General features: G+C 42.7%; 5 protein-coding genes across 9 annotated transcripts in view; 2 read left to right on the forward strand and 3 right to left on the reverse strand.

The window, feature by feature from the left end:
- Positions 1-2968: 2968 nt before the first annotated feature.
- enpp6 (ectonucleotide pyrophosphatase/phosphodiesterase 6) lies at positions 2969-14686 on the reverse strand. The gene is made up of 8 exons (XM_063875764.1): positions 14343-14686; positions 10134-10313; positions 9620-9731; positions 7997-8138; positions 7732-7911; positions 5568-5705; positions 4823-4946; positions 2969-3726 (listed from the first exon to the last, which is right to left on the reverse strand). The coding sequence occupies exons 1-8, from the start codon at positions 14599-14601 to the stop codon at positions 3521-3523; spliced, it is 1341 nt and encodes a 446-aa protein (XP_063731834.1). The 5' UTR covers positions 14602-14686; the 3' UTR covers positions 2969-3520.
- Positions 14687-25039: 10353 nt separating this feature from the next.
- LOC134860017 (storkhead-box protein 2-like) lies at positions 25040-74581 on the reverse strand. Of its 2 annotated transcripts, none has more exons than XM_063876843.1 (4): positions 73585-74581; positions 38356-38508; positions 31465-33946; positions 25040-29456 (listed from the first exon to the last, which is right to left on the reverse strand). In XM_063876843.1, the coding sequence occupies exons 1-4, from the start codon at positions 73922-73924 to the stop codon at positions 29252-29254; spliced, it is 3180 nt and encodes a 1059-aa protein (XP_063732913.1). In that variant the 5' UTR covers positions 73925-74581; the 3' UTR covers positions 25040-29251. The 2 variants fall into 2 exon arrangements, with proteins under 2 accessions (XP_063732913.1, XP_063732914.1); XM_063876844.1 differs by lacking the exon at positions 73585-74581 and adding an exon at positions 50056-50314.
- A 1715-nt stretch (positions 74582-76296) lies between these two features.
- On the forward strand, positions 76297-79566 carry LOC134859460 (serine protease inhibitor Kazal-type 1-like). The gene is made up of 4 exons (XM_063875960.1): positions 76297-76445; positions 78148-78239; positions 78562-78668; positions 79281-79566. The coding sequence occupies exons 1-4, from the start codon at positions 76397-76399 to the stop codon at positions 79330-79332; spliced, it is 300 nt and encodes a 99-aa protein (XP_063732030.1). The 5' UTR covers positions 76297-76396; the 3' UTR covers positions 79333-79566.
- Positions 79567-83550: 3984 nt separating this feature from the next.
- csnk1a1 (casein kinase 1, alpha 1) lies at positions 83551-105757 on the forward strand. Of its 3 annotated transcripts, none has more exons than XM_063876132.1 (11): positions 83551-84291; positions 84500-84606; positions 91681-91807; positions 92260-92358; positions 98131-98214; positions 100492-100631; positions 100723-100801; positions 101168-101242; positions 101321-101427; positions 101798-101946; positions 104998-105757. In XM_063876132.1, exons 1-11 carry the CDS (start codon positions 84169-84171, stop codon positions 105003-105005), a joined length of 1098 nt encoding a protein of 365 aa, XP_063732202.1. In that variant the 5' UTR covers positions 83551-84168; the 3' UTR covers positions 105006-105757. The 3 variants fall into 3 exon arrangements, with proteins under 3 accessions (XP_063732202.1, XP_063732203.1, XP_063732204.1); XM_063876133.1 differs by having other exon boundaries at positions 101798-101910; XM_063876134.1 differs by lacking the exon at positions 98131-98214 and having other exon boundaries at positions 83553-84291.
- Positions 105758-131272: 25515 nt separating this feature from the next.
- The window catches only part of fbxo38 (F-box protein 38), a 21162-nt gene continuing 8255 nt past the window's right edge, over positions 131273-144179 (reverse strand). The window contains exons 11-21 of one of the 2 annotated variants that reach the window (XM_063876616.1): positions 143503-143707; positions 142522-142719; positions 141949-142104; positions 141029-141703; positions 139705-139805; positions 137472-137574; positions 136710-136876; positions 136269-136414; positions 134033-134136; positions 132635-132748; positions 131273-132522 (exon numbers count right to left, since the gene is read on the reverse strand). In XM_063876616.1, coding sequence (XP_063732686.1) covers positions 132344-132522; positions 132635-132748; positions 134033-134136; positions 136269-136414; positions 136710-136876; positions 137472-137574; positions 139705-139805; positions 141029-141703; positions 141949-142104; positions 142522-142719; positions 143503-143707 — 2148 coding nt within the window. In that variant the 3' untranslated portion in view covers positions 131273-132343. Of the gene's footprint in view, positions 132523-132634; positions 132749-134032; positions 134137-136268; positions 136415-136709; positions 136877-137471; positions 137575-139704; positions 139806-141028; positions 141704-141942; positions 142105-142521; positions 142720-143502; positions 143708-144179 lie in introns of both variants that reach the window. The other variant, XM_063876615.1, reaches the window with a different exon arrangement.

Consider the following 144179-nt stretch of genomic DNA (forward strand, 5'->3'; position numbering starts at 1 on the left):
TCAGGTCTTGTACTTGAGTAAAAGTAGAAGTACTCAGATCTTGTACTTGAGTAAAAGTAGAAGTACTCAGATCTTGTACTTAAGTAAAGTAGAAGTACTCAGATCTTGTACTTGAGTAAAGTAGAAGTACTCAGATCTGGTACTTGAGTAAAAGTAGAAGTACTCAGGTCTTGTACTTGAGTAAAGTAGAAGTACTCAGGTCTTGTACTTGAGTAAAAGTAGAAGTACTCAGGTCTTGTACTTGAGTAAAAGTAGAAGTACTCAGGTCTTGTGCTTGAGTAAAAGTAGAAGTACTCAGATCTTGTACTTGAGTAAAGTAGAAGTACTCAGATCTTGTACTTGAGTAAAGTAGAAGTACTCAGATCTTGTACTTGAGTAAAAGTAGAAGTACTCAGATCTTGTACTTGAGTAAAAGTAGAAGTACTCAGATCTTGTACTTGAGTAAAAGTAGAAGTACTCAGATCTTGTACTTGAGTAAAAGTAGAAGTACTCAGATCTTGTACTTAAGTAAAGTAGAAGTACTCAGATCTTGTACTTGAGTAAAGTAGAAGTACTCAGATCTTGTACTTGAGTAAAAGTAGAAGTACTCAGGTCTTGTACTTGAGTAAAGTAGAAGTACTCAGGTCTTGTACTTGAGTAAAAGTAGAAGTACTCAGGTCTTGTACTTGAGTAAAAGTAGAAGTACTCAGGTCTTGTACTTGAGTAAAGTAGAAGTACTCAGATCTTGTACTTGAGTAAAAGTAGAAGTACTCAGATCTTTTACTTGAGTAAAGTAGAAGTACTCAGATCTTGTACTTGAGTAAAAGTAGAAGTACTCAGATCTTGTACTTGAGTAAAGTAGAAGTACTCAGGTCTTGTACTTGAGTAAAGTAGAAGTACTCAGATCTTGTACTTGAGTAAAAGTAGAAGTACTCAGGTCTTGTACTTGAGTAAAAGTAGAAGTACTCAGGTCTTGTGCTTGAGTAAAAGTAGAAGTACTCAGATCTTGTACTTGAGTAAAGTAGAAGTACTCAGATCTTGTACTTGAGTAAAAGTAGAAGTACTCAGGTCTTGTGCTTGAGTAAAAGTAGAAGTACTCAGATCTTGTACTTGAGTAAAGTAGAAGTACTCAGATCTTGTACTTGAGTAAAAGTAGAAGTACTCAGATCTTGTACTGGAGTAAAAGTAGAAGTACTCAGATCTTGTACTTGAGTAAAGTAGAAGTACCAGAGTGTAGGAATACTCTGTCACAGTAAAAGTATTCTAAATGTTCCTCCAGTGAAAGTAGAAAGTACTCTCATCTAAATGTTCTTAAAGTAGCGACAGTAAAAGTAGTCATTGTTTGATTGGTCCATTTCAGAATAATATCTCTGATATGTTTTATAATTATTGATCATTAAAGTGTTCTCAGAGCTGGTAAAGGTGCAGCTAGTTTGAATGGCTCTGTATACTGCAGGGTAGCTGCTGGATTTACTCCAGGTGAACTACAGTCTGATTTAAGGGCTGATTATATTTACCATCATTAATCCAGATCTGTAAAGTAACTAAAGGGATTACATACATGTAGGGGAGTAAAATTACACCATTTACCTCTGAGTTGTAGTGAAGTAGTACAAAGTAGCAACAAATTGAAATACTCAAGTAAAGTACAAGTACCTCAAAATTGTACTTAAGTACAGTACTTGAGTAAATGTACTTAGTTACTTCCCACCCCTGATGACATGGTAATTAAGGTTTAATCAATCGGCTTCATCATTCTGCTCTGGTGAGGGTCTCCAAATGTCACATCACCAGGGGGGCTCTTGGTCTGTAACAGAAAGGTATTGTACTCACTTTAATAACGTGTGTGATTCTTACTTGCTAATGTTCAGCTCTTACTGGCTTTCATATCTTTGCTAAGCTTGACAACATTCCTTACTAGGAAGATGTGTCCCAGTGTTGTTGGTTACACTGCTGCTGAACTGAGAACATCCAGATACACCTCCCTACCTCCCTGACTTCAAGAATGCATAGAATCGGAGGATGAAACCCTCTTTATGAGTCACATACATGCACAAAGCAGAGCACACACAGTGAAATTGGTCCTCTGCATTTAACCCATCCTAGTACTAGGCTCCCTTCATTATCGCCATGCTTATCCCCCCCTTTCTCCTCTCTGTGGTTAAATATGCAATCCAAACTCTGCTCTTCCTGTTCCCCTCTGCAGACCGTCTGCTCTCTGTAGGACTGACTGAACAGCTCAATGTTTGATTCTTTATCCACATTTAATAAATAAAAACACCCCCACAGTCTGCAGGGGTTCCCCCCTCACTGTTGAATCCAGTGTGGTGTATTAAATCTGTTCATACATACAGTTAGTTAAATCGGTTTATAATACAGCTAGTTACTCTCTGAGGTCATGGAGAGTGCAGAGAAGACGTCGGTCAGGGGCCATATGGTGGGCAGTCGGATGTTGTATAATAACCTCCGAAATACGTTAGGGGGCCCAGATGAACGGACACATGTCACTTGAGGCATATATTGTTATTGATTACTTCCTTTGAGCACACACACTTTGGACGCACACCCACATTTCTCCTATAAATTGCATGCACAAAGAGATTTCGGGGGGACTTCCACAATTGGCTCTGGGAACCTCGTATTGCCCGTGTTGGTGTATGATACTATGCTGTTGTAATAAACCTTATTATATACAAGCTGGTGTCTCTGGAGACTTCTTCATCTTCACAAACATCGCTACAAGATATACTTCACCAGGAAGGGGGAATAAAACACTGTACCGGAGAAGACTAGGGGGCCAAGCCATATTCAATCAGGAGGGGAAAGAAACCAAATATAATCTAAATAAACTCAGTGCTGAATCCTTATAAGTAGTTCACAGCTATTCCTCACAAGAAGCTGGGGCACAGGGAACTAATCCAGAGTCATGTTCATCAAATCAAAGCATTCTCACATAATATTCGGGTCAGATCCGACACAAAGACACCGCTGAATTCAAGGTTCAGCTTTATTGCCAATATACAACGCAGGATTGCACAATGGAATGAAGTTGGAGACACATTAAAAATGATACGGTCATAATCATCGACCACACAAAGTCAGATACAAGTTTTATTGTTTATTGTTCTGTATCATTTCCTAGATTTTCTTGTTTCCCCATAATTAGTTCTAAATAACTGAGTTCTTCCCAGGAAGGTCAGCTAAACCTGATCAGTAATCATTAGTTCAGACATGGAGAGCTGGGGAGGGACGTAAGAGTTCAGGGCTGCTCAGAGTCCAGAATGGAAGTCCTCTCTGAGGCGTTGAAGGTTTCTCTCTTTCCCAAGTCCATTTCGTTAGTTGGGATGTGGTTCTGGAAAACTTTAAAGGCCCTTTAAGGCTTCAAGTTCTTGGTCCTTAAAAATGCTCTAACCATATCTAAGCCACTTCACTTCTCTCCCTGACTTTTAGATGCATTAACCTCAACTTAATGTTCTAACTCTTTCTAGCAGATCATTCTCACCTACCATCAGACGCCATAAACGCTGAACCGTTTCATTCCTTAGTTCCAAAGTGCAAGCAGGATCCCTAACAAACCCATACAGCAGAGGGTCATGGGCTTGGACGGACCATCAGAGCCGTTCAGGAAGTACTCCACCCTAGACCAGGAGCCATTATTGGGCAACGGTTTCACTCCCAACGTCCAGCACATCACGTTGTAGACATCCACCGCCCGAATGGGAGCCGCTCGAACATTCCGCTTGAAGTCTGCGTGAAAGTAAGCAGATCTACATGTCAAATGAATATTACAAAATAACAATTTACAATATTGATCAACACTTCTCCTGCACAGTTCTAACCGGTTTTCTGGGTCAAGTCTAGTTTACTACACTTTACTGAAGCCTCTTCAGAGCCGGCTCTAGGCAAGGCAAGTTTATTTATATAGCACCTTTCAACACAAGGCAATTCAAAGTGCTTTACAGAAATTGTATTGTATTAGAAATTGTTCTAATTCTGGGGACAGAAAGCAAACCCGTACCAGGAGACCAGAGAGCTCGGGATGGGTCATAATGTAGCAGGAGATCAGAAATATATTTCTTCCCAAATCCTGTTTTTTCCAGATCCTGCTGTGACATTTGTCCTTTAGTCCTCGATATATTCTGAAGGTGACAGTAGCTGGACTTCGTAATTGTTTTGTTGTGTGAAATTCAGGTCAGAGTCCATGACTACACCTAGATTACTGGCACTATCAATGTTAAAGAGAAGAAGCCCCAAGATGGAGCCTTAAGGAACCCCAAATGTCATATTTGTCAGCTCTGATGTGTAACAAAGTTTTTCCTGTCCTTATAGTGAGATTCAAACCAATTTAGAACTGGTTAACTTAGTAGGCTGACCTACTATGTCAGCCTATTAAGGTGACAGTAGGCTGACATAGTAACTGTTTGGAGATTCAGGTCAGAGTCCATGACTACACCCAGGTTTCTGCTGTTAGCTGTTGTTTTGAATATTGCTGACTGAAGCTCAGTACTGACTTTTTGTCGTTCCTCCTTTGTTCCAAAAGAATCTCCTCTGGTTTGTCTTTGTTTGATTGGAGAAAGTTCTGACTCATCCAGTCATTGATCTGTTCAATGCACTTACTCAGTGTTTGAATTGGAGCATAGTCTCCTGGTGAAATGGTAATGTAAATGAGTGTATCATCTGCATAGCTATGGTAACTTGTTTTGTTGTTCTTCATTATCTGAGCCAGTGGTAGCATGTAGATGTTAAAGAGAAGAGGAGAGTAGTGTGCGCTTCAGGACAGAGCATTGTGAAGCACAGGTCTGAAATAATATAATACTAAAACACGCCCAGATTGTGCTGTTACCAGGTCCTGAAGCCAAGAAGAAGCCTCTCATGTCGAGGAACTCATTGTCGTAACCATGCCAACCATTTTGCCATGCTGAGGCCTCTCCAGTGTCGTTTTGCCAGTATGGGAGCATGGCTTTGTTCTGAAGCCAAACAACAAAAACATCAACACACACACACACACACACACACACACACACACACACACACACACACACACACACACACACACACACACACACACACACACACACACACACACACACACACACACACACACACACACACACATTATTACCGAAGAGTGGACAAGTAAGGGTAAGGTTCTGTGGACGGCTGCCAGTAAATGGACCTTACGTTGGAATATTTGGTCAACTGCTCTTTCCAACGTCAACTAAGGCATGGCTTAAATAGGTCGCTTGAGGTTTCTCTAGTACACTAACAAAAGTAAGGATTACCTTCAGTGTTACCTTAATGCATTGTGGGTAATTGCTCTAAGCTGTGTTTAATGCATTTCCTGCCATATGAAACATCTGCAACTATTATTCTAAATCCAGAATGGATCACATCCATGTTGACTAGCATAAAGTCTTTCTCTTGCCCCCCCGGTGGATCAGTGTGAAAACATTGCCATAGATCATGCTACCAACATACATAAGAAACACATGATGAAACGTCTGGATGAACAGTGGAATCAGCACAATGTTTCACACAAGATGCAGAAGAAGTACATTTGTTCCAGGGGAATTTGTTGAACAGGTTACCTGAGCGATGAACCAGCCCGGTTCAGCCACCAGCGTCAGGGGGGGAACGAACCTCCCTCCTTTAAAGTGGAAACGTTCAGGGATCTCCTCTTTGCCATAGACTCGCATGTTGGGGACCTGGGACAACGCAGCATACACCTGACACACACGCACGCACGCACGCACGCACGCACGCACGCAGGCACGCACGCACGCACGCACACACACACACACACACACACACACACACACACACACACACACACACACACACACACACACACACACACACACACACACACACACACACACACACACACACACAGTTAATTTATTTCAGATCTATTGAGGTTCGATGCAGGGGTTTTTCCAAGGTTGGGGGAGGCAGCAGAAAGAGTCTCTTATTGGCTCTGCCACTTGAGTAAAAATAGCAATACTTAATTGTGAAAATTCCCTGGTTAAGTAAAAGTCATGCATTCAAAGTTTTACATAATTAAAAGAACAAAAGTATCAAAGTATCAGAAGTGCTCGTAAAGTGTAACGGCCCCTTTCAGAATCATATGCATTTAATGACTGGATTATGATTTCTGAAGCATTCATGTGTCTATCAACGCTGGCACAGCAGGCTCATTGTGAAGACTTCATATACTGCTCCTGGATACCTAAACCTATAATGATATATCAGGGTTTATTTATACGTTGATTCGGTTTTAGCTAATAATCAGAATGTGGAAAGTAACTCTTAATGAATGCTGTCAGATAAATGTAGGGAATAACATAACTATGTTTACTTCCAAATTATAGTGGAGAAGAAGTAAAAGGTATCATAACAGGAATCAGTTCAAGTATCTCCAGGTCTTGTTCACGAGGGGAGGTGAAACTGGAGCCGTCTGGTGTGATGGTCTGGTTAGAGTGATGATGGCTTAGTCCATAGGGACTTGGCTTGTACTACTGAGGTGTCCCTGAGCAAGGCACCACTCCATACACTGCTCAGCCCACTGCTCCTAATGCTAGGATGGGTTAATGCAGAGACCAGTGGGGCAGCAGTGGCTCAGCCTGTAGGGACTGGGCCTTGGAACCGAAGCGTAGCAACCCTGGACTGATTGCTGGAGAGGTGCCAGTCTAAATGTGACCATCATTTACTAAAGGAACATCATGCTGTATTCAAGAAGACTGGAAGATAGAGAGTGAGACCATAAACTCATCAGGAGAATGTTTACTGAGGTCACAAATCAGGATAGGAAGCAGGAACATGTTCTCTTAGACTTCTATAAAATCTGAGGTAATAAATCAAGAGAGAAGCAGGAACATTTGAACCCTTTGAAGCCCGTATCAATCACCTCTGCAAGACCTCCTTCTACCACCTCGGTAACATTTCCAATCTCTGCCCCATTCTCTCCCTCTCAGAAGCCGAAAAGCTGGTTCATGCCTTTATCTCCTCCAGACTGGATTACTGTAATGCACTTCTCATTGGGATTCCTAGCAAGAGCATGCAGAGGCTTCAATACATCCAAAACTCTGCAGCTAGGATCCTGATGAGAGTGCGGAAACATGAGCACAATACCCCCATTCTCCACTCACTCCACTGGCTTCCCGTCTCCACCAGGATTGAGTAGAAGGTTTCCCTCACACACCAATGTATCCATGGACATGCTCCCCCCTACCTCAAAGAACTTCTCAAACCACAAAACACAACACGCTCCCTCCGCTCCACTCACTCAAACCTCCTCCACATACCCAGAACCAGACTCGGGACCATGGGGGATAGGAGCTTCTGTGTTGCTGCCCCACGTCTGTGGAATGCCCTCCCTGACACCTTGAGGGCACCACAGTCCGCTGACCGTTTAATAAAAGGTCTAAAGACATTTCTTTTTAGCAAAGCTTTTGGTCCCCCTTAGATGATTTTTTAAAACCTTTATTATTGAAAACTGCTCATCTTCCTTTTATTTCCCTTCCCTTTTTTTGTTTTGAACCTGTAGCACTTTGAGATCTTTGATGAAAAGGGCATTATAAATCAAATGTATCATTATTATTATTATTATTATTATTATTAATAATACCATTTTCTCGTAGACATAGGCAGCCCCCCCCCCTCCCCCCCCACAGGCCCTCTGCCAGCCCCTCACTACAGCTGTCATCGGAACATGGGCCCTGCCTGGCCCCTCAGCAGTGAACAGGGCCTCACCTCTTGGTGCATGTTATGGTGGGGCCACAGACTGACCACCGGCCCTCTGTCCATCATCTTAGCGATGGCAGACATGTTGATGAACTTGTCCAGCTCTATGACCTTCTCCATCCACTGGATCTTCGTCATACCGTGGTCTGAAAACAGCATGACGTTCAGCTGGTCCACCATGTTCTTCTCCTGGAGGAGCATCACAAGCAGCACAGTCAGAGGAGAGCACAGGATGGCAGCTGTAACTGTGACTAAAGAGTGAGATATGACTCACTTTGATCTTCCTGTTGAGTGTTTGGATGGCAAGATCCAGCTGGTGCACAGCTGCCCTGACCTGAGGAGAGTCTGGACCGAAGTGATGGCCCTCCACATCGATTTTCTCATAATATATTGCTGACATGCCCGCCTGGCCTGACCTACACACACACACACACACACACACACACACACACACACACACACACACACACACACACACACACACACACACACACACACACACACACACACACACACACACACACACACACAGCATTAGAGCTGTTGGATCACAGAACTCTCCTGAGACGATCCTTCACTCTGTCCTGCTGTAATGACTGAGCGTTTTACAACACCAGAACTTTAGTAGAACTTTGGCCAGAATTCATTTTTACTGGATAGAGTGAACGCACCCAAATGTCGTCTTACTGTACCTCAGGGGTTTTTCTAGAAAAATGTTGCATGAGGGCTCTAACGGCACTTCCAGTCAAAATTAGGCCCCGCCCACTTTCTGGTTAAAATCCTGCATTACAGCGAAGTGGAAAATGATAGTGTCTTCATGTCTTGAAGCTGCTGAGTCATATATTGCACCTCAAACAACAAATAAATCCAGAGTTCCGGTTTCTTTACTTCCTCTAATGAAAAAAGGAGAGTAAAAGAAAGGATGGAATTCAGAAATCTCAGTTTCAGTGTCAGCCTGCTGCCACTCGTCCCACGGCAGACCCACCGGACATCCATCCCCTATTTATTCTCCGTAAAAACAAAGCTGTCTGCCGTCTGACCAGACATCTGACACCATCTTCATATTTCTGGACTCACTATACCCTTCAGAAATATTGTTTTCTGGCAGAACTTAAACATTTTATGGGGGAAATCTGCATTTTGGTTTGAGGGCGCACACCCACAGAGAGAGGGAGCAGAGACCCTGTTTCCCTATTTTTTCCCTCTTGGGTAAACACAGAGGGCTGATAGAACATGCTGTTTGTCAGGGTCACTGAGAACCCTGACCCTCACTTGTCTAAACTGTAATAATCACATTCATTATCATAATTATCTTAATGTCTGAAGAGAACCCCAATAATACTGAAGTCTGTATTTTCAGTTATTGTTGTTGACAAATGATGAAAGACATGGTTGAAACTGACGGTCCTTTGGGGTTTGGTATCTTTACTAATGACACTTTTAAAAACTATTAGAACATGTTATACGATTTGTGTACGTTTATGTCCTTTCTACTGCAGATATGTATATATCCTTTTCTTTCTCGAGTTTATAGCTTTTTTCCACCTTGAAAGTGTTTTAAACCTGAACACACTGCTGCTACTCTCACTAAATAATTCCTCAATATGGGATCAATAAAGTACCTATGTATCTTTACATGTTGATTGCTGAGGGGGGATCAGACTGCTGATCCCCTGATTTGCAGGTCAGCACCCTGTGCTACAGACTGTTGGTTGGATTCCGGGTAGAACAGAACACAGAACAGGAAGTTATGGTTTCATTTCAGATCTCTACGCTTAGTGATTCAATGTGTTAAAAAGTTTTTACTTGCATCAAGTGTGCTTTCATGTTTCATTGTTAAGGAGGAATTTCAAATATAAAGTAAGCAGAGAATCACAAAGCATCCTTGGGTTGTTACCTGATGACATTGAGAGCATTCTCTATAGAGTCTGTGAGGTTTTTTTCCGATGGATTGTAGACGTATTTCTCACAGAATGCTGGACGGACCCTCAGAATCTCCACCTCGCAGCCTGAAGACAAGTGAGATCACTGTTATACTTACAACCTGCTTTTAGAGATGGTTACCTTGCAAACAGTAGCACACTAAATCACACCTTTGTAGGCCATAGAAAAACAGTTGTGTAGTGATAAGTCTGTAAATTAGAACTATTAGAACCTGTTTCTCAATGCAGGCACAACATATAAAAGTAGAAGAAGTAAGAAAAATAACCCTAACCCAGCAGAGCAACAGCAGCTGTATTTATTCCTGCAGAAATGCATCTGTTGTGCAGAAGAGAACAGACAGAAGAATGCAGCTGAAACCTTTTTGAGTGGACATAACCTACCAGGTCCTTTGCCTTTTCAGATTGCAAAACGTCACCTGATCTGTATCTTTATACAACTTCAGTTCAGGTGAACATGTGTGTGCTCACCGGGCCAATAGTACATGAACACCTTCTTCCCCAGTTTTTGCATGGTGACCCATAGAGGCTCCGATCCGTCCCACCACAGAGGCATCAGACTGTCGGGGTTGGTCCCGATCACAAACTCCTTCCTGGAAGCTTCGTCCCACATGTAGTTCCCCGTCATCTGATGAATGTCACAGTGTCGCCCTGAAGAGAAAACACAGTTTGATAGAGTTCACAGAGCCTGACATATGAATTACAAATCCTCTGTGCCGTACAGTTCCATCGTTTCTAAAATCTAAGAAAGCTAGATCCACACTACTGCACTAAGGAAAATGTTCCTTCATTACCATGGACATAATAATTATAATAATAATAATTTTAGAGTACCGCGTTACCGACATCACTGATTAAAATGAGGATAGTGCAAATTCAAATTGTGATTCCACATCGAAGCAATGGCAGCAAATAATAACAATAAAACAAAATCAGCTGACAGGTTAAAATGCATCAGAGAGCTTTCTTTAAAGGCTTCCACTGAGCAGGCAGCCCATGATTGTGTTCCACATCTTTGGGGCATCACTGACGAAAGCTGTATCTTCAATCTTGTTTTGTATCTGGGAACCTCAAACACACCTGCAGGAGAGGATCGCAGGCAGCTTGTAGCTGAAGGGGAGTTAACAATGAAGCTTGGTCTTTGCCCGTATGTCAGGTATCTTAAAGTCATCTGGAAGCTCTCAGAGAGCCAGTGCTTCATACACAGCGGGCCCAATGCCCCCCTCAGTCTAATTTCAGCCTGCTCTGTCTAACCTTTATGTCTCTTGAGCTCACTCTTGACTGTGTAGGAAAAAGTTAGTTTAGCCAAAATGCTTGTTTTGCCATAGCTTATTTTTTGTATTATATTATCTTCACTTCACCTTTAAAAAGAAAGAAAGAGATATGGCTTTGAACAGAACAGCTGCATTTGCATCCCTTCAGGGGGGAGTCCTCACAGAACCCTTAATGCTGGGTTTGCTCTTCCTGGTCAGCAGTGTTTACCTGTGAAGGTTTCTTTGTTTGTGTTGTTTGTCTTTTGTAGCACCTATTTGCTAAACCGCACCAACGTTAGACCTTAATTATAATGTAGTAAATGCATGATGACTCAGTGTGCGTGTTATGGGACGGCACACCTGCAGAGCACGAGAGTGTCGGAAGGGTTAGAGGTTTGGTTTCTAGATCATTTTCGTCTGTGAGGTGTTTTTACCGCTCCGTCAGTAGGAAGGGTGGAAGCTGCCATAGCGCCACACACTGGGAGGGGGGGCGGGGTGTGTGTGTATGTGTGTGTGGGGGGGGGGATATTTACTAACAAGTTGATGGTTTTCCACTGGTTTTGAAAGCTAATTTCATAAATATAGGCTAGAGCAAAAATAAAATGAGCAACAAGCAGGACTGGCTACACAGTTACCCCCACTGGGTGTGTTTAGGGTTACGGTTAGTGTGTCACCAGCCAGTGAAACACACTCATCAGCACATCATCATGGGGGGAGGGGGAGGGGGGGGTCCAAAACACACATCCTGTTGGCAGTGACGGGCTGTTGTTTGTAGAGCTTACTAAGATACAGGACTGCCACACAAAGGCCACACACACACACACACACACACACACACACACACACACACACACACACACACACACACACACACACACACACACACACGCACACACACATTTTTCCCAAATGCTAGTGTCCCAAATAACCTTCAATTGTTCTCTATTAGTTTGGGATTTTGCTGCTTTATTGTTAAAACGCTACAATTAGTTATTCTGCCTTGTGTAGAAACGCTATGAAAACATCTGGCAGAGACAGAGAGCAGAGCTACCCTCTCTGTCAGGAGGAATCTTAACTGTATCAACAGCGTACGTACAACAACAGAGTACTTTCAGCGCTGCACGGAGTGGCAGCCTGTTACAGCAGCTGCTAGTCACCACTGAGTAGTTGCCTAATATTTCTATAGATATATGTGTATATATTTATACACACTGCCCGGCCAAAAAAAAGGTCACACACTCTAATATTTGTTGGACCTTCTTTATCTTTGATTACAGCATGCATTCGCTGTGGCATCGTTTCCACAAGCTTCTGCAATGTCACAACATTTATTTCGGTCTTGCATAAATTTTTCGCCAAGATCTTGTATTGATGACGGGAGATTCAGACCACTGCACAAAGTCTTCTCCAGCACATCCCAAAGATTCTCAATCGAGTTCAGGTCTGGACTCTGTGGGGGCCAATCCATGTGTGAAAAGGATGTCTCATGCTCCCTGAACCACTCTTTCACAATTTCAGCCCGATGGATCCTGGCATTGTCATCTTGGAACATGCCCGTGCCATCAGGGAAGAAAAGATCCATTGATGGAATAACCTGGTCCTTCAGTATATTCAGGTAGTCAGCTGACCTCATTCTTTGGGCACGTTGATGAACCTAGACCAGACCCACTGCAGCAACCCCAGATCATAGCACTGCCCCCACAGGCTGGTGACCTTTTTTTTGGCCGGCGGTGTATATACAGTTAATAACTGTGCAATATTTTTTACCTGGCTGCTACACCTCAGAACTGTTTCTGAAGTCTATCTGTGTATTCTGTAAAATTGTGTAATTTTTGTATCTTGGTGTAACATCAAGCTGTCACTGGCTCTTTCAGTTGTAGCAAATGTACATTTCCCCTCTGTGGGACGAATAAAGGGATTCTGATTCTGATTCTGAGCAAGACAACTCTGGAGCCGGTGTAGAGCAGCTGATGATATGTGGCTGTTAACGACACAGCTCACAGGGTGGTCATCGGGCAGAGCAACAGGTCAGAGCGCTTAGAGGCTGCTATTCAGGGCAGAGGGATCAGTATCCTGCAATGGACACTTGGACATGTTGACTGCGGGGGCTAGGGATTAAACTACCAACTTTTCAATTTCCGACTTCAGGGCAACTGTTGGTTTTCAGTCCTGCAAATCGCCATGGTAACTTATGCCGAGGACGTAAAGCACGGTAGAGACAAAGTGACAGCCAGGTCAGAAATGATTCTCCTTCCTACAAGTGAACAAGGATGGCAACACAAACACTTTCACTACTGAACAATGTGTGGGATGTGTGTGTGTGTGTGTGTGTGTGTGTGTGGGGGGGGGGGTTGTACGAGGACATAGACAGCAGTTACCACACAACACCTGAATGTGTTTGTCCATCCTCACACGGGGCTTATGAAGCATAACCAATGTGTGGCTCTGGAGCTCCTTATGTAACATAATATAATGAGATGAATTGATGCATACAATTAAAGGAGCAACCCCCCTATCTCTAATCACTGCGGAGTCTATATTATATCTGGCCTAACCTCTGGCCACTGTTTGTCTCCATCCTCCAGTCACATTTTCAATCAAACTCACCATTAGTATCATGACAGATGTCCTCTCCTCGCTCACCTCTCTCATCTGTCCTCTAGCATCATCACATTTATAGTGGACTGTAAAGGCCTCTGAGTTCAAACCAGCGATCTGACAGTATACTTTACAACCCTAATCTTGTGTTACTCATTAATGCTCAACACGGAGACAGTGCCATCAACTTTAAATGGAAGGAGACACTCCTCAGACGTGTCCCTGCTGAATAGCTCTGGGTGGACAGCATGCTTTACCACCACAGTGACAAACATGGAGGCTACAGAAAAACATTCAAACTCCATAACATACACAAAGGAGTTCTGTAATAAGGACATAGATAGCTCACGACAATGATAATACAACAATTCTGATGTCTCAGCACAACTTCAGCACATGTACAACAACAACAACAACAACAACAACAACAACAACAACAAGTATTATACCACTGAGGCTGCTCCACACACATCAACAGTATGCAACACTGATGTGACAGGCCCATATAATCTCTCAATAATATTTCAATAGTGATTTACGATCCGGATAACTGCGTTTGGATTTCTATTTATTTACATTCATGATGGAAGATGAACATGTTGCTCTGTGATGTTGAAAGAGCAACATTTTAATTAGATGTTGTAAGAGATTGCAAAAATGCTCTGTCGTTTGTATTCACTAAATAAAAGCATATTTCAAATGACCTGAGCCAACCCTGTGCTAATGATAGATAGAGAGGGGGAGGGAGAGAGAGAGAGAGAGAGAGAGAGAGAGAGAGAGAGAGAGAGAGAGAGAGAGAGAGAGAGAGAGAGAGAGAGAGATGGATTACCTGTCATTAGTGAGTAGTAGTTGGGGTATGATAGACTCGGGAAGTCGGGGGTCATGTAGTCCACCTTCACCCCACTGCTCACGAGCTCGCGAAATCCGGGGAGCGCGTTCAGGTCGTCCATGTAGTCATAGCGGAACCCGTCGATCAGAAACACGAGCAGAGGCCGGGTCGCGAGGCACTGCTGCACCCGGAGCAGCAGCAGCAGCGGGGGGAGGAGGTGGGTAAGGCGCGGGGAGACAGGTCGGTGTGCCGGGGACATTCTGAACTGTAAGACGGGCTCTCAGTCGCTGCTTCAATCTGGAAATGACCACGCAGTGTTATGCAGCAGTCATGAACAGTGCCGGGGGTGGGGGTCAGAGGAGGGACATAAGGACTCCCGAAAACTTGGGTGGTGGTGGGCGTGGTTTGGCAGAAGTAGCAGTGGACCCGGTGATCGTCCTGTGTGATCTTGGTGAATGATCACTTCAGTGTGTGAAGGCAGACAGGATATACTGAAGTAACTGTGGAGTCTGTTCTCAGGACAGCCTGAGAGGATTCTGTTTTAGACTAGGCTCCAGAGGTGGGATAATACTCAGATATTATACTTAAGTAAAAGTAGAAGTACTCAGGTCTTGTACTTGAGTAAAAGTAGAAGTAGTCAGATCTTGTACTTGAGTAAAAGTAGAAGTACTCAGGTCTTGTACTTGAGTAAAAGTAGAAGTACTCAAGTCTTGTACTTGAGTAAAAGTAGAAGTACTCAGATCTTGTACTTTAGTAAAGTAGAAGTACTCAGATCTTGTACTTGAGTAAAGTAGAAGTACTCAGATCTTGTACTTGAGTAAAAGTAGAAGTACTCAGATCTTGTACTTGAGTAAAAGTAGAAGTACTCAGGTCTTGTGCTTGAGTAAAGTAGAAGTACTCAGATCTTGTACTTGAGTAAAGTAGAAGTACTCAGATATTGTACTTGAGTAAAAGTAGAAGTACTCAGATCTTGTACTTGAGTAAAAGTAGAAGTACTCAGGTCTTGTACTTGAGTAAAAGTAGAAGTACTCAGATCTTGTACTTGAGTAAAGTAGAAGTACTCAGGTCTTGTACTTGAGTAAAGTAGAAGTAGTCAGATCTTGTACTTGAGTAAAGTAGAAGTACTCAGATCTTGTACTTGAGTAAAGTAGAAGTACTCAGATCTTGTAGTGAGTAAAGTAGAAGTACCAGAGTGTAGGAATACTCTGTCACAGTAAAAGTATTCTAAATGTTCCTCCAGTGAAAGTAGAAAGTACTCTCATCTAAATGTACTTAAAGTAGCGACAGTAAAAGTAGTCATTGTTTGATTGGTCCATTTCAGAATAATATCTCTGATATGTTTTATAATGATTGATCATTAAAGTGTTCTCAGAGCTGGTAAAGGTGCAGCTAGTTTGAATGGCTTTGTATACTGCAGGGTAGCTGCTGGATTTACTGCAGGTGAACTAAAGTCTGATTTAAGGGTTGGTTATATTTACCATCATTAATCCAGATCTGTAAAGAAACTGAAGGGGTTACATACATTTAGAGTAAAAGAACACCATTTACCTCTGAGTGGTAGTGGGGTAAAAGTAAAACGTTTCATAACATTGAAAAACTCAAGTAAAGTACCAGCATTCACACAAATAACTAGAAGAACAAACTGTGAATGCTGCTGAAAAGCATTTCCCCAGCTTTCTCATCAGGAAATGTTTATGAATTTTTCCACTTTTAAAACAACTACAACTACAGTTATAACTATTACTAGTACCTATATTACTATGAACCATTTTTGGCACAAAACTTTTTAAAGCCATTAAACTCTTAACATATTTGGCTATTGTTGTGTATTAAATCTGTTTTAAGGACATATTCATAAATTCCGGCAGAGATCCGCAATGCTGCCTCCCTGGACATCTTCAAATCCTCACTAAAAACTCACGTCTTCACCATAGCCTCTGACCACTAACTCATCTTAATCCCCCGTTCTCCTACCACAACTGCCAGTTCTGTTTTCTATTTTATTTACTTTACTTTTCTATTCTTTTATTTGCCCTAGTTTTTTGTTTGTTTATTTGTTTTCTTTCTGTCCTCACAAAATGTAAAGCGGCCTAAAAAGGCGCTATACAAATTCTAATTATTATTATTATTATTATTATATATTGTAGTTTGTACCTTTTTCTTTTTTCTTTAAATAAATATTAAGCTTTATCACTTTTTTCCAACTGCAGTGTAATGCATTTGGGCTTCAACAATTTTTATTCAAGTCATTTAACTCTTCTTCAGCTAACTTCAGTATGAAATGTGCTCAGCGTTCACATGCATTTTCAGCAGGAAATGCATTTTATAGTTTTCATTAGGTAAACCTAATGAAATAAACCCAGCTAATAGGCTAAACGCCACAGTTCTGAGGGCTGCGCTTACTAAACACACATTTCATAAAATGACACTTGGAAATGTCCATTAATGCTACTCAGGCTTTTTATATTTTAGGAAGGTCTACATGGCTAATGATGTACTAAAACTTTTGTTTACTTATGTAAAACTTTAAATGCAGGACTTTTCCTCGTAATGGAGTATTTATTTGTACTCCTGGTTTTACCAAAGTAAAGGATGTTTACTACTGTATGGAGCTAATCTCACACTAACAGTAGATAATACCTGTCAGTTGTTAGGGAATATTAAGTAACCTTAGGTATTTAACCTTTGACCTTGTACATAATTTCTCCTTCCTCTGTCTGCGTTCCTATGGCATAGTTCTTTGGCCTTGGTTAGTGTTGTAATCTCCCTTAAGGAGGGGCAGCTTGGGCGCTTTGTTGATACCAGTCTACGACCGAGCACAAGCTGACATGAGATTTATTGTTCAGGGGCGTCTAGAAGCCCCTCTTATCTGGAACGTAGGTTCCCTGGCGTACATTCTTTTCCATGGACGACAGCTCTAGTTAGATTCAGGGTCCATATTTGTTTAGTCTCGCTGATGAGGAATGTTGATTATACACTCTGAACTAGATAGAACCTCGGACTGCAGAAGAGATCTTCAGAATTGGTTGGGAATATGCTGTCAACTTGTGGCTGCAGCAAATGTCTTGTCAGTTCTCCATCCGTTAACTTCATAATGAACCTTCAGTGTTTGCCATCAAAGTTCCAGCTCTCCTCGTGTCTCTCTGAGTTTCGTCTCCATTGCTCCAGAAGTGTCCACCACATCAATTAGCTGTCTCATTGCAGACAGGGTTTTATCCACAGCTAGTGAAGCTATCTTTCAGGACTGAAAGGTAGTCTATGATACTATGCCACAGGTCCAACTAAAACTGCCTTTCCTTTCTCTACCTTTGCCCGATCTGACTGAGCTGAGAGCGGGACATCGGAGGCGGCGCTTAAAGAAAACTCAAGTGGCATGCTCTATGGGTCTAGATACGGTCGAGAGGCCATTGAGCAATTTCATCGGGATGAACGGGGCCCACCTCCAATTCCATATACAGTTCTCTTCATCCATGTTGTCCTATACCCCCGGACTCCCGCAGCAGCACCGCTCCTATGCTCACTAGAGAAGCCAGGATTTACAACTTGACCCCTCTGGACAGTGCAGAGCAGAGTGAGGGCAGACAGCAGTGTAGGAGCCTAAATGCAGTTTGTTGGTGTTTTGATACACTCATGGGAGGAGTTTCCGGGGTTAATCTGGGGTCAGTCAGGAAATGCAAGAGTGGAGCCACACAGTTTTTTGACCTCTCTCATTCTCTCTCGATCTTTGGATAAACTGTATAACTTTGTAAAAAGACATTATTTTCTGTGCTTATTTTTCTTGAATTGAAGTAAACGGTTGAATTTACCGAGTTGTCCTGTGGATTTTTTGGATTTGGATTACGACGAGGGAGATTGTTACGAGCGTCAAGCTAAGGCTTCATTCACTGGAAAGCTACATTAGTCAAAAAACTAGCTCTGCATGGATTAACGCTACTGGAATTTGGAACGGCTTGACTCGAAACGGATAACGAAAGAAGGAACTTTGCACTGACTTCACGGTAGTATTGAGAAGATAATTCAACAAACCGTAAGTTTTATCTGCCTTTGCTCGGCCGCGGATCGCTAATTGACGCTACTTTACAAGGACGGCAGTGAAGTGCATGCGCGTGCCGTGCCCGTCGTTCGGCTGAATGACGAAGTGGAACGGATTTCAAGCGTAACGCTCACTCTGCGGTGCTTCGACATTTTTACCAAGTAGGCTAAGTGTGGAAAATTCAGCTTGTTATGGATGAACAAGACAGTGGAAAACGAACAGTAAAAATGACTGAGAAGGCTGTAGAGGAACGCAAGGCTAGACAAATCCAAGCACGCAAATGCAAGCTGTCCCAGCTAACTAGCATGATAAAGCAAATTGAGCAATTAATGGAAGATGATGCAAATGTCGACACTGTAAAAAATAAATTGCGTGTTGACTTTAGTAGTTTGCATCAAGAGTTGTCCAACCTAAATTCTGGTTTGCAACAATTCATGGATGAGGACCAATATGCTGATAATCAAAAGAATTGGTTTGATCCTAAAGATAAATCAATGGATGATTTCTTCTGGAAATGTGAGGAATGGATGAAAGAGGTCATGAAACGCTCAGTGCAGGCTGAAGAGTGTGATGAACAAGTAACACACACAGATAGGCCTACATCGTCAAAATCGACTACTAAACGTACAAGTAGACGCGGATCACTATTTGGAAGCGAGTGGTCAGCTTCTTCCTCAGTCAGAATAAAGGCAGAAATGGAGCGTGCATCTTTAAATGCAAAGGCTGCTGCTTTAAGGGAGAAGTTGGCCATAGAAAAGGAAGAAGCAGATTGGCATGCAGAAAAGGGATACAGAGAAGCAGAGCACAAAAGAATAGAAGCCGCCATAAAGGCTAGAAAAGAAATGCATGAAATGCAGACTGCTCTTGCTGAGTCAGATGCAAAAATTGAAGTTTTGCAAAAATATGAATACACACAAGCAGGCACGAGCATCAATGACATTGATGAACAGGTTGGCGAAACAGAGGTAAAAACTACTTTTCAACTACCATCACAGCACGTCATAACTAACCCCGACGTTAAACCCATTCTTCAGCCAGCAATGCCTCAAAGAGCCTCAACTGCAAAAGACATGGAACTCAATAGTGGACCTGGGCTTGATAGTCTATGCAAGGCCATCTCTCAGCAAGTCAATGTGACAGAGTATCTGGTGAAGAATCACAACGCTTCATTACTTCCCCATCTCACTATTCCAATATTCAAGGGTGACCCGCTTGAATATAAATCCTTTATCAGATCTATTGAACATGGAGTTGAAGGCCGCACTGGCGACAATCGTGATCGCCTACAATTTTTGCTGCAGTACACAAGTGGACAACCGCACGACTTAGTTAAGAGCTGCATCCACATGGAACCCTCAGCAGGTTATGCTAAAGCAAAACAAATGCTGAAGGAGTTTTTCGGCGACGACTACAAGATAGCAGAAGCTTACATAAAGGAGGCTTTGGATTGGCAGACAATTAAGCCAGAAGATGGCGCCGCACTACAGTCCTTCGCATTATTCCTCACTGGATGCTCAAACACAATGACAGATATTAGCTACATGGAAGACTTGGATAACACAGCTAACATAAAGGCATTGGCTAACAAGCTTCCATACAGACTCAAAGAAACCTGGAGAAAGTCTGCCTGCGACCTACAAGAAAAAACAAAGAAAAGAGTGAAGTTCAAGGATTTCGTCAACTTTGTCAACAAGCAGGTTAGATATATGTTACACCCACTCTATGGAAACATAAAAGAAACCACCACAGGCATGAAAGACCCAGTCCGACCAAAACCACAATATGCCGAGACATTCAAACCCAAGAAGGTATTCACAACAGCCGTTGTTCCCGCCGGAATCGAAAACAAAGTCAAGATGGAAAACGACAAGCAAGCAACTTTAAAAACACAACCTGTCAGAGTGGACGCAAACAGCAAGCCTTGTGTTTATTGCAAAGGAGAGCAACACAGCCTCACAGTCTGCAGAAAACTCAAGGGCAAGCCACACAAAGAAAAGATTGACTTCTTGAGACGCAAAGGTTTGTGTTTTGCATGTTTGAAACACGGTCACATGAGTAGCAGCTGCAAAGAGAAAGTTCAATGTGAAGAGTGCTCTCGACTGCATCCCACACTGCTGCACATGTACACTAAAGACTTGCAGGGAGAAACTGCAACAGAAAGTCGTGGACAACAATCTTTATCAAGTGCTCTTGTACAAATGACTGAAACTGTTGGCATCATTGGGGCCGGTAAGGAGGATTGTGTCCTTTCCATTATTCCAGTGTGTGTCAAGGCACAAAAAGGAACCAAGGCAGTGAGAACATATGCCTTTTTGGACCCAGGTAGCTCAGCTACTTTCGCTACAGAGTCACTGATAAACCAACTTAACATGAATGGACGCAATGTTAATATCTTGTTGCGTACTATGGGTAATGAATCTGTTGTGAACGCATGCATTGTCACTGGACTGGAAATCAGTAGTCTGGATGGCAACCAGTTTATTGAACTTTCAGAGGTGTATTCACAAAAACACATCCCTGTAACCAAAGATAATATCCCCCGCCAAGAGGATGTTAACAGTTGGCCTCACCTAAAGGAGGTGAAACTTCCCACTATCAAAGCTGGGGTTGGATTACTCATTGGAGCAAATGTTCCCAAGGCGATGGAGCCACTACAAGTGGTCAACAGCGTGGACGATGGACCATACGCCGTGAGAACAATATTAGGCTGGACTGTAAATGGACCGCTCAGGGGTGGAAGTGGTACAATGGAGACAAACAGATTGACAGAAGTCTTTGCTAATCGAATCTCAGTAGCTAAGCTAGAAGAGCTCTGGCAACTGCAGTTCAAGCAGGACTTTCCCGATGCCGGACAAGACGAGGATATCGAAATGTCCAAGGATGATCACAAGTTCGTCAACACGGTGTGTCAATCCGCAAAACTTTCGGACGGTCATTACAGTGTGTGTCTTCCAGTGAGGAACAAGTCATTGTGTATGCCAAACAACAGATCAGTTGCAGCGCAACGGGCTTTGAACTTACGAAAAAGATTCTCTAAAGACGCCAAGTTTTATGCGGAATACGTTGCATTCATGGATGACATACTCAAGAAAGGTCATGCTGTAAAGCTCGACAGTACAGAACAGGAGCCAACTGAAGGGCGGACATGGTATCTGCCTCATCATGGAGTCAGACATCCAGTCAAGCAAAAACTGCGCGTCGTCTTTGACTGTGGAGCAAGCTTTGGAGGGACATCGCTGAACCAACAGCTCCTGCAGGGACCGGACCTGACAAGCTCACTAGTGGAGGTTCCGACAAGAGACTGTGGCAGTTATGGCTGACGTGGAGGCCATGTTCTACCAGGTCAGGGTCAGCAATGAAGACACGGATCTCCTCAGGTTTCTCTGGTGGCCTGACGGGAACTATGAGCAGGAACTTGTTGAACACAAGATGTTGGTCCACATCTTTGGCGCAACATCATCGCCAAGTGTGGCAACCTTTGCGCTTCAGAAATGTGCAACAGATTTTGAGGAAGAATTCTGTCAGGAAGCTGCCAGAACAGTCAAGAAAAAATTCTACGTAGATGACTGTCTTAAGTCAACTACTGATGAAGACACAGCAATCGCCCTTTGCGCCGACCTGAGGAACATGTTGGCAAAAGGTGGATTTCGACTAACAAAATGGTCAAGCAACAGCCGGAAGTTGCTCAACTCAATACCTGAAGAGGAAAAGGCAAGGGTCGCGCCCTTGAAGTCCCCAACCATACCAAGAATGGAACTGACTGCAGCCACAGTTGCAATCAAAATGGACAAGCTTCTGGAGATAGAGCTCGAACTGGAACTTCACGACTCCATCTTTTGGACAGATAGCACGGCTGTGTTAAAGTACTTGAACAGTGAAAGCACAAGGTTCAAGACTTTCTGGAAACGCTGGTGCAGGGAATACCTCATGCAGCTTCAAGAACGTCAACGATGGTTCACGCCTGGAAGAAACTTCTGCGTCGGTGACGTGGTGCTGATTGTAGACGACACTTCACCCAGAAATTCATGGCCACTTGGAAGAATTGTGGAAACCTTTCCCGACAAGAAAGGCCTGGTTCGTCAGGTGAAAGTCAAGACCAAGACCAATGAGCTTTGTCGTCCAATAACAAAGCTATGTCTTCTGCAAGAATCAGAAGATAATTGATGAACTGTTTTGAAAGACCCGTTTGGACAGGGCGATGAACAAGAATAAGATTTGTTTATATTGTTGTTCTTTAACTACAGTAAAAGTAACATAGCATGTAGGCTCCTTTAATTTAAGTTAAAAGTTTGAGTAATTGTCTTCAAGGGCATTGATTACAATTAGGGGCCGGTAATGTAGGAGCCTAAATGCAGTTTGTTGGTGTTTTGATACACTCATGGGAGGAGTTTCCGGGGTTAATCTGGGGTCAGTCAGGAAATGCAAGAGTGGAGCCACACAGTTTTTTGACCTCTCTCATTCTCTCTCGATCTTTGGATAAACTGTATAACTTTGTAAAAAGACATTATTTTCTGTGCTTATTTTTCTTGAATTGAAGTAAACGGTTGAATTTACCGAGTTGTCCTGTGGATTTTTTGGATTTGGATTACGACGAGGGAGATTGTTACGAGCGTCAAGCTAAGGCTTCATTCACTGGAAAGCTACAAGCAGGCTTCAGGTCTCAGTCCATCTGACTTGATTGGAAGCTGAGGCTTTGGTCAGGTCATTGGTCAGACCTGACCAGAGAGGCAGCCAGTCTGTCCAGTACCAGGGAGCAGTTGGAGGTTCGGTGCCGTGCTCAAGGGCACCTCGGCAGTGCCCAGGATGTGAACTGGCACCTCTTCAGCTACCAGTCCACAGTCACACCAGGCCAAGTCCCCACAGACTGAGCCACGGCCGCCCCAACATTTTAAAAGTGTTTCCTTCTCTGCCTTGGTCTCAGGTGCAGGGGTCTCCCATCCAGGTGGATTGCTGTAACTGAGGTTACAGCAATCCACTGTCCCCAGCATGACATCTCTTCCAGCTTCTGTAGCAATATTGTTTTGCTGACCCGTGTACTACACATCCATAATTTAGTACTTCTCTTATCAAAGATGCATAAAAATTCCTCAGCACACTCCCACTCACTCCCAAACCAGACATCTCATTATATTTAGAACCATCTTAAATGTCTTGTATCTCTTATGGATATGATCACTCCAGGTTTATTTGGGTTTCTCTCTATGCCATCTCATCTTCTCTTCTGCCTAGTTAATAGCACTACGAGGGAAACTAAGAGTATGACTATTTTTTAACCACCCTAATCTTCCATTAAATCAGTTCCATTTCCTAACCTTTTCAATGGTGATCACGGGCCAATAAAACTCTTATAACATTATAGCTGACATTTGTTAGAGAATAGATAGAAAATAGAACTGAACCCACTGCCCAGAGGAGTTCTAGCTGATACCAAGACAGTCCTGCTGTTCCTAACCGGAATGTGGCCCCCCTTTGTGTCTGGTACGGGAGGGAAGAGCACAGGCACACTGAATCAAAACATACTACACTTTTTCCCTTCAAATATTGACTGTGAAGGGGAGACAGAAGAGAATGATTCTAGAGCTTTAAACACATGTTAAATGATACAAATACTTTAATGTGGATCAAATGCATCCGGCCCACTTTTCTCTGTTTGTCTTGGTTATACGGTGTTTACTCTGAAACATCATTTCAATACAAAGTTGAATATCTACAGGACATAACTAAACAGCATTTCTTAAGAGTAACAGCGACTTATAGCAATAGAACAAACCCCCAAAAATACAGTTACTGTAATAGTATTAAAACGTTTTTTGGGCAACTAGTGCCATTATTACAGTGATAGAAATGAAAGTGGGAGACATATGGCAAATTGTCCCGAGCCGGATTCGAACCTGGGAGCAAACACTGGTGTAAGGGCCACCAGTTCTACCAACTGAGCTATAAATTATATTAATGTTTATTGTAATGTTTGTGAGGGGAGGACATGCCTTAAGGCCGTTGAAGTGTATACCTTGTCCATGGCTATGGTTAGAGGAAAATGAAAAGCTGTTACGTGGTTGTTTTGTTTGAGAACGTGTGCAAAGCCGATGCAGTGAGACTCCAGAATGATCTACAAAAATGTCGCTAGGATCCTGATGAGGGTGAGAAAATATGATCATCGTTTTTCACTCGCCCCACTGGCTTCCTGTCTCATTCAGGATCGAATACAAGATCTCACTACTCCCCCATAAGTGCATCCACAGGAATTTTCCTTCATACATCAAGGAACTTCTCTCCTCAAAAACCTCTGTTCCACAACCAACCATCTGCTTCGCCCCTCCTGGGATCAAACTCCGCACCATGGGGGATCGGGCTTTCTGTGCAGCTGCTCCTCACCTCTGGACTTCCCTCCCAGACCACCTGAGGGCTCCACAGGCCACTGACGCCTTCCAGAAGGGCCTGAAAAGCTTTCTATTAAACTTGTGTTTATTTAGTTTTTTTATGCCCGCTGTAGCACTTTGAGATTACTTTCAGTAATGAAAGGTGCTTTACAAATAAAAGGTATTATTACTATAAATGATAAAGCATCATTCTCTGTGACGGGCCCTCTGAGAAGGCTCAGTGGATATTGCACAGGTGTTGTGAGGCTTCTATAAGGTGTGAAAAACAGAAACACACACAGCGCTGTAACCAAACATTGTTATTTTATTATCTTAAAAAGTAACACAATCCCAGTAGGGTATCACATACACTACAACAACGGTAACACCAGAACTACACATCAAAGGGACTTTCAGATAATATAGACATTTTTAAAAAATCCCTCTTTTTATTGTTTAAATTATTTGACTAGGCATGACAGATAAACATCATTTACAGGTATGACATACCGTCACCGTTAGAAACAATGTTATTGTTGAACCGCCATTCTCAGAAACCACCGCCGATGTTAAGGGAAGACATTTTATGGACTGTCAGTGTAGAAAAGGGATGGGGGGGGGGGGTTACAGGACTGTGGCTGGAGGGAGTGAGTGGTTGATGGGAGGGCCACTGGACCAGACAGTAGCAGGAGGACGTCAGTAGGGGGCAGTGCACTCGTTAAACAGAAATGGAGGGAACCCCTGACCTCCACCAGGCAGGGGAGAATAGCCCTGGTCCACTAATGGAACCGGGACAAGAACCCAGTGTGGCTGTGCGGTATACACATGATACTCCACTGCAGTAGTTCACCAAGGATTAGTGGTACATTATCAGAAGAAGCAGAACCATTGGGGTTTGGAAATAGAGTATTTGTAGGCAGGGGGCTCCTCTAAATGTTAAAGGTGGAACAGAGACTCCACCATGACTAACAGAACGTCTTTCTGAAGTCCCAGAGGGATAAGATGGCACCACTTGTGTATGGTATCATTGTGATTGGACCTGTACTGCCTTTAATCAGAATCAGCAGTTCGTTGGCTACAATGCTAGAACCCTCAGACAGCTGAGGCGTACTGACCCATTGGTGTTTTGTTCCCCAATAAGAGTTTAGTACCTAGCATCCAGAGAAACAGCTATGGAGCAGACTGTAGGTCCTAACAGGGGTTAGAATATAAAAAAATGAACAGAACTGTGATCACACTTCAAGAACAGAAACAACCTCAACATACAGCTCCGGAAATAATTAATAGACCACTGCAGCATTATCATTTTCTCTGGTTGTACTATTTATAGGATTTTTAATTTGTATTTATTGTATTCTTTAAACTGCTGACAACATTTCTCTGTATTGGAATTCAACAGACACTGGAATGGCTGCCATACATGTAGAGATTGAGATTTAAGATGTGGAGTGGTCTCTTCATTTCTTCCGGAGTGCATGTTTGATACAGTCCACTTTGAGATGTTATTCAGAACTCCCACGGTTGATATTGAGATCACTAAAGGTGTGTGTGTGTGGGGGGGGGGGAGTTGGTTCCAGGCATTCTAAACCCTGCAAGGCTGATGTATACTAGCAGATACTCTGTGAGGGTCATGTCTGGGGGGGTTCCTGCTCATGTGGAGATGGGTGCATTCTCACTGAACTGGATATTAACTTCTTTGTGCCTTGTCATAGCGGGCTAGCTTGCATAGCTGTATGTCAGGACAGAGTGTGTTACATCCGTGAGAAAGCCTAAGGTCCTCTTTTAGTGTGTGTGTGTGGGGGGGGGGGGGGGAGTTGCAGCTGAACCACAATGCTTTCATGTAACATAAGAACAAATGTTGTTAGTGAAGAAAGGGAAACAATAGGGAGTCCAGCACTTTGATGTGTAGCATGTTAGTGTGTGTGTGTGTGTTTGCAGACATTCACAGGCTAGAGGCTGATGACAGTGTGTAGTAGAAAGGACAGGCTGTGTTTTTGCTGCTGTGGAGGTAGTTGTAGAAGAGCCAATATGACGACCACACTGGGATGACTGACAGCTCTCTGAGCCTATAGGAGGATGGGAAACAACTGACCCATAGGGCTGCAGGAGTGGTTCAAGTGAGACCAGACATTTGGAACGTGGTCTCATTGCACACCTCCCTGTGCCATTGTCAGCGGAGCCCCATTACCCTTCACTGTAGTCCCAGGCCGGGGCCCCCACATGCTTTACAGAAGGGACTAGACAGGCCGTTGCCAAAGTATGCAGGTGAAACATATTATACAAGTGAAAGCAACCTTTACTACGTCCCAAATCTCTCATCACCCTTTTTATTATGACTATTACCATGGTCCTCACTGACCACAATACATGTTAGCACCAGGAGTGAGAGCGGCTCAAGGATTTAATCCAAACAGTTTGAAGAAAAACTCAAGTAGTCATGAACTGGATAGAAATGTAAATTAATGTAAACTAAAGAAATACTGAAATCATAAACAAAGTCACATCCCTGCTTCTTGTGTAGAATACTGGTCTGGATGAGTTCTGTCTCATCTTCTCTGTTGGACGCTCTGCCCCCCCCCCCGCAAGTGCCACAACAGCTGCTCCTGAGGGACGTATACTTCTTGTGATGCGGGGAAATATTATTTTGAAATTCACTAACAAAATCCCAACTTTTCCCACAAAGAAGCATCTCACTGTTAGCTTAGCATCGCTTAGCTGTGGAGCAGGGATGATGCTGCTCCTCAGGTCCACTGTCTGCAGCCGCACACTTCCTCTCCCTGCAACTAAATATGCATAGAAGCAATTCAGTTTCAAATGTTCTGTGTGCTCGCTGTGTCGTTAAGGTGTATTTACTCCTGCTCAGGTAGAAGTGTAAACCTAGCTGCTCACAGAGGACTGTCTGCCAATGTAATAATAATAAATCACCAAAATAACAGCGTCTACTGATCAGTATACAGCCCCGGAAATAATGAGGAGACCACTGCAGCATTATCATTTGTTCTTGTTTAATTTTTTATAGGTACGTCTTTTGAGTTAAATGTTTTTTGTTTTTTAAGTATTCTATAAACTACTGGCAATTTGGAATTCAACAGACACTGGAATGGCTGCCATACATGTAGAGATAAAGTTTTAGGAAAAAAATTGGAGTGGTCTCTTCATTTGTTCCGCAGCTGTACATCAGCATAGGACCTCAGGAGCTTATATCTGAACACCACAGCGAAGTGGCTCTAAAAACAGAGAAATACTATAGTTTTGCCATATGTACAATAAGACATCAATTCATTATTAGATTCAGGTCCAATGTTAATAAATATAGGCATTTATAAAGTTTATAACAAGCTATATATAAATTCACTTACATTGTATGAGGTGAGTATATTCTGTATATTCCTCTAATTTCCTCTGTGCTGCTATAGCATGTGAATTTCTCCTCAGAAATCTATAACGTGGTTATCTACAGCGGCCCTGAGAGCTGTGCAGTTCTTTGAGCCCTCAGGGCCACCGTACTTATCTGTTCTTATAGTGGTGTGGAGAAAATGTGACCAGTGGACCCTGGCCGGCAGAGGATGGTTTTGTCCTGACAGGAGCAGGAAGCAGCTGCACCCAGTGGACCTGAGGGACAACATACCAGAGAGAGTGGAGGAAGATATGTCCCTGAACGCCTCATCCCTGGAGCTGCAGCTGACTGCACGTTCAGGCAGGTCACATGGGCATCATGGCATCCAACAGACACAGGACATTTCCAGCTTCACGAGTCATAGTAAAAAACCTTTTCTACCCCCCCCCCCCACATTTTTGATGCACTTTGGAGCAGTGGTCGAGTAGTCTTTGTTGTGGCCCCGCACCTTACAAAGTGTCTGCCAGTGGTGAGTCCAGAGAGGCGCCGACAGAGACCGGTGAGTCAGCTGGATCAGCGGCGGTGTGTGTGTGTGTACCGTCAGTAACAGGAGCAGCGCCTCTTCAGTGTGTGACATCACCAGGCACCACTAGAGGGAGACACACTGATCTGGAGCAGCTGGAATGAGAGTGGATATAACATGACCTGAGATTACATATTATGCACGCACGCAAACACAAACACACACACACACACACACACACACACACACACACACACACACACACACACACACACACACACACCCCCACAAGTACCCACGTGAAAGTGAACAACACAACAGTAGTGTGTAAACTCTAGGCTGTATAATGACATGGTCAGAGTCTGTGGCCTGGTGTGTTTGTGAGAAAGGAGATAGAGAGAGCAGTTCCCTGTTGCTCTATACGGCTCTGTTTGTATCTGAATGTGTGTGTGTGTGTGTGTGTGTGTGGGTGTGGGTGTGTGTGTGTGTGTGTGTGTGTGTGTGTGTGTTAATAGCTATAGTTCCACAGCGGGCCCGTGGCAGCACACTGGTTCAGTTCCTCAGTCTGTAGATGTAACAGTCCTTTGGGGGGGGGGGTTCATTTTCTGGCCCCTGTCCGCGGGCCTCTGGTGCCGCACCCAGGCCTTAGTTCTGCTCCTAGACACTGGTGATTGATGCAAGGCAAGCGCTAGGCTTCTGGAGTTTCTCCGGTTGGGTGCCTGCAGGTTCTGGGATGGCACGAAAGGAGAAGGGGGGGCCCGTGCCGGTAGCGATGCCGAGATGGCCGGGGCTCAGCGCCAGGTTCTGTCGACGACTGCTCTCCACTATGGAGGAGGTGTTAGAGGCCAGGCTCTCTCTCGTCCTGCAGGGACAGACACATTGAGAGGCTGTAAGCTCCACTGCTGCAGGGGCTGCACCCCCCAGGACCATTTCATTAAAGGATAGTGCATTGACGTTTCAGCCAAACTTCACACATGTATTGTTACAGCGCTGAGTCTTACTCTGCCTTGCTCTGTAGGGTTCTCTGTCTGGCTGATTAAAACCACGACGAGAAAGTGGAACACATCCTCTGTTTCACTACACTACACTACCATGTTCCTGTTAGCCTTTACTTCCTGTCTGTCTTCTTCTTCTGGGTTGTGGTCTAATCGTCATTTTAGCTTAGCTTCCTAATGGAGTGGAATGACCCGGAAGTCCCTCAGTAGCAGCCATGATAAGAGCTGTTTGAATTCTCTAGATGATAGGAAAGGAGCTCTGAAACTTCCTTTATAACCTCCTTTAGCTTAGGGAACACTATTTGCGGCTGCAACATTTAACGTGACACAACATTCGGCCGTTCACGGAAACAACCGATCGTGGCGAGAAATGCTTATTATGAAAGTTACGATGCTTATTGATGCGTTTTGAATGTTCAGCACTTTATTAACCAAAAGCAGAAATATGAACGTTACTTTTTTACTGAATTGATCAGATAAACCCTACACAGCTCAGTGTTTACTGAGCTGTGTAGGGTTTCTTAAACGTTTTAAAGCATGTTGTAATGGTGATATACAAAGTGATAGTTTAGGCATAACTAGTTTATAATAAATACATTTGTATTTATTATAAACTAGTTATATACTCTCATACGCGTTGGGATTCATCTGGATTAATACGTGTCGGCTGGATGGGGGGGGGGCAAGCATAGGTTTTTTAGGTCTTTCCTTTTTTATTTCAATTCCAACCTAATGAAGAATATATGTCTCTCTGTTGTCCACGTTCATAAAGCGTAAACAACACCATCAGAGCACGGTGCATAGTCTCTAGAGTCCTTCAGTAGTCCTGTACAGAGAACTGTAGTTCCCCACAGCAGACGCACATTAATGACATCATGAATACGTTGGATAGTGTCAGTACAGCCGGATTCTCTTGAAGCCCGGTCGTCTTTTCCTAGGTCCTTTTGAATTCTCCTATCCACTATTCCTTAACCCCGTGAACTTTCACACAGAAGTCAAGGAATAGAGCAGAGCAGAGGAGAAGACGAGAGGAGCTGATTTGTGGACAATTCAACTGCAACCCTGCTTTTCCCTTTAGTCTTTACTTCCTGTCTGTCCCTGGCCAAGCTTTTTACATTTTTTCTCTTGGGGAAGTTCAGCCATCATGAATCCACAGTTTCGAGATCTCTACAAATCTAAAAATTAACTTAAATTAAACAGATAGATAAATAATTCATTATAGAGCAAAGGACAGGAAAACGTCTGTCCCCAGCTGACAGTAAATTTAGAGGCTTTCTTTCTGTGGATTGACATGACTGCGTGTGGTCCTGTGATCAGATGACGGACCGTCAAAGGGTTGAATGACTTTTCACAGACGAAAATATCATGCAATTAATATAATTTGACAATATTAAGTCACCGACCATTGGTCAACAACTACATACGTCATTTCATCTGATAAAGGCTAAATAACTCTTTTGAAACTATAACGTGTCAAATCCATTTCCTTAGTTTGAGAATCTCCCTTTCTTATAATCTAATTGAATCAGAACAAGTACACAGTTACATTTAAACTCTGCATTTACTCTGGAATAATCTTAATGAATACTACATTCAGAATTGGTTAAATCCTATCTCTACAGTTAGGTGTGTCAGCCTTATTTCATGACCCAGATTCTGTCTGTTGAAAAATGACTTACAATACTGACTGCGCAGTAAGACATGCTTATTTCAAGCAAAATGATCATTACTGGTCTAAAAAACTATTCAGCGGATGGTCAAACTTAACAATGACTGAAATGATTTCTAGTGATGGAAAACGAGAGTAATATCTGCCTGCATTGTAACAGCCAGAAGAGTGTAAGTGTGTGTGCAGTGTGTATGTCCTGCTGTTACCGTGGGGAGTTGAATCCACTGTCCACAGTGACGGAGCTGGAGTCCATGCTGTCGAGGCGCGCCGAGTGGGCTGACTGCTGGTTCTGACTGGGCTCTGGAAGGGTTTCTTTGACACCAGGGAAGGTGAGTGTTCTTTCAAACCTCCTTTGTAGATCCCGCTCCTTCTCCCTCTCCAACAGCCACTGCATGGTCCCCGCCCCCCCGCCTCCCATCCCAGCAACCCCTCCTCCAGCCTTCTCGGCCTCTCCTCGACTTTTAGTCCCGCCCTCCTCTAGTTCATCATCGTCTGAGACATTGTAGTAGTCGAAGGAGGCTTCTGCAGCACTGGTAGTGGGTTCAATCCCCTGTAGGGGGGCGGACGGTGTGGCCACCAGAGGTTTGGGGGCATCATAGGCATCCTGGGAATCAAGAGCATCGCAGGACGAGGACAAAGTAGAGGAGGCGAGGGCCGGGGTTTTCCTCAGTGAGCTGTAGCCGGGCAGGGGGAGGCTGGGGGGGGGTTTGAAGAGAGTGTCTTTACTAAAGATCTCCTTACGTTTCTCCTGACCCGAGGAGGCACTGTGGGGAGGTCTGCCGTTAGGAAGAGGGGGGTCAGGGAGGGAGAGGGGTATTGGGGGCAGACTACCACCCTTAGGACCCAACTTTGACAAGTCCTCCTTATGTTCCAGGGGATGGGGTGTCTGTCTGTCACTCTGTCTGTCAGAGCTGCCTAGCTTCAGTCCATCATGGCTGCTCTTGCCCAGGGTCCCCAGGGGGTTTGCTGCTGTGAGAGCCGTCTCCGAGGACCCTGAACACTGGAAGTAATCGTCAGGCGGGAGGGTGCAGGGCAGGAGTTTGGGTGAGTATGCAGGCAGGCTGTCCCTGCTCTTACTCTTCTCTAAACTCCTGCCACCATCCAACCCCAGAGAATCTGCAGGCAGTTTATTCGAGGGTGGGGTGGCACGAGAGTAGTGAGAAGTGCTCTGATTGGCTCGCAGTGTGCCATCGTCAGTATAGTACCGGCTCCGCTCGTCGTAGTAATCCGGCGGGCCAATCAACCCAGCTCCGAGAGGTCCTTTAGAATTGTCCATGGACCTGGAACGCTCCTTGGCCTTGTCGCTGCGCTCGTTTCTGGATTTCCTCTCCTGGGTGTGGGAGTGTGAGCGGTGGACTTTGGAGTGGTGGGCTGAAGGACCATGGCTCGGCTCTGGGAAAGGCATCTCTGTGCGCCGCTTGGCAAGTTCCCCGGACACATCCCACTCCGGCGTGACAGGCAGGTGGGAGGATTCCAGGATGTTGGGGTTGCTGTGTGCCAGGTGGAGGCGGGCCCGTTGCCGATCCATGGCCAGGGCGTGTTCCCTCGGCGACCGAGCCAGGGAGGATGAGTAGGCTCTGTAGTCCCGCTCCAGCTCCAGGTCGCTCGGCTCACCGCGAGACGCCCTCGTCTTGCTATGCGAGCGACTGAGTTTGGTCTGAGACTGCTTCCTATGTCTCCCTCCACTTCTCCTACTCCTGGAGCTCTGATTGGCTGACGACGCTTTGCTCCTCTGAGCACGCTCTTCCTCGAGGCGCTTCATGACGGCTGTGTGCCGGGCGAGGTTCTCCACAGTGAGGTCAGGGTTGATTCTGCGGATGATCTCCATCTCCACATGGCGGGGCAGCTGACTGGGCGTCTCCTCGTCGCGCAGCGGCCACTCTTCGGGCGGGAACTGTGCAGAGAAGGTGGCCAGCTGCTTGGTCTTATCCTTTTTAAAGCTTAGACGGAACAGCTTCAAACCAAATTTCCGACTCCCTGTCCCACTACCTCCACCTGCTGTTTTCTCTATCTCTCCTCCTCCTCCCCCCCCTCCCCCACCCCGGTGCTTTGTGAGCGTGTCCGTCTTGAAGGGAAACCCAAGGGTGCTGCGACTCTGCGACTTCTCTGCGTTGCCCCCTGCTGGCTGAGGAGGGGTTTGCGGGGAATGGGGAGACGAGTACGCCTCCCGGTGATCTTTGGGAGATCGGCGCTGCAGGGTGGTGTGGTGGCTAGGGGGGTCGTCTCCACGGTAACTGTTGTTGTGAAAAGGATCTCCACCTCCACCCCCACTGTGGTTCTGGCTGGACTTTTGATGAGTTCGATCTCGTACAGCTCCAGAGGTTGAGGGCGTGATGGTGCCCGAGAGGGGGGAGGTGCACTGCGTCTGCTGATGCTGCTGGTTCTGGTGCTGCTGCTGCTGCTGCTGCTGGTTCTGGTGCTGCTGCTGCTGGTTCTGATGCTGCTGCTGCTGCTGGTTCTGGTGCTGCTGCTGCTGCTGCTGGTTCTGGTGCTGCTGCTGTTGGTGGCGGTCAGCCGATCGCTCGTCTAAGTGGTACCACTTGGAACTGGTTCGGATTAGGCTTGGCGTGATGAAGTACGTTTGGGGGGTTACGATAAAATATCCGTCGGTGGTTGGGTAGATCTTCCGCTCACGGACCAGCATGCTTAGCGTGTGGTGCAGAACCTCCTCTGTTGGTGTGGGAACACCTGAGGAAAATGAGAGACAGGAAGCAGTTAGATCAGGTCCACATCCTGTCAGTATGCTCAAGAAACCACCTTCAGGAGGTCTTCATGAGGAAAGCTATTTTGTATGAAATCATTTCCACACCTCTACAATCAAAGTAAGATGTGCTCATAATGCTAAGCTAAAACCATGGAACAATATCCAAACTTTTCTTCACCGAGCCTGGGCTCCCTGCAAGTCCCTTGGACAAAGTGCTTGCTTTTTAAATATGTTTTTCCAGAACAGAATAAATAGGAACATATATAATACCAAATACAATTGGAAGAATTCTTATTATTGGAGCAATTTAATAAAAAAGTACTTGAACCATGTCTTGGTGTGTCATTTAGTGTGGACAAAAAGCAACAAAAACAGTATCCTCATACATACAGTACGGTAAAAGTTCAAACTGCATTTCCAGAAATAAATAATAAATAAATACTGAGACAGGGCGTCTTGGCAACCAGATCAAAAATATTTGGCCTTCTAAAACTCAGCTCACAATTTTCATTCCCTACACAATAAAGCCATTAACTTGTAGAACCAAGTGCAACAACAACCGTCTCTAACCAGTCATCAAGTCCCGCCCCTCTGCTCTGAGTGACAGCGTTCTCTCTGTGATGCTGCTTCTCACCTCTGATGATGTTTTCTTTGTATAAATACTCAACTTTGTTAGTGATATTTGCCTTTTTCAACCTTCATTATACCACACTGTAGGGGAGAGTGGGGTAAGATGAGCCAGTGGGTAAGTAGACCCACCCACTTTATCTAAGGACACATTTTTTGTCATGTGACCATAAATTCAGCACCCATCATGTCTATCCGGCTGTGATGGAGAGAGGCACAGGTAAAGTGGTAAAAGTGTTTTTTACAATAAACCATGTTCTGCTCGTCAAAGTAAAGCTTCAACATGTCAGGTATAATTATTTCTGTCAAAGCTAATGTATCCAGCTCTGAAAATGTGTCTTATACATGTTGGTTATTTAGCAAGGAGTAAAACCATGTGAATCATTTAGCTAAAGATTAGCATGAAGGGCTAAGATAGACTGTGGGGCAAAGTGAAACAGCAGTTCAACTTAACCCCCAATGAGGCACTGAAGTTAAGTCTCTGTATTATAAAATGCTATTTCAATGTAGTTTTACAACTGATTAGCTTTCATGTTTGAAACAATGTAGAAACAACACAATTCTGTACCCCACAGCTGGAGAGAGAAGGTTTTAGTTTTACTTATGCTCAGGTTTAAACCTGAGAAAGTCAATTGGTCAATTTACCCCCAGATGGCTCAATTGATCCCTTGACTCGGATCAATTGACTAGATGGACTTTTTTTTTGAGAAGTCACATTGGCATGGCCCTTTGTGATAGATGCAATATTTTCGTTTTTGATTAACAGAGGACACCCTGAAGTAAAGGTTGTTGTTGTAATTTGACTTCTATCTTATTTGTCCTTGCCTACAGGACAACATAAGTACAAATTGGCTCATCTTAACCCACTCTCCCCTATGATACTGTAATATTCACTACTCCACCCAGTATGACACTACATGAACTATATACGAAAACTTGAATACCAGTTTTCAAGAAAACACTCATAGCAGTTCACAAAGACAACAGGAGAGATGTCTCTAAGATCTAGGAGTACGACCTGTTGAGGCCTAAACGGCTGTTTCTGCGATTGTTTCTGACTGGTGTGGGCATCCACTGAACTTAAATCCCACACAAACACGTGTAACAATGCCTGGACTGCAAACAAACAAAGCCACTTCCACAATAAAGTCTTTCGGCTGTAATGTTTTGAGCCTCCAGTCCTCGTCCTCTAACAGTGGCTGCATTCACGTCCAGATATTGCTTTATACCTCCTCCAATCTTCTTGTCTTTCCTGCTCTCCCCTTTCTCCTTCCTCCAATAACCTTTCTCTCCCTCTGCCTCTCTTCTCAGTATACCATGCTCTCTCTCCCCCTGTCATTCCCGAGGTATTACTGACGGTTACATCATAGCAGCCTCTCAGCCCAGGCAGAATGATGCAACGCAGTGCAGACAGACAGACTGCGCACATCGCTCCTCCGTCCCCTTTCCTCTCCATCTTGTACATGAGAAGCCTGAGCAAGAGAAAGGGTGGTGGAGACACAAGCTGTATGTGGTGGAGTTAGAACAGGCTAATCATTACATGCTAACGCTCGCACAAATACACATCAAAACGTGTGGTATTATACAGGTCCCTCTCTGGCCTCAGGGAAACCAGCCGTCGCCTTTTAATGAGGAGGCTAATGCCCCTTTCCCACCAAACCAGTTCCAGTTCTAGCTTTGTGCTTTTCTGGTTCCCAACTTTGCTCAGCGCTACAGCTTTAGAACTTTTATTTGCCGTACTCACCATGAACTGTTATTGATCATATTAATTTTGCCCCCCTCCGACGTAATCGTGGTTGGTTCTTGCTGGGCAACCGAGTGGGGCCAGCTAAGAATCGGTTTTCTGTGCTAAGAGCCGACCCCGCTGCGGTGGAAACAGGAAGAGCTTAATGAGGCTCTGGCCAGGGACCGGCCCTGGAACCGGTTTAGTGGAAAAGGGCCCTTAGTTGAAAGTGAAAGTTCTGGAGGGTTCTAAGTCCAGACTGGTTGGTCGATACAAAAACAGTCGCTATTTTAACTGCCTGTCAAACTGACACTGAGTTCACTCATAAATGTTGCTATGTCTTAAATGCTGAATAAGTACAACGGTTCAGGGTGGAGGAAGGAGGTAGGTATGTCTACGATGATTGATGTATATAATGACAGAGAAAAGGACAGAGGAAGTGATTTTCCAACACTTTATTAGCACTTATTAATTTATTGGGGCCTAAAAGATGCACCACCAGATCATAATTCCTCTATTTGTATTTATAAAATAACCAAGCTATTAATAATAAAAAAACACAATAAGCAGATAAGTAAACCATAGTAAAAAGTAACAGTTTATTAGTTGTTTTTCTTTAAATAGTGACCATATAAAATTAAGGTAGCTGGAACTCTATGCCAATTGTAAATAAATTGAGAGATAAATAAAAATAAACGTGAATTGCAGGATTGTATAATAATACACTAATAGCACCATCCAAAATGACTTCCCTCCACCAGTCACACTGATGGTGGAAGATCTGACCGCCTTTCTTTTTAACACTTCGTCAAAGTAATATAACGATGGGCCGAGTTTGAGTTATTATTCTGATTGAGTAGGGATAGTGATCATAGACTGGTTTGTAGTTATTATAGTTAGAGATTTATAATATAGTTAGTTATATTTATTGAAATGGCAGGCCTCTGTGAAAACTGATTCCTATTATCCTTGCTTTACGACACAAGCCCTTATGTAATAACGTATCACTATAAGCACGCTGAATCATGTGTCCGTTTGTTTGGGACGAGAGCCAACACTGAGAGAAACCAACATTTCAGAGTGCATCACAACAACACAGGTTGTTATATCTGCAAAATGTAATTTCATTCAAAAACAATGTTGTTTGAAACAAACAATGGCAAATCCCAATTTCTTATCCACCACCCAACTGATAGGAAATCCTGTTCAACTAATTATCCATAAGATCTGATCCCCTCTTGTATGTGCTGTATGCGTTTAGTTTTTTAGTTTTCTCTTTAACTCTAATGAATCAGAGAGCTCCAAAGCTTTCTTTTCTCTTACCTGCTCAAAGACACAGTCTATCATCTCTTAAAACTAAATTAACTGAAGAAATATGGAGTTCATTTATGAGAGAGGCTGTCCACAGTACAACCCTACCCTGTTCCTAAAGTGTCCCTCAGTAATATGTGTGTAATAGTTGCCAGCAGAGTGAACCCGGAAATGTTGAGTACCCCAAAGTTTGATGTTAGAAATGTACAGTAGGGGTCACCAGCTCACAGAAACTGCCAGAAGCTCACTTGCCTATGTTGGGCAATTAGAATTATAGCCAATGTAAATAATAGCTATAAAATGAGTTGGCCGATTAGGACAATTTTGGAGTGGTTTTGATGATGCGGAGGCCATTTCTGACATTTTCAGTATAAAAATGGCAGTTTTAACCAGAAAAGTGGCCATATCTGTACTCTCGTTGGGCTGATTTCGACTACCATAGGATATAGAGAAGACAAAATGAGAGTTCTTATTTGTACAGTTTGTCTCACGGTGCAGTTCCTTACCGTCTTTATTTGTCCATCTTTGTTGTTTCATTTGCTCTTTTTACTGCACTTTGAGCGTACAGTTTTATTATTATTATTACTGTTACTATTAGTAATATGTTTATTGTAGTACATCTTTTGTAACTCTGGCACAAGAATAAATAAAGTCTTATCTTATCTCAATTTTGCCAGATGTTGGTGTGTGTGCTGGTGTGTTGGTGTGTGTCAGTATGTGAGCTGGAGTTACCTGGGAAACATGTCTGCAGGTGTTCGGTGAGGGCCTCCTGAGTGACAGCCTTGTGAGCAGAGTTCATAGCAGAGATAGCCAATAGCAACACTTCTCCCAGAGGGATGAACTGTGATTGGCTGATGGGGGACATACTGATGGGTGACACATCACCTGTGAAAAGAGAGAAATCAGTCAATTTGAGGATACTGGATACAAATGTTCAGAGAATGAAGGTGTAATAAGACAGAAACCCTCATCATCACCTGAAATTAACCAACGACAAACACTCAAATAATTATAATAAATCATATAGTTTAAAGCAAACTAGTATGTGTCTTCAGAGTGAACCATATGCCACTTAACACAGCTGAACCCCTCCCCATGCAGGGACACGTGTGCTCTGGATTTAACTGAGACAGAAACCCCACAGAATCTCTGTGTTGTTCAAAATCATTCATGAAAAGTTTAGTTTAGTTTATTTGTTTAAAGTGTCGTGGACAGTCCACATAATCAACCGTCAGAAAAATCTGTAAATAGGGCAGCTTCAGCCAACACTGCTCATTTCCAGCTGTTGTCCCCGGCCAGATGATAATAGACACCCTTAAAATGACAATACATCAACAGCATTAGCTTACATGAAGTAGACAGAGGCGAAAGGATGAAGAGAACAATAAACTACAAGCAACACATGTTACTACATACATGTCACATATAGCACATCACAATCACATAACAGACACAAGGGGCAACATCCATGATCACAACATATAACACACACGCCATATTGAACACAGGCTAGTGTGTGCAGGTGTAGTTCTCCGTGAAAAAGCAGGGTGTTATTCAGTCTCTCATACTTTGTGATTTCCTTGTCTGTCTCAGATCAGAGCCCTCCCCACTGAAGAAGCACATCTTTAGAAACAGGTCACTAACACTGTCTCTTTTTCTAAAACACCTGGTCAGCGGAGTTAGTCGGTCAAACTCCAATATGTGTGCTGAAGGAACATGTCCAACTGTGATGTTTTCAGGAAGTTTGGATGACAATGTGAGCCGGACCCCCCTCCATCCCGCTCTCCAGGGCTCGGCCTCTGCACAGCACAAGCTGCCTGCTGCCCTTCATACCACAGGACAGGGGGGCTCATACGCACATACTCAAGAGGCATTCTGGAGACTGTGTGGGGAGAGTAATGTAGGACATGCACATGTTTTCTATGTACACAAATGAAGGAATACTGGGATAATGTATGGATTGTGCTGAGGCGGATTTTGGGTTATGAGGTCCCAAAGACAGTTGTTGAGGACAATGAAACAATCAGGATTTAAAAATGAACTCTTTAAATGGACGCTACTTTTGTTTGTATTGTAGTTTATGCAACTAATACATTTTTAAAAAAGAAAGAAAGGCTGGGAACCAGTTCTGAGATGCCATGTTAACGTCAGTCAACATTACGATTTGTGTGAGTATTCTGACGCCGTTATAAAGTGCACTACAAAGACCTTCCGGAAAAGCCCCCACACATAAAAAGACGAGCACCTTGAAAGAAAGCATACTGAAGAAACTAGGTAAAGACCCACAGCGACATACTCATTAAACAGTTTCAGGAAAAAAGCGCAGTCCATCAAATCCTGAGGAAGCATTTGCAGAGTGTAATAGTTTTAGGCAACACACACACACACACACACACACAGTCTGTGAGTGTGGTGAACTTCAGAATCGATGATAATGTTTATTATTCATTCATACCAAAATGGAATAGACAAAACCGCTCTGAGCCATCACTCATCATCCTAATCATGACACACTGTCATTGAAGGAATAAATGCTATTCCTAGCTTCAAGAACCTTTCACCGGACTCAGGTGAGCTGGGTGTGAAACCCTGAAGAGCATGTGTGATGGTAACCCTGAGCAAATGAAGACTGTGAGGTCCAGATGAAAACACTTAATGTTTGAACGGCAAAAACAACGTGAAACATAAATCCCTAGAATAAACAATAGCAATACAAATCAACTCTATTATTCTTATTACTGTTAGGATTCAAATGACTTTTTGTTGTATGCTGTTGGCAATAAACATCTGAAGTGCCACGCTATTCCAACAATGCAAAATACATCATACTTAAGATTAATCGAATCTGGCCCTTCTGAACTTTTTTCTGGCCCACAAGAGGTTGCCTGCAAATCGAAATGGCATATGTGTAATAGCATAAATAAAACTAATGTCTGAATCACACTAAATCCGGCGATGCGGCGAAAACGCAGGTTTCTCCATTCATTTGAATGAGGCCCGTTGTTTTGCATGCTGCACTCTGAGCCACAGGCAAAACAAAATGAGTTTTGCATGAGGACTGTAATTTGCCTGTGCATTTGGCCTCATCAAATGCGTCTGGAAGGTTCGCGGGCCACAGACAGTACAACAGCTTCAAGATGTCTCTCTCCAAGCCAAAGAAACGTAAAGTTGATTCGGAGAATCGTCAATTCCAGAATGAATGAACTGACAAATATTTATTTACTTTGCCAGCAACAAGTAATAAACCGGTGTGTTTATTGTGCAATGAATGTATATCTGTGATGAAAGAATACAACGTAAAGCGACACTATAACTCAAATCACGGCTCGTTTTCTGCCAGTTTTCCCGCGGGCTCAGAGGAACGGAGAGGAAAGTACAGGGACTGCTAGCATCGTTTGAACGGAGTCAAGTGGCTTTTAGTCACTCTTGCACGGAACAAGACAGAGTTACGATAGCATCCCTGCGAGGAGCCTGGACACTAGCCAGACAGAAGAGGACCTTTACCGACGTGGAGACCGTTAAAGAGTGCATGCTTGCTGTCATTGATGAAGTGGTTATTGACCAAAAAGTCAGCATTCAGCTTCAGCATTCCAATTGAGGTATTGCAGTTTGATCGTGACCCATTTTGTATCAAGCCTGATGCAGACTTCTGTGTAAAAGTAAAAGAAGTACTGTGTTGCATTGATGAGAGCCTCTTTCAGATGGAGCTGGTTGATGTGCAGTCTTCCTTTGCTTTAAAACAGCTCCTGCAGTCTGAGGGTGTGGTAGACTTTTGGTCTAACCATGTTAGCCAGTATCAGTACCCCACAATGAGGAAGGTGGCCTTGTTTATACTGACAATGTTTGGATCTACCTATACTTGTGAGTCTAGCTTTTCTCATATGAATACCCTCAAAACAAGGGCACGTTGCCCCATGACCAATGAGAAGTTGCATGAGTGTCTCAGGATTGCTCTTACCACTTATGAGCCAAACTATGCTGAAATGGCTAAATCAAGGCATTTCTCTCACTGACTCAAACAGGCTAAACATGACAGAAGTCTGCGGTATGCTGATCTGTTTTTATGGCCATTCATGTTATGGTCATTCAAACAAGCCTACTCACTGCTTTGCAAACTGTAAAAATGTTTCCAAGACATGAATGTTATTGTGAGTCTGATGGCTATTGTTCTCCTATGTTCTATTTGCATTCAGCATTACATTTTATGGATGTGTGTTGTTTTCAAAGCACCTTATGTATGCTTGGAAGTGTTGAGGATATTATAAACAGGGCTACTTACTGTTAATGTGACGAGTACCGTTTTATGATGTTCATCTTGTTTTGTAGTGGACATGGAACCTCATGTCTCGATAGTTGTAAAGATGCAACATTGTGCACTTTTGTGTTGAGCCTTGTAACCATAGCTTTCCTACTTCTTTTGTATGGACTGGTTGCTTTCTGCAATGATTTATGGTGACACAATTAAAGTGAAAAAAAGGGATGCACGTGTTCTAGTAGTTAATTTAATGTATTAGCCTAGTATCTATTAACACTACTGGAAGTAAGATTTATTTGTAGTGATTCCTTGACAAAATATTGTGTGGCCCACAAACCCCCTGTGATTTTCCTATTTGGCCCACTTGCTAATGCAGTTGTAAAGCCCTGGCCTACATTATATGAGGGTTAGCTTTACTTGCTAATGGCTGCTAAAGAAATGAAAACACAGAGAGCTATGTGAGAAACAAAAAGCCTCTGAAAACTATGAGAGAAGCAGGGGACCTCACAATGGAAGTAGACCAGGAGACCAGGTGTCCCGCTTTGTGCGGGAATATACAGCATTTGAATCATTTGTCCCACACATTTAGCCGGTGTTCCACATTTGATTGGCAATTGTCCATTTAAAACTTGGCTTTTATCCAAAGCTGTTCAGAAAACACGAGAGGGCTCTCACCATTAGCTGTGTCAGCTGCCAATCAACCAACAGAGACATATATTTACTCATGGTTGTACCCATCGAGGGCGACTCCCAGAGAGGTTTTGTGAGATTCACACAGAGGTGAATAGGTTTTGGAGTGACACTTCCCCGAAACTCACTGGAAACGCCTGGCTCATAGAGAAAATATCGATCTGTGGATTTATCCTTCCTGAAACCAAAAGAGGATGAGGTAACAGCAGCTGAAGTAATAAACTTTAGCACACTGTGCAGCACTCGCTCCCACAGGTCAGTAGCTCTGCTAATTTCTCCAGACTTAGGAGATCACAAGAGAAAACAAGAATATAAAACAAATTTTAAACAAATATGTTTAATTCTTTCACTTGCATAGTTTGTGCAAACAATGAAACATAGTCAAGCGTTGGTATTAATATTTATAAGCTAATAGTTTCAGTAGAAATGTTTATTTGTAAGGGTTGGATAGACATTATATTTATATTCAATCTAAACTAGCTCTTAGTAACACAGTAACATGTCCCGCATTGTCCCGCACAAACATACTCTTTGAGTATGACCAGACCCTACAAACACTGTGTGGGGGGGGGGGATGTGTGTTGTAAAGAGCAGCTGGATGAGTGGCTATTTTGTTGTTACACTGGAGGAGAAGCAACCTGCTGCTCTACAGGGGCTAACACTGGAACTGAGAGGGAAGCTTTCCACTGTCCGGCCAATTGTGCTATAGATGGATAACATGACCAATGATTTGACCCCCAGGTTCACAGAAAGTGCAGTAACTGCTCTCAGCCTTTGTGTGACCTTAAACAGCTCTACAGGTAATGCACAGCCAAAGTGCAGAAAAGACTATTCACACTGTTTCTCTCTCCAATTACTGGGTGAGCAGACGAGCAGCAGAGTCCTGGGTGTTCTGGAGGTTATTGAGGAGGGGATGGGGGACCATGGAGGATGCTGCTGTAGTAGTGGATTCTAGGGCTGCATAATATATCGGAAATATATCACCATCACAATATCAATATCCACAATAGACAGAGCGCTCAAACTGCGATAAACGATAGCCTATTCCATGTGCCAAGCATTCACGCTCTGCATGTTAAGATATCTGACCAATCACATGAAGCCTTATTGCTCTAGATGTCGACCCCCCCCCCATTAAGTCACGCTATATCTCTCCTTGTTAGTATGCAACTTAAATAATGCTGTTAAGAAGAAAACACTTATATTACAATATAAATTCATGGGTGCAGGCAGTTCTGTGATTCTCTAGAACAGGTTGCCAGGAAATGTTCTAAAGGGGAGAATTAAGATGTTTTGTCAAATTGATTTATAAAATGATAAAAACTTTATTACAAAAACATTGATTGAATTGTTGGATTGGAATTAATGTCTCCAGTTTCTGCATTCTGTCTGGGGTTGTGTTGGCAGTGAATCCAAAGCAGAAAGACATTAACAATGTATTTTAAATAGTTGTTTAAATATTAGAACTGATATTGTCATCGCAATATTCAGCAGTATTACCGCATAGCCGGGGTTTTCCTGATATGGTGCAGCCCTACTGGATTCTGGATGTGATGAAGACATGGATGAAGGTTTGGGCGGCAGAGAGGGAGAGCAATGGGCCGATACGAGCTTTGTTTTTAGGCTTGGAAAAGGCGGTTCTTGTGATCTGGCTGATGTGGTTCCAAAGGTGAGGTTGCTGTCAAAGAAGACTCCAAGGTTGTGGAGTTGTTGGGAGGGAGACAGTGGAGCAGAGGTTGCGCTAGACTTTTTCATTGTCCGTCATTTTGACGGGCAGGGTCGTAAAAAATCCGTCATTGTCCATTATTATCTGTCATTGTATTTTAACTTTTAAATGGTTATATTAGGCCTAAGCCATAATGCTTATATTTAATAGCCTCAATTGTTTTTTATTGACTTATTGTCATAAAAAAAATAATTCACAGAACAAGCGTGTTTTAATAATAATTATTTATTATGCATTTCTTTTCTGACGATCAGAACTTTTTCAGCTGTGAAAACATAGCGGCTGTGCCTTAGAACGATGGGCTATTTTAGCCGAACGAAGTCAATTATAGTGAAAATACAAACAGCTCAAGCAGCTCAAACTTTCCTTCTTGGCCGCATGGATTTGAACAGTGCGCTTGCCTGCGTGTAATCAAAAGTGTCAATGGATTCTGCTGCCGAGGCGATTGACATTAAATGCTGCGCCTTTGCCTCCGACAGACGACTTCTCGTGGCGGTTTTTATTTTATTTTGAAGGCTGAACCCCCGCTCAGCTGCAACACTAGACACTGGGATAACCAGCGCCACCTCAGCCAACGCTCTAAAATCGGGAAACATTTCCCCTAGCGAAGTGATGAGCAGCCGACAGGAGCCCCTGAACGAGGGATTTCCCGACCCTGCCAGCACTCTCTTCATCGGGAGAAAATCCCTCTGCATGCGGTACAGGAGACAGCGAAGTGACACAAACGACTCAATGCATCTCTTTTAAATAGCAAAATTACGCCCACATGCTTTCTGCAGATGATTGAGAAGGGGAAACAGCCCACTGAAACAGGTAGATAGCCTACACTACTGCAGCCATAGGCTACATCTCAGACTGTGCTAATGGCACAGACCGCTAATGGTTTTAAATCGGAGCATGGCTTTGAGTGCGATGGAGCTGAACTTGCGCAGCTGGCTACAATGTATCGACCCCAGTGGAGTTATCGATGGTGGGGCAGAAGCTATGATTGGTTTAGGTGAAGGATTTGGGAACGATGATGATCATATCAGATGGTTCACAGTTTAGTTTGAGGAAGTTAGATTGCATCCAAGAAATATAAATAAATAAGCCCTTTGTTTGTGGAGATTATGCTCTTCACCCAGACGCCAGTGGTCAGCCTGTAAGGTTTACATCCTCGCTAACAAGTTTACAAATGCATAACTGCTGCTTTATTAATGCTTAGTGTCAGCATTACTCTTTCAGAACACCTCACATTAAACACACTCAGAACACTTGCGCTGCACAGAGGGAAAGACTTCCGGTCACACAGCCGAGCTACGAGTGTGAGAGCAAACACCGATGAATTAGAGGGGAAACCGGGTGGACCTGACTTCTTGTGCCATAATGTTGTAGAACTCTCTTTTTCGAAAGTAAATTGAATGTGTCGGACAGTGTATAGTCACCTCTGAGGAGCGTTGTCACCGTGTTAACAAACGAAACCTGTCCCCTCGGAGTGACAGTGTGTGTAAGATAGAGTTAGATACGTATCATGCCAAAAAAATACCTATATTAAAGGAGGTCAATTACTTTGGTTTTATTTTATAACTTAGTAGACAATCTGCTTCTCAGTCTCCAACCGCATGGTATCTGCAAACAAATGATGCCCATCGAATTATTTCACCACATGTATTTAAATTACCCTAGTAATAAAAAAAATTAAAGAAGATTTCTCATAATCATCTTCAGCATGACATCATCCAATAGTACCTTGAGATAATGTAACCTTTATGTTTTACAAGCAAAACAGTCAAACATTTTCTGCCACTACAGGCTCTCCAACAAAATAACCTTTGCAGTCATGGGAGTTTGTCTTTGCAGTCGGCTTCTTATTAGGATTACGGTTTTGTTCATCGGATATGATTACTGCACGCTGAAGTATCTGTGGTGTCTCCTCCTTTTCCGAACAAATGGACCCATTAAGTAAAGCGCATAAAAACCACAGACTGTATGGTAGAAACAAGCCGGCTTAAAACCAATGCCAAGTTTCTTGTCCGATGCCGATTTTAAGAATAACAATTTGGCCCGATGTTTTAATGTGATTTTTTTTCCACTGTTGTTATTCTACTCTCAAAATAGTTTCAGTTTCAAAGGCTGAGCAAGTTCATTATTATAACATCACAGTACGCTGTTTAGAAAGTATGCAGCCTCCCCGGGTCACCTGCAGCTCTGCCCGCTGTGAGGGGACCGGTGAGCAGAGCAAAACGCACGTTTAGAATTACACTTATCACACTTATCTATTTTATCCAGCTCTGAATCTACCTAAACTAGTCACACATATATTTACTCTTTACTGTCGGATCACTCGTTACTGATCAGCGAGCTGCATGAGACGGACGGGCTGTCAGGGAGAGAGGGAGACAGGGAGAGAGGAAAAGAGAGCGCTCCGGTTATTATTCCCGTGTTATTATCCAAAGTTACTGTACACTTTGGAATAAGCTAATTGCGGATCTCTGGGTGAAACAGTGAAACAGTCCCAGACTGCCGACATGTTGTGTTTTGGTTTTTCTTTCTTTTTATATATACGGACTACGGGTGCCGCAGATGTTATGATGGAGCGAAAAGCAACAAAAGCATCAGCGACTGACATATTGAAAACATAATATAGGCGGCAACAGAAATCCTATCTCAGGAAATGGAATCAAGCTATACATAGAACAGTTCTGATAAAGGTATTTGCTCAGTTATATATCCTATATTAGGATAATAATAATAATAATAATAATAATAATAATAATAATAATAATAATAATAATAATAATTCCTTAATTCGAGAATACCAAACCGAAATGGTAGCAGCACTGTTGTTATGTCATTGAAATTGACAATGAAGACCTGGAAACAACAAGAACAGGGTTAACCCTGACCCAAAATATATTGATTTAAAGGCTACTCAAAGCATATGGTAAACGTTTACACTTTCATAGTCTAAATTGAAGGCCATGACAGCAAGCTAGCCAGCCAGTAAAAATGAGGAGCTGCCCACTGTATTTGGTGTGGTTTGTGACTTCTTCAGTGGCTTACACAGGTAGGTTACATGAAACACGAGTCAAACTCTTAACAACAACGCAGTTTTCTCACTGTTTGTATAATAAAAATGAAATAATTGACCAACTTGTTCTGTGATTAGCTGCTGCAGCAAGTTAAGCAAAGTTAAATGCTACTTCTAATGAAACTTTTAGCAGGGGTAAACGTTAAGAGTGATTCAAATATGTTTTAGTGAGAGCCGTATTATCACGGCTCTCAGAGCTCTGTGTCACTGAGCAGCAGTGTGCTGTTGGACTTTACTGAGCTGCTGTAAAACAGAGGAAACTGTTAAGCTATAACTGAACATGCTAGGATTGAATGTGAAACTTTCACATAACCTACATCTGGTCAAAATAACAGTTACTTTGCTGTTTTGCCGTATAACTTTAAAATGGCCAAAAGATCTAAAGTGGGTCATGTTGTTTGATGGTTTCCTCACTTTGGAATTGTTTTAAACGTCAATTGTTTTTAGTACTGTATATTGTAATATTGTAAAAGCTGCAAAGAGACATTGGTTGTGAAACATTCAACGTTTTCCAGTTAAAAATCACAGTATTTTCCCTTTTAACACAATATATAGCTCCGACTATGGGTCTCTGTGGGCTTGCATAACACACCTGTTCCTGTGTGATGCAGCCTTCCTCTGAAATATACCTTATGATATCATTTTTGTAAATAAAGCAATTATACTTCAACATCCACGTGTCTCCTACGTTTTTCATACTGTGGTGGGAGATTAATCAACATCCTGATATACAAATTTCTATATGGCCCTTTAGTTTAGTTCTAATCGTCATAGTGTTTGCTTGTCCTCTCACTCCCCTGTCTCTTCAACAGTCTGCCCCCACAGCTGTGTATTCGTATGACCCTGATAGTTGATTCAGCTTGCCCAAACATTCATTAAACAATCTCTTCTTCAGATAATAACAGTGTCAGAGCTGCCAGTGTCAGAGAGCAGTACGGACATCTCCTCATGTGGATATCCCCATGCTGGGAACAGAGTTCTGAAATGTTATCATATGTTGATTATTCTCTTAGGAAAAGTTCAAAATGAGCTAGAGATCTTGAGATGTATCACTTTGTTGCTGCAGCAAATGTCCGTTTACTTCTCCGGCTGTAACTTCCAATAAATCTTCAGAGTCAGTGTGACATCACTCCCAGCTCTCCAGTGTCCTCCTTGTGTTTGGAGTCCTCACTCCAAAGGTTTCCTCACACACCCTTCCTACCTATGTTTATGTTAATACAATACATTTTTTGTAAGGTTGTACTTATACAAAAAAATAAGGGTGTTTTTAGTATTCATGAAATAGGAATCCACAGACCGTAGTAGTTAACGTAATTATTATGATGTGTCTATTTTCACTTGGGTATCCATACCAAGTTCGGTCACTGTATTATCCCAGATTAGGTTTTCTGCAGTTCAATGTAGTCCTGGCCTTACCGAGAATCTGCTACTCAGTAATTGGGTGGGGGGGTCTAAGTACATCTATTGCCTTACAGCCACTACACAACACAGGACAGGTAGTATTTCTGTGTTGATTATCTGGTAACAATACCAAGAAATCACAGAAAGAGTAAGGAAGTAAGTGATGATAAGCGATACCTAAACATTCACCTTCACATAAATACCTATCTATCCAACACAGAATCTCACATGATGGTAAAAGCATTGCTGACTATGGACACCGTAGTGCATTTTTTTTGCCATGCTTTATACAATCTGGTGTAAATACCCAAATGGTCTACAGACACCTGAGTGCAAACAGCTTCTGCCTGAGTAAAATATCACTTTAAGTTAATGAAATAAGATTCAGGTTGTAGGCTAAACAAACCCGAATGAACAACCACAACTTCTGCTACTAGCAACGTCATCCTTACCAGCTGCTGGGGTTTATGCAATTCTGCTGCTTTACTCTTGTTACTACTACTACTACTACTTTTACCATGACTACTACTGGCTGCTCCTACACCGAGTGACCCGAGTCAGCCTGGCAGCAAGCTCTCAGACATAGACAGATGGTAGTACGTCATTAGACATGTCACCAGTGGAGTGAAAGCATCAACTGTTGAGTTTTACTGTTCGTTTTCAGCTTCAACATTAGTATTCTTGATCCAGTCATGGGAATGAAATCACAGAATTGGAGGTAAAGAAGAGCCATTTTGTGGCAGCAGTCGTTAGCATACAGCCCTGCTCCCTACATTACTACTACACTGTAGACAGAGAGAGAGAGATACTGTATGGAGAGAGATTAGGAGAGAATGTGATGCAGAGGAAAGGATGAAAGAGAGGAGCAGCTGTGTGAAGCAGAGAAAGAGAGAAAGAAAGAGTAATAGAGGGATCATGTCGGAACATTGATCGTCCATGTCTCTCTCACTGCAGTGGTAGTAAACAATCGGCCAGCCTCCTTTGTCCATAGCACTAAACCACACCCCCTCCTTTTGTCATGCACTCCCTCCCTTCTCCTCTCTCCCAATATTCCTCTTACTTTATATAAACCTGTATTATCTCTCTCTACTACAGTATACCTGCATGTACCTTTGTCCCACTGTTTATAGCTCTGCCTGCCTGTCTCTCTCTCCCCCTTTCTGAAGAGCTGTGACGCTGAGCTGCAAATGCTAACTAGCAGCTGCTGCTAACAAGCTAGCTAATGAAACAGACAGACAGACAGACAGACGGACAGACGGACGGACAGAGAGTGTGCTGGCAGATTCAAACCTTGGCTGATAGTGGTCCACTCTTGTAGAAGAATGGAGTCCAGGTAGAGCTAGTATAGCTTCTGATGATAGCGCAGCTCTCTCTCTTTCCCTCTTTCTCTCTCACACACAAACTAGCTCATCCTCCTCTCTCACACACATTGTGCTCCTCCCCCTCCCCTCTCACTCACACACACACACACACAGGCGTCGTTCTCCTCTGTTCTCACGCGCGCACGCATTCACACACACTCAGCCCCCTTCACTCTTTTCCCACTCACACACACAAATGGGCATTCAGTCAAGGGCTTCCCACAATCCCTTGCGCCACACAAAGACAAGGGGGTGTGACCAATCACACACTGCCTCACTCTCCACCCGTGCTCCCCCCACCTCACTATGTGATGCCCACCGACATACAAGCTTGTGGGCGGGCTGCCAAAAGGATCTCCATGACAACGCATCCCCAGTTGCTCTTTGTTGCTCTCACTAGCACGCACACAAATGCGCGCGCGCGCACGCGCGCACACACACACACACACACACACACACTTTAGCAAAGTTATATGTAGCAGAGCAGACATGCTACATGCTATATCCTTAATGGGAAAAGGATGTGTGTGTGTGTGTGTGTGTGTGTGTGTGTGTGTGTGTGTGTGTGTGTGTGTGTGTGTGTGTGTGTGTGTGTGTGTGTGTCTGCACATGCTCTCTGAGCCAGTGATGCAGTACTGCAGCTGGGTTCTGGTGACCCAGTTAGAACACTAAAGCTGGATGTAGGACACACACACACACGCAAACACACACACACACACACACACACACACACACACACACACACACACACACACACACACACACACACACACACACACACACACACACACACACACACACACACACACATTCCAGAACTATGAAACGGTTGCTTATGTAAGGGATAAGGGGTCTTGAATTAGGAATTCCTTTTGCAATAATGATCGGATTTCTGCACATAATCTCGTTTATAACAAGACTACTTTACTTAATAAATCAATGATTTGATACAAAATAAAGATTTAGAAATATTTGTATGCTTTCGCTTTATTTAGAAATGATCCGTTCCAGTAGCAGCGGCGGGAATTGCAGCGATAGCAATGTAAAACAGAAGTATGCATATATACAAACACGCATGGGCTGCCATATAAACTGTATTTTAGCTTTGGATTTTTACCCTTAGCATTCGCCTAGACTTTGATAAACCCCAACATTACTACCCTGTAATAACTCTGCAGCTATGTGCTGGTTTGTTGTAAGCTTGTATTGTTTTTGATTTGTGTCCTTGAGTACTTAAGCACGATAGAAATTAAAAGTATTATTAGGTCCCGAGCACCAGTTGGGTATTTCAAAATACACAGACACTTTACAAAAGTCAATACATCCAGAACTCCACTGCCCCCTGCCCATCACAACCTCCACTATCTTCGAGTTAAATACAGAATAGACTCCCCCTCAGTTATTTTGTGTTGAACACTTTTAAAGGTTTTTAAAGATTCTTGGTTTATAGAATTTATTTTTGTATTTTGGGGTCAATAAAAGCCTGGTTCCTTAAGCCTGAGCGCCTGGTCCGTGACACAAACCATGTTTCACAGTCAAACATGCTATAATCCCTCAAACAAGCCTTTAAAACCAACCAACTTTCTCCAATTAAACTCCATCCCCACCTCATGACTGTTTAACTTCTTTCTATTTTATAATTAGTTTTTTTATCATTTCATTGTATCTGGTTTGTGGATGTTTGTTTGTACATATATATAAAGCTCCGGAAAAAATAAGAGACCATTACCAGGTTGTTTTTTTTATTCTATAAACTACTGACAATTTTTTCTCTGTGTTGGAATTCAACAGACACTGGAATGGCTGCCATACATGTAGAGACAACGATTTAGTTAACACATGGAGTGGTCTCTTCATTTTTTCCAGAGCTGTATATATACAGTGGGGCAAAAAAGTATTTAGTCAGCCACCAATTGTGCAAGTTCTCCCATTTAAAAAGATGAGAGAGGCCTGTAATTTTTATCATAGGTATACCTCAACTATGAGAGACAAAATGAGAAAAAAAATCCAGGAAATCACATTGTAGGACTTTTAAAGAATTTATTTTCAAATGATTGTGGAAAATAAGTATTTGGTCAATAACAAAAGTTCATCTCAATACTTAAATTAAAATTACAGGCCTCTCTCATTTTTTTAAATGGGAGAACTTGCACAATTGGTGGCTGACTAAATACTTTTTTGCCCCACTGTATAGTGTATGTTTTACATTTAATTTCACAATATTATTAAGGATTTCTTCCGGTGCCCCCATCAAGAGGCCATTAAGGTCCTGCAGATTACGGTTCTTCTGCACAGGCTTCACTGCGTAGCCCCGGAGGTTGCCGCTTGGCAGTGACATATCATATGACCCAGTTTTTTTTAAGCATAAGGCTTTTTGGGCTTCCTCTTATGCACTGGAGATTGAATATGTGGCAAGCAACATCTGTGCTGGTCCTTTATGTTTGCATACAGCTAATGTTGGCATGCTACAGAGCCACAGGATAAAACAGCTTTCTTCTCAGCAGTTCTCATCTGTCGAGATCTGATTGGTCAACATAAACATGTCTCAACATTATCAACAAACTGCTGGAACATGGTACTGGACATGAATGTATTGAGGGCACAAGGGGATGTAGTGTCGCCGCAATGTGTGGGCTGGTGTGCGTGAAGAGAAAGGAAGAGAGCATTAGAGACGGCTGTAATCTGGAGATCAGCTCAACAGCTGGCTGTGTTCAGGAACCCTCCATCCCACACTCACTTTGTATTTCAGCCATCTTGCCATAATGCACAATTCATAGCTTTTGTATTAAACCCATCATGCTGAAATATTAGAAGGTAGTGAAAACTTGAAAAAAAAGTGTGAGGCGCCAAATACTCGCAGTGGACTGCCCAGCTGACCAATGGGAAAAGTCGTTGCTGGCGTGCTAAAGTTTGTTTCCAGAAAACAAAATGCCTTAATTTAAAATTGTCAATTTTAGGCTACATCGCAATACACAATATATATGGCAACTTTGAAATCCTTTTTGTGTGCACTCCAGGGGATCAAACTGGCATTTGTTTAATCATTTTAAGATTGGCTTTTATCCTTTTTTGCAACTGAACTCTTCATACATGATACATGAGAGGTAATAGTTAGATTTATGGTGTTATGTTCAGGTTTCTGTCCATTCTTCCTTCTGCAGTTTCTCCTTCCTCCCGTTTTTGTGCGTACACATGGGTCATAGTATCCAGAGGACCACACATTTTCCCGCAAATCTGTTTTTTATAATTCGCAAAGATTGCTTAAAAAGGTATGTACGCCATCTTTGAGCCTTAGCCACGTTTATAAATGAGGCCCCCGAGAGGGTCGGAGCATGAGAAGGCCAGGAGGAGATGAAGACATTAGTGACGAAGAAGATATGAGGGACAGAGGCAGGAATCAGCAGGCAGGTGAATCTCCAGACCACCTGAAATCTATTCAAGAGAAATATATTGTTAGAAGTTTTGCTGCACAGGTCGCCTTAAGATGACTGATGTCATTTGTGGACTTAATTATAACTAAATACTTTTCAATGTACTCACAGTAAATAGATTGTTAGGGTAGCCTAATCAACATGAGTGTTGTCTGCTGTTTATACTATATTTATGTTTAGCTATTTATACTTTTTAAGTAAGTACAGTTTTGTTGTGTTTGAACACTGGCCTTGTTCCTCTTGTGCATTAAGGACACTTGTGTGAGGGCCTGATATAACGATACATAACATTTTTACATTATAAATTCCCAAGTACTATCCACCCTCCCATGACACCCTGCCATGACCTGCTGCCCCCCCGTTGCCACCATGTAAAATGTTCTAGGAATGTTCTAATCGACATAGTGACAAAAGTATACTTTGTACATCATGTGTTTGAATCCCACAAAGACGTGATGATGATCCTGCCCATTTCACTCGTTTTGTAAAGTGTCAGAGCGTTATAACAGCTCGGGTCGGGAATGTGTTTTTGTTGAAACTCTCTTTACATACGGAGAGCATCAATAAACACAACTCTCTGACAAACAACTGGTAACTGTGGCTAATGCAGGACTGTAATAGGTCCGACCCAGGGTTTTACTGGGCCCTGATAAGTGTCAGTGAACATCCACAACTCATCCACTGAGCCTGCCCGGGAGAGGTCAAATGTAATGGACCAGCAGTCAGTGAAGGGACAAGGAAAGACATTTATGTTTAGTTATGTCATCGTAAGACATAACTGATAACTGATCACGTGATCACATAGGTTACCTTGTGATTTCCAGCTTTTGAGCAAGCTTCATCATCTGATGAAGACAGTAATATCTGGTTGGAGGATCAGAAAAAGCTAGCTTCCTTTTGTTTTATGAACTACACTGTATACACTGTAGCACCTTATTAGGAATGATATGTTCCACATACATTATTATTGTACCAACAACCAAAAAGTGAAGCAGTTTCAACTTGGTATAGAGAACGGACGTGGGTGATTCTGCATTGATGCAGTGACAAAACATTACCGTTATCGGAAGCGCCAACTGGGCAAGATGCACTGCATGTGTAAAGTCTGTCACACAAAAATCTAATCGGTCGGTGACGGAGATCGAGGAACAAAAGTAACAGCGGCTCAGCAACACCAAACCCGGAGTGGTCAGCTTTATCCACCAACACCAGTCCCTGTCAACATCCTTGTTTTGTGTTTTAGTTTCCTGTTTTATTTTGAAATGTTTTCCCTCCGTTGTGTGTGGTGTAGTTGTACTTCCTGTTTTTGGTTTTCCTTGTGCCTGATTGTCTCATTGTTGTCACCTGTTGCCCTTGTGTTTCTGCCTCCCCTCCCCAGCTGTGGCTTGTGTTGTGATTAGTCCCTTTGTATTTAGTCCTGCTTTCTCTTGTGTTCTTAGTCATTTCGTTGTCGTCCTTCACGTACCAAGTGATGTATTTTTCATGTCCCGGATTTCCCTAAACTTTGTATTTAGGTTAACAGCTTTTTTATAATAAAAGCACGCTTTTTGTTGAAATTGGTATTCCACCTCCTTGTGCTGCAGTTGGGTCCTACTTTTCCCCCTCCCTGACAGAACGAACTGACCAAAGATGGACCCAGCAGCTGATCTACACGAGGTAACATACAAATTAATTTGCTTAAAAAATGAGTGTCAATATGCCTCAAGTATAGAGGAGAGGCAGTCTTTCTTGTCCATGTTAAGGGGCTAATTTCCTGATTGGGTAAAATACTTTATAGTAGGGTGACCAAACGTCCTCTTTGGCCCGGACATGTCCTCTTTTTACGTCCTGTCCGGAGCGTCCGGGGGGTTTTATAAATTCATGAAAACGTCCGGTTTTCACTGTTGGGACCATTAAGCGTGTACTTAAATTGACTGGCGCTTCCCCCCACCCCCCAACAATCGCAAGTGTCCTCTTTTTCGCCACCTCAAATCTGGTCACCCTACTTTATAGGTGATTATGAGACCAAACCTGATTCCCGGCCTGCTAGATCCAGGCATGCTAGCCATCGGCCCATTCCTAACTTAGCTCCTCTTGTGGACCCCTTTTTGGGATCCGCGTGGCTTTTGGAGGCCCGCGGAGCCTTCAACAAGCTCAAAAGGGACGCAAGGCCAGTCTACCAGCCCGTGCTCCTGCAGCCAAGCCTCCTACAGCCAAGCCTCCTACAGCCAAGCCTCCTGCAGCCAAGCCTCCTGCAGCCAAGCCTCCTGCAGCCAAGCCTCCTACAGCCAAGCCTCCTACAGCCAAGCCTCCTACAGCCAAGCCTCCTACAGCCAAGCCTCCTACAGCCAAGCCTCCTGCAACTAAGCCTTCTGCAGCCGCGTTCCCGGCTGCAGTTCCGGCCCTAGATGCCATGTTTCCAGGCCAAGCCCTGGCCGCCATGACTCCAAGCCCAGCCCTGGCCGCCATGACTCCAAGCCCAGCCCTGGCCGCCATGACTCCAAGCCCAGCCCTGGCCGCCATGACTCCAAGCCCAGCCCTGGCCGCCATGCTTCCAGCTACGGTCCGGCCCACTCCATCCCCACCTGCCCTGTTGGCGGCCCGGTCGACATCAGGTCCTATTCCATTGGGGGTCCTGCCATCACTTGGTACGATGGGGGTCCCGCCAACACCTGCTCACGTTTGATGAGGGTCCCGCCCAACATCTGCTGCTGTTCCGTTGGGGGTCCCGCCAACATCTGGTCCTGTTCTGTTGTGGGTCCCGCCATCACCTGTTACAATGGGGGTCCCGCCAACACCTGCTCCCATTCCGTTGGGGGTCCCGCCAACATCCGCTCCTGTTCTTTTGGGTGTCCCGCAGTCATCCGTTCCGTTGGGGGTCCCGCCAACATCCGCTCCTGTTCTTTTGGGTGTCCCGCAGTCATCCGTTCCAATGGGGGTCCCGCCAACACATGCTCCTGTTCCGTTGGGGGTCCTGCCGATCCATGTCCCTTTCCCATCTGGGATCCCGCCAGCCCCTGCTCCTGTCCAGTCGGTCGGGGTCTCGACGCAGACCCGGGGCCCCGAGCCATCTCCTGCCTCTTCGGGGGTCGTGCCGACGCCAGTACCACCAGGGGTCCAGTCCCCTGCCTCTTCGGGGGTCCCGCCGATGCCAGTACCAACCAAGTTCCCGCCGGAGCCATCTCCTGCCTCTTCGGGGGTCCCGCAGACGCCAGTACCAACGGGGGTCCCACCGACTTGTGCTCTTGTCTCCTTGGTGGCCCTGCCTCCTGCAGCCTGTCCTCGTCGTCCTCCAGACTTCCCTCGCCGTGGCCTCTGCCCATGTCTCCGTCCCCCAGAGTTCCCTTGCTGCCACGGTCTCCGCCCCTGTGTCCGGCGTCCGGAGTTCCCTCGCCGTGGTCTACACCCCTGTCTCAGACCCCTGCGGTTCCCCTGACACAAGCCCTGTCCATGCCCTGGCTCATCCTCTGCCTTGCCCCCGGGCCGTCTGCCCGAGATACCCTTCTTGTCCTCTGCCTTGCCCATTGGTCGTCTGCCGGAGACACCCTTCTTATCCTCTGCCTTGCCCCCGCGTCGTCCGCCCGAGACACCCTTCTGGTCCTCTGCCTTGCCCCCGGGTCGTCCGCCCGAGACACCCTTCTCATCCTCTGCCTTGCCCCCGGGCCGCCTGCCCGAACAGTCCCAGAATCAAGTCAGAATGACCCGCTCTGAATCAGTCCGTGTCGCTGCGGCTCCGAGACACACATGGATTTATGTTTTAGAAAAAGTTGCTCTACCTTCATGTCCGGTTTTTGGTGGATTCAAAAAAATGAAGTCTTGGATTGCAGAGGCTGAATTTCTTCTTGCTTTATTCGACTATAAATACGTGTGTACATTTTTCACCGTCTGCTCTCTGTGCGACTAAAATGATGACCTTTAAAGAAAGGTATAATCATTTTGTTTTGTTAAAGTGATCACAAAATAACAAACAATAATATCATGTTTTTAGAATGGAAGTAATGCATTTATTTTGATTTCAGTTTCTGCATAGTACTGTTGGGGATCTATGTTGGCAGTGAACCCAAAACAGAATGAGATTAACACTGTTTATTACATGGTTTAGTTGAATACTCGATTCTAATTGGTCAATACAGAACATGTGACACGTTGTTAATCAAGCAGGGCAGACCGCTGTCAAGGGCTGTAACGACCGTTGCTAAGGAGGATCAAGAGAGAGAAAGAAAAATAAGTTCAAAGAAGAAGCGCTGGACGTCAGATAAATCACCAGAAGAAGACAGACAGGAAGTAAACACTGACAGGAACAGCAGAAGAAGACAGACAGGAAGTAAACACTGACAGGAACACGGTCTGGGCTCTGCAGTGTTTAAGGACTTGTTAGTGGATCAGAATCTGTGAACAGACATTAACAGTTACAGAAAACCTCCATCAGTGCTGCGGTAAAGTTGTTGTTGTCAAAGCTGTTGGTGCGAGGTGGAACGTTTTTTTTTTTTTTACCCAACAGAAGAAATACGATCATTTCTGAGTCAATAAAATAGTTTCAATAAATATTGGGAGTTGAGTCGTTAGTTCGTTCTTGTATTTGGCCGTGCGATAAGCAGGACAACTTGCGTTGGGCTCCCTGATCAGGGTGTTCTTTTCCCCATAATGACCGCCTCGCTGCACATTATCCCTAACATACAGAAGTATTTGTTCCACTATTGCAATATTTAACAATGTTATCACATATTGCATGTTTTCCTGATTTGGTGCAGCCCTACTCTGGACCCTCTCCTCTGAGATTGTTCCTTTCCTCACACATTCCATCAACACATTATTACTAACTGGTTCCTTCCCAAACACTTTTAAAGAGACAAGAGTAAACTGTCTCCTTCACAATACCATTCTGGACCCTTCTAGAAAACGACAGACCACCTTGACTACTGCAACTACCGCCGTTATCTAGAATGCAGCAGGCTGAATACACCACTCCCCTGCTCCCTTCACTGGCTACCAGTAGCTTCCAAAATCTGCATCAACACCCTGGTACTTGCCCCCCGTGATGTGAATGGTTCTGGCTCTTCCGACATCCAAGACATCGTATACAACATGCCCACTTTGCTATTCATTTTTAGTTTTAAAATGTGTTCTCTGAATTTTCATCCTCGGGGTTTCTTTGCACAAGCATCCTCTAAAAGAACGATGGACATTACAGACCTCTTCAGGGTGGGACAAGGAAATGTCCACCAGCCCTTTTTTTCAGCAGCAAATACCACCATAACCAACACAACAAACTACACTGGCAAACATCTGTAATATGGAATACTAGGGACCATTTAAACTAAATTGTTTTTTTCCCATTCACTATATATTATTCTAGTCTATAAACAAGTCAGAAAAAGAAACAATGACCACAGTTCACAGTTCACTAGAAGCTATTAATCCAACTAAAAGTGTAAACCAAATACTGTATATTCAATTCACAATCATATTAAACACAGAACATCCTTTTATTAAGCTGAACCAGAGACTGTTGGACAACTTAGAAAAGGATGAAAACAATTATTGCTTAATAAAATACTTGTTTAATTTTTTCTGTTGAGCTACTAATTGTTGTAGCTCCAATGCCATGAACACTTCTCCAAATCAGAGGGAAACACTAGGCCAGAGAAAACTACACAAGCCCAGATCCAGACTCCACCATCACAGGACACTCACAGGTGCATGACCGCAACACTTATCAGATACTCCATGTGAAGAGGTGTGGTTGCATTACTGTCATAAGGCCAAACAGATTGGTAATGTGTCCTTGAAATATCTTTCCATTACATTGACATGCAGTGATAACAGTCTGGCTCTGCAAACAGTGGTACAAACAACTTTTGTTCAAGCTGCAGTGCAACATCTCATCAAATGAATTTCCTTCACATATTTAAAAAAACAACAACATCCAACGAGTTAACAACATGGACATTGGATTATTTTTCCAAAGTTCCAAACAGTAGGATTAATCACACCCTAAGCAGTTTTTAACTCGATCTTTGACACTTTAGACAGAGCCAGGCTAGCAATCCCCCATGCTTCCTGATATTATGTTAAGCTATGCAAATTGACTAACAACAGAAGACAAGCAAGAAAAGCAACTAAGCAGGCCAAACTGAATGTAGAGTGATGTTGAGTGAGCATGAATGAGACCCAGCAGCTCCAGAGGCACACTGCTGAGAGAGGCTGCTTCTATTCCCAGCCTTCTTCAGGTTACTATGAGACCAGAAGAAGCTCCGGAAGTATGCTGCTCCACTTTGCTCCTTTTATGAAAGCAGTTTGACAAAAGCACCAAAGGTTTAGCCCTCTCAACCAATAACAGCTACATATCTGGATGGTCATTTAACAGTGAAGTCGGTCAGACTCTCAACAACCTCACCCAAACTCTTATTATGACTTGCAGGACAGCATCCAAATCACTCCAACCACTTGGAAAATCATTTTAAAAAAAGGTTGTTCTGAATAGAGGTTGTGTGGGGGGGATTCGCCCAGTCGTCCAACATGAGGATAGTTTGTCTTGAAAGGAGTACAAAGGCAAACACATCGTGTTGACCTCTTGGCAGAGAACATCATTTGAAGTGTGTATCGGGGAATGTTAATGAGTGGAACACCAAGCCAACGGCAACATTCATCTGTGATGTGGATAACCCTAAGAGCCAGAAGGCCTTAAGGTGGAAGGAGCCTTCAGGCAGAATGTAAGATCTGCCTTAAAGCAGACTCTTGTGGACATGGCGGATGACATCATTTGTACGGCTGGCCTCAACTAAAGATTTTTCTGGTCGACCAATAGTCATAAGTTCAGGCGATTAGTCGAGTAATCCTCTCACAGTTATGATATATCATGATGATGCATATTATTAGTATTTTTTTTCTCCTCAAATGGGTTCAGTTTCAAGGGCTGAGAGAGAGCGTTATTATGACAGCATGGTACGTTGTGCTTCACATGGAATATACATTAAAACTGTAATAATGAACCTTTGAAATATTAATCACATTTTACATGAAAGAGCATGAGTCATAGCGCACCACGGACACAGCGGTCCGCCCGTCATCGCTGTGAACAGCAGAAGCCTGGTAAAGATTCTTGAAGTGTGTCAGAACAACGGCAAGGACACTGAGCATTCCGTTAATTTATTCTCTCAATACAGTAGAACATAACTTACATCATCACACACACAACTTGTGGATGTGTAACTAATTTTTAACGCCAAAAATAATCAAACATAATAAGTTGGAGCATTTCGCCCCCATTATATACCATGGAGTTCTCTTTCTCATTTTCTTTAACTTTGACTAATAGACTAGTGAAACATTTGGGGGCAGCATTAATAATTTGCTTCAAGAGATCCATAGTCGACCCTTGCAGACGCTAAAATGAGGCAGCAAACCCCAGTGGACTGTCACCACACTCAGCCTCAGTAGCCAGAGGCTCTTAAAAAGCTGTCAGCGATGATCTGAAGTGTGAAAACCTGCGTGGGTTCATGTTAAAGGACGCCAGTATGCTGGTGACCAAGATCCACCTGAAGGAGGCCCAAAACTAGTCCTCCTGTTGTCCTCCTTTTATTTGAAGTTAATTAAAAGTCCCCCGCTATGCTATTTAGGCTGTTTGTGAGTCTTTTATGTATTATGTTTTTACTGCACTCTCCTCTTATGTACCCTGCTGAGTGCTTTTACTGTTAGGCAGAGTGTAACTACTGTGCTGTGCCATGTTTTAACACTGTCCTCTGATGCGGTTATTTACTCCACTTTGCTGAGTTCCTTAACTGCACCCTGCAGAGTTTCTTTACATCATCCATCATCCCTTTCCTGTCTGAGCCAATGAACAACACAGGAATGTAAAACTCCTTAGCAAAAGCAACCATCACCACTATGGAACCTCTTCACTGCTTTCACTGTAGCAGATGAAGCACCACAGATCCCCTGCACTCCTGTTACTCAGAATTGGTAATGAACTGTTAAACATGGTGGTGGTGGTAGTCACACTATCATTGCCATGGAAACCATTTGGTATCCATGGCAACAACCATCAGTAAGCCAAGAATCTCACTGTGAACATGGAAGTGTGGCACTCCTGAGCCTTCTTTCAAATGTAATAAAAGTTATATATAGTCATTTTAAAAGAAACTCAAAAACATCAATATGCTTAAATGTATTCATTTCAAATATTATAACGAGTGCAAAACATTCAACAAAGAAGCATTATAAGTGTATCAATATGAAATTATTATATATATCATGATGATGTCAAAATGTTGAAGACAATGTCAGTGTGAGAGACCAATCACGTCTCAGAGTGAGGCAGCGCTGCATCTGTGCGGCTGTACACTACCTGTGTGTGTGTAAGCAGGCGGACTCCGACACATATACTGAGGCGGGTTCCTCTTGCCCTGTTTGTGGATTCTGTAATCCCTCTCACTGCGAGAGCGCCGGCTCCTCAAAGGCTCCGCTGAGGCTGCTGCTGGAAGCCGGCGCTCAGACAATTCCGAGCTGGGCCATGCCCGCCTGAGCGTGCAGCTGCTCGTCTTCTTCATCCTCACACAGATATTGAGGAACCAAGTCCAAAACGTTTTTTCCCTATGCAAATTTCTGAATATTTGTGCAAAAATTGTCTGCAGTTCCCAGATCCTCACGTAAATTCCATTTTGGACCTTTTTAGTCAATGGGCTAATGAAAATCAAACAGTCACCCTTGTTTGTGATAAAGAGTTCCTGTCCCGGGTTGGCCAATTTTTTTCATGGTCATTCCTCTGTCACCTCCAACTGCATAGACACACCTCCGTCCCCCTGCCTCCTCTCCCTGGTCACACCAAATGCCAGCTGGAATGACTGGTGAACTGTACGCCAATGCTGCTGCTGGGGTGTCTAAATTCATGACACACACACACACACACACACACACACACACACACACACACACACACACACACACACACACACACACACACACACACACACACACACACACAAGCAGAGCCACTAGCTGAGGGTTCTACACATCTTCAGTGGCTAGCAGTTAGCTTAGCCAGGTGCTTTGCTCGGCATCAAACGTGTTGGGTCCGTGATCAAAAACAACAGGAGAATAAAAGGACAGTACTTTCTGAGTCGGTCAAAGGGGGGAGAGCTGTAAAAAGACAAGCCTTGATCCCTGTCTGAAGGACAAAAGCTTGAAGCTCTCTGTGCAGCGATGGGGAGGAAGGAAGAAAGGAGATGAGTGAGGGATGAGACGCTAATACAAAAGAAAGCAAGAGGAAACAGGTGACTCAGCAAGCAGAAGGGGAGAACACGACACAATCTCCAGTGGAAAAACACACTCTTCCCTTCTGACTCGATCCATCAATGATGATTCCTCCAGGGCTCAGTTCACACATATGCCAGTACTTGTTCCACCAGGGGAAACAACTATGTATGTGTGTGTGAGACAGTGTACTATGACTGAGCAAAGGGATGATGGAAAAAAGAATAATCCACAAAAAACAACACAGTGAGGAGAAGGGGTTAATCCGGAGCAGAGCGAGCGCTGCCTATCCTTTGTCTTCTCCCCTCTCTCTCTGACTGCTGCTCGCCCGTCTGCATCCACTCTGCTGCTCAGTGTTTTTGTTGGAGAGGAGGGAGACAAGGAGGAGAGGAATACAGAGGGAGGGGAGAGAAATGATTCCTGTGGAGTGGTGCTACCCATTCATAGAAAACAGGCTGATCTCCGAGACTGGAAGCAACTCAGGGTGTTTTCACATTTGGTCCCTTTCAGCCCTTTAAACGAACTCAGATCGATGACTCAACATTTTTTGTCTATATGTGAACACTCCAACAGTACGGTTCGCTAAAAAGTCAGCGGTACGGTTCGCCTAATCTGCGCATTGTGAACACAAAGCGCACCGGGTTCACTTTGCCTTTTTGCACTGTATTTGCTTGCCGTAGATTGGTCACGTGACTGCAGCCGGGAAAACTCAGAGCGGTAGAGAAGTATGGCAGCAGCAAGTCGTGGCCATGGTAATGGTAATGGCAGTCGTAGTCGTCAATCGCTTTTTGTGTTCATATGTAATCTGAATAACTCTATTTTCCTTACGTATGTGCGCTAATTTAACCAGAAAACACAGGAAAGCAAGCATAGCAGCAGACATCGTTCCAAGTGAAAACTACCCAGAATGTAGTGCAAGTGGGGGTCTGAGAGCTCTAGAGGACCTAGTGTGAACAGAAAGAGGACTGAGGCCCCATCAAAGCTGAACTGAACCAGAAAGAGAACCCGGTCCTCTTTGAAATAACTCACAATGTGAACACAAAAAGAACCGAGTTTGTTTTCTTTTGGTCCACTTTTTGGTCCACTTAAAGAGGACTGAGTTCGGTTCTTTTAAAGGGGACCAAGTGTGAAAACACCCTTAGTGAGTCCATTTGCGTTTTGGAAAGCCTGGAAGACCTGTGTGTGTGTGTGTGTGTGTGTGTGTGTGTGTGTGTGTGTGTGTGTGTGTGTGTGTGTGTGTGTGTGTGTGTGTGTGTGTGTGTGTGTGTGTGTGTGTGTGTGTGTGTGTGTGTGTGTGTGTGTGTGTGTGTGTGTGTGTGTGTGTGTGTGTGTGTGTTGCATGTGTGTGTGCTCACCAGGTCTAGTTGGACATAAGCCAAGTCCATGAGTCAGCCAGTCAACAGGCAGCTCTTAGGTTGACTGAAACTAGTAACACCGACCACATACTGCAACAAACAGCAACTCAGCGGATTGGTGCATAGACATCACCTGCAGGGAACATCATCTGAAGTGTATACATGTATAAGTTAAATGGGAGGACTTGAAACAATATATAACATATTCAACTACAACAACAGCAGCACTGATCTCTTAACAGCCTCTTTCCCAAGCCCCCAGGAAGTGTGCCGGCTGTTGAAGCACATTGTAGTGGCCAAACCGTGGTACTACACTCCAGTTATAGTCCGTGAGGTAATTTGGCCCAAAAATACTTTTTCTCATTGACTTAAATTAGGAAAGAGATCTGCAAATCAGCATATCATTTATTTTGATCTTAATAAAGGACCCATTACAAACACTTGTTCAGCCCTTATTTGAATCATTAGGGTCTAAACAGTGGCGGTCCTACATGGAATTACACACCAGGTGAGACTTTTCAGCGTTTTTAGCACTGGGAGTTTAGCCGATTTAAAACCAATGCACCAGAGCTGACAATGGGTGGGCTTATATCAAATGAATATAGCTGCATTTTTCTAGTTGTTCTGAGTTTGTGTGTTTTTGGTTGAAGTAATGTATCTAGCCAGCTAACATTATAGAACATTCAGCCTTGGGTTAGCATTCAAGTGAGACCTGCAGTACATCTGTGCTCAGGATGCTGGTGGGAGTATACAATTCAAACTGTAATAGATTGTTAAAACATTTTTGAAAAAACAGGGTCTCAGAATTAGAAATCCTTAATTAGGCCCACAGCGGGGAAAACCTGTGAGGTTGTGTCATGTCCTTGTGTTGTGTGTTTTATTTTGAAATGTTTTCCCCACTTCTGTCATGTTAAGCTTCACTTCCTGTCTGCGTTTCCCTCCTGTGCCTGATTGCCTGATATTTAGTCCCTGTTTCCCTTTTGTCTGTTGTTCGGTCGTCGTCATTTCTTCCCTGATCTTGTCCATGTTACCTGCCTGTTCCTGTCGCCATTCATGTGTGGAGCTAAGTGTTTTTCATGTCCTGTGTTCCCCTTGCTTCGTGTTGTCGCCAACAGCTTTTGAATAAAGTTCGCTTTTTGTTTTTTTACCCTTACCTGCTTGCCTTGATTTACTGCACTTGGGTCCTTATTTCCCCAACCCTGACAGGTTGTTAAAGGTCTCCTATCATGCTATATTTGAACAATATATTGTAGGTCTCATATCTAAACAAAACTTGTCTCTGAAGTGTTTTGCTCAAAATAGCAAACAGATCCCCCATTGCAGCATGCCTCACCCCCCTCTATTTCAGCCCTGTTCCTGAAGTGCTGATTCTGTGACTGTAGCTTTAAATGAAGTAGCTGCTGCTGGCCACGCCCCTTTGGAGCTGCTGCTGGCCACGCCCCTTTGGAGCGTCATGATCTCTCCTCTGAAGAGAGTTTTCTACCTGGAGAAACTCAGCTAAACACTGCTGTGATTAAACGCCATATTATGTTCCAAACCACATCCAGCATTATCTCTGAAACACTTCTCAGTGTTTACCACTAGAACAGAGACGTGTATAGGGGTTGAATTGGGATTTGTTATATGGGGGGCACTGTGCTCTGAGGGTCATAATGGTTATAGAACAATAGATGTTATTAAGTTATATGTAGTAGGCATTACAGTAATAATGACTAGCTATCATCATGTAACTTGCTTGTTAATGTAAACAAACTATAAACTACATGTATACAGTGAAGGAAATAAGCATTTGATCCCCTGCCGATTTTGTAAGTATGCCCACTTACAAAGAAAGTTTTTCCCTGCAGTTTTTGACATAAGATAGGTCAATATGAGTTTGTGAACTATGGTAGGTTTGAAAACTATGGAACTTGTCTGCTGTATGCAATAGCCAATGAAAGAAAATAGGCGGGAGATATGGGCCAATCTGAAGTCTCCGTCAGTGTGTCGTAGCAAAGCTTAATTATGATTCGCTCCGCCCACTTGGTTTGTAACCGCCCATAGAATTTTTGACAGAACCAGGCAGAACGAAATCCGGTGACTAGCAGACCCGCTTTTCAGACGCGATAATGGCAGAACGACAACGGGCCTGTTTTTTATGCCAGAACAGAACTTCTATACTGCATGCGTGGCCCCAGAATGTTGATTTGAGGGATAAATGGCTACAGTTTATTTTTGGAAGAATACCAGAACCCTATGGTACCAGCATAGTCCTGTGTTCGTCGCATTTTGAAGAAGATGACCTTGTGAACTTTGGGGAATACAAGAGGCTTTGTATCAAAGTTGGTATTGAAACCTGGAACTGTGCCATCACGGCGGTCGCCAACCGTTTCACCTGCAGTAAGTATAACACTTTTATTTACTGTTTGCAGTTGCACTCAGTCCATCTGGTCAATGCTAGCATGAACAGTCAATATAGCACTAGCTAGAAGCTAGTTATCATATCTGGTCAGAATAAGCAGCTAGCAACTATACCTTCTAACATAACTTCATTTCACGTAGCTAAACATACTGCTGCCGAAATATCCTGATATGGTTGGGGTGAAGAACAAGAACAGCCCAACGCAAAGCATTTCTGATTTAGCTGAGGTGATGAGAGCAATGGTCAACCTTTTACTAACAGTGTTGACATGAGCTCCATGTGGATTCACCATGACGTTAGCTACTCCAAGACCTGTGGATTCGCCATGACAGCAGCTGCTGCAAATTAGGATTAGCTTTTAAAAATAATTTATACATCTGAGATAATCTACTCATGCAAGGTACGTAAATATCATAGTTTCAACACAAAATGTGACACGGAACAGGATGTTGACCGCTGGGTTCTCATCTGTAGCGCTTATCCAATCAGGGCAAAGCTGATTTACATATTGAATATTCATGAGACAAGCAGCCGTCTTCTCTACCAGGCTTTTCATAGATGTTAGAATGGCATGAAATAAGCGATCCAAGGCATTTCCAAGTCAAATAATGTTCAAACTCGATCAGTGGACACCACAGTTTAACAGAAAATCAATGAAATAGGTGTGGAATGGGACCTTTAACAGTTTATCCTTTTTATGGTAAGTTTATTTTAACAGTGAGAGACAGAAAACTAAAAGGTTAATCAGAAATGTAGATTAAGACTTAGATTAATTTGGGTTTAATTGGAGGAAATAAGTATTTGATCCCCTTGCAACCAACAAGGATTGTGGCTCCCACGGAGTGGTTAAATAAGTCCTCTCACTTTAAGAAAGTACTCCTGATGTCAACTCTTTACCTGCAGAAAAGACACCTGTCCACAGTCAATAAATCAGATTACAACCTCTCCACCGAGGGCCAGACCAGAGACAGCTCTTGTGATCATGGTGGAACTAATGTCTAAGGACATCAGGGACCAGATTGTAGACCTGCACAAGGCTGGAATAGAAGACAAGACCACCAGCAAGCAGCTTGGTGAGAGAGAGACAAGTGGTTTGATTTTTAGAAGATGGAAGAAGCACAAACTGACCATCAATCACCCTCAATCTGGATCTCCACCATCTAAGATCTGGTCTCTTGGGGCATCAATGATCATGAGAAAGGTGAGGGGTCAGCCAAGAACTACACAGGAGGGACCTGTTAATGACCTGAAGGCAGCTGGGACTACAGTCACCAAGAAAACTATTGGTAACACACTGCGCTGTGATGGATTAAAATCCTGCAGCGCCCGCATGGGTCCCCTGCTCAAGAAGGCACATGTACAGGCCGTCTGCAGTCTGCCAGTGATCCTCTGAAGGATTCAGAGAAGGCTTATAAGAAGGTGATGTGGTCAGATGAGACCAGAATCAAGATCTTAGGCATCAACTCGACGTGTTGTGTTTGGAGGAAGAGAAATGCTGACTATGACACGAAGAACACCATCCCCAGCATCAAGCATGGGGGTGGTGCTTTGGGGTGTTTCTCTGCTAAGGGGACAGGGCGATTCACTGCATGGAGGGGGCCATGTATCGTAAAATATTTGCTGATAACCTCCTTCCCTCAGTGAAGACACTGAAAATGGGACATGGATAGGTCTTCCAGCATGACAATGACCCTAAACATACGGCCAAGCAACTAAGGAGTGGCTGAAGAAGAAGCCCCTTAAGGTGATGGAGGGGCCTAGCCAGTCTCAGGACCTCCATCCCATAGAAAATCTGTGGAGGGAGCTGAAGCTTCCAGTGGCCAAGCATCAGCCTCCAAACCTTAAGGATTTTGAGAGAATCTGCAGAGAGGAATGGACCAAAATCCCTCCTGAGATGTGAGCAAACCTGGTGACCAACTACAGGAAACATCTGACCTCTGTGCTGTCCAACAAGGCTTTCTCCATCAAGAACTAAGGCCTGTTCTGCAAGGGGATCAAATACTTATTCCCACAAATAAAGGAAACCAATTTATATCTTTTTATTTCTACATGTTCTTTTTTATAGTTTGTCTCTACCATTAAAAGTATTTGGAAGACAGCAGACTAACACAATCGGCAGGGGATCAAATACTTGTTTCATTCACTGTATATGTTAAACAATACTTATATTTAACTTTTTATAAACAAACACAGACTATACACAAACCTCAGATATATTATTGACGAGCCAGTCTGAACGGTTATACTTCTCCTTCTAGTCTGAGGTCTGTGGCTGCAGTGATGACACTATTGCCTCCTTAAGAGGACAGCTTGGCTGGGCTACTCAGCAACTCATAGAAGTCTTGGACATGGTGTCAACACCTTCACATTCTGTTGATAGTGAAAGGCCATTTTATTAATTTCCATAGTTTCAATGCTAGCATACATATTGAACTTGTAATTGCTTTGAAAAATGATTTGGTGCAATTACTGTGTGAAGTTAAACCATTTTAAAGATACCCTTACTATGGCCTAAACTTCTACAAACACATTCCACTGCTAAATTGATGTTGCATCAATTCTTCTTTTGTGGGTATTATTGAATGATGAAAGCATATTACAATGTGACTGGAGTTGAAAGAGAGCCTCACTGGTGAGGAAGTTAAGTGAGTCACATGGTATTGTGAACTGCTGTCCTCTAGTGGACTCATAGGGCTACAACATTCAACTGCATTTGAAGGCATCATCCCGAGGGGCCATCCTGGACTTCATTAAATGATTCATAATGAGATAACTAAAATCACAACCTGTTCACAAGAAGTTAGGATGCTCTAATAGTGAGCCAAATACAGAAAAAGACACACAAAATACCTTTGACTGGTGGGTGGTAAAAGTAATTTCCTCCTGATGAAAGACTTAGCTCAATTGCTTTAAAATCCACTTCATTTGTCTGTACATAATTGTGTGTGTGTGTGTGTGTGTGTGTGTGTGTGTGTGTGTGTGTGTGTGTGTGTGTGTGTGTGTGTGTGTGTGTGTGTGTGTGTGTGTGTGTGTGTGTGTGTGTGTGTGTGTGTGTGTGTGTGTGTGATGTAACCACACAGTTGTTGTAATTGTGTAGCTTAATCTTCCAGATGATGGCAGCACACAGCTGTTGGAGCCCCTGAGCCAAACAGACACCCCAAACTCTGATGAGTAGCTGTATAGGGCGGGGTAAGTACCAGAGTGTAGGAAAACTCTGTCACAGTAAAAGTCCTGCATTCTAAATGTTCCTCCAGTGAAAGTAGAAAGTACTCTCATCTAAATGTACTTAAAGTAGCGACAGTAAAAGTAGTCATTGTTTGATTGGTCCATTTCAGAATAATATCTCTGATATGTTTTATAATGATTGATCATTAAAGTGTTCTCAGAGCTGGTAAAGGTGCAGCTAGTTTGAATGGCTCTGTATACTGCAGGGTAGCTGCTGGATTTACTCCAGGTGAACTAAAGTCTGATTTAAGTTTTTATGTTTTATATTATTAATCTATATCTGCAAAGTAACTTAAGACATTAAAGAAATGTAGTATTACAAAGTCAATATTGACCTCTAATCGTGATGGGGTAGAAGTACAAAGAAGCATACAATGGATATAATCATGTATCAAGTACCTCAAAATTGATTGTACTTAACAGTAAATGTACCCAGTTTCTTTAAACCACGGCCCCTCGCCTCATAGCACATTGATGTTAGACACTGTGGCAAAGACAAACCTGGCATGTGACCAGAAAATGTCATGCCAGTCTCGCAACTGTGTGTGTGTGTGTGTGTGTGTGTGTGTGTGTGTGTGTGTGTGTGTGTGTGTGTGTGTGTGTGTGTGTGTGTGTGTGTGTGTGTGTGTGTGTGCGTGTGTGTGTGTAAATGCCTGTGGTGATGGGGAGAAAAAGGCTTTGATCTATATCACTCCTGCCTTTCTTCACTTTAATCAGAGCAGAAAACCGCAACAAACACATGCACACTCTCTTACATACACCAAGCTCTCACACACAAACACACTCTCTCACACACAAACACACTCTCTCATACACAAACACACTCTCAAACGCACACAAACGTTCTCTCACATGCATGCACACGCATTGCTGCAGGATGAGGACGAATTGTTTCACTATACTAAGTAGACAAACAGAAGCCCCTGTTTTCAATGCACTGGTGCTGTGATGTAAGCACTGACGATATTTCAACGACTCTTCTACTATACTATGTAGTAAAGCAGAGGTCTTCAACCTCAGGGGACAGGGGGTCCACGACTGCTGCAGGGGGTCGCAAAATTGTCGTTGATTATAGTAGTTTTTTTTAAAAATGTCTAATAGACATTAACATGAATCCGACATATTGTAGCGAACGGATAAATGGAGGCAGAAGACGTTATCTTTCAGTCAGCAATGCACAGCGACACTAACGCTCTCTGAAGCACAAGACATGCCAGACCTGTCCCGACAAGCCTCCTGTACACAAAGAGGAGGACCCGCCCCTATAGCCGCTGTGCCAATCACGAGGCTCCATGTTACATGCTGGCTCTGTCAGCTTCCCTTTGATTGGCCGAGAGCCTTCAGTCCCCTGCTGACTGAGATCCCATACACAAGGACGCACGCTGCAACATTACTGAAAATAAGATACCTTGAATTTTTTGAGAACAAAATTCATCTTTTTGTAGCTCAGACATGTAAGGGTCAGACATCTCACTAATGTGGGAGTATGTATTCCATCCACAGATTTTGAGGATAGGCTTGAGGATTCACTGTCGCTTCTACATGTATGTTTAAAATAAAATAAAGAATTATTTTAATAGCTAGGCCTAAGTGCCGAATGCAAAGTGCATGTTTTATAAATGGCAGTGGCACGGCCAACATCTCATAGGTTTCAAATAAAAACATGAATATATGAACCTGTGTACTCATTGAATACCTTAATAGTGAATGCACAATAACCATGTAATAACTATGTTTATACATGGCACTAGGCCCAGTTTAATGTAAAACACCATTTTATACAATATACAGCTCTGGAAAAAAAAAAGACCACTGGAGCATTATCAGTTTCTCTGGTTTTATTACTTATAGGTCTTTGAGTTAAAGGATTTTAAAAAATTGTATTCTATAAACAACTGACAACATTTATCTGTGTTGGAATTCAACAGACACTGGAAAGGCTGCCATACATGTAGAGATTGAGATTTAAGAAACATGTGGAGTTGTCTCTTAATTATTTCCAGAGCTGTATATAGTAGTGGGGTCCCTGCTCCATCTATCCATGAGTTTGGGGGTCCTTGGCCTGAAAAACATTGAAGACCCCTTTAGTAAATCATGCATGCTTCATGAGTATAACTATACAGTGAATTCAGAAAGTATTCAGACATATATCCAGGGTTGGGTTATTAAAAACAGAGAACCAGTAAATCCTTTATTCCAAAATGGAAAAAATATGCCACCACAATAAACCTGCCAAGAGAGGGCCCCCACCAAGACTCACAGACTGTGTGAGAGGGGCAATAATCAGAGAGACCTTAGATAACAATAGTAGTTAAGCTGTACACATAAACGACTGTGTGGCCACACAGCTCCAACACCGTCCTGAAGTTTGCTGACGACACGACCGTCATCAGCCTGATCACAGACGGCGACGAGACGGCGTACAGAGAGGAGGTCAGAGCCCTAACATCTTGGTGCCAGGAGAACAACCTCCATCTCAATGTCAGAAAAACCAAGGAGCTGATTGTGGACTACAGGAAGAGGCAGAGAGAGGAACACACCCCCATCGCCATCAATGGGACTACAGTGGAGAGAGTCAGCAGCTTCAGGTTCCTCAGTGTCCACATCACTGAGGACCTGACATGGACTCATCACACAAACACCATAACCAGAACAGCTCCACAGCGGCTCCTCTTCATCCACAGGCTGCAGAGGTTCAACATGACTCCAGGATACTCTGCAGCTTCTACAGGTGCACCATAGAGAGCATCCTGACCCTCTACAGGTGCACCATAGAGAGCATCCTGACCCTCTACAGGTGCACCATAGAGAAGATCCTGACCCTCTACAGGTGCACCATAGACAGCATCCTGACCCTCTACAGGTGCACCATAGAGAGCATCCTGGCCCTCCACAGGTGCACCATAGAGAGCATCCTGACCCTCTACAGGTGCACCATAGAGAGCATCCTGACCCTCTACAGGTGCACCATAGAGAGCATCCTGACCCTCTACAGGTGCATCATAGAGAGCATCCTGACCTTATACAGGTGCACCATAGAGAGCATCCTGACCTTCTACAGGAGCACCATCGAGAGTATCCTGACCGGCTGCATCACGGCCTGGTACTGCAGTTGCATCGCCCTCAGCCGTAAGACTCTACAGAGGGTGGTGAAAACTGCACAGCACATCACCAGGATCGAGCTGCCATCCATGGAGAACCTCTACTCCCAGCAGCTCAGGAAAAAAGCCCACATGATAATAAAAGACCCCCATCATCCCAGCAACAAACGGTTCAGTCTGCTGCCGTCTGGCAGGCGGTACCACAGCATCAGGACCAAAACCATCAGACTCAGTGCGAAAAATAAAGAGCTTTTGGAACATTAAAGCATTAAAAGCATGTCCCAGTAGAGACACTACATACTAATACACCTGAACATCAGCAGAACAGGGCCTTTTAAGCACATTTCTGAAATAAACATCTTTGCTGGGTGCCCCCGCCTTCTGAGTGATGGGTCTCATATGAGGTGAGTTGAGTGTGACTCATAACAATATGCGCCCTTCTTCCGGACTTAACAGGTATAAAAGATGTACCTATACATTGTAAGAAAAGAGTAAAAGAAAAATCTATGTGGCTCATGCACCTGGAATTTGTGACTAATCCGTTTTATAATTGAGTCTAAATGCAACGACAGACAGCTGTGGTGTTGACGGTGTGCAGAACCAATGAGTCGTGCTGAATGGAGGTGGTCCTGTAGAGTAGTTTCAATTGAAACACAAACACACGAACATGAGTCGGCTTAAACCAAACAGGCAGGGTGGGTATAGAGGCCTTACCCAGGTATTTGATGGTGAATCCTCGTGGCGGATTGAGGGACCTCCGCATCCATCCCTCCCTCAGCACCTCTAGGTGGTCCTCCTTCCCCTGGATCAGCAGCACATGCTCATCTATCCATCCCAAAAAGAAGGTCTCGGACACAGCCTCCGTAATCCTCTGGTTCCATACATGGTGCAGTGTATTTTCTGCTTTAAAATCGGCAAAAATCTCATAGCCGGTGTGGTGTCTCGGCAGCGCATCGCTCTCTGACACCCCGGCCGCCCCCACCGCCTCCCCAGCCCCAACCCTGGACAGTACTATAGCCAGTGAATGGGGAGCTATCTGCAGAAAAGACTCCATTGTCGCGTCGGCCTTCTAGCTGACTATCGAATGCCCTGTTATCATTGTATGCGTGTATCTGAGACACCGTGAGGCTTCATGCGGAACAGAGACTCCATGTTAGGTCGCAGGGTGTAGCTACAGGCTGCGGGCTGCAGCAGCCGCATAGCCTACCACTGTGTGTCCATGAAGCTAGCCTGCTAGCTCCCGTTAGCTCCCTATACTTACATGAAACCCATTCCTACACCTTTAGGTCCGTCCCCTACTCTAGACGTAATACATAGCCCAGTAACCGAACCCGGTTTTTACCAAAGACTCATGTCGAGCGCTGACAGCTGAAGACCAAAGATGACATTCGTGATTTTCGGTATAACGGTGACTTACACCTCGTTGTGTTAGGTACCTGCAAATTAGGCTAACTAGCTTGATGCTAACGTGTTAATGAATTCACCCAGGCAACAGATGCGGAGAGACCCCCTTTCCTCGTCGCCAGGCAGCAACCGGGTCTCATGGGACACCTGTGTCTTTTATCCAGCCTTCACGGTTAACGATGGTTCAGTATCCCTCCAGCCACCCGGTTCGTCTCCCCTGTCCCCTGCCTGACACACGGCGGTACGTTGCGGGAGAACACAGCTGGATGCAGGAGCGTCTCATCCAGGTACAGTGATGGCAGGCATCGGTATGGAGCTGCGTAAAGGCAGCTCTAACAACACCCGACACACATCTTCCGGCCAAATTTCAAATTAAGACCTCTAGCCCAACAGGTGTTTAAAGTCAGCAGCTCGCCATTCATCTGCTGCCAACAACGTGAGTGGGCTACCTGTCTAAAATCATTTGTGGAATCCAGGTTTTTCCAAATTATTTAAGTGTAAGAAAATCATGAAGATTTAGAAACTGAATATAAATTCTGAATTCTGAATATTAATATAACTTGCTATTTAATCAGTTGTCTGATAACTACATAAATACATAAGTATTAATGTATATTATCTCTATCTATTTTTCTAAAGGACATTATACAAGTAATACATGTAATAGCAATTCAAAACTTTTCTTCAGTATTATGATTTTTCATTAAGGAGTAGGACGCTCAAAACCAAACAAATGTTTTTTTATGTTCTTCTTACATCAACCGAAAAACAAAAATGCTGCCCCCCACTCTACAAATTGTGTAACACTAAAATGGATAAGAATGATAATAATAACATTTGAAACAAGGTCCCTTTCCCGAACAGGGACTCTATAACGGACCCTTCTTTAAGTTGTTATCATATCTAGTAATATTTTATTTGTAAGACTGCAATAAAAACTGAAAATGATAAGCTTTGTTCAAACAGATTTTATGTCAGGACTGTTTATTGCATTAGGTTGTACAGGTAAAGTGTCCATGAATTGATATGAATTATCTGATGACTGCGACAGTCCCTTACAGGGCAAAATACAAGGCAGGCAGACTTTAGATGTAGACATTCTGCTTGCACAGCTGGTTGGTCTCATTCCAGCCTCTGAATATAACTCTAGTTGTTTATCCAAGATATCTAACTCCTGTTTCCAGTTCCTTACAGTCATCCTGTCTGACTTCTTTCTCCGTCACCAATCTGGACCAAGGGTTCCCCCCCCTGTAGACCCGGCCGGCTCTGCTCCATCCCTCTGCCTCTCCCTATTAAAAGTGCCGTTGTTTTTTTTGTGTCTGTGTGTATGGATATGTGTGTGTTGGTAATATTGAAAGTGTTGCAATGAAGCTGTAAAACAGGAAAAGGATCATCATTATTAGGATTAGTTAGAATAACAGTAAAATACTGACGTACAGTAATTCATCTTTGCAAATTATGCAATAATAATTTAATTTGTTTCCGTGTCTCCACCACGTAATGCGGTGTTAAGGGGTCACGGTCATTTCACACACGTGTGTGTGTGTGTGTGTGTGTGTGTGTGTGTGTGTGTGTGTGTGTGTGTGTGTGTGTGTGTGTGTGTGTGTGTGTGTGTGTGTGTGTGTACAGTCCTGTCCGTGGACAGTGATGTCTGAAACTCCAGAACAAGAAGCTCTTGATGCTTGTGTTGATTTGATGCAAGTCTAACCATAGTCCGACCATGCAGACCGGTTTTGTACAGAACTTCCATCATTATAAAACAACAATATAAAAGTCAAACCGTTAATTAATCTCTTACCCTTTTCAACGCCAGAGACATGCCTACTCTACAGTCTGTTCATGTTGACTGTGTTGGCTTACTCCGCACTAACACGTTGAATAGTTATCTTCAGGCAGCAGCCTGGTCACTGGATCGTATTCTCATGTATTACTGGATATGTGTGCCTCCTGGCTGCTCTGATCCAGTCCTGTTATCTTCAGGCTTAGATGAGCCTGTTTTTTTTACAAAGCAACCAATCAGAGGGCGGCTACAGCCAGCTCAACAGGTTTTGTATGAGAGGAAAAACATAATGTGAGAAACACACACCTGCCACCAACAGAGACACGTACACACACTGGAAACATGAAGCCGATCGTGCTGCTCTGTTTTGCTCTGCTGCTGTCCGTCTATGGTGAGTTCATTTACAGCAGAAAGTAATAATAATACATTTCATTTATATAGCGCTTTTCTAAAAACTCAAAGACACTTTACAGAGATACAATTCATAAAAACATAATTAAAACAACACACTTAATATATTTAAAACTGATCTGGGATTTAAACAGGGTGAGGTCTGAGCAGTCACGGATGTTTTTGGGGAGTGAGTTCCAGAGGGAGGAGACGGAAGAAGGCAGTTTTGGTGATGTGCTTGATGTGGTTCTCAAAGGAGAGGTTGCTGTCGAAGATGACTACAAGGTTTTGGATGTGAGGGGAGGCAGTCAGCGTGGTATTGTCGATGGTGAAGGATAGGTTGTTATTGTTTTTGGTGAGGGATTTGGGATCGATGATGACCATGTCACATTTATCACAGTTGAGTTTGAAAAAAATCCACTTAACCGCTAATTAATAGCATGTCGTTTACTGCTTCCTTCGAACCAGTAAACACCTGAAAGATTGTTAGTTTCCATCCAAGTTTTCATGTAAACTATTTTTTTTCCCAGAAATGTGACGCAGGAATACAGGTTAATGTCTAGAAAGATAAGAAACAAAGTATTAAACAGGGGAAGTAATATCATCCTGAGGTGGATTTTGTTGTGAGTGTAAATGGTTACGTGAAAAACGTTCTAATTGGTTGATCAAATAATAAAGAGCTAACCATTCTTAAAAGGTAAAAATATAAATGAAAGGCTTAAGGATTAAATAATGACACTGTATCTTCATTATCTAAAAATGGGTCAGTTGAATCATAATGACATCACTGACATAATGTATGTGAGATCAAGGTTTTTGTTTGTTTGTTTCTTTTATTGAAAACAAATACACATATACAGTACAGATAATTGTGTTTTGGATATTTGGCATGATATAACACTTAGCTGGGTATTTCTCATTCGTGTTTTTTGACTAACTCCGTGGGTCAGAAGTCCTCTTGCCATTGCTGTTCAAATCAGATTACCAACAACGGGTTGTCCCTCCAGTTTCAGAACAAACAACAAACTGAATTAAATAGATGATCAACATCATCTCTAATTTCAACAGAGAGCCAAGAGCAGCAAAACAAGAGGAAGTTCATAGGAACGTGTGACTTGGCTGGGTTTACATTCTTCTGGACAAAAAGCTTGTGCAATGTTACATTTCTCAGTGTGAAGAAGCCTTCACCTGTTCATAGAGCTCTTTGACGGTTCAGACTGGGTGCAAAGGTCACAGTTAGAAGGTGTATGTTAAGTTGAGGATATGGTTAGGGTTAGAGTTTGACAGCAGTACACCTCTGGGAACAACGTGCTATATTTCCTGGGTGTTGATTTACAGTAATATATAGACTTCCTCTTTGTAATTTCCCTTTTGTACAGGCCAATAAAAAACCCGAGAGCTGAGAATGGAGTTGAAGTAAACAGAAAATGTAGTTTTAAAGTAATAAAAAGGACGGATTACATGCAATGAATCAAAGCCTGCTACACTCGGACTGCCTACAGTAACCAGAACACAGCGAGATCAGGGCAGTGTTATGTGTAACAATAAGGAGGGTTATCACAACAAAAGAGGTACTAATGTGTGTGTGTGTGTGTGTGTGTGTGTGTGTGTGTGTGTGTGTGTGTGTGTGTGTGTGTGTGTGTGTGTGTGTGTGTGTGTGTGTGTGTGTGTGTGTGTGTGTGTGTGTGTGTGTGTGTACACAGTCCTGTCTGTGGACAGTGAGGCGGTGACTGACAGCGATGGGGCGTTGATGTCTGAAACTCCAGAACAAGAAGCTCTTGCTACTCCAGCAGAGGTGAGGATTCTGAGGCTGATCTGATTCTGGATTTTAATTTGAAAAACGGATCATTTTGAACACTATTAGCCGGGTTTGTGCAAAAACCAAATAAAAACTCTTTTATTATTGTTAGAGATATTAACTTCAATAATTTAGTTGATCTCTAAAGTTTCAATGTAGGACTATTTAATCTCTAAATGCACAGAGTATCTGCCCCTAACAAAAAACTAAGACAAAGGTCAAGGCACCATCAAACACGGGTTGATTTCAAATGCAAAATAGTGTTTTTTATTTTCACAATTGCAATAAATTCACAATGATGACTACATTCTTCGTCCAGGCTGACTGTAAGAAGTTTGGGGAAACCTGCACCAGGGAGTATGATCCAGTATGTGGCAGCGATGGAAACGACTACAGCACCGAATGTGTCCTCTGCGAGGAAAACAGGCATGTTACATGTACCAATACACACTAAAACATGCATATGGAGGTTTCATTGTAGCATTCTTATTTTCAAATTGTTGGGGAGAGTTTAGAAATGCTATCTTATAGGATCATGTGTGTGAGAGTTGACTCTCCCAAGTTGCAGTATCCTTTAAAGTCCGTACAAGGAAAATATGGTACGCTCATGGTTATGTGGATCTGCACTAGTGGGAACAAGATTGTTTGTCAGCGTATGTAATGCCTTTTTATTCATTTAGTGTTAATGGTAGTTGATTTGTAAGAAACTACCGACACCAAACACTGCTCTCTGCCGCCATCTGCTGGTCAATAACACCACTGTCCCAGCTTTTATTTTGAAAGTAGAAGGAAGGGTCTAACAGTATAACCACACACAGAATATGTAATGCATGGCAACAGTTTGAACTGAAAGAACGTTTCAGTAAAATCTGCCAAACTGAATGCAGTTTTTATGAGCTGCCAGTTACTTAGTATAGTTCAGTTACGTGTACGATTGTTACTCTTTCTGCCTAGATTGTTGTTGTTACTACCATACACACACAAGCATAAACATACATTAATCCACAATGCTTTAACACACTCTGTTTCCTCCAACAGAAGAGAGAAGAAGAATGTGAAAATGGTAAAGAAAGGAAAGTGTTCTCCTTAACCGTACATGAAGCCCAGTAACAGACAGACAGACAGACAGACACACACACACACACACACACACACACACACACACACACACACACACACACACACACACACACACACACACACACACACACACACACACACACACACACACACACACACACACACACACACACCTCTGGCTGTGTAATGGGTATATCATATCTATTTCTGTAACTGGCTTTCTGAATAAAGTTACACATGGCAACATGTCTCTCCTGTGTGTGTGAACAGAATGAATCCTGGGAAATGTACACCCTGACCCCCACATGTGATCTCTCTTCCATCCTATACTCCAACACCCAGATAACATCCATCTTTTCAGACAGACTTACACCTTCTAACACAATGCTACAACTGCTAAAATATTAGGGAGCATTTCTGTATAAACATTTTTCTGGATTTTAAGCTGAGCAGAAAGGAAGACACATTCAAGGTTACATTACATGTTTCCTGTGAGACGCTTTTATCCAAAGCAACTTACATATGCTCAGTACTGTGGAAAATCCCCAGTTTGGGGTGAAGTGTCTTGCCCAGGGACACAAGGACATGCTTACTGCAGTGCGAATTGAACTTATGTTCCCCTGATCTGAAGATCAACGCACTATCCCACTGCGACACAGCCTCCCTGGCAAAGATATTGTCATTCTCACAAGCTATGGTTGAACATCACAATGATGTTGGAAAAAACTTTATGCTACAGAAAAAATACAGAAAATGGTTCTGGAGTCCACAGCCTGAGGGAACGAGCTGTTTGGGGGTACAGAAATCAGAAATAGGTTTAATGCCAATTAGCTTTACACATACACGGAAATTGCTTTGGTGTACAGTGTGCATACATAAACACAGTTAAAGAAAATGAAAGATAAGAAAAACAACCCAAAAATGAAATTAAAACTTTTATAAAAATCTATTTTACATTAAAATATAGAAAATCATTTACATGATATCTGGAAGAAAATTGCAAATTACTCAGAATAATCACATAAAAAATATACAGCCGCGGAAAAAAATTAAGAGACCACTTCAGTATAATCAGTTTCTCCGGTTTTACTACTTATAGGTATGTCCTTTAGTTCAATTATTTTTACTTTATTGTATTGTATTCTATAAACTACTGACAACATTTCTCTGTGTTGGAATTGAACAAACACTGAAATGGCTGCCATACATGTAAAGATAAAGATTTAAGAAAAATGTGGAGAGTTCTCTTATTTTTTTCCCGAGCTGTATGTGCAGTGTTGTTACGGAAAGAGGAGTGCTGTACAGAAATCAAGAGATGTAGCTTGTGTACTAATATGCAAAATATTTGTACACAAGCTAGATATTGTTGGCATAGTATGCATAGTAATGCATAGTGTCTCTGGAGTGGCTGAGGGTCAGGGTCAGTGGGGGTCTTGTTGATGAGGGCTGTAGCAGAGGAGAAGAAACCGTTCAAGTGGAGAGAGGTTTTGGTCCTGATTCAGCACAGGGGGGTAAACAGTTTGTGTCCAGGGTGGGAAGGGTCGGCTACAATCTCCCCGCCTCATGGTCCTGGAGGCTTGCAGGTTGTGGAGGGAGGGCCGATTGCAGCCGATCAGCCTCTCTGCAGAGCGGATGGTACGCTGCAGCCTGCCCTTGTCCTTAGCTGTAGCTGCAGCGTACCAGATGGTGATGGAGGAGATGAGGATCAACTCCATGATGGAGGAGGTGAGGATAGACATCATGATGGAGGAGTAAAGTTCACCATCATCGTCTTTAGCAGGTTCAACTTCTTCAGCTGCCTCAGGAAGAACATCCTCTGCTGGGCTTTTTGTTGAGGGAGCTGATGTTCTGCTCCCACTAGAGGTGAACAGCAATGGAACAGACTTTTAAATTCTTGATGTCTCCCTGATAAGTATCATAAACTAAATACCCTCTGGTGATGGGATCACAGGAACCTGGCAATGGAATGGCCTGTTACCAACTTCCTTACCCACTACTTCACCCATTTTTAATGAGCTCATCACAACAGTTTGTTCTGATTGTCACCCAAATACTTTAATGATTTGTTTGTTTTGTTCTATGGTTTGTGTCTTTCCCTTCACATATTTATAGGAGGCCAATTTTTCATGTCGGTTTGGAACCTACTCTTAGGGGCTGTGAGAGCAGAGGGTGAAGCCAAAAGTCAGATACTTGGCTTTTATGATTAGATCAGTCTTACATTATTCTTTTTTGGTACTGATATAAAGATATATACATTCATTTTGTTTTTTTAATTTACTTTTCAATTTCTGCCTGTAATCCATATGCTTTTAAGTATATATGTATTACAGAGATGGTCACATTGATTAATAGCATCTTTGCTGTATTATGTGATGGCTCTCCTTTATTCACCAAGGTAGTTCCAGGGCCAGCTCGGAGCTGGTTCCCTGATTGTGAACCCGTTTTTCATGTTTCCAGTGGCGCCCGACCTGAACACCGAAAACCTAATTTCAATGCAAAAGGGGTATCTGTGAACATCTAGGTAGTAATGTGGTGACATTCTGATCATTGTTTCCAGAGATCCATGTGATAATACGGACGCTTCGACTTTTAAAGTCTTCATTTTCACCATTTGCATTAATGGAAAGAACCGACCATCAACCAAAAGATTATTTTCCAGTCAAATATTTTTATACAACCATCCATTTCAAAACGTACACATTATATTAATGCAAAAACATGGTTGTACTTTACTGTACCTGGGGCAGGGGTATCTCAAAAACCAAATACTTTTTGGGGGATCTCTTCCTGTGTTCGGCGCAGACACACTGAGGCTTCATAAGACTTCATCATATCCTTGCAGGATTATGTGTCTGGTTCTTATCTTATTGCCACTGCAACATTACGCCAGTTATCTTTGCTGGATATATTGAATTAATCTGTTATCCATTATGGATAACCACGCCCACCCTCTCAACCAGCAGGACAGACAGGAACTCCTTCTCCAACAGACTGCCCAGCTCGGCTGTCACAAGGACAGGTACACGAAGTCATTCCTGCCTACAGCCATAACATTATACAACACCTACCCTCTGGCTAGCAGAGAACTCACTGCTCCATATTTTTTTTTGATACCTGGACTTATAATTTATAACTGAACTTTTCTTACCTTTTATATTTAATTGAATATGCTATTCCTTGCATACTTTATGTAAATAGTATCCTACTTTTAAAATCAGTTGGCTGTAATTTGACCCTTCATTGTGTTTATTTCAACCGATTTTTATCAACATTTTAGTTTTAGTTCTGTGTATTTCCTATACTTATATGAAAATAAAAACATATATGTTTTATTTTCACATTATGTGCAATGCCTGGTTTTAACGTGACGACAACAATTCCCAAATTGAGATCAATAAAGTAACTCTTATCTAATCTACTTGTCACAAAAGCTAGCATTTGGGATGAGGCTCCCTTTGTGTTGGGAAATACAGTTAAGTGTACAAAGACATTTGGAAAGACAATTCAGCCTGTGAAACAGTAAGGTTTTTTTCAGGGTTAAAGGACAATTAAAATGAATGATCAGTCTTTCTAAAAATGTTGTGACTATCAACCCTGTAATGCTAAAACCATAGCTAAACTGGATTTACTGGATTGTATTTGATGTTCTCACCTTTACCTGAAGCAACATGTGGTCCCCACCCTTTTGATGCATTCGTGTAACTTCGGCAGAATAGGAGAAACAGGAACAGCGATTTGGAAATGTTCACAACCCATTACACACATTAACTCATATAGTTACCCCAAAAGCTAGTCAGATTATTTAGATCAACCCTTATTTTTTTTTGTTGTGTAGGATATTTATAGCTGTTTATTACCAAGTCAAACTAGATACAAAAAAGTGTAATCATAGGCCACGCTATCTCATAGGCCATCTCACTTTCCTTTTTTCTATTTTATATCAGCAGAATTGAATGTTTTAGTGTCAATATATATTTCTATTTTGTCTGGCAGTGGTGGCTTTACAACATTTGGTACTAGTTTGCGTAAACTAAACTAACGTTTGTTGTTCAACTTTACAAATGTTGACTGTTTAAATTGCAGAAATCATAGGTTCTCTGTCCATTTCCATTCACAGCTGTGAATCACTATTCAGCGTTCATATTGTGTCATTATAAACCTTGATTGCATTATTTCCGATAGGACCTGAAGGGGTCATGAGATACCTAACCTTAGCTAATCGCCTCCAACGGAAAGCAGCTGAGAGAAAGGGTAGTGAAGACAAGATGGCGGAGTGAGTGGGTTGCGCTTTCTACAGCCGGTTGCGACCCTTGATGTTTGCTGAAAACTCCCGTAAATAACGGCAAAGATTGAAAAGGCAACAGTACCATCGGAGGTTTAATTAAAGGGGCTGTTTTTGCTTCTCATCACGGAGGAGGTCCGGACATTTTTCCGCGGCGGTCCTTGCGACGGCGTTAGCTTGATGCTAACGTGAGCTAACGTTAGAGCTCACTAGCTGCTACTTCGAGGTAGCTGGGTGTCTGTTGAAGGCCGTAAGCTTTTTCGGGTTTAGTTTTGGATGTATATACTTCAATACTGACACGGCATTCCGTGTTTTTGGAGGTTTTATTTGGAAGAAGATCCATTGTAGACGGTAGCCTATGAAAAAAGCCAACAGAAGAAATCAGCTGGGGTTTTCCGTTTATTGTCGACACGTCTTTTTGGAATACAGCTAACATTAGTCTTCTTGGTTTCGTCAACGCCAACTGGACACACAGAACTCTGTATGTACCGCTGACAATCGTGCTAGACTGCTACACAGTTTTCCCTAAAGTGATCAGGTGGAGATTATCATCTGCTGGATATTATGGCGAGTAGCACTGGCTCCAAAGCCGAGTTCATAGTCGGTGGGAAATACAAGCTTGTCAGAAAAATTGGATCAGGATCTTTCGGTGACATATATCTGGCCATCAACATCACAAATGGAGAGGTAAACGAATGCATTAACATCTTCTTTACACTATATTCATTGAGTAAATGTGATAAACCATGTTTCTGTGTCTGAGTCAGAGTTGAAGCAGGTCTACGCTATTAAACTACTAACGTTCCACACAATGCATTATACATCATGTGTCCTGCTGAAACTAACAGTGACAGGAGCTCTAGTATGAATCTATTTTTGTGCTTGTCATTTTCAGGAGGTAGCTGTAAAACTGGAGTCACAGAAAGCCAGACATCCACAGCTGTTATACGAAAGCAAGCTGTACAAAATTCTACAAGGGGGGGTCGGGATCCCACACATCAGGTAACCTTTCCTGCTTTCACAATGTAGTTTCGCTGCTCGAAAAAGTGACACTTTGTTGTTGTAAATGACACTGTTTAGCTGTGTAAGTGCTGTAAAGCACACACGTTAAAGAGGCAGCAGCACTGCTGGCATTAGGCCTGCTAATCTGCCTCACATCACTCAGTCTATTCTAGGAACCATATTTGTCTCGCAAACGCTTAAAAGCCCGGTCGGTTTTCGGCGTACACTTTACTTTGTATCATTCTGTTCCATATGTGTGCTTTTCTTGTGAATATCAGGTGTTTTGTAGTGAGGAAAACGAGCTATGTTTTTGGAAATGGCCGCTCCTCTTTTGTTGTTAGCTCCCAACATGTCTTCCTTTCCCCTGTTAGAAAATGGCGGCCGAGCACAGACTCGAAAACAACAACGCAGCCCCGCGGTGGAGGCGTGTTCTCCCCGCGGTTGTGGTGTTTTCTCCCCTCGGTTGAGTTGTTCTCACCGCTTACTCCAGCCTCTATGTGTACTTGTCTTTCCATGGAATTGGCTTAGTTGTGGGGCAGTAACTGTTGAGAACGGGGTGTAGCCCAACGGATCCAGTGGTAGGTTTAGAAAAGAGCTGCGGCCCACAGTTCCTCACATCCACACAGCGTTAGAACAGAAGCCCTGCATCAGGACTCACAGGGGGCTGTTTTATTGTGAGATCATGATCCTCGATGGATACAAGTAGAGTGTTTTGTGTGAATGAGGATGACGGTAATAGTTGCCAATACTTGTACAAAAATAGAATTGAAATAAACATTTAAATATGGCTTTGTGCACACACTACAACATAAATGATATAGGTCTTATACAGGCTAATCATCTTATTGGATCTATTTTAGGACCATGGCAGCAGGATTTTTCATTATACTAAGGGTTTTTGTGAGTGAGATCCCTCAAGTTTGACCTGTTCTGTATTATAAGTAAAATACATCTATTTGTGCCTTTTTTTTGTTGTATCTTTGAATACCATTTTACAGACAGTCAAGTAGTGCATACCGTCTAGGCTTGAAATTACGACTGACGTTTTGTTTTTGGCCAACAAATAAAGAGGTGCAAAAGTACAGTGTGGGGTGAAACAGGAGCAGGCATACTTGGATTTTTGCTTTGTGGATACCCTCACTGACGTATCATTTATTGCATCATGGCGGACCGTCGGACGCGTACATATCGACCTTTAGGCTTTCATTCTCCCCTGTTTACTTACTGCAAAACCCAACTTCCAAATTGGATGGTCTGTTCAACGAGTGTTGGGGCATTGTAAACAGCCATTAAGTTCTATGTTAGGCTACAGTCTCCTGAAATGGTACAAATGTGAGTATTTTTGTAACCGACCAGGAAGTCTAAATGACTCCTGAAGGGTTAGAAGGAAGACCATGGATGATGGCATATGGTTAATGGACTGCTGCACATCATGGCCTGATTATCTACTTGTAGAAATTCCCGACTGCTGAGTCACTCAGTGTGAATAGTCTGTATTCTACTAGTCGAGCTTGTCTGATTTGTAGTTTTGGGAAACGAGAGAATCTACCTGCTGTGCAGCAACAACTTTTTATTTTGTTCATCTTTTTGGCTGATGTAAAAACATTGCCAGTTCTTTTCTACTTTGATCTGCCTCTTATGCCCCTTTTCTACCGATCCGGTTCAAGATCCGATCTTTTGCTTTTCTGGTTCTAGCCTGTAGCACCCCTTGTGTTTCCACCGCTCAGACGACGATTGGAGCTCAAGTGGAGCTGCGTCATGACGTAACCTTTTACGTGCCCTCTTATGACTGATTCATATTCACTGCCTGACTGTCACAGGAGCAGCTGATGCAGACCCCCCCTCCACATAAGTGAATGTGTTTCAGTCTGACTTGACACTGTTTGGCATCACAATGCTGTTCTGAAAGTGTCTCTGGCATTAGACAGGTGATGTATAGCAAGCGAGGCTGCTCTCACTATCTTCACTACTCTGCTATTCTATTGTGGCATGAGCCGTTTTCTACAGGCATATTTTACCGGCGTAGTTTTCGTTATGATTTTACTTCAGATGGCAATCTGTGTAGCCGATGTATTGATTCCATCCGATAGCTGCAAAATAACAGAAAAAACATCCGCCTGCTCTTCCCAATGATCAATAACTGCTCCAGCTCCAGGTTGGTGGAAAAACGGCATTGAGGTGCCCCTGTGGCTCAGGAGGTAGAGCCTGTTGGCCACCTATCAAATGATAGAAGTTTCGATCTCTTGCTCTTCAAGTCTGCCGTTTGACACGTCCTGAGGCAACATGCTTAACCTGAATGGGTCCGGAAGACACAGGTATTGGTTTGTGAAAGAGAATGGTTTAAGTCATGAGCAATGTGGCATATTTTTCATGTTGTGTACCGAGAAAAATGGAAGAATAAAAATGACGATGTACTCTTGAATTGTTTTGTGATAGGCAGTCACTGAAAATCGGAGATGGGAATAACCCGGTTTTATTTTTGCTTAAAACAAATCAAAGCACTATTTTACTTAATTTAGCTAACGTTTTTTCTTTTCTTAATTATGTTTTTGATTTTAGTTTACGCACTGGGTTCTTTGAAAAGTGACTTTTCACTAAGTAAAACAGCTTGTAGTGCAAAGTATCTGCCTGTGCCGGACAGAAAATACCAACATTTGACTGGTGTTGATTTTCCTATCCCTGTTCTATATCTGGCTAACTGCACTACCATGCACTGCCTTATACAGTATACAGTACAGCTGGCACATGGCTGGGAAGAGACAATGACTGTGAGGCTTGACTTGGTTGAAACCAGAGCTGGGACACGCACACCTTCTTAACAAATTAGACCTGCTTTGTAAGGAAACCCCTGTCATAGATGTAAGCATACATGCGTGACATTCCAATCGTGCATTGTTGTAGAATCTCATGGCCATTGTAGAGTTACCACATGCTGCTAACTTAAAATACTTTATGCAGACACCATTAAGTGAATTGTAGTGACGGGTTTTAAAACTAGCATCACATCTTACATTTAGCATAAATAACAATAACTGCTGCAGGTTTTGAAGCAAAGCTTTCCACCTTTTATTGTAAGGTTGGTAGGGACTGCTCATTGAAATGGTGTGCTGGTTAACTTACTGTTGCAGCTAAGACTTGTTAGAGCCTGTCCAACCTGCCGTTCCTGCTGCCCCTCCTCCACTCTTACTGTAATGTGATGACTGTATAAATGTAAGCAAGGTACAGCCTTGCTTACATTTATACAGTCATCACCAACATAGTTTCAGTAGTTTTGTCTCTGTCACTTTCTTTAATAATTAACTGAGGCAACATTCTTTCTCATATTTTCACTCAAAATGCTTTGGTGAATACCAAACAATTACACTTAATACAACAAGGGAGGCTTAGCAAAAACAAAAAAAAGTTGTTGTCACTACTTTTGTATGCGTTTGATAACTTGCATATAACTACATTCTAGCATAAACTATAGATTTAACTTGGGTCATTGTGTTGGAATATGAATCTGATTTGAAGTAGAAATGCCTGTTCAAGTTTTTGCTGCAGATACGGCTTGATTATTGTGTAGAAGCAAAAAAGAAACCGATACATGGCTGAAAACGATGTTTTGTCTTTGTAAAGCAGCTGGAATAAACGGCTTCAAACCATTTTTTCCCCATTGTCCTGAAAAACGTATTTAAACTGTCCCACAGTCAATTTAAATGTTATTTATTTAATTGTTAAATAAGATTTGAAATGCTCTTGCTGTTACATATTGGTGTTGTCTTGTTGAGTTTTAGAGGGCAGCTTTTTACTACGATATTATTAGATTTGTTTTTCACAATGTAGCACATAGTTGGTTCTCCTGGACAATGTTGGTTTCCTGAGTTAAGAAATGCATAAAGCCAATTTAGTTTGTTTAATATGCCGGACTGAATATAGGCCAACAACAATAGGAGGCCAATCAATCGGGGCATCCCTGAATTCCCGTCAGCACTGGCAAATGCCGGTCAGAACAGAGCTACAGTAAAAGTGGTGTACTTTTACCACTAGAGCAAATCAGCCTTGTGACAGTAAAGCATCATACCACTATCATGAGCTGGCCATTCAAGACGGGGTTCTCTGTTATGTGTAATGGAATGTTTTAACAAGCCTGCATGAGGCCTTAATGGATAGTCTGAATAAATGTAATTGCCGACCTCAAACTGTGTTTTGGCATCTAATAAACCTGACCCCTGATGGTCTTCCCGGATTTTGAGGATCTCCCCTTTTCCTGGAGCAACATGACAACATGATGTTATCCCACAATAAAGAAAGTGACAGCCGTGTTACTGAGCTGTGGGAGAATGCTGAGATTCATATTGTCGCGTCATCAAACTTTCCGTGTTTGAGGAGTGACAGGCTTTGTATTTCAGCTTGTTCCACGGCTTCGCTGTAGCATAATCCAGGGCCATGCACTACTTTTACCAAGCGAGGTACTACTAAATACATTGGGATCATGCTAAAGGTGTGCACATTGGCTATTTTAAACACTCCTCCCCTATCTAATCAATTGGATTATTTTATAATTGCGTCTTAAGCTAACTGGAAAACTACAATAACTATGTAACGTAATGTTTATTTCCCACAGTGGGCTAAAGTTGTTAGGCAAAGCCACACGTAGGTGTTGCAAGCATTTTTATTAAAAGTGATATCCACTGACATGGTCACACTGCTTACATTAGAAATTCTAAAATATATTCCTGCTTTTTGAAAAATGAGTTTTATTATTGGTACTTTGTTTAAAATGTAAGTATGAAGATCTGTAGTACTCGCTTGTGTACATACTAAACCCTTCCTACTTTCGTAGTACATTTAAAACTACATCACAACTTTACTGTTTATTATTCGTCTGTCAGATAGCCACACCTAGACATGTCTAAGACTTATAGAAAAAGCACACTTGTATTGAGGAAGTGGATCAGCTGATAGAATGTGGGGCCCTTACCAGCTGAAACGATTGCGTAAACTCATTTTTGGAAGAACACTGGCAGGTGGTCTTGGGTTATTACAGAAAATGTATCAATCTGTCAGTGATTCAGGGACTCGGTGACAACATTGAGTTATATGGTATAGTTCTTGAAATCTGCTTAATGTGTTGTACATGCAGCTCGTGTGGGAAAGCTCTGTAATGTGCTCAGGTTTTCTGATTGAATGGACAGCATCATTATCAGTTGTTTTTCCTTGTTAGTATTATTCAGAGTAATGAAACTGTAAAGGCAGTACTGCAGTTTTCAAAATTCACAGCTATAGTGTTGATGCTAAACTCATACATGTATGCAACACACAGGGGGCCAAAGGGCTTGCTTCACTAGTGGAAACCCAGGCAGAGTATACCAGTAAGACGCACAGCTGTCAAGTTGCAGCTAAAGTAATTGATGCCCTGCCAATTGTCCTGCATACACTCCCCCCTCCAAATACTTTTAGTTGAACGTGCTGCTAATAAACCAGAGGGGACACACGTTATTTTATACCTGGAAAAAGCTACATCGTTAACCACAAACCACTGTGAAAATCTTCAGGCGGAGTGCTAGTAACTCACTGACTCTCATTTTGACTGAAGGATTATGTTAAGAGGATCCATGGAGTTACATTTAAATGTATTCAATGTCCTTTCATTAAAGAATATTATTCAACGCAAACATATTATAACACCATTAGGTGCTCACATTTAATAATGTAAATGTAGTTAGACACTAAAATGTAATTCCATCCCTACGCTGCAGCTGGTGGTAAATGATGAAGTGTTTGTTAATCAGGTTATCGTTGCTGCAGGGCGGCTTAGGAAGCAGCACAGCTAAACTCATGTCAGTGATCGGCTAATGATCGGTGAACAGTGGTAGGCTAGTGGTTAAAATAAAAATTAGGATCCCTATTACAGTACCCACACAATGACCTAAAATGGATTAATTTGCACCTCTTTAGTTCCACAACAGCTTCCCTTAGGGGCTGCACTATATATGTAAAATCTATTGCAATTGCTATATCACCATTTGCGGTACACAGCTCCGGAAAAAATGAAGAGACCACTTCAAATGTTTCTTGAATCTCAATCTCTACATGTATGGCAGCCATTCCAGTGTCTGTTGAATTCAACACAGAGAGAAATTGTCAGTAGTTTATAGAATACAATAAAAATATATATAATTATTTAACTCAAAGACACACCTTTAAATAATAAAACCAGAGAAACTGATGATGCTGCAGTGCTCTCTCAATTTTTTAAATGGTAGACTGTTGCATGTGCCAAGCACAATGCACTGCATTTAGATATTTGGCCAATCCGATGAAGCTGTACTGCTCTAGATGTTCTGCCCCCCAGTGTACAAATCGAATGGTTGTAGGTTAAAGCCCATGGGTTTGAGCTAGGTGTCTTATGGCTTAAAGGGGGAGAGGGAAGTAAAGGGGATGAAGAGGAAGAACTCGTTTTCAAAAGAACAGCACGTCTGTTATTTGGAAGTATTTTGGTTTCAAAAAAGATGACATTTTATAAATACTGGTTTTATACAAGGCAGTGTCGTTCACGCACAGAGGACACCGTTTACCCTCATTATATCTGTTAAACACGACAGCTGCTGCTGCAGTATAACCATCAGAACTCTACACATATCAGAACCTCACTTATTGTTTCATATTCTGCCTACTGATCAAGGAGACGTCTGGTCACCATGGAGCCTCTTTAAAAAAAAGTTGAACTGTTTTTCTGCTCTAAGCACAGCCGTAGTGTCCTGGTTGTCATCTGAACTCATGCTCATGTACGTTGACAACAGTGGACTTGAACCTATAAAAATAATGTGTGTGTTTGTGAACGGCAAATATAATTTCCCCCAGAAAAAGAAGTCACCGAACTTTGTTCCGGTACTTTCTGGCAGCACAACATGTGGAAACGCAAGAACCTTAAATTGAACGCAAAATATAAGATCCTCCGAAGATCCTACATCTTCACAAAGCTGAGAATGTTCCGATCTGTTCAACCTGTGAAGTCAGTTCAGACATGTTATTAATTCAGATCACCCCCAGACCCTCCACCCTGTCATAACATCCCCATTGTCTCTCCAGGTGGTATGGCCAAGAGAAGGATTACAATGTCCTAGTGATGGACTTGCTTGGACCCAGTCTGGAAGACCTCTTCAACTTCTGCTCTCGTCGCTTCACCATGAAGACGGTCCTTATGCTGGCAGACCAGGTAGCTACCACGCACCCACATCAACCTGAGTGTAATGTTCAGCAGCCAATGGGGCTGAAGGATGGTTTGAACAAGTAATGGAGACTGTCCTGGTTCCAACCTACTAGCTTAGTCTGTGTGTAAAGAGTAAGCATGATCTCTGCTTTGGTTTCCTGTGGGAACTGTAGTCCCTCCCAGAGTCCAAAGGCTGGTTACCACAGCAGACTGTTTTTACATTCAATAACATCAAGAAATGGGGCATTGTCCATGATGCAATGAAGGCTCTGGGAATACAGTGTTTCCTGCTATAACACACAACAATTCCCTCTTTAAAGAAATAACTATTGTTGACTTTAATTAACCAATATTTGTCAGTGCAGTGAACGGTTCTATCTGATGTTACGTTACTGAACAAGGATACAAGCCTTTGTTCATTGTGAAATATTTAACTATGCCATTGTTTTCCTCCTCAGATGATCAGCAGAATTGAGTATGTACACACAAAGAACTTCATCCACAGAGATATCAAACCAGACAACTTTCTCATGGGCATTGGCCGTCATTGTAACAAGGTAAGATCTGGCAGGTCATTTGGTTATCTATTTATATATAAATATATAAATATATAAAAGCTACATTCCCTGTTCTTGACTCAGCAAAACAAATGAAGTGTTATCCTATTTGTAAAATAATCTTAAGAGAATAGGCTAATGCAACTGTTAATACATCTGCTGTTCCCATCCTGAGAGATTGGATGGCTGTAAAGCCAGTGGAGGAGTTCTGTAATCTCAATAGAAAAATCTGGTCAGGCCTGCACCGCCATATTCCTACATTTAAATGATAACCAGCCATTTTATTCATTAATCTTGTGCCAATCAAATGTAGCCCTGAGACAGCCGATCTTCCATGTTGTCTTCTATTTGGGGAAAAAAAAGTCTCCTTAAATGTAGTTGACTGGATCATTTTTTTCTTTAATCCTCAGAAAAGACAATTCGCCTAGACCTACAATATCAGCCTTTTTTTTCTGTAGCATTTGTTCATTGTTTTTGTTAATGGTGGCTTTTTTTCACGGACATAACAAGACCATTTTGATTTTGTTGGCTCTCTCAGCTGAACATATCTAACCAGCCTTTTGCTTAAATGCTTCTCTTAGGCTTAGTGTCTCTTACCATTCATCTTTTATAACTCTGTCTGGGCTTTCGTCTGTGGAAGCTAATTCCTTTCCACCTCTCTCTGCAGTCTTCTGCAACACTTCTTTTCAGAAGTTGCAGTTACTCTCTTTTCTCCCACTGATTATAAGGTTATTTAAATCAGTTTCAGCAGTTAAGCTTTGACAGTCACCACATGATATTTTGAAAAACAAAAATGAATAATAATAATGGTTTTGAAAAACTATTTAAAGATTCTTTAATAGCCTACCTTTGTAGCTGTGGTTGTGTATTCAATTTATAGTTTTGTCTCATAAGCTTCTGTCTATATTAAACACTTCAGGCTAGCTTTAACAAACACATTGACATAAGGTTACAATATATTTTAGGCTACACACAGCTGTGTATTTTTGTCAACCAAATAATTTGTTTACCTATTTTGTTAATATAATTATTAACCTTTTTAGTCCTTTTGACCTTAAACGCACAAAATGATAACTAGTCTTTGTTCAGTAGAGTTATACTTTGTTACAGACAACCATTCAGTAATGTGCTTTAGTTTAGGCAAGTCATATCAAAGTTTTTCAAAGCCAGGCTTCAGTTGAAATAACAATGCAACTCAAACAATGCCGTTAACATTTCTCCTGAAGCTTTTTCTCTTTTTATTTTAGGCTTTCTTTGTTTGCTGCTGTCCATCTTGCTGCTATTTTTCTTGCTATTGAACTTTTGTCTCTTTCTGCTTTCATATTTCACACTTTTTGTTTGCACACATGTATTATCGCTGTCCGAGCCTTAGCTTTTTGAATTGATTCTCTATCATCGGTTAATGTGTGTGAAGTGAGGAGCTCCACAGACACAAAGACAATCAACAATAGTAGATAGTTAGCTTAGCAGTAGTTGAATGTTAAGCAACTAGTTGAAGAAAAATACTTTCTTTTTGAAACCCTTTTACTTCGAGGCAGGTCCAGCGATGGTTCAGAGCTAGCGCTTGTTTGCAAACCGGTTTTAGGGGTTTCCACTGCAGTGGCGCTGACTCTGGCCTTTACACAAATTCTTTAACTCTGCTATAGAGCCTAGGGCCGACAATGTGGGAGGCTTACTTCAGATGATGGGGGTAGGATGTAAGCAACAGTTCAAGGCGAGTATGACGAGTTGTAGAAGTAGTCGCTACCAGATCAAGAAAGTGTCTGATGGATTGCCACTCTGATTTAACGGCTTTACCGATCCCTGGGTTGGTCCAGATGCTCCTTGAAAGTGGTAAATGGAGACGTCGTGACGTGGCAACTATTGGGATCAAGTTGATGGAAAGCAAATGGGTTCTTGAGCGGTTCGCAAGATACACCAACAGCAAACCAAGCACCAGCACAGAACTGAAATGGAGCTCCTTTCAGTTGGGCAGGGGCACCATTGGTGCTTTGCAGGTGGAACTTTAATAGATCAGAACCAGAAGTTTTTAGATGGAACTGTATGTTTTTTTCAAGCTAAGGGACTTCATTCTATTTTATCATTCAGCTGTCAAACATTGTAGATGTGTGTAGTGGAATGAGGGTGGGGTCTTTTGCCTCACAACACGGCAAATGTATTAACTCTAATATTCATGAATGGTTATGGAGGACAGAATTGTTTATAAATCCAAAAGCAGGCATCAGAAGATTGACAGCAGACTCCTAGTGTAAATTATCACTTACTTTGCACCTATTGCAAAGTAAGTGATTGATAGTGCACCAACTAAGAAAACGGACTCTCTAAGCCTTTCCAGTCTAAATGCCTATGTAAATCCATATAATTGTAAGATGTTTATAACTAGGGATGAACCGATGCCTCTGCGGGGTGGTTCCCACCATCTGCAAATAAGGTGAGATGTGCTAATGGCAGCCTCCGATGTTTGTTTTGCTCGGTGAGTGGAAGAGGTTACGTTCGCTTTTTAATATTGACAAACCTTCATTTTAAAGAACAGTGACTGAGGGCAGTCTGCCCTAACTTTAGAGTCCTTCAGACAGCGTCCCCTCTTTCCTCTGTGAAGAGCTGCTGCGGGGTACAGCATGCTGCATGTTTATGCCTCGTGTAGCGAGTATTTTCAGGATCAGTAGATACAGTCCAACGTTCAGAGAGTCCTCTGTGCTACTGTTCACTTCACTAAAGGATTCCCAACTTCTAAACTCTGCAAAGTGGCGCTGCTGATTCAGTCTCTGTGGCAGCAGAGCTCAGCCGTCAGAGCAAAAATAACAACAATGTTAAAATAACAAATGTGATTCTATTAAATATGCATTTATTCATTCATCAAATATGACTAATAATTGATCATTATGGACAAAGAGAAACAGACAAAACCATTTCACTTTAAATCTCCTCAAAGAGATTATAGTACAGCAAAGAGATTTTGAAAAAAGTATTTTTAGGATTTTGTTTCAAGGGCTAAAAAACACATTTGTTTTCCTGGACAAAAAAAAAACCAAAAACACAATTGGCATTGGTTTGTTACTCAAAACATCTCAAGTTTTCCATCCACCCTTAAGTCTAAATATAATCAACAAAATATATGATCCAATTCCCCAGTCATTTTACAATTTCAATGGATTTTCAATGTAGCCTGGAAATGTTTCAAAAGTATATATTTTTTAGGAAATGGGAATGTTGGCCGAAACAATTGATAAAACCTAAATACATAAAGAAATGTTCATTTTATAAGGATCTTCATTTAGGTAACAATAGTTGCATTATATTTTCTCCGTCAGTTTGTGATGTCATTTGTTCGTCTGCATTGAGTCATGCACTCATAGTATCCTGAAATTAAAATAGATTATTCTGTTTGCATTATTTGGAGCCCTTGCAGACAGGCAACGTCTGGTAGAGTAAAAGAATGGTATGTATGTTGTACCAACTTCCATGATTTGTGAAAGTAGGTTCCCTTCTTTAATGAAAATGTTTGTAGTGTATAGAGGGCAGTTGACCTTACAGCAAATCCGAGCTAACTGGGTCTTGCTGGGTGTTCAAATGAAGGTTTGCATTAGAACTGCGGCAGTGCAACGCATTCCATCAGAATGTTGCAGCTCGTTTTATCTTGGACGGTTTGTGTTGTCTGTTCAAAGGATGTGACAAAATCTAAATTAGTGTACCAGGTTGATGCCTGCAATCAGAAGGAACCTGATGATGAAAGCCACTTCTACAGTGAATGATTGGGAAATCAGGACTTCAGGCCAATAATTCCAAAAACTATGTAAGCCTCCCACAATATATAGAACATTTTAGCATTTGCAGGCCATGATGTTTGGGGAGCATTAGCTCTGTCTATATATATATATATATATATATATATATATATATATATATTGTAGAAAACAGGATGTCTTTTTGCTGGCGATCATTTTGCCTGTGCAAAATCTTCTGCCAGTGCTACATGTAGAGGAGGACAGTCCAGCTGATGGTTCGGTTTGATTAGCAATACATGGCTAAACAACTCCAGATCTTATGCTCCTCCTCTTTTTGCATCCAATGTCGCTGTTTAGAATTTCAAAATTCTGGCAGAAATGTTCTCTCTTCTTGCAGGTGGGCGGGAGACAGATCTGTGTGAAGTACCTGAACAAAAACACACACAGGAATTGTGCTGGCAATCTTCCCTAGCTTGCGCAGTTTGTTTTTTCCCCCAAATTCCCTGTTGACTGCTTCAAAGGCAGTTTGGAATTTTAACCCTCCGTACCTACAGAGTACTGTGGGCAATGTATCTCATGCATTAACCAGCCTATCCCAGCTGTACAGGACACTGTTAGTTAGTATTTCATTTTTTTAACATTCCCTGCACCATACACTAGCAGGATTTTCTAGTTGTGCATCGAAAAGTACAGGTTTAAGAGTGTTTGAAAAAGAGAATCATTACAAAACAAGTGAGTAGCTGATCAAAAACTAGTCATAAATAATTATTTTTTAAGTGCCAACATGTGCTAGTCCTGATAAGCATGTGCTAAGGACCAAGTGATGCTGTTCATTACCATGTCCTGTCAAGTGTTTAATAGTTTAGTGTTATATATTGAGTGAGCCCTCTTTGTACGATACAGTTTACGCGTATACGCTTCATCATGAACACCTCTGCTTCAGGTTAGTCTATGGCTGAGTGTGACTTAAGTTGTGTGCATGTAGGGTCAAACTGGTCTCCATACACATGTTCATGTTGTCTGCTAAAACTAAGGGACCATGCCCCGAACAAGTGCTAGCACCAAAACGGTTTGGTTTGGTTTGGTTGGTACGGAAAGGTACTAATGTGGAGAACAAGCTCGTCTTTGTAGAGGCACTTTGTCCCGAGGGGGAGCTGCTGCTGTTGGGGTACCGTTGTTTCATGACGCCTAAATGAATTATAGAAGTACGTTGCGCTCCAGTACAGACCAAGTGTCCATACTTGTTTCTAAAATGCTATGCTGCGAAACATATCACAATATGACAGCTAACCATATGCCTGGAACTTTGGTCCATCATAGTGACGGATATGAGAGAGTTGGAGATCTTAGCTCTAGATGTTCTTTAGAGGCATCTTAGTGTGATACAGGTATCTATTTAATTACACAATTTATAGCTGGCTCACTATACATTTTTTCCAATACTAACAACTAGTACAGACCTAAACCCCGAATGTTTAGCTGCGTTTGATTGTTTTTGACGTAAGCGTGACAACAACTCCCCATGTTTGTGTTGTCCTGTGAACAACCTGGTTCAGATATCCACTTCGCTCTCCAGGGTGAATTGGTGGAAGATGGACAACCATGGGCCCTTTGCCATCTGCTGCCCAACCCCCCTCTCTCCCCAGGTCTTTTTCTAAGCCATGGTGTTGCCTGTCTGCACTGGTGTTCATTGTCACTGTCAGGCATAATATTGAAGTCATCTCCATGTTTCCAGACACTAATAACTAGAGGCTTGTTGTACAGGGTTGATCTTACTGCGGTTGTCCTGACAGAAGAAATCCACAGTGATGTGGTTTCTTCTGGACTGATGGCCAGACTGATCACATCTGTACCACAAAGATTTAAACTGGATTTGTATGCCTATGTAGTTCCAGCCTATCCTAGCTGTACAGGACACTGTTAGTTGTATCAATGGGAGAAAACCATGTGGGTGCAACCAGAAGTGCCTGTTGTACTCATGCTTACTGTGACTGAAGGTGGATAGAGGCTGTGATTTTGACCCCTGCCCCTCTACTGTCTGCCCTAGTGTTTAGACTCGTCAGTGGGGAAGAGGAAAAGAAGCTTGGCTGTTAGCTCTTCTCAGGACCCACCTTTCTCAGGATTAAACCAGGTGTGACCTTTACCACAACACCAGCTGCCTCACTACAGCAGTTGTTTGCTTTGCTATCATACCTAAATACACAGGTTTAGAGTGAGTCAGACCACCAGCACCCATATTGCACTCATAATACCCAATGTATACTCCCACCCAGTATTCACTTCATCACAGTGGGTAGGAAACTAACGATCCTAGTTTTGCCCAGGGAGTAGCTACTGTTTTTATTTCTAATGATACATGGTCCCAGTCACTTTAATCATTGCTCAAATGGCTTCCTGCCCTCTTTAAAAGCCTATTGGTTCTTTAATGTAATGTTATTGCTGATAGTTATGAAAGCGTTTATCCAAGTCGAGTGCAATGATTCACTATATATAGTCATTCAGGCCTAATCCCAGAGTTGAGGCAGGATTGAGCTTCATTTAACCTGATCCTTGTATCATTAGATCGCAGGCCTTCTGACTTAACCCTGTTTTCACTCCTAAAGGATAGACAGAAAAGCTCTGAAATAACAATGTTATAGGACACCTATACCACAAAGTCAAATGTATCACTTCAGTTGTCATAATTAAAGTAAAATAAATACAGTCCGTTTATGTAAAATGTATCCAAATGTTGCACACCCGCCTTCAAATGTACATAGTTTTAAAGCTGAAAGCTCCATGCCACTCACTAAGATACAGAGACTACTTCAAAGCTGCTTCATTAAAGTATGTTAACTTTAACTTGTTTAATAAAAACTCTTGCCTATTTTGTTTAATCCACTGCCAGCCCGGCCTGCTAGCATAGTCAATATTGATTAATTTGACAATTATTATATATATTTGACTTGCAAGTATGCTGATGTGTTTGAGGTGTAGCAGACTTTGGAGACATTGTGTTAGTTGCTATTCCAGGTTGTCTGGTATGGTCACATTTGATTGGAGTACGTAGCAGTGAGCATGGACAAGAACTTTCTATATGTTGTTTAAAGGGGCAGTATAATGTCTTACTCTCCAAGCGTGTGTGTTTGAAACAGCGTTTCAATACGGGTTCCCAATGATATCCCATATAGTTTGATAAAAGCAGTTTTTTCCTCTTCACTCATGGCTGTTCTCCCTTGTTCCTGTTACTGCCTCCCACCTCAGTGTAGGATCTCACATCAATATGTATTCTGTCTTTGGGTTTAATGTCTATTGAAGCCCTGCTGTCAGCACTGTATGAGAACACCTTACTGTTGGAGATGATCTGCTCTGCAAACATTGCCGATACTATTCAAAGACACTTGTTTGTAAGATAGAAATAAAAGCTTCCTCATGTCTGACCTCCTTACGGGTTACATTCAGGTTAAAGATATTTAGAGATCTTATAGCGACCACAAACTAGTTTTTTAATAGCAGCGTTCTGAACAAACCTGGACAGTGGTGTGTGACATTAGTCTTGAAAGAGTTTGAACATGCACTCCAGAGGTGTTTCATTTACTTCAGTTACAACAGCAACACATAGGTTTTAAAAGGGACAGCTCTGGCAAACACCGACTAAAGATATGGATTATAGGGCTTATTTTAAATGTTGTTGGGATGTATGAAGATGGATAAGCCTACACAGGACAGCAAGACGTCAGAGCTGCCAGGTTCAGCCCCGTTGAACTCTTGGTTTGCTGGGACAGATTATCTTGCTAATTGTCTCACATGGTTAACTTTCTTCGCCTGGAAACCCTTAATAGCCGTGTTGTCTGGATGTTCATATTAGCAGTAAGCATTCATGCATGGTGAGGTTGGGTTGGCTATGGTCTGCATATTCATGAAGTGTTCATGTTGTGTATAGTCACTGATAGTAACTGGAATATGTATGAGCCATCACATCACGGACTACAGATGACCTTTCATTTTGATTGACAATATCTGATTATTTAACACCTAACAACACTAGATTAATATGCTCTCACAGCATAATGACATCTGTGGTAACTTCATCATGAATACGTTTTGTAAAATATATCTCAAAAGGTATCTCATATCTCAATGAAAAACTAAATTGCACTTAATATTATATAAAATGAGTTAAAAAAGTGTCTGTTGGCAAGTTTCTCTATGGCGTCAGGCCTTTCTTACTACACTGAAGCTATCAAAGGTGATGTTATTTTTAGGGATGTTGATATGACACGTATAACTCGCAGCCCCTCAATCAATGCAGTTGATAAAGCAACATTCATATTAAAGCAGGACCCAGCTAACTGTCTGTTTTGGATCTCATCTGTCAGTGTGAAGTCACTGATGGATAACCAGCATGTGTTCTCTCCCTCTCTCTCAGTTGTTCCTTATTGACTTTGGCTTGGCAAAGAAGTACCGAGACAACCGAACACGGCAGCACATCCCCTATAGAGAAGACAAGAACCTGACCGGCACAGCACGCTACGCATCCATCAACGCACATCTGGGCATTGAACAGAGGTCTGTGCACCTATTCTGCTCTCAAAACAGACATGTCTGCAGCTATGCCCTGATTTTAGTTCTCAACAACTGATGTTATTTCTGTGTGCAGCCGCCGCGATGACATGGAGTCGCTGGGCTACGTGCTGATGTACTTCAACAGAACCAGTCTGCCGTGGCAGGGATTAAAGGTATGGAAATAGACTGGCATGCTCCTTAATCACCTTTACGCAGCATCCCATTATAGAATGTTGAGGCACAATTATTACTACGGTGTTTTTTTCTCACTTTTTAAAATATAAGTGTCACTTTATGTTTGTGTTATTATGTTTACATGTTTTTTATATTATTTCTCGGGAAGCACTTGGACTTGCCTATTAGAAATGTGCTGTGTAAATAAACTTTAGCAGCAGCCAATGACCTGTGGTGTCAACGTGATCGTAGCTTACTCTGATACTGCATTATATTGCAAAAGAGTCATCGTCTCAGAGTATACAGAGACGTTGTAGTGGTAGAATGTCTCTAGGACTGTTGCTAATGTTGTGTCTATTTGTCAGGCTGCCACAAAGAAGCAAAAGTATGAGAAAATCTCAGAGAAGAAGATGTCCACCCCTGTTGAGGTCCTCTGTAAGGTAAGAACCTGGTCCTCATGGAGTGTAAAAGTTCCTCCTCGACATTCACACAACTCACATATGACTCGATGCTTTCAGGGTTTCCCAGCAGAGTTTGCTATGTATCTGAACTACTGCCGCGGCTTACGCTTTGAGGAGGCTCCAGACTACATGTACCTGCGCCAACTGTTCCGCATCCTTTTCAGGTAAACACACATCCTACATACACTGGGAAAAGGCCTTTTTGCTGGGGAATGTTTTGATACCAGGGTTGATGCAAGTCTTCAGTACCACCTGAGACAAAAAGGAATGTAAAAAGAGGTGGCAAATCTTCACTAAAGGCTGCTTCAGTCCAGTCGGATGAAATGAAGCAGTCCCAGCGATAAATCTTGGGTCTATTTTTTTGAAGTAGTACACATCAACAAAGGAGGCTTTATTTAGTGCAGAACTGTTTCTATGCCGTCACCATATTCTAGTGTTGCTTTTTTCCCTTCTATTCTTAAGGACTTCCCTTCTCTCAAACCGCTCATTGTTGTTAATAGTGTGCTGCCAATGTGTTTCTATTTTTTTTTTAAGGACTCTGAACCACCAGTACGACTACACATTTGACTGGACCATGCTGAAACAGAAAGCAGCCCAGCAAGGGGCCTCCTCCGGGGGCCAGGGCCAGCAGGCACAAACCCCCACAGGCAAGCAAACTGACAAACCCAAGCCTAACATGAAAGGTTAGTAGCAAACAGCCAAGCGACGTTATTTACAGACACCAATTGCTCATATATATTTATATTCAGTTTTGTAAAAAAGGAGTATTAGATACTGTTTACCCCTAACCACCACCCCAGTGCCCTTTGTGTTTTGTTTTTTTAAAGAGTAAAACACCAAATTGGAACTCAAAAGTAGCTTATTATTCCTTTTGGAATAATGAAGCCAAACATTATTACAAGTTTCAGGAGGCACCTTAAAGAACAGAGCATCCCAAATATAAGCATTTAGTTCAATTGGTCTGTCTTGCAGAAGCAAGCACGTCCTTGGGGAATTTGACTACTAACTTTGTTGCCATGCTATTCTGTTCCTTTTGTTGGGGTTGGAAAACAGGCTCTTTGTTACCACTCTGTTAATGCGGACCAACTTACCAACACTCCTCTGACCCTTCTCTTTATTAACATTTCCTCTTAAAACTGGACAATGTTAGACCTATTGATTTTGCTTCTTTCCGCTTGTTTTCCTGTATTTGACTGCACCATTATTGATCACACACCTGGGCTCAGGCAGAGGAAGTCTAGGTGAGGCTCAAGGAGATTCCCTGGGGAGAATCGGTCCCTCGGGGCTGGACTGAAGGGTGAACCTGTGAACTGTCACTAATTCCACAGTCGCTCTCCTGTGTGGCTGACATTTAGTCAGCTCCGCCACGGGGGGTTCATGGGGGATAAAAATATGGAGAAAATGGTAAATGCATATGGTGTAAGTAACCTTAAAATCTGCTTTAAGCACACTGTCAGCTCGACATGAGAGGTAACTTGTAGTGAGTTTTAAGACACTCTTTCAACAAGCCTGTCCACAATATCCCTTGACGGTGATGTGATTAGTTATAGAAGTGCAACATGGGAATATGAGCATGCATTTAATTAAGTGCTGCAAAGTTTAGTGTCATTCTACACATGATAATTTTGACTGCAAACATACAGAATATCAGTATTGGTGGCTTCTGTGACTGCTAATAACTGCTATTGGCAGAATTAGCCCGACCCTTCTTTTCAGTGGAGACTTAGTTCACCATTAACCAGGGACTAAGCAACCTCTGTGGAGCAGAGCTCCGGACTTCAGCCCCCACAAACACAAAACACACAGGCACCCGGTCAGGTGAAGACCCCCTGATCTCCGGTACTGACGCTACAGCCGAGGGGCTGGAGATAGGATGTTGATACAGAGCAGCTGGGAGAGACTGTCCACATCTCCTCTCTCTCCACTGTCCAGAACCATCCCATGGGGAGAGGAAATGCACTTTAATGCCAGGCTGATCCGAGTTGCAGCAGTGTTAATGAAATAAAGTTACATTGTCTTTGTGAAAATGAATGTGACTTTTACTTACACAGCCAGGGGCCTCAAAGCACAACATCAGTTGGAGCCCACCTCTTCAGGACTAGATTATCTTTAATTGACTTGTTTTTCAGTTTCTGTTCATTAACATGTCATTTTATGTGAAATGTTAAAAAATGTAATGTTTTCTTTTCAGTGATTAGATCATTTTATGACATCAATGAAAGCAGCCGCACACAACCATTTTTACAGATACCGCTACTCTAAACCACACCTGGTTAATATGGCTGCATACTTCTTGCATTTCCTGTTGCAGTTACGAGGGCTTCTTTTTTAAAGTCTATGATGTTCAGAATGTAAGGCGCTGGCTTAATCAGAATGCTAGCTTACATTTTTTTAAAGATATCTGACATCGGTCCGGAAACCAAACCGAGGTAATGGGAGGTAGACAAATGAGCATTCAGACCGTGCTGTTCAACAAGTTCTCCTGCTCTTGCCTCTCCCTGTCAGTCAGTTCTCCTGATGGAGCATCACACGGCACCGGACGGGAAACCGCTCATCAGAAGCTGTCCCAACACGTCTCACTCCACCCAACACTCCACTTAAAAGGCACACTTTTGCCAGCAATAAACATGAAGTTTAAGAGTAGTGATCCCCACGCCAAACTGTTGGTTCTTAGGAAGCCACATTTATTTTAGTTTTCACTAGTCGGTACAGTTTCCATGGTGATGAACCGGCAGATGTCACATGAATTACTGGTGGAGTTGCACTTTCAGTTGAATGAGTATTTGAGGGAATCAAATTCTTGAAATTCTTAGAGGGAACACCCTGTCATACCTGAGTTAACCACTCACACCCTGGGTGTATCTTAAAGGGGCAGCACCTCACTATTCATTGACTGTAGGCACAAAATGAACATATTGCACTTTTTAATATGTAAACAAAGAGTATTGCTTTACTTCCATGTTGTGCTTTATTCCTGCTAATGTCCAACTAAATGCTCTTCACTTGGATTCAGTGCATTTTGGTTTTCCCTCTTGCACTGTGCAATGCAGGAGTAAAGTTCAGCAGAGTTTATCACAGCGCAGTGTTTGATGTCCTGACCAGAAAGTATGTGTGTGTGATGTGTGCAACACTGAGCCGCTGTGATCAGAGCCCATAGCACATGAGCGCTGCCGTTCAGTAAAGATATATGACAGTGTAGCCTCAGCTTCTGCGGGGGACCATCTTGCTATTAGTTCGATCGCAACCCAAAAATGATGGGTCACAGGTCCTCTGTCCTCAGTGTGCGTCTAACTGCCACATTCTGCATTCTCTGTGCAAATGCTCACAGCTCACCTGTTTGTCCATGTTGGCTCAGGTATTCCTGTCAGTGAATCTCACAGCCACACAAGGGCGTATTGATATGACAGACACAACCCGCCCAGCTAAGCAGAGTCCCTCTCAGATACCGGAGTGTTCTGCCTTATCGTCCTTGCAGACAGTGCTGTACAACAGAGTGTCTTTAAATCTTTTGCATTATTATACTCTTTCTGTCTTTATGCTTTAGTGTATTTCTGTTCCTTTTACTCCCCCTTGTTGGTGTGTGTTACTGTGGCTGATCAGAGGAGCAGAGTGGTGACCCGGATGAATTGGACTTTTCCTCCCTGTCCTTCTCTCCACTCCTCTGCTGTAGTGTAGCATCCTGTACTCTGAAGTGTGTGTGTGTGCTAACTGTGTGTGTGTCTCTGTGTCTGTAGGTTTCTGAGGCCCACAGCAGGGTGCAGCAGTGTTGGTGACCAGGACCAACAAGTCTCTTCCTGGACAAGCGACAAACAGAAAGTCTGTGTCCCCTTCCATAATAACTATCTATGTAATGGAAATGTATAGATTAACACACGCCTTTGTCAGCTGTGTCATCTATATATTCATATGTATATATAATAAAACTCTGCACTCCGAAAGAAAAGGAAGAATGAAAAAGCAGGTTTTTTTGGATGTGGAGGCTGTAGCCCCCTGCCCCCGACCCCCCCCCCCCCCCATCCATCCATCCATGTCTCTGTCCTCCTTTCAGTGTTGACTTTTTGTGAGGTTTCTTTGGAAACTGAAGTTAAGAAGATAAGTCAGCTGACCCTCTTTTTTTCTCCCCCAGTGGAAGCCTCTCAGCATCTTCTCCCCCCCTTCACTCCTCAATTTTTTCACTCCCTCCTTTCCAAGCAAATGTTAAAACATGTAAACATGAAAATTGTTCTCCCTTTTTGTTTCTGAAATAATTGAATGATGCAACCCTGGATGTTATTTACTAAAAAATCAAAATGTTGGATTTTCTTTCCTGTTTTCTTTTTGTTTTCCTATGGTGATTAGGAGTTTGCCTGTCGACAATATAAGCAGCGGATGGCAACAGTCAATGGTAGAATGATACTCTGGCTCTCTCCCTCTCTTTAGAGCTCTGAATTATTATTAAATCTGTTGTAAAATGGTCTTCTCCAAAATACCAATAAAAACATTACATAACTCAGACTTCCAAGCACAAGTCATTATCCAGCACCTTCACAAGGAAACCGTCTCTGAATGTCAGGAGGAGGATTTGGGCATTTCTCTTTATCAAATGACATAGTTAAAACAATCTGGAAGTTAAGTCAAGTGTTAAAATCCGAAGGGGCTCTGGATGCTAAGAGTGAGATAATAGCTGTAGTGTAGTGGAGGAGTCCTGACCTGAGAGCATGGTTCCTCTGTCCTCCACTGCTCTTCAGATACACACTATATAGGATTTTAGGTTCAACTGGTCCCTGGTGAGGCTCAGGGGTTAAGGCACTGTTGTAGACATGAAGGGGAGCGAGCTCCACGGGTTCCACGAAGAGTAAAGGGTTTGAACATTTAAAGTTCATGGCGTGATTTAAATCGATTTGTATTGGTTACATAATAGTAAAAATGTATTAAATAAAACTGACATGTATCAACAGTGGCTTGAAAGGCACTTAATTGTTCTGGATTACAGGTGATTGGTATTGTGTTCTGTAATATTTGTTTTCGGTTGGGCAGATCTCATTATTTAAATCTTGTATTATCTCAGTTTAAAAGTTATTGCTTGAGATCAGAAGGAAAATGAGAGATGTGTGCATGTCCCTGTGCACTGCTGGATGAGTAGTGAGGAAGTGAAGCTGCAGTACACTCCCCTAAAGAAGACCCTCAAACTCAGCATCTGAACAAGGAGACGAGTGGGGGGGCCACAGAGAGACAGGACCCGCTGCAGAGGGAGCAACAGAGTTCAGAGGCTGAGAGGAGCGGAGGAGCTCCAGTCATCCATATCCTCTCTGCATGGTACCTGGGGAAATCCACACCAAAGCCTCTGCAGTTTGACAGTAAGAGAGGGACCCGGCTCAGAGGTGGGTCAAGGTTTTATGGTCTGATGATCCAGAACCATGTAGTCTAGCTGCCAGCAAGGTGACCCTGAAATGGAGGACCCCAAAGTTCACATAAAAACAGCTGGAAGCTAACTTGCATATGTTGGGTAACAATCAGCATACGTTTTGTTAATTAGCACTAGTTAGCATTTTAGCCTATGTAGACGATATTTTTAAAATGGCTTGGACGATTTGGACAGTTTTGGAGTGGTGGTGTGGGTTATTGAGGGTGCTGAGTTCAGGATCTAAAATAGCAGAACCAGAAAGTGGCCACATCTGTCCTCTCTGGGCTGGTTTTCACTACCATGAGTAGTGTTCCGATCATTGGATATAGAGAGCACAAGATGCACATTATGAGATGTACTGTGTACAATTCTTTTTCAAATAAATAAGCAATCTGTCCAATCCTAATGAGTCTCTAAAATCTTCCAAATCGACCCAAAAGTAATCAGAATCAGCCCGAATATTGGCATTTTCCGGTTAAAGCTGACATTGTTGATCCTGAAAATGGCAGAAATCAGCCATGCCTTTTTTTAAACTTTTGGCCAAACTAATTAACGCAATGTATGCTCATTGTGCAAATTGCCCAACATATGCACTTAGCTTCCAGCAATTTCTATGTGCTGGGGACAGTACTGTACATTTCTAACATCTAACTTCAGGGTACTCAACATTTACAGGTTCACTACTCAATGAGCTGCACCTAATGTGTGGCTCACTGAGGTGTAGGGTTAAATAATCATGCAAGTTTTTTATTTATATTAAGGATATGCTGGCAGATAATTCATTTTCTCCCTGAAAATATACTGTAAGAGCATATGAATTCACTAAAACAATACTGAATGGATAGTTTTTATCATTTGTAATCCAGACAATCCTGATCAATTTCACAGGGATATATTTATACTGTATATATACATATCATTTACTCAGTTTATGCAGGAGGATTGTTGTCATGTGAGGGGATTGAAGCAGCCTGATCATGAAAGGATACAATAATGGTATTCTATAGTTTACTCTTTATTTAACTGAGCCTTTGTATATTTTGGATATTCTGATATACAGCTAGGTCCATAAATATTTGGACAGAGACAAGATTTGTCTAATTTTGGTTTTGTACATTACCACAATGAATTGAAATAATTCAGATGCAGTTGAAGTGCAGACTTTCAGCTTTAATTCAGTGGGTTGAACCAAAAGATTACAAAAAAATGTGAGGAACTAAAGCAACACAATCCCTTCATTTCAGGGGCTCAAAAGTAATTGGAAAAATTCAATAACTGAAAATAAAATGTTCATTTCTCATACTTGGTTGAAAACCCTTTGCTGGCAATGACTGCCTGAAGTCTGGAACTCATGGGCATCACCAGACGCTGGGTTTCCTCCTTTTTAATGCTCTGCCAGGCCTTTACTGCAGCGGTTTTCAGTTGCTGTTTGTTTGTGGGCCTTTCTGTCTGAAGTTTAGTCTTTAACAAGTGAAATGCATGCTCGACTGGGTTGAGATCAGGTGACTGACTTGGCCATTCAGGAATATTCCACATCTTTGCTTTAATAAACTCCTGGGTTGCTTTGGCTGTATGTTTTGGGTCATTGTCCATCTGTATTATGAAATGGCACCCAATCAATTTGGCTGGATTTGAGCAGACAGTATGTCTCTGCACAGCTCAGAACTCATCCGACTGGTTCTGTCCGGTGTCACATCATCAATAAACACTAGTGACCCGGTGCCACTGGCAGCCATGCATGCCCAAGCCACACTGCCTCCGCCGTGTTTTACAGATGATGTGGTATGCTTTGGATCATGAGCTGTACCACGCCTGCTCCATACTTTTTCCTTGCCATCATTCTGGTAGAGCTTGATCTTGGTTTGATCTGTCCAAAGAATGTTCTTCCAGAACTGTGCTGGCTTTTTTAGATGTCTTTTAGAAAGTCCAATCCAGCCTTTCTATTCTTGAGGCTTATGAGTGGCTTGCACCGTGCAGTGAACCCTCTGTGTTTACTTTCATGCAGTCTTCTCTTTATGGTAGACTTGGACATTGCTAAGCCTTCCTCCTGGAGAGTGTTGTTCCCTTGGTTGGCTGTTGTGAAGGGGTTTCTCTTCACCATGGAAATGATTCTGCGATCATCCACCACTGTTGTTTTCCGTGGACCTCCAGGTCTTTGTGCGTTGCTGAGTTCACCAGTGCTTGCTCTCTTTCTCAGGATGTACCAAACTGTAGATTTTGCCACTCCTAATATTGTAGCAATTTCTCGGATGGGGTTCTTTCTGTTTTCGGAGCTTAAGGATGACTTGTTTCACCTGCATGAGAGCTCCTTTGACCGCATGTTGTCTTCACAGCAAAATCTTCCAAATGCAAGCAGCACACCTCAGATCAACTCCAGGCCTTTTATCTTCTTAATTGATAATGACATAACAAAGGACTTGCTCACTCCTGCCCATGAAATAGCCTTTGAGTCAATTGTCCAATTACTTTTGGTCCCTTTTAAAAGAGGGTGGCACATGTTAAGGAGCTGAAACTCCTAAACCCTTCATCCAATCTGAATGTGGATACCCTCAAATGAAAGCTGGGAGTCTGCACTTTATGTTCATGTCCATTATATAACTATACTTGGAATATGTTTCAGTAAACAGGTAAAACAACAAAACTTGAGTCAGTGTCCAAATATATATGGACCTAATGTATCTTCTTCCTGTGTGTTGCCACAAACTATCAAACACATGAATGAGCCGCACATGCTTCTTGATCACCATCAGTAAGGCCTTTTGGAAATGAAACCTTTTTCCATCTCAGGCTGAGGGCGGTCTGCTACAGAGCCGGGGACTCAAAGCAGGGGGGCGGGTTACATGGGGTGGGACAGATACTGGACAACAGCAGCATTATCGTTCAGGGGGGGAGAAGTACTCAGATCTTGTACTTGAGTAAAAGTAGAAGTACTCAGATCTTGTACTTGAGTAAAAGTAGAAGTACTCAGATCTTGTACTTGAGTAAAGTAGAAGTACTCAGATATTGTACTTGAGTGAAAGTAAAAGTACTCAGATCTTGTACTTGAGTGAAAGTAGAAGTACTCAGATCTTGTACTTGAGTAAAGTAGAAGTACTCAGATATTGTACTTGAGTAAAAGTAGAAGTACTCTGATCTTGTACTTGAGTGAAAGTAGAAGTACTCTGATCTTTTACTTGAGTAAAAGTAGAAGTACTCAGATCTTGTACTTGAGTAAAAGTAGAAGTACTCAGATCTTGTACTTGAGTAAAGTAGAAGTACTCAGATATTGTACTTGAGTGAAAGTAAAAGTACTCTGATCTTGTACTTGAGTGAAAGTAGAAGTACTCAGATCTTGTACTTGAGTAAAGTAGAAGTACTCAGATATTGTACTTGAGTGAAAGTAAAAGTACTCTGATCTTTTACTTGAGTAAAAGTAGAAGTACTCAGATCTTGTACTTGAGTAAAAGTAGAAGTACTCAGATTTTGTACTTGAGTGAAAGTAAAAGTACTCAGATCTTGTACTTGAGTAAAAGTAGAAGTACTCAGGTCTTGTACTTGAGTAAAGTAGAAGTACTCAGATCTTGTACTTGAGTAAAGTAGAAGTACCAGAGTGTAGGAATACTCTGTCACAGTAAAAGTATTCAAAATGTTCCTCCAGTGAAAGTAGAAAGTACTCTCATCTAAATGTACTTAAAGTAGCGACAGTAAAAGTAGTCATTGTTTGATTGGTCCATTTCAGAATAATATCTCTGATATGTTTTATAATGATTGATCATTAAAGTGTTCTCAGAGCTGGTAAAGGTGCAGCTAGTTTGAATGGCTTTGTATACTGCAGGGTAGCTGCTGGATTTACTGCAGGTGAACTACAGTCTGATTTAAGGGCTGATTATATTTACCATCATTAATACAGATCTGTGAAGTAACTGAAGGGGTTACATACATGTAGTGGAGAAAAAGAACATAGTAGCTCAAAATTGTACTTAAGTACACTACTATAATATAAGTACATGTACTTATAGTTACTTCCCACCTCTGCTATTGTTTGATGCACACCAAGCGCTCTGAATGATTGTGGCGCTCCCGTCCTGTTGAATGCCCAGTCTCATGAATCCTATAAATCATTCATTTTTCAAAAAGCACTTACTGAAAAACACTCAGTAAGCGCTGATCACAATGTAGTTATTAAACTACAAAATCAACACACGCACACACACGTAATATTCTCAGTTATGCTACATGAGCAATGACCCAATGAACACATGTTGAGGTTGTACAAAAGCCCCCTCTCTGCCTTCAGCTGTCTATAAAACAGGGAAAAAGGCCCAAATATTCATTATTTTAAAAAATACAGCCGGGGGAAAAAATGAAGGGACCACTTCAGCCTCATCAGTTTTTTGGTTTTATTATTTATAGGTGTGTCTTTGAGTTAAATTATTATTATTATTTTTGTATGGTATTCTATAAACTACTGACAACATTTCTCTGTGTTGGAATTGAACAGACACAGGAATGTCTGCCATACATGTAGAGATTGAGATTTAAAAACATTTCGAGTGGCCCCTTAATTTTTTCCAGAGCTGTATGTGAAAGGCGTTTTTCCCTTTAGATAACTGTCCAGACAGATAACTATAAGCAATACTGACAGGTTAATGGCTGCCAGAATTGGCCTAGCATAGTGTATTTATCGGTGTAGTGATTGCAGTACAGGTCAACAGGTCAGTGCATGTGACGGCAGTTCATACACTGACAATTAAACTGTTATTCCTCGGGATGGGGAGAGCATTCGGATCTCCCTGACAATAAAGCTGACTTTGACTTCAATTCTGTTACTGATAAGTGATAACTGCATTGCCTCCGCAGGGAAGAGGAAGTTGGCTATGTTTGGGAAAGATGTGCTCCAGCATGCTGAACTGTATTTCCTGTCCTCACAGTGTCCTGCCAGTCACAGTGCAGGGCCCAACAAGCACTCCACATTCGACGGTTCAATATGTTGTCTGCCCCTGCCTTCCAGAAGCAGAGTCACTGAGTGTGACTGTTTGGACTTTGTTACTCTGTAATAAAACCACACTGTCTGCTGGGATTTGCTGAAACCACCATGTTGGTTATTTTCAATTTCAAGTGTGTCCTGAGAGCCACTCTCCCCTTCTGTCCTCTCATGTCTGGACCTACTCCTTAACTTTCATGTGTTCCCTTCAATATGGAAACAGAAAACATCATAGCGTGCTGGATGTCTGATATCCATGCTGAATCAGTCAACCACTAATAACTAAAAACAAGAATGGGTTGAGTATTGACACCTCACTGCCTTATCACTGGAGAGCAGTTCTGGGTTGGACCGATCTCAGCACAGAAACAGACGACACTCAGGAACCTCCTCCTAAAATAACCTGTGTGCTGACAGCAAAACAGTCTCCCTTCATAAATCATTGTTTTCCCACTTCACTGGTTGTCTGTGACACGTGAGGGTTATGAAGCATCCTTTCTGAGCGTCAGTGAAGACTTATAGGAGGTCCTCTCTACTGTCTACTGTAGGGTCTGACATGAAGCTGTGACCTGTAGCCGTACACTCAGGGGTCACCAGGGAGGCAGACAGGAACATATGGGGAGGCGACAAAGGTTCACAAGCAAAATGGAAGAACTCCCCTACCCTATTCTACAAGACCTTGCCTTGCATGTGTGTGTGTGTGTGTGTGTGTGTGTGTGTGTGTGTGTGTGTGTGTGTGTGTGTGTGTGTGTGTGTGTGTGTGTGTGTGTGTGTGTGTGTGTGTGTGTGTGTGTGTGTGTGTGTGTGTGTGTGTGTGTGTGTGTGTGTGTGTGCGTGTGTGTGTGCGTGTATGTGAGTCAGAGAATGTTCAGGAGAACCACACCCAGCTAGTCCAATTACTGTTGGCTTGAATACACTCAGGAAGGATAGGTGAGTGTGTGTGTGTGTGTGTGTGTGTGTGTGTGTGTGTGTGTGTGTGTGTGTGTGTGTGTGTGTGTGTGTGTGTGTGTGTGTGTGTGTGTGTGTGTGTGTGTGTGTGTGTGTTGGGGCGTGTGTTTGGGGGCCACTCCTTTCTGACAAAGCTTTCACTCTTGTTTCAACAGACTGAACACGTCATTTCAGCTGATTCACCTTAGTCTCTGATGCTCTCTGATAAGTTCCCCAGAGAGCTGGACATTATGTAAAAGTCCACGTTATGCCAAATAGTAAATGTTTGGAGTGAAACCATTAAACAGCAGGAGCACCTGCCAGCATGAGAGAGATCATGGAGACGGACGTGTAGCCTCAGGCAGGACTTAGCCGTTCAACGTGTTTGAACAATTGAACCAGCTGCTCTGAATGGTGTGTCCCAACTAGAACAAAGGGAGGTGGGGGGGTTTAAGTTTGCGTATTGCCACAGAGCTGTTGTAGAACCCAAACACCTGAGTGAAACTGAACAAGCTTTGTCATGTCACTGCGCGCTCCAAACACACTAGTCATACCAGTTTGTCCAAAGAAAAAAATACATGTGCAGTCTGCACCACCCCATATCATTCATTAGAGAGGGAATGTTCACTTCAGACCCTGTTTAACATATTTTCCTTTGACTGTGCTGTGAAGAGAGGCTTAAACACCTGAATACGACCTTTGACCTATTCCGGTGTGTAGAGACACACAGCTCCTCTCGCTCTGAGTGTTAGGCCTCCAGCAAAGTGAGTGGAATACTCAATCATTCTCACATCCGTAGTGTGCTCTGTTATATTTGGTGTAAGAATGGGCGTCACTTTCTTTGAACAGTGGTAGAGACAATAAAAATACATCATATAATAAAATAAACTGTACTGCGCGCCACCCTTTTTGTTGTACAGTAGTTCCCCTGCTATTTGTCAGGATACACATTGTTTTTGAAGGAACCAGTATGTGTGGCGTGGGTAAAGTTATTGAGGAAGTTGAGACTTGCACACACCTGTTCCCCACACCGACACACACACCTGCAAACTCACATGATGTTAAAAAGGTGACATGTTGGTAAACCATAGGCCTGTAAAACAAGATTTTGGGTCATTTAGAGTCAGTAGGGTAGGGAGGAATTCATTTGAGTTTACATTCCTTTTTTGTGCAGTCGCACTGGGTCCCCAGAAAATGTTCTCCAGATGTACATGTTCTCTTGTGCAAAACAAACCAGTGTTCTTGTTTATTACATTTCTTTGTGGACACAATCTTTCTGAACATATATAACAAAGTGTTCGGGACAAAATTAGGACAAAGTGACCCTTAAATCCTCTCTGAAGTGTGTGCAGAGCTTACAAGAGGCAACCTTTGGTAGAGGGTAATGTAACCAACTCACAAAGGTGTCATTTAGGAAGGAAAAAAAAAGTGACATGGTGGAGTTAAAGCAGTATTACTAACTACATATTCTGTGGAAGAAGTATAATGGTACTCCTTCAGTACCTACGGGTGTCATTTACACCCCTGGTAAATGACACCTATGGGTGAAAGCTTCTCTCTTATTCAAACACAGTACATGATGACGTACTGTGTGGAATGCTGCTGGTCCAGAGGAGGAGGCTCTGTCTGAGTAGATAAAGTGGCTGGGGAGGATGCTCACATACTGCAGCTCGGCTATTTCACTTACCGTATAACATGCATCATACCATATGCTCAATTCAGGTTCTCTATATGATTATTTACATTTAAGAAAACTAATGAGTCGCTTCACATGGAAGAAACAGTGGAGTAGGAGGAAGAGCATTTCCTATTTAAACATAGTGGAGAATTAAAGCGAAACACAACATCATCTGTGTGTACATCCCTGATATTTACGCTCTTTACACCCATCTATATCCCACTTCTGAGAGATAGAGGTGGCTTCTTTTGGTTCAAACTGATATTTTCCTCCTTCTCTTGTGTCCTTCCCTCTTCTCTTTCGTCCTCCCTCCTTCTGTCTGTCTTATTCCGGGACATGCTGGAAGTCCCCATGTGTGTGATAATGGACACGGAAGCAGATAACCTTAGGAAGGTGGCCGCTTTAATCCCAGCAGGTGAGTCTTGGGGAGGGAAAGAGTAGCGCGGACCAATCAAACAATGACTACTTTTACTGTCGCTACTTTAAGTACATTTAGATGAGAGTACTTTCTACTTTCACTGGAGGAACATTTAGAATACTTTTACTGTGACAGAGTATTCCTACACTCTGGTACTTCTACTTTACTCAAGTACAAGATCTGAGTACTTCTACTTTACTCAAGTACAAGATCTGAGTACTTCTACTTTACTTAAGTACAAGATCTGAGTACTTCTACTTTACTTAAGTACAAGATCTGAGTACTTCTACTTTACTCAAGTACAAGATCTGAGTACTTCTACTTTACTTAAGTACAAGATCTGAGTACTTCTACTTTACTTAAGTACAAGATCTGAGTACTTCTACTTTACTTAAGTACAAGATCTGAGTACTTCTACTTTACTCAAGTACAAGATCTGAGTACTTCTACTTTACTTAAGTACAAGATCTGAGTACTTCTACTTTACTTAAGTACAAGATCTGAGTACTTCTACTTTACTCAAGTACAAGATCTGAGTACTTCTACTTTACTTAAGTACAATATCTGAGTACTTCTACTTTACTTAAGTACAAGATCTGAGTACTTCTACTTTACTCAAGTACAAGATCTGAGTACTTCTACTTTACTCAAGTACAAGATCTGAGTACTTCTACTTTACTTAAGTACAAGATCTGAGTACTTCTACTTTACTTAAGTACAAGATCTGAGTACTTCTACTTTACTTAAGTACAAGATCTGAGTACTTCTACTTTTACTCAAGTACAATGTGTGTGTGTGTGTGTGTGTGTGTGTGTGTGTGTGTGTGTGTGTGTGTGTGTGTGTGTGTGTGTGTGTGTGTGTGTATGTGTGTGTATGTGTGTGTGTGTGTGTGTGTGTGTGTGTGTGTGTGTGTGTGTGTGTGTGTGTGTGTGTGTGTGTGTGTGTGTGTGTGTGTGTGTGTGTATGTGTTACAGAGAGCTGAAGGAGTGGCACAGCACATCCTGTAGTTGGACTGTACACCTGCTCTCACAGGGAGACGCAGCTCAAACGTCAGCCTGTCTCGTCCTGTTTCTCTCCGTCTTACGTCCCATTCCATTTGTGCATTTCTCCTTTATTGTAGCCTTCAGCTTGACTGGGACTGGTTTTACAATGATCATGTTTTCTTGACCTTTTGCTTCACAGGAAGTTAGGAGTATTGGACTAATTCCCTGTTTAGTTCTACTTATGAAAGAAAAAAGAAAGGAAATCAATATTTTAGTTGACGGCTTCTTGGAGCTCACCAGACAGACTCTGACATGTTGGAGTGGAGGACAGGGCAGGGGTTTGAATACAGCCATCCCAGCGTGTGTAGAGCATGCTCAGAGGCTGGCTTTCCCTTCATTATGGACACATGTCCAAAACACAGCAGCATGGAGTCAGGGGCGAAGATCATCGAGGAAGAGGAAGGCATGTGAGCAGCGACAACTGCTACACCTGGTGGTCACACATCATACCACCTAGTTATTTATATTTTCATGGTTTTTTTTGTGGTACAGGAACCAGTTTTTACCTTTTACCAACGCTTAACTGAAGGTCTATTTATTGAATGACCTTCTGGAAAGGCCCCGACCCATAGGTTGGACACCAGAGGACTACACTTGCTACCTGTAGAGACAGTGGATAAAGGCAGCTCCACCTGAGAAACAGGCTGCTGAAACACAGGTTCACATACACGATTACTTTACTGCACAAGGAGTACTTTTACTTTTGATTCTTTATATAAATTTTGCTGATAGTACTTCTATCATTGTAAATACAGATCCGGCGGTCCATAAAATGTTAGATTTAGAAGTTGCTCCGTTAACATAGCCATTATGCCTGCTAAGGATAATGGCGGTCTGTCAGTGTGTGTATTTACAGTAAGGTTTTACAATATCCATGTTAATGTTACAGACTGCAACCTATGGTTGTCACTGATAACCTGTGCTGTTGAGTTTATGTTTTTGTGATGCAGGGTAGGCCTATTATTCAATATAGATACTTAAAAATTACAACTATTATATAGATAAGAAAATCGCAGATCAATTATCATTGAACAGCAGTGGCGTAAACTAACTAAGTACTAAGCTTGATGTACTTGAGTATTTTAATTTGTTGCTAGTTTGCACTTTTCCTCCACTACTACTTAACACCTTTAGTTACTTTACAGATCTGGATTAATGATGGTAAATATAATCTCCCTTAAATCAGACTTTAGTTCACCTGCAGTAAATCCAGCAGCTACCCTGCAGTATACAAAGCCATTCAAACTAGCTGCACCTTTACCAGCTCTGAGAACACTTTAATGATCAATAATTATAAAACATATCAGAGATATTATTCTGAAATGGACCAATCAGACAATGACTACTTTTACTGTCACTACTTTAAGTACATTTAGATGAGAGTACTTTCTACTTTCACTGGAGGAACATTTAGAATACTTTTACTGTGACAGAGTATTCCTACACTCTGGTACTTCTACTTTACTCAAGTACAAGATCTGAGTACTTCTACTTTACTCAAGTACAAGATCTGAGTACTTCTACTTTACTCAAGTACAAGATCTGAGTACTTCTACTTTACTCAAGTACAACGCACTAGGTAGGTTTGAGGTAAAATCATTGAAAAGTAGTTTTTAAACAGCTGAGTAAATTATATTATATTATTATAAATAAATATATTCCTACACTCTGGTACAAGATCTCAGTACTCCTCCCACCTCTGTATATATGGCTTACATGTGAATAGTGTGTATGAAATACACAGTGTGTTTATGTGCTGCAGGGATACTGTGTAATGTTAGATATAAATAACAGGCTGATCAAGATAGGTATTGGATGCTCTGGAAAATATTAAGTGACCACTGCACATTTTTCTTGAATCTCAATCTCTACATGAGAGCCATTCCTTCAGGTGTCTGTTATATTCCATCAGACTTTAAATGCCTCAGAAGGAGGAGGAACCCTTACTGGCCCCACAGAGGGGAAACTTACATCCTGCATTTGATCCGTCCTGGTGTGAGGAGCAGTGGGCTGCCATATGTACGGCGCCCGGGGAGCAGTGTAGGGAACGTGGCCTTGCTCAGGGACACCTCAGTAGCTCTTGGTCTTTCGGGGACTTGAACCGGTGACCTTCCAGTTCCCAAGCCCAGTCCCTTGTGTTTTCCTCTCTTTCCTCTCTCCTACCCCCTCAGACAGACGTTTGTTCCCCTCCCCAGCTTCACAACAGCGCGTAGCTGCGTTGTGTGTGTTGTGTGTGTGTGTGTGTGTGTGTGTGTGTGTGTGTGTGTGTGTGTGTGTGTGTGTGTGTGTGTGTGTGTGTGTGTGTGTGTGTGTGTGAGAGTGTAGTGGTCTATCCTGAGCAGTGAGATAGAAGGAGATACGGCAGAGCGTATATATTTTTACCACCACAATTACAAACAACCCTGTTACATATTTCAATAATTAAGACATGTGGTCAGACTGCATGAACAGCTTAAAAATAAAGCTTGTTTTTAAAATAACTAATAATAATAATAATAATAAAAAGGTCAATTTCTGTCTGCTGTGTTATTTCACATACAGCTCTGGAAAAAATGAGGAGACCCCTGCAGCATGATCAGTTTCTCTGGTTTTACTATTTATAGGTTTGTGTTTGAGTGAACAGATTTTTGTTTTTATAGTATTCTATAAACTGCTGACAGCATTTCTCTGGTTGGAATTCAACAGACACTGGAATGGCGGCCATACATGTAGAGATTGAGATTTAAGAAACATGTGGAGTGGTCTCTTCCTTTTTTCCGCAGCTGTATGTGGATCAGGAGTATCTGTAGGGTCTGCAACAGAGGAACCATGTGGGCTAGACTAAGAACAATAACAGACCATTTTTTTCAAGCTTGATGTTATGTATAGATAGTGAGGATGTGCTTAAAAAGAATCAGCGTGATCTTATCAATGCACAGATGTGCTGCTGCTTATTTTCACCTTGAGTATGTATACAGTGATTATCAATAACAACACGTGTTTCTTTGATTTGAATGTTTATTTCCTCCCCAGCAGTTATGACAATGTCCACAGTGTGGCCCCTCAGTAGGGAGGTCATGTGACTTCCATTGGACCAATAGTTGCTTTAATTTCTAAACCCTAAATCAGTCAAACTTCCCATACCATGATTACTCCCGCTGAACATCAGTTTGGCTTGACATCCTTTATGGAAGTGATGAAAAGCCCCGCCCCCAAGAACAGTATTTCCAGGAATCCCACTTTCTGATAGGTCAAGGGATTCCTGGGAAAACTGGACCCCGGGAGAGAGGAGAATAAACAAGAGGTCAGACAGCGTCCCTCCTCACATCAGCTCAGGATCCGCACCCCCCCCCCCCTCCATACATTAGCAGACCGGATCCTCGACCTGATTAAACTCCTCAAGATGTCATGTTCAACCATCTGAAATATGTTCAGCATTCTTACATCAAGTTATTAACACAATTATTTTAAAGTAGTAGCCTAAACCCAAATCATTTTTTACAGTATACAGAAAAGTGAAAAATGTTCAACATTTTCCCGTTTCCTCAACTTCTACAACCCTCTGTCTGGAAACAGAAACAACATCCTGACATCGATCCACAGGGGCTCTCCGTCCCCCCCCGCAGCCCGGCTGTTTCTGTCCTCCGTCCCGAGCTACAGTGCTTCATCTCAGACTACCAGCTGACCAGAGATGCAGCACTGCACCGTGGGCCGCAGGGATGAGCAGGAAGTCCACTAAAGGAACAGACAGGGACGGCAGTGAGTGAAGGGGCCGTGCTGAACAACACGCTGCAAATAATGTTTTATTTATTTCATTTAAGTTTTGCCAGTTCTGCACAACCCTCCAAATACAGTGTTTTGCATATTTGCACACAAGCTACCTCGCCTCCACTTTCCGTAACAACACTGCACATATTTCATATAATTATTTTATTATTCTGAGTATTTTGCAATAATATACTGCACACGTTTTATGGTATAACCAGATTTCCTGTCAATAGTTGTTTATATCTTAACGTATAATATTTGGTATTTTATTTTTGGGTTGTTTTTCTTACTTTTTATCCTCTAAACTATGTTGATGTATGCACCATGTACACCAGGGTAAATTCCTCAGTCTCTTACCATCATGTAGCACAGCACATTTAAATGGAGCAGAGCACTCATCCTCTCTGTAGAGCATGTAGGAATACATTTCACACATCAAACTTAACGTCCTCTCTTGTAATGCACCCGGAAATTACCATTTTTGGGGTTGATAAATAAAGAGAGGTGGAAGAGATTCAGATGTACAGTATGTTCATCGTCGCACTGACTTACAGTTGACTAATACATATTTCATTTGAAAAGTTATTTATTTCAACTCTTTCAAATGTCAACACATTGCTAGCTGATTTAAATCACAAGGTGTGAATATACAGTTAAAGCAGAATAATAAGAGCATTCTGTAAGCATCAGGAAGTACAAGAGTTAACAGGACCAATCAGAGCACAGAGAGCACAACACAGGCATTCTGTTGGGGAGGGGTCGATAGGAAATGGCTTTAACCCCCAGTAGACACACACACACACACACACACACACACACACACACACACACACACACACACACACACACACACACACACACACACACACACACACACACAAACACACGCACTACTCACCTCCCTGTTTCCTCTGACATCTGAAATAAAACACACGTTGTTGAGGGAGAGACTTTACCACACACACAGTCTCATTTGAATGACAGACATGTGAAGACGATAAACCCTGAACAAGGTAGAAGAAAACCTAAAGACAGACATATGTTTATCCTGTATGTACAGATATTGTTTTTAAACTCTGTAAGGGAAATCTTTCCTCCCAGTGCTGTGCAGAGTCCTGAAGTGTTCTCTTACCCTCTGTGCAGTCTGCAGAATATCCAGAATGCATCTCTGATCTCTGTCTCATCACCTGATGGGAGATATTTACACATGTTTAAATACTGCTCTGCTCTCATTGGCTGTAGCTTTGATGTTCACTCAGACAGTTCTCCTCCATATCATCCCAGAGACAGGGAGAGACTCCCAGCCCGGCCTTATAAGGCCTGAGCCAGCCTTTATTTTTGGGATCATGGAAAATGGGATTGCTGCTTTAGATAAACATTCCCTCTTCCAGTCTGTGATCGCTCACACTGATACCCCCCCCCCCCCCCCTTCTTCCAGCTGGCTACATACATTTCCTTTTCTAGTCACAGTGGGGAGAGACTCACTTAAAAGGCAGCAGAGAGGAGAGGAGAGGAGACCTTCACTCAGTCCCTCAGCTCCCGGCCCAACAAGTCCTTATTAAGAACTACCATTTATCCCTCTCTCTCTCTCTCTCTCTCTCTCACTCACTCTCTCTCTCTCTCTCTCTCTCTCTCTTTCTCTCTCTCTGTCTCTCTCTCTGTCTCTTTCTCTCTCTCTTTCTCTCTCTCTCACACACACACACACACACACACACACACACAGACACACACGCACAAAAGAAACAGTCCCACAGTCTGTTCCCAGGAAGTGTTGCCCTCAAAATAAGCCAACAAACAAATCTTGGCCTCTCTCAGTGTGTGTGTGTTTGTGTGGTGTGTGTGTGTGTGTGTGTGTGTTGAAGTCGATACAATGATGATGTGTGGAGTAGTATAATTTTAACACAATCAATCCCTATTGCAAAGTATTGTGGAGCAATGATAACTGAATGTTCAGGTGAGTATGGAGACTTGGAGGGGACAACCAGTCATACTTACATTTTGTCTCCCAGCTGAAGCTCAATAAGGGAAACTGTATAGAGTAGACAGGAGCTGTATAAATACTGCCTGACTTAATATGATATAATATGGAATCACTCAATAATAACTCCTCTAAAGCTGGAAAACAAACGTTTTATCACTTTTTAAATGTGTGTGTTGCGAATAAAGGCTATTAAAACAATGTGATTGAAGATGAGTCACAGTGAAGGCTAACCTCACTGTCCTAATCGGCAGGACCGTGTGTGTGTGTGTGTGTGTGTGTGTGTGTGTGTGTGTGTGTGTGTGTGTGTGTGTGTGTGTGTGTGTGTGTGTGTTTAGACAGGCTGTGATAACAGTCAAAGCCAATCTCTCAGTTGAGCCAAACATTGCCTAATATGGTCATCTTTCTCTTTCCCCTTGGCTCTAAATCACACACAGGAAGCCATCTCTCCATGTTTCTCCTCACAAACGTAAAGTCACCAGAAACGTGAAACAGACTCAGGTTTACTTCTGCGCTGAAAGGAGAGCTAAACACTGTCAGAGCGGACGGACGAAGTGCAGCACATCAAAGTCCCTGTAAACCTGGGTCCTTACATTAATGACCAAACATGGCAATGCTGCGCTGCCCTGAGGGGAACACTGGACCGGGTCAGAGAAACAGGAGCTGTGGGGGGGGGGTTCTTTACTTTTTCTTTATTTGAACGTTATAAACGGTGAATGCTTCCTAACCTACAGGTCGGCCCCAGAGGGGCCAAACTGTCTGAGGGGTTACAGGACGGTTCAGGGGAAAGCTTTCATGGAAAAATAAAACACACAACACAAGCCTATAGGAGTTGGACCTGCTGTCACTATGGCTGCTTTAGGGCAACAAAATACATCCATATATATTTAATAGTTGCTACAGAATCCTTTTTGTTTTTAAACCAAAAGGAGAAAATATATGGCGACACAGCAACTTTTAAGCAAGTAACTTTTTCCGTTCTGAGAGGTTTATCAGTTTAGAAATCCAGTTCGGAGGAAATGAAACCAAGGTAGTTATCTCAACTTCATGGATGTCAGTGGGAAGAGTGCACATGTGTTTCTTACACTGAGCTCCTCACATTGTGTGTCCAGATGAGAGGATAAGAACTAAAAACCATTCACTTTTTTTTTTAGAAGCCTTGAATTATTAGAATTTAACTAGACGAGACTAAATTGAATATCATTGAATTGTTTTAAACTTTCAGAGTGTAAAAAAAACCCTTCTTTATCCATCTCTTCCGGCAGCCCCCACTTATCTTCCATATGCCCCCTCCCCCCCTTTTGCATGTGAAATTGACCCTGGGAATCATGTTCCCTTGGTCCCAAGGGGGGAGCTGTGAATGTGTAAGGGTTATGTGAAAGTCCTTCTAACCCAGTGCCCCCAAGACTTTTGACCCCTCCGTAAATAAATACAGCATTTCCTCCTCTCCTCCCTCATGTCCATCCAGTCCAGCATGCTTTGATCAACTTTAGGAGCCAGCTCTGGGATCTGAATATGACGCTTTGCTACATTAGCATTAACCTTCTCCAGCGTGTCAGGCGGACAAACTGACCCTGGACTGACAGCAGCCGTTCAGTAGAACAGCATAGCACTGACTTTAAAGAAACATTAAGAGGAAATTACGATTCTATTTCACCATCAACTACCAAACCAAGCTGCTATTGCGATATATTTATGTTTAATTTAATAATATGACTGCCATGAGCTAACCATGAACACTTGAACGTTCCACCAATCAGAGGATAAACTACAGAAACATATTGCTGCACTGTTGTTCAGTAAACGTTAGTGTGAGGACAGCTCTGAGCTTTGATGACCTTCACTTTTTCTATTTCTTCCAAGAACTGTTTATGTTAAAAATTGTTTTTTCATGAAGTTTGGAACCCTGTTTAGGTAAGCAACACAGTTGTGACTGTTGAAGGTGAAATATGCCCATTCTCAAAATCCATATGTGTTATGCCTATGGTCGAAAACAGTTCCTAAAATATTAGTTACCAATAACAACTCCCTCACATCCCAAAGCTGCAGTGCTAAAACTCGAGTCTGTGATGTCATCCAGGATAAAGTGAAAGTCTCCATTGACAATGAATTGGATAAGATGTTAGAGATGACCCTGAGAGTATTGAATACATTTTTCTGATTCACCACTCAGGACCCTACAGTAGATTATCACACGGCATGGTTGAATACTTGAATCTGATTGGTCAATTAAGACATTCTAAGGTATGTTATATGTGAGACAGAGCAATGACACTCTGGTTATTGATGTGAAAATGACCACATTAGTCTATCTGTTTTTAATATTCATTACACTTGCCTTTAACTTAATATATAATACACTGCTCCTTCTATGTGTGTGCTCTAAATCTGCACCTTATGTACATTGATCTGATTTGTGCATGTATTGACACCTCATGCACTTTACTACTTTTTGCACTTTCTGGTTGTACTAACACCAGGGGGCTATCTTTTTAATATTCAGTTTTATATATGGAAACGTTTTAAACCAAGAGTTAAAAGACAAGAAATGGACGAAAACAAGGACAGCAATAAGAAACAATGAACTGGACAATAGAGCACATTTGCCTGTATAATGTATATGACATTGTGTGTGTGTGTGTGTGTGTGTGTGTGTGTGTGTGTGTGTGTGTGTGTGTGTGTGTGTGTGTGTGTGTGTGTGTGTGTGTGTGTGTGTGTGTGTGTGTGTGTGTGTGTGTGTGTCCTACCTGGTTCATCTCTTGCACACCCTCTGATTGTCCCTCTCTTCCATCTGTCTCTGAGCATGAGCACACAACAGGTTCTGAGGGGAAACACATGAACACATGTCCAATCACACATGTGCTTTTACTGACTTATTGTCCTTGTGTGAGATGTCAGTCACACTGCAGCAGGCTATACATCATTTTGCCCATGAAAGGAGATCTCAGCCCCCCACACTGCCCCCTTCACACGGGGCTACAATGTAGAGGCCAAGCTTTCTATCACTGTCTAATAGCAGCCTTTGTTACAGGTTCTCTGAAAAAATTCTGTCTGTAAAATGTTGATAATTCACACCGTAAATGTAGCAAAACAAGGCAGAATTTTTTTTTTTTGTATGATATAAATGATTCCAACCCTTTTGTTGAGTGTTGCTGATCCTCCTCCATATTGCTTTGCTTTGCTCCCAATATTTGATCTGAAAAACTTCCACCTCAACTCAAAGTCTGCTTTAGCTCAGTAAGTTCATTGTGCTCCTGATGTAGCAGAGGAACACTCTGAGAGTTGTTTATTTGAAACTCTTGGACCACTTTTGATTCACACCAAGATATTTCACTGTTTCGCTGATGATGGTTATCTTTGGAGTGCCCTGGCTAAATCCAGTGTGGAGCCCTTTCAGTGGACATCAAGTTAGCTTTTTAGAAACGTAAGATTTCTAGGCATTCTATGGACACATTTCTATACGTGAGCAAAAACCTTTTTTTTTTAATTCTCCAAACGTGATGGCATGTTGGTTTTTTGGACGACCTAAGTCCAGTTGCTGCCTGGCTGCCAGCATGAGCGAACATTTGGTTTTAAAAGGAAATAAAACACGGTGTGTTTACAAAAACGGTTGTCAGCAGTGATTTTTAACCATGATACATTCATGGCAGACAGGAGAGCAGCAAAATACTCATAGTCTTACCTCTCTTACCCCACGCTGCAGAGCAGGGAGTCTGCTGGAAGACGAGGCTTCTTCAGGCTGCTCATCCCCCGGAGCGCTGGAAGGTCACTTGGTCTTCCTGGGAGAATCAGGATTTTCTTTGACTGGTCTTCAGGCTTCTGTTGCAACAGGGTGAGTTGAGTTTCAGGGTTGCCCCCACCGAGCATCCTGCTGAAGCTTCTGGTCAGACTGAAACAGGATTGCTCATCAGTGTGGGCAGACCTCTGTTCTGTGTGTGTGTCTCTCTTAAGAAACACATTTACTGCCAAGCCATGCATTCCATGTTACCTTTTAAGGTCAATGAGGGGCGGGCCTTATTAGGGAATGCCCCCTTTAAAAATGACCGATTGGCTGACGTTGGAAGAAGAGAGAAGCCTCAACTTGTGACCTGCAGTCTGTCTGGGAAAGAGGGAAAGAAGAAAGAGAGGAATACACAGAGAGGAGGAGGGAAGGAGAGAGGAGATGAAGAGAAAGAGAGGGCGGATGAGGGGAGAGGAGGAGGAGGAGGAGCAGAGAAACTAAAGGGATGGGAAGGGAATGGGAGGATGCAGAGAAAGGGAGGGAGGAAATAGGATAGAAAAAGGGAAGAAAGAGAGAACAGAAAAAGGAAAAACAGCAATGTGTGTATATGGCGGGGGGGGGGGGGGCTATATTTCCCTCCCTCAATTAAATGAAAAGTGTTTAACATTTTTCATGTTTCTTCTAAATTTGGACTTTTCTGTATCAGCCAGCTGACTGGCCGACACAGCACACTAAAATACCATCAGGATCAGACAGACAGACAGACAGACAGACGGACAGATAGACAGACAGACAGACAGACAGACAGACAGACAGACAGACAGACAGACAGACAGACAGACAGACAGACAGACAGACTGGTCTGACCATATAAAGGAAATTAAACTCCACCTTGGTCTCGGTAATATCCTTCTCTACACTGCAAACCAGCCTTGCTCAAAAATGATGAGCCTTTTTGGACTTTAAACGACACAGCTCCCACACTAAAGGATTCATCGAAATCCTTATCACCAGTCTGCCAGATTTCTGCAAGGACTTTAAACCATGTTGATCTAGCCATTTCATGCTCTATAAATAGCTGTCTGTTTAAAGGCCGTACTCAAGAAACCAAGCTTTGATCCTCCGGATTTAAAGAAATGTAAACAGGAGCCATAGAGGCAGAGGGATTTGTCTTTTGGGACAGATTTGAAACATTTGGGGACTACAGACTTTCAGCAGTGACCTGTTGAAGGTGTCTGTGAACACCTCTAACAGCTGAACTGCACACACTCTGAGAACACAGGGATGCCATCAGGTCCCGGAACCTTGTGTTGATTAACCCTTTCAAAGGATCTCAAAACAAAAGGGCAGGGTTCCTGGGCCTTCTGTATGACCCCCACAGCCTGGCTGCTCTCTCGTGCATAAAAACAGTTCAGTTCATCTGGGAGAGACACACACTTCCTTAGTACTGCCTGTTGTCCTTTTTGTTTTGATGTTTGTTTAGCTGGCTTAGCTAACAAAGCTAGCGTTAGCATATAGCAAGTTAGTTTGAGTAAGCTGCTATGCGGTCTGCACATGAATCTAAAGCTCAAACTGTACCTGTAGCATAAAGCCTGGTGTGCTTAGGAACATACTGTGGCTCGACACAGCCCTGTAGGTAGCAGCAGAAGAACTACAGAACTCTGTAGTTCTTCTGCTGCTACCTACGGGGTGGGGGGAGACACGACTGAGATCGTCAGAGGACAGGGGAAATATACAGTAACATTTTCCCAGGTGCTCCTGACGACAGAGAGTGGTTGTAAAATATTGCAACAGTGAATTGTGACTGTCCTAGACGAGCTCAGTTAATAGAGCTGGTGGCCCATGTACTGGGGCTTGGTCCCAATACGGTGAACCCAGGTTTGAATCCAGCTTGAGACCATGTCATGCGTGTCTTCCCCTCTATCTCCCACTTTCAAAACGACACCTAAATAAACTGGTTACCCAATGAAAATATGAAATAATCTCTTTAAAGAAACAAACCACAGAACAACCAGAGTCAGAGAGTAGACATCTAGACACCATGCTGCCATGATTTATACTGAACCTTTTTTTTGTTTTGTTAATCTAAAAGGAATTTGTTTTATGAAAAATCATAATCATTTTACCCTCATGAAAAAAACAAGGTTCCATTCACCTCATAGCACAGAGACTCCCCTCGTTTTAGTGAATTTTAATTAGTTTGGAAGCTCAGAATTTGACAATATGTATCAGTCTATTGCCTTAGAAAGTTCATCCTTATGTTGTCATGATTATATTCATATTTATATGTGATTAATTTCAAATTTCATTTTTTGATTAGCATATTTGCTGCTTAAATCTTGCTGATAATCCTATAAAAATATGTATATCTTTCCAGGTTAGAATACAACAGTATTTACCAATCAAACAGGACAGAGTTAAAAAGCGACATTACTAAATGTTTTTTATGAATATAGATAATGTTTTTCCTTGTTAAACTTGATGTGTTACTAAGGTGTGTGTGTGTGTGTGTGTGTGTGTGTGTGTGTGTGTGTGTGTGTGTGTGTGTGTGTGTGTGTGTGTGTGTGTGTGTGTGTGTGTGTGTGTGTGAGAGGTGGGGGCGGGCAGGTATTAAGCAGATTTGAACTCCTCTCTGTCTCTTGTGTCTCTTGTGTCTTAATAAGGAAATGTTTGGAGATGGTTCACCGTTTACAGCAGCTGACAAGACTGGCTATTAGGGAAGGCAACCGAGCATGCACACGCACACAGGCACACACACACACACACACGAATGCACACACGCACACACACACACACACACACACACACACACACACACACACACACACACACACACACACACACACACACACACACACACACACACACACACACACACACACACGAATGCACACACACACACACACACGAATGCACACACACACACACAAATGCACACACACACACACACACACACACACACACACACACACACACACACACACACACACACACACACACACACACACACACACACACACACACACACACACACACACACACACACACACACACACACACACTAACATTACATTTTACTCAATGTAGAACATCAGAAGAACTTCCCTCTCAGTCCTTTCCCTCATATGGACATGCCCACTACCCCGTATAAACTACATAAACATGTATTTCATTGCTACATGTTTTAAGTAGTTTACTTAGAATATTACGAGTGATGGGAAAGATCGACAGACAATATTTGCATTTTAGATGACCGAAACAGATTGATTGTTAAAGGGACTGAACTGGGGCTTCCAGGCCAGTGCAAAGATGGTTGATGCTGCTGGAGAGGGAGGATCAGAGTTTGATGCCTCCTTATTGAGTTGTTTTCTCACACACTTGGTGCCGCAACTTATTCTGCTTCAGAACACAAGAAAGCTATGAGCAAATGCCTCCACCGTCCTCTAAATCTTACTCATAACCTACATTGACATCTGCGACATAATACAAATAGTGATGGTAAGGATTGCAACGCAGGTCCTGGTCCAGGCTCTGGTCATCTCACGCCTCAACCACTGCAACTCCCTTCTTGCAGGTCGACCTGCAAACACCATCCGACCTCCACAGCTAATTCAGAATGCTGCAACCAACCAAAGTTATCCCACACAAAACCATTCACCCCATCAAGTGCACTTTGCACGGCATCAGCCAATCAGCTTGCTACTCCATCTCTGGTGTGGGACCCAGGTACCCCTAAAATACACACCTGTTTGCTATCCTGGCTCCTAAACGGTGGAATGAGCTCCCCACTGACATCAGGACAGCAGAAACTCTGCATATCTTCAAACTGTTACAAACTGAAAAACACATCTGTTTCCATTGTACCTTTGTAATTCAATCTAAAAAAGGACTTTAAAGATTTAGACACATAACTATGTAACTATTTCACCAGCACTGACAATAATAGGACTTGCTTGAAGTGAGTATATCTGCACTTTCTTTGCTGTTCTGAGTTTGAATCTCTATGTTTGTTGCACTTATTGTAAGTCGCTTTGAATAAAAGCTTCAGCCTAATGAAATGTCATGTAATATTTCATAATGTATTGCAAATTGAAGATGTAATGACACAGAGGAAAAAGACAGATCTGAGGTCAAAGTGATCTCCAGGAAAGCAACTGGGGATCAGGCAAATAATATCCCTTTAGATAATGTACCAGCGGTTAAGAACAAGGGAGTGAAAGAGGAGGCAGTATCTGAGATAAAAATCAAAAGAAGTGCACCACTCTGCTCCACCGTCAGACACTGTGGTGTGGACCAGAACTCTGTTTAATGTCACAGGAAGTCCAATGGAACAGCTTCACTCTGTTTACATCTACTGACAGCATAAAGGTATGTGTGTAAGTGTGTGTGTTGCTGTACTCCAATATAACTTGTCAAAGCAGGAAGAGCAGGGATTAGGAGCATGTTCTGTGTGTCTGCTCTGCTCTCTGTCAGCTCTGGAGCTTCCTCAGGAACAGCCGTCTCAATAGTTCAAACTATCCATTAGTCTGTTGGTGAAATGTGTATTTAAAGCTCATTTAAGGCCCCGGCCTGCGGGGTGCAACTGGCTGGGACACCTGCACCGTATGCCGGCGACCCGGGACCTTTCGGATCCCACCCCTCTCTCTCCCACTTTCCTGTCACTCTCAACTGTCCTGTCCGATTAAAGGCAAAAAGCCCCCCCCCCCCCCCCCCAAAAAAAAGCTCATCTAAGAAATGGTCCTAATTTCAGTTTCTAAAAGACACATACGACAATTATTTTTATCATTGGAAAAAAAAATAGTTGCCTCAAAACAGTTGAAGTAGCAAATCACAAAAGGATACTGTAACCTCACCCCCGCTGAAGGGATCCCAGTTGGTTCATTTTGTCTGTTGTTATCTTGTCTTTTTTTCTATCGTTTTTAAATGTTATTGTCAGGTTGTATTTTCATGTCATCACGCTTTTGTGTCTATTATGTGTATGCATAAAAAATATTAAATTTAATTACAGTAGAAACGTGGTTATATAAGCAGTTTGACATTCAAAGACTTCACAATGAAATCACAAAGGAACCAATAAGCTCATTGTTGCACCCCCCCACCCCTCCAGCTGAGCCATTAGGCCAGAGACTCGCTCATATTCCCAAGTTTTAACAACTGACAGAATGTAAAGACTACATTTTATCATTGGACTCTTTTTTTACTTCCCTACATAGTGACATCACTATGGAACACTCATACTCCTATTGGCCAGCTTCCCCAAAATGTGTGATCCTGAGTGGCTGGTGCTGTGGTCCTGAGTCCAGGATCCAGAGTCGGGGCAGTGCCTGTCGCTGTGGTCCTGCTGGATGCTCACCTTACTACTTCTTTGATGGCATGCAGAGGATTGTTGACACCCTCCTGGATCCATCTTCACCTTCTTCTTAAATATAGACACATTAATTCTTCCAGCATTTCTACTACCTCTGTTGTGAATGTATTCTCTTTCTAATTTACACACGACATCTATCGCACGTCTATCTGGGAGAGGGATCCCCCCTCTGTTGCTCTCCCTGAGGTTTCTTCCATTCCCCCCCATTAACTGTAGAGTTTCTTAGCAAGTTTTTCCCTCTCCGATGTGAGGGTCCAAGCACAGAGGGTGTAGTATTCATATTCATCACAAGACAGATGACGAGACAGATGTAAAAAGTGTGATATTGGGCTATATAAATAACCTTTGATTAATTGATTGATCGTGGCCCTCGGCCCGCTCCATAATTTGTGAAGTCAGGAAGCGATAAAGCAGTAACCGCCGCTTTATTCCTCCATTTCAGTGATGTTGTGGATGGCGAGCAGAAACCAAACCCTGAAGGAGAAAGAACAGCAGGGGGTTCTCCCCACAACACCGAAGTTAGATTTACTGTCATGTGAGCATGGAGTCTTAAACACCCCTTGCTGGCCGAGCACACAGCTGACGCAGAGATAAATTAGTCTTAATAACAAACATACATTTTGTATAAAGCAATCATAATTTCCACTCCCATGTCAAGAGTATTAAAAACTATAAATAAAATAAAATAACCACCTTCCACTTAAACCGTCAACAGAGCTATTTTCCTGTCCCATATTATTATATGAAATACTATTAAGATGAAATAACAGACAACGGTTTTATTTTCCATTATTTTATTTTTCAATGTGAAATAGTCTTGTTCTTTCATTATAAACATATAAACTCCATGGAAGCATGTGGTCATCCATGATATCTGTCAACACACACACAGATCGCCACTCATTCAACCCTCACAGAGATCAGTCCCTCTGATAGTAAACATTCACTGTTGATTTATGATGACGTTTCTTTATAAACCCTCGCCCCCCTACACAACGAGTCTCTCCTAAAGGGCACTGCCGCACATAGGAAACGAAAATAAATTCGGAGAAAACATAAAAGAATAGCTTGATGGTTCAGTAGTAGAGTAAGGTAAAGGGCAACAAATTAAAGCTATGTTATCTGGTTGACCAGCCAACCAGGGAGATGTTTAGTGTTCTCGTTTTGTCGTTGGGAAAGGTCAAACTGAAACAAAGCCCAGGTTGTAGAGTTCTGCAGCTCCTCCTTTATGCTGCTTAGTCAGTGGTAACTTCAACATCTTAACATAAGAGACATTGCATTGCATGGAAGTGCTGTGATTTGTGTCCAAGTCAGGCTGGTTACGTCAGATTGGGAGTAGCACAATGTAGCTTCCTTCCAGTGGGGCTTTGTCCAGCTCCACGATGACTCAAAATCTGTCTCTTCTCCATTTACTGCTCGCTGAGGTAAAATACAGTCATATTGATCACCATCCAGAACTCCAAAACCTACATTTAAATTAATATTTTCTATAATAATTCTGTCTAAGGCCATTTGTGTCGGAGTGGTCATGTGTTGGAGAGAGGTAGGCGGGGATCAGACCAGCAGCAGAACCTTTCTCTGCATGACGGACAAGAGCATCGTCAAAAAAAAGCCTTCACCTGGGACAGATCAGAGACAGATATTCCTATCCGCCATATTGAAAGCAAATTATATATTCAAAATGTTTCTTTTATTTCAAAATGCAGGTTCTATGGCGCTCATGAATGCTTTAAGATGTTGCTCAAATAATGAGAATCAGCTTCAGCTACGTCGTGTGAACCTCACCCAGCAGACAAATGAAACCATAAAAGGAGTTTCCGTCCGGAGATGGGGCTGGGCAGTGTGTGGTGTGGTCTAGATGTAGTCATCATCCACAGGTTCTCCTGGTGTATCACAGTGATGAAGGAACAGAACTACGACTCTCTGAAAGACTCCTCTCTTGCTCTGCCTCCGCTCCGAGATCTCCTCCCCGATGGTCTCCATGCAGATGTCGGCTGACAGCTGGCCTTTGCGCCTGGGAGCGTAGATGGTAGCTTACACACAACACAGCACAGAGGAGAAGTGATTATATGTTTCTCCTCAGCAACATGGACAATGCTCATGAGTTGTTTAGGGATCAATGTGCTGAAAGGATGGATGACTCACTGCTTTCATCATCTTCAAAGTCATAGCGGGCGTAGCTGTTGGGGTCCGCTGCTCTCAGGGTCCTCAGCCAGGGGAAGTCTGTTATCATGCTGTAGGGAGCCTCGTCCACCACGCCTGAACAATAACAGCAGAAAAGTTGCTTTAAACAAGAACGTTTCAGACTCTGCAGCATGTGTCCCCTCACAGCTGATGGTTGTTCAGGTATAATCTGGTCAGTTAGGTCCTCCCATTCAACGTCAGTGTTGACTAAAACCATCCATTTTCTTTTTCCTTTATCCTAACATCTTTTTTTTTTCAGCTTGGGAGCATCGCCAAAATCAAGCCGTTTCTCTCTTCAGAAAGTCATCCATGCCTTTATTTCAACCCGCTTAGACTACTGCAATTCCCCATATACTGTGATCTGTCAGTCATCCCTGTCCCGCCTGCAATTGGTCCAGAACACAGCCAGGCTCCTCACAGGCACCTGGAAGAGGGACTATATTACCCCCATTCTGGCCTCTCTCCACTGGCTGCCAGTACGGCCAGAAGATTTGTGTATAAAGCCCTAAATGGGCAGGGCCCCTCCTATGTTGCAGACCTCCTCCTCCCATATTCTAGCTCCAGGCCCCCTCAGGTCGGCTAACCTGGGGCCCCTCAGGTCGGCTAACCTGGGGCTCCTGGTTGTCTTACCCTCCAAGCATAAACTCAGGGGCGACCGAGCCTTTTCTATTGCAGCCGCCAGACTGTGGAACAGCATCCCCCTCCCTATCAGATCGGCCCCCTCCATTGACTGTTTTAAATCCAGGTTAAAAACACACTGTTATTCTCTAGCGTTTGACTCCTCCTTATCTGGCTGATTGTGCCTGTGCCTATGTTTCTGTTGAGTCGCACATATGACCTATCTGTATCAATGTTTATGTCGTTGATTTCTTTCTTTTATTTCTTTTTCTATTTATCTTATGATAAGTCGTATCAGCTACCTGCTCTGTTCTGTACAGCACTTTGGTCAACGTGGGCTTTTTTAAAATGTGCTTTATAAATAAATGGGATTGATCAATCCTTCCATTTGGTGCATCCAGAAGATATCTAGCCCTGTACGTCATCTGTTGAATGCACAGCGCACTTCCTCTCTTATCAGAATTGAAAACATGTTATACTGAAGTTCTGGTGTAGCACAGGAGATAGTTTCTTATCTTTAACAACAAATCTTGCTAAATAACTTATTTTGAGCAATTAACAACGATCAAAACTGGGAGAATGGTACTCTCTATATTTTAAAGAGACATTTGGTGTGTTCTGTACAGTGTTCCTGAGTGTGTAACTGGCCACAACGTAGGTTTGGTGGATGTGAAAGTATGTGTCTACCTTCAGTGCTGCAGTAGAAAGGAGTGGGGGTTAATGTGGGTGTCACAGTCTTACCCTCCAGTGTGTAGATGTCCCGGCCCCAGGGGTATTTGGGATACTTCTTCACATCCTCCTCTGTTCTTGAGGCCTCTGGGAAGAACTCATACTTGATCAACTCCCTGAGAGACAAAGACACACAGATCAATCCGGTGTGTGTTCATACTTCATTTTACCTTCTTGCACAGTCGAAAGTTTTTACTGTCGATTTGGTTAGATATCTTTCAGTTTCTGCTGCAGCCAATTCCTCCATATATAGCAGTCCCCTTCCTTTACCATGACCAACACCTCTGCGGCAGTGCCAATAAAATATTAACAATAAAGACATCTTAACAAGCACCTGATGGCACAGCAGTTGTGTATTATTGCAGTAGACTGTACAAGAGTGAAGTTTAGGGTTTAGGTCGAGTTATTCAGAACTTGCTAGTGCTAAGTCTGTGTGATGTTAGCCAGTGTGTGAATAGAGCAAATCGTTCTCTAGGGCATTCTTCCAGTCTTTGGTTTTATAAAAAGGGCCTGTGACCTCTGCAGTAAGGACAGTATAAAGGACTACAATTCCCAGGGCGCCAGCCTCTAAAGAGACAGAGACGGGCAACCTGTGTAGTTTTGAACCGTTTGAGTTATCGTTAAAGTTGCATAAGCCCACACAAAGAAAGAGAGAAAGAAAAAAGGACGATTTAAGTTTTGTTTAATTTGAGTTTTACCTCTTTTGTTTGATTTGTTTCGACTATTATAAAGGTCTGTTTTCTTTGTTGAATGTGTAGGAAGGAGGGAAGCTGCCACACACACCGTCATTGATGACCTTTCTGATGCGCCCGCCACAAAACCGACCAAAGCAAACGTCTGACGATGAACAACAAGACTTGAGGACTTAATGTATGTGAGGAAACTTCTGACTGTCGTATGATTCATTTTTCAAAAGGGAAACTAAACTCCAGACCTTACTCTGCAGAGTTCATGACAAAATAACTTTTAAGTAGTCTCACGCTTAGTATTTGCTGCTGTCTCGTTGTCAGTAGTTACTATTCAGATATTTGAAACAACGACACACTGAAATGTTGCATCAATGACGTAACAGTTAAAAGAATATCCATCTGTCAAAAGGAGGAGCGGGATGAGTTGAGCCAGATCTTACTCAAGGTGTCTTTTGACACCGCCTCCAACTTAAATATACACACATTTCAGGTGGGGGTGCATCCCTAAGAATAATCTAAACATGATTTTAATATGATTTTCCAACACAAACATACCACAAGCAATCATAATGGGATCTGTCCATAACTTAAAGCTAGGTTGGGTAGTCTTCTCCAAAAACACTTTTCCAATATCTTTTATAATCCTCTTTACATCCTGACAATGTGTTCATGCTGGGACAATATAAAAAAGGTATCTGTGAGTTTCGGCAGGCCTCGAGCTGGCAGTCTACCTGCGCTCACAGGGACAGAATTGTTCCACCTGGTAAACGAGAAGCGGGGAGAGCTACACACAAATCAGTGTTTGCATAGAGAGCGCCCACACAGGCAGACGCATAACGATTAAGATAGGAAATCAAGTGCTGTGTTTGGTAAGCAGCTAATGGCAAAGTATTAAGTAGGATTTGGAAGGCTCTTCTGAGTGTGACAGTCTTGATCGTTGAGAGTCCCATTCAGCCAGAGGTTGCTTTGTTGAATATTCACAGTCTCTTCCGGTTGTCTATTCAGAATCACTTAAACTAAGTATTGTCAGTTGGTATTGAAAGTTACTTCCTGTCATGCGGGCAGGTTAGAACAGCAAACCACTAGTGCTCCAATGTCCTGTTGGCGTGTCTGGCCTGCAGAATGACTGCCTTTCAATTTTTTCATTTGATGAAAACCAATGAGAAAAGTCGTTTTTGTGTTGAAAACATTTTAGACTAACTTGTCCCCCGTCTCCAGAATGGTTGTTCATTTTAGTAAATGTAACTTTATTATAACTAATCTACAGCTCTGGAAACCACTGCAGCATTATCAGTTTCTCTGGTTTTATTATTTATAAGTTTGTCTTTGAGTTAAATGATTTTTGAATGATTTATAGTATTCTATAAACTACTGACCACATTTCTCTGTGTTGGAATTCAACAGACACTGGAATGGCTGCCATACATGTAGAGATAGAGATTTAAGAAACATGTGGAGTGGTCTCTTCATTTTTCCCGGAGCTGTAGAATAACACTTCTGAAAACCATGTTCAGATAGAAAGCAGTGGGTACTCCCCCGGTGTCAGACTCATTACTCACTGGCTGATGTTGGCTATGGTGTCCATCCAGCTGCGGATGCGGACCTTATTGCGTATATTTGGAGGGTTGCTGAACTCATGCACTATGGCGATGTGATAGGGATAGGGCCCCTGGAAGAGCTGACGCTCCAATCCCACAGAGTCGATCTAAAGAGGAGAGAGAACAGAGACTATCAACTGTAAGAAGAACCATGTCCAGGTTATGGAGAGCATGGGAGAAGCTTGCATAACACAGATGTAGTTTGCTGCATAAAACTGATCTACCAACAGAAAGCAGTACAAATATGAAAACTAATTGATAAATTAAATTAAATCCATACAGTGTATCGTTACAAAATGTTGATCTATGGGGAGGATTTCATTTCGGTGCATACGGCCGGCTGCTGAGAGTCAGCAGACTGAGGGGCTGTATGTTTCAGGGTGAACATCTAAGGTGACCTACCTGGTGCATAGGGCGCATGTAGATGATGCGGTTCCTCTCAGGAGGCATTCTCAGAATCTGATCCAGGACCTGTTCCATGTCCAGCTTCTTACACTGGGCGAAATCAAAGCGGTTCACTATGGGTGCGCTCTCCACTCGCAGCTGCTTCAACACTCGACATCTGGTGGCTGCAGGCAGAGGGAGCATACACTGAGCACTCTGTGACTGATCGCTTCCTGACTCAGCACTGAATACAACCTGCAGACATTAGGTCTCTAAACTGGACTTGAAGGAGAGTTATGAAGTTGTGTTTCTAATGTTTGCTTTTATATCAAAGGGTCTATAGCATTTGTTGCAGCGTTCTATAAACTAAACTGGCTGCCATACATGAAGAGCAAGATTTAAGAAACATGTGGAGTGGCCTCTTCATTTTTTTCAGAGCTGTATATACATACACACACACACACACACATATATATATATATATATATGTGTGTGTGTATGTATATATGTGTGTGTATGTATGTATGTACATATATATATATATATATATATATATATATAAATAACTTTACTATTCCTCATGTGCGCTTTGGACAGTTTGCGTCACGTGTGTATTTTGTGTGTATTTTCAGTAAAATAAATAAGTCGAGCTTAAATAGTAGCAACACTCCATGTCCTCTCAGAGGGCTTGGTTGAAGCTAGTAGTACAACTTTGGTCAAAGTAATGCAGAAACAAGAATAGAGAAACATCAAATGTCAGGGTTCTGGTGGACTTGTTACCGTGGATGAACATCATCTTGGGGCAGTCTTTGAGGACCAGGTCCGTGATTCCACAGTTGGTCAGAGTGATGCCCACCAGGTTCTTACTCTTAAGAGACAGAATCTGCACCAGCAAAAATATCTCAGTACACACAGAGTACACACAGGGTACACACAGGGTACACACAGGGTACACACAGGGTACACACAGGGTACACAAAGGACACACACGGAGTACACACGGAGTACACACAGGGTACACACAGGGTACGAGCATAGTACACACAGGGTACACACAGGGTACACACAGGGTACACACAGGGTACACACAGGGTACACAAAGGACACACACTAGGGCTGTCAACGAATATTCTAAATTCGAATATATATATTGAATAGTTTTTAAAAACAGACATTCGAAGGAGAAAATTAATATGCGAATGTGGAAAAACACGGCGCGGCTGTCTGCTTTGCGAGTGGGCGCGCTGCCTGAGGGGTCAGGGACAGGTTACAGGAGTCGCACTGTCTGGCACAGCGTCACTGCTGAAAGTTGACTTACGTGGAAGACGGCAGAAAGTGCAGAGCCCAACTCGACCGCAGCAGAGAAAGTGATTTTAACCCCAAGAAATCTAAAAAGCCCTCCCTGGAAATACTTTGGATGTTGGTCGGTAGACGGTAAAATTGTGGAGCCTCGAGATAAAGTAGTATGCAAGCTATGTAAGCTACAGTTAGCTTATCATTCGACCACTAGCAACATGAGGTCACATCTTGAAAATGTGCACCTTATGAGCATGGCATAATATGTGTAACTCCAGCTAAACAGCCATGTCTCGACACATATTTTGCACCGCCCGCCACAAGCTCTTTGTCTGCAGCACGACAAGAGGCCTGCACGCAGAAATCAATTTCGTTCATATGTAAGGACGTGAGACCGATCAGTGCCGTTGATGGGACAGGCTTCAGGGAGCTCTTTCAAGAACTGGAACCGAGGTACCGTACTGCGGGGGGGGTGTGTGTGTGAGAGTGAGTGAGTGAGTGAGTGAGTGAGTGAGTGAGAGAGAGGTCTGCGGTCTTGGCCATTAGTTAATTTACTTATTTGTGTGTCGGTAATATGTTGTCAAATATGTTTAAAGTTAAATAAACTACCTAAACAAGTAATTATGTCTCGTATTAGTTTGTCCTGTTATTGACGTAATGCGCAAATACAGATATTCCAATATCTGTATTTTTTTTTAGAGGGAATATTCAAACGTCATCTTTGAGCAATTTTGACAGCCCTAGTACACACAGGGTACACAGGGTACCAACAAAGTACACACAGAGTACACACAGGGTACACAGTAAACAGTCTGGATCAATGGAGCTCACAACACAACATTTAGCACAGAAGGCCAGCACAGTTCTCTGATGTGAGGCTCTCCTCTGAGCCCCACCTGCAACACTTTGGCTCCCCCCAGGGGAAAGAATCTGGATTCATCTTTCATTTTAAAAATGATTCACTTAATTATAATTGTGCTTTTAGAATGTTAACATACAGTATTTACAGTGTGTGCACACACACACAACCTGCTCTTGGGATGACAGTGAATTAATTACCCCATTTAACACGGAAAACATGGACTAGAAGCGGGGGGGGGGGGGGGGGGGGAGTCTCGGTACATAAGCCAAAGCTCTTACAACTAACACTGTATACATTTACACAAAGATGTGTTTAAAATGTGTGCTCAGCTCAAAGAAAACAACGCTGCATATCAAAATCAAGCGCTCCCTAAACTAACAGCAGCCGGACCTCAGCGGTGTCCCCACCTGACCCTTCTCCAGCGCAGAGACCCTCTCATTAACCACGTTTTGAGGGTGTGTGCTTCATGATGGTTATTAACTTTCAATACACCAAATTCTTTTGATAAAAGCTTTAAAGAGAAAGAAATCTAATCCAGCCACTTCATTTTGATTGGTTCATTTATCCTTCAAAAAGGCAATATTTGAGTTATATATTCTTTATTGTGCCATACATGTTGCAATACACAGAATATAGGAGAGTCCTTTTCTAATGCTGTGCAGCCCTTACTTTTTCATTAGCAGATTATACAACACGTACATGTGAGATTATAATCAGAAATGTGTATTCAAACGGGTTATTGAATGATACAATGTTGTCCCTTACATCAATGAATGATCATGAAAATCATTGAGATCTCAATATCAAAATAATAGTTACTGCTTAATGTAACTCTAAAATGGCTCGTGTGTGTACCTGTACGTGGTCGTCCTCGGTGACGGGGTCCGAGGTGCTGGTGGATTTGTCAGCCATTCGTTTCCTCCTCACTGCTACTCGAGGCCTGGTTCTTGAAAGATCTTAAACAAAAATATCTCCATAAACAAAACTCAGTTATAGTGTCGATTAAAATACACACTATGCCTCTATTATATTAATAGATAATAAACTGTCTCTAACTTTTGAATAACAGCTGTAGGCAACAAAGACTAAAGCATGCTTCATTGGTTTAGCACTACAGATTAAATAAAGGATCAGAACTGATGCAACAGAAGCACATGCCTTTAGAGCTTTTATGTCTTGCAGCATCAAGGCAGATCAGTACTGGCTTATGTCGCCCGAGCTGCTAGCCTCAAGAGGACATGAGGAGTGGACTACAGAGCTCTGGTGAGATATCTACACAGTTTTTATTTTCCAATGGTGATCTTCAGACCCAGCCAGCACACTGCTCACCGAAGGTTGTAGTATCACAGTTGCAGAAGAACTCAGCAACACTTGTTTGAGTCAAACCATAATCCTCTGCAGGTTCAATTCACTAAAATAGGAATTCAATAAATGACTTTCAGTAGCTGTGTGTTTATATGTATGCATTGGTATTATTCTTGTATTAGTTCATATTTCAGACCTGACTGAGTTGTCCCCTTATGGACATAAACCCTACATTAAGTGATCATGTTAAATACGGCACACCGATTGAAAAATCCGCACTGTCATTGTTAACCTCCACAGACCTTGGACATCCATTTGGATTTAACCATATGTTTATATCCATACCATGACCATGGCAATGGTAGGCATGAGCAGGCCAATAATTTAGCTTGTTCTGTAATGTGTTGAATTTTAGTTACATTTACAGCCTTTGAAAACAAATGCCCCAAGAATCTGAACATTGAAATAAAAAACACCTCCTTTACTAAACACGCCACCTAAGATTTCTTTTTAAGCTTGCTGATTTGGTTATTAAAACCAAATCAATGTAAATTAAATGGATCTTGAGTGCAGACTAGAGGTTAATGACCTTTTTGAAGTACTTTTTGTCTTGTTTTATTTTATTGTGTTGTTCCGGTTTCCATTTCTTTAATCTCTCTCATGTTTGTCTTGATCTAAACCATGATGTCCAAAGTCTGGTCGAATATAAATGTGTTATTTGTTTCTCATTTGTGTTTATATATGAAATCACTGAGTGCACACCACTTACTGGGCTCCATGAAACTACAAACCCAAGCCTTGGCACGTGAAGGAAAGCCCGATCAGCGCCCCCACCATTAAAGGGATAAATATTGAGTGTGTTCTGTGTTCTTACCTGTCTCAGATATCAGCGACACAGGGGTCATACGAGTGCAAGATCGGGTCAAAGGTCTTCTAGGAACAAAGTCCCTGTCTCCGTGTTGACCCTGCTGTGAGCCTGACCTGTCAGCAGGGGCAGATCCTGCGGGGGGAGCTGGTGTCTCTCCCTGTCCCTGCAACAGTCCTGATTTCCTGTAGGTGTTGTTGACAGCAGCACATCTGGGACCCACGCCGTCCACAGGAGCAGAGCTCTTCTCAGTCTTTGCTCCAGAGGTGCCTTCTGAGCCCTCACTTGGCCTGCCAGTTCCTGTTGCTCTCTCAGTGGTTGTGGTTGCTCGGTGGGAGGTCCCCGTCACCACCCTCCCACATCCACCGACCTGCCTGGATGTGGTGGCTCCAGGTCCAGCCCAGCCAGCAGCATCAGTGAGCTGCCTCCCTCCGGCCCTTGCAGGTGTCGCAGCACTCCCAGGGTCGGCCCCAAAGCGAGCAGCAGCCTCCGTGCCGGTTCCTTTAGCACTAGTCCTCCTGCTGTTGTCAGCAGCTGCCTTCATGTCAGCTTTGATCTGTTCACTGGTCACCTGGCAGCTCTTCTCGCAGCTGCTTTCTGCCGCCTGAGCCTTACTCAGGTCAGGCGAGTCTGCCACGGATCCGGCCACATTGTTGCTCCGCCTCAGAGGAGTCTTTCCTTTCCCTGGAACACATACATGTTCAGTTTACATACATGGGACACCCCACGCTCTTTGTTTTAACCCATTTTCTTCTGTTACCAGCCACTGTTAATGTTTTTTCTCGAAGAAGGACCATACTTTATATCCTCACATATGCCATTATACTGTAGCTGTTGTTTCTTACCCCAGTCCACACCCACAACACACTGTGACATGTAATCATTAAACACCCTGTTAGGATGACTTTGGCTCTGTGACATACTGACACCTTGTGCACAGGACGCTGGCTGCTGCAAACAGGAAGCTGGCATTAGCCTTGATACAAGACATTCCTCTTCCTCACTGTCAGAGTCTGAGATGACCGGGGGGGGCTTTGGGAAAGTTGCCCCAGCTGCTCTGTTTTGCTGTACTAAACCACTGGGACCTGGAATGGGGGAAGATAGATCAGTAAACATCCAAAATTATTAAGAAAGCTTTTTTTTTTTTTACTTGTGAGCATGGAAACATCTTTGAGCAGATGGCTGACGTAGTAAGGAAATTATTTGTACTTTTATGTGGGTAAGCCGATTTTCTCCTTTTTGCCATGCTCACAATGAGCTGATGCATTGTACAGTCTCGGAAACATAACCAGTTTGCAGTAAAACAAATGTTTTGAAACAGCATAGAGCATCTGTGCCCCCTGGCTACCCAGATAAATATTAACTGGGTTAGCCTGCAGGTCTGGCCTCCTTACATAAAATTACAACCCTGGATGCAGAAAGAACAAACGTTTCAGAAGGAGAACTCTCAAACACAACTCTTTGAATCCCTGCTTCTGTCAAAAAACAAACCAGCTGCAAACCTGCTTGCTCCTCATCGGGACGTTGTGATGATTCAGCCGGACGACTGGGCCCTGGAACTACATCCCCCTCTTTAGCTCCGACCTCGCCTTGTGCTCCTTTCAGCTCTATTTGATGCTCTGCCTCCATGTTCTCCTCCTCCAACATCACCTCTTCCTCCTCTTCTTCCTCCTCCATCCCATTTACTTCTGCTGCTGCTGCTACAGTGAAAATAAACACTTTTTACACACCAATCAGCAAAGCCTGGTACAGCACCGGACACCAAGATTGACAATAACAACCCAATACTATATGCTATCATGTACACTGTTTACTTTCGTTATTAATTGTTCCTACTACAATATACAACTGTTGAGGGATGACAGTAGATAGAATGTTGCCTTTAGGGTTGCACACCAATAAAATGTCAGAATTAAATTGCCATGAGTCACTCAGGTTGCTTTCAGACTCTGTCCCCACGGTCCTGCATTGGATTCAAAGTGTTATGGAATTTATTCCTTTAGAGGCTATAAGCTTCTGGCTCCAGGACAAACCCTTTCACTCTTTTCACATATGGAACACTTTTCTGGACTATGTTGGAGATGAGGGGGCCCAAGCCCTCCGGAGTGGTCTCTATCTTCGGTGAACATGTCTGTATATTCATTCTACTGTTGTACTGTCTTTGTAATTTTCTTTATATCATTTATTTACTTTTAAAAAAAAATTATTTGTGAAGAATGTGTTCTGTGTTTGTGAAAAGTGGTAAAAGGGGGGGACATATTGGTATCAGTGAAAATGAAATGAATACATTAACCTTTTTTTTTTTTATTGCCACGAGTCTGAATCTCTTAGCTCACTTCATCTCTGGCTAGCACTAATCCAAGAAAGCTTTCAGGTGTGATTGTAAAGTACTTTCTAGAGAATTAAGGGTTGAAAAGTAACATTTTTTAAGACTACAGAAGTCCACAATAGTATGTTGCAGTTGAACTGCAGGTGGGACCTACCATTGTGCTCCTGCTGCGGTCTCTGGTTGTTGTTGTTGTTGTTGATGATGTTGACAGGTGGAGGAGCAGGAGGTATGTTGGGCTCATTGTTGTGATGGTGATGGTTGTTGTTGTTGTCATTGTCGTTGTTAGAGTTCTGGTTGCTGACCAGCGCCGAGGACACGCCGATACCGGTCCCTGCACTCAGACCCACCCTGGCACAGCCCTGTCTCACACACATCACACAGAGCATGCATGAGCACATACAATAGTTTCAACTCAATAGTCTTAGTTGATTGTGGTAAGCATTCAGTTAATAAAAGTAATTATTGAAAAAAATGCTGTGGGCTACAACTGGCGGTACACACACACACACACACACACACACACACACACACACACACACACACACACACACACACACACACACACACACACACACACACACACACACACACACACACACACACACACACACACACACACACACACACACACACACACACACACACACACACACACACACACACACACACACACACACACACACACACACACACACACACACACACACACACACACACACACACACACACACACACACACACACACACACACACACACACACACACACACACACACACACACACACACACACACACACACACACACACACACACACACACACACACACACAC

This window comes from Eleginops maclovinus, chromosome 23, assembly GCF_036324505.1.
Source record: "Eleginops maclovinus isolate JMC-PN-2008 ecotype Puerto Natales chromosome 23, JC_Emac_rtc_rv5, whole genome shotgun sequence".
Taxonomy (NCBI): Eukaryota; Metazoa; Chordata; class Actinopteri; order Perciformes; family Eleginopidae; genus Eleginops; species Eleginops maclovinus.

Coding starts and splice junctions, on each gene's coding strand:
- enpp6 (XM_063875764.1), bottom strand. CDS start 14,601: ATGTCCCCGGCACACCGACCTGTCTCCCCGCGCCTTACCCACCTCCTC. Junction 10,314..14,342: donor CTACTACTCACTAATGACAG/GTAATCCATCTC, acceptor TTTTCTCTTCAG/GGCGACACTGTGACATTCAT. Junction 3,727..4,822: donor CTTCTTGGCTTCAGGACCTG/GTAACAGCACAA, acceptor ACTTTCACGCAG/ACTTCAAGCGGAATGTTCGA.
- LOC134859460 (XM_063875960.1), top strand. CDS start 76,397: ATGAAGCCGATCGTGCTGCTCTGTTTTGCTCTGCTGCTGTCCGTCTAT. Junction 76,446..78,147: donor TCTGCTGCTGTCCGTCTATG/GTGAGTTCATTT, acceptor GTGTGTACACAG/TCCTGTCTGTGGACAGTGAG. Junction 78,669..79,280: donor GTCCTCTGCGAGGAAAACAG/GCATGTTACATG, acceptor TTCCTCCAACAG/AAGAGAGAAGAAGAATGTGA.
- csnk1a1 (XM_063876132.1), top strand. CDS start 84,169: ATGGCGAGTAGCACTGGCTCCAAAGCCGAGTTCATAGTCGGTGGGAAA. Junction 98,215..100,491: donor CTTTCTCAGGATTAAACCAG/GTGTGACCTTTA, acceptor CCTCTCTCTCAG/TTGTTCCTTATTGACTTTGG. Junction 101,428..101,797: donor CTGTTCCGCATCCTTTTCAG/GTAAACACACAT, acceptor TTTTTTTTTAAG/GACTCTGAACCACCAGTACG.
- LOC134860017 (XM_063876843.1), bottom strand. CDS start 73,924: ATGGAGTCTTTTCTGCAGATAGCTCCCCATTCACTGGCTATAGTACTG. Junction 33,947..38,355: donor CCTGCAGACATGTTTCCCAG/GTAACTCCAGCT, acceptor CATTTTCCTCAG/GTGTTCCCACACCAACAGAG. Junction 29,457..31,464: donor AGTGGATTCAACTCCCCACG/GTAACAGCAGGA, acceptor CTGTCCCTGCAG/GACGAGAGAGAGCCTGGCCT.